At 44.0% G+C, this 144179-nt stretch overlaps 5 protein-coding genes and 1 long non-coding RNA gene across 15 annotated transcripts; 2 read left to right on the top strand and 4 right to left on the bottom strand.

Moving 5' to 3' along the window:
* The first annotated feature begins 21526 nt into the window (after positions 1-21526).
* LOC147863239 (uncharacterized) lies at positions 21527-27535 on the top strand. Of its 3 annotated transcripts, none has more exons than XR_015529979.1 (10): positions 21527-21694; positions 22848-23274; positions 23412-23586; positions 23683-23796; positions 24098-24650; positions 24730-25011; positions 26007-26085; positions 26169-26359; positions 26641-26737; positions 26832-26893. XR_015529979.1 is itself a non-coding variant. In XM_087321647.1 (10 exons), the coding sequence occupies exons 1-10, from the start codon at positions 21545-21547 to the stop codon at positions 26990-26992; spliced, it is 2208 nt and encodes a 735-aa protein (XP_087177773.1). In that variant the 5' UTR covers positions 21527-21544; the 3' UTR covers positions 26993-27535. The 3 variants fall into 3 exon arrangements, 2 of the variants coding, with proteins under 2 accessions (XP_087177773.1, XP_087177772.1); XM_087321647.1 differs by having other exon boundaries at positions 26662-26737; positions 26832-27535; XM_087321646.1 differs by having other exon boundaries at positions 26650-26737; positions 26832-27535.
* A 24583-nt stretch (positions 27536-52118) lies between these two features.
* LOC147863238 (uncharacterized) lies at positions 52119-60886 on the top strand. Of its 5 annotated transcripts, none has more exons than XM_087321228.1 (9): positions 52119-52437; positions 53361-53408; positions 53533-54020; positions 54115-54187; positions 54294-54374; positions 54479-54542; positions 55993-56080; positions 60429-60513; positions 60595-60886. In XM_087321228.1, the coding sequence occupies exons 2-9, from the start codon at positions 53406-53408 to the stop codon at positions 60628-60630; spliced, it is 918 nt and encodes a 305-aa protein (XP_087177354.1). In that variant the 5' UTR covers positions 52119-52437; positions 53361-53405; the 3' UTR covers positions 60631-60886. The 5 variants fall into 5 exon arrangements, with proteins under 5 accessions (XP_087177354.1, XP_087177353.1, XP_087177352.1 ...); XM_087321227.1 differs by having other exon boundaries at positions 53358-53408; XM_087321226.1 differs by having other exon boundaries at positions 53160-53408.
* Positions 60887-62578: 1692 nt separating this feature from the next.
* On the bottom strand, positions 62579-66023 carry LOC147863237 (pentatricopeptide repeat-containing protein At3g09040, mitochondrial-like). Its single transcript, XM_087321526.1, has one exon. The coding sequence runs from the start codon at positions 65189-65191 to the stop codon at positions 62972-62974; it is 2220 nt and encodes a 739-aa protein (XP_087177652.1). The 5' UTR covers positions 65192-66023; the 3' UTR covers positions 62579-62971.
* Positions 66024-69566: 3543 nt separating this feature from the next.
* On the bottom strand, positions 69567-75361 carry LOC147863236 (uncharacterized protein At4g15545-like). Of its 3 annotated transcripts, none has more exons than XM_087321517.1 (9): positions 74864-75361; positions 72943-73011; positions 72772-72831; positions 72607-72685; positions 72021-72290; positions 71832-71877; positions 71653-71731; positions 71403-71573; positions 69567-69985 (listed from the first exon to the last, which is right to left on the bottom strand). In XM_087321517.1, the coding sequence occupies exons 1-8, from the start codon at positions 75125-75127 to the stop codon at positions 71472-71474; spliced, it is 969 nt and encodes a 322-aa protein (XP_087177643.1). In that variant the 5' UTR covers positions 75128-75361; the 3' UTR covers positions 69567-69985; positions 71403-71471. The 3 variants fall into 3 exon arrangements, with proteins under 3 accessions (XP_087177643.1, XP_087177641.1, XP_087177642.1); XM_087321515.1 differs by having other exon boundaries at positions 72607-72688; positions 74864-75356; XM_087321516.1 differs by having other exon boundaries at positions 69567-70000; positions 71417-71573; positions 72607-72688; positions 74864-75356.
* Positions 75362-79759: 4398 nt separating this feature from the next.
* Positions 79760-83628, bottom strand: LOC147863235 (serine/arginine-rich splicing factor RSZ21-like). 2 transcript variants are annotated; one of them, XR_015529927.1, is made up of 6 exons: positions 83469-83628; positions 81992-82080; positions 81558-81789; positions 81047-81208; positions 80562-80682; positions 79760-80477 (listed from the first exon to the last, which is right to left on the bottom strand). XR_015529927.1 is itself a non-coding variant. In XM_087321030.1 (5 exons), the coding sequence occupies exons 1-5, from the start codon at positions 83555-83557 to the stop codon at positions 80634-80636; spliced, it is 621 nt and encodes a 206-aa protein (XP_087177156.1). In that variant the 5' UTR covers positions 83558-83628; the 3' UTR covers positions 79760-80633. The 2 variants fall into 2 exon arrangements, 1 of the variants encoding a protein (XP_087177156.1); XM_087321030.1 differs by having other exon boundaries at positions 79760-80682.
* Positions 83629-88431: 4803 nt separating this feature from the next.
* LOC147863234 (uncharacterized) lies at positions 88432-89292 on the bottom strand. The gene is made up of 2 exons (XR_015529962.1): positions 89021-89292; positions 88432-88724 (listed from the first exon to the last, which is right to left on the bottom strand). It is a non-coding gene; the product is annotated as an uncharacterized LOC147863234 (long non-coding RNA).
* Between the last annotated feature and the right edge of the window lie 54887 nt (positions 89293-144179).

Genomic DNA, 144179 nt, shown 5'->3' with positions numbered 1-144179 from the left:
CAGAGCCATGTTGAAAATGTGATCAGAGGTTCTCCCTTGCTTGTGTATTCTTCTTGAGCTTCGTAATCCATCAGTTGAAGTTTTAGGAAACTCAACTTTAGGAGTACAGTCATTGAACAGTTGTTGAGCCCACTTAGGTATTTTCAATACATGTGGCATTGGCATAGGCTAAACTAGCGAGCCATTACCATCAGATGGTCCAACTTCCTTTTCTGGACAGTGGGTCGGGATTGGGTGGAATACTTCTTCGGTTGATGAGATAACTTGAGAATCATTGTTATCAGCTAGTTGTGGTCCTTCCTCATCGAACACAACATCGCGGTGTCGTGAAGATTTCCAACTTTGGTGTGAAACCGGGATGGATTGGGCAAGTCGGCAATGTGCAACATGTGCACATGTATAGTAGGAAAATGGTGTATAGAATAAGGGGGAGAATTATCCCACATTGTAACGTCCCTCCCTCCTTGGGCTATAAAAGGAAGGGAGGGTTCCTTGTAAAGGGGTTGCCCGTATTGAGTTAGGAGGGTATCCCATTAGATCCAAGGTATGATAATCTTTCTTCTTCTTACTTTCTTGTTTTCTGTTAGGGTTCTTCGAGTTCTTCTTCTTCGTCGTCGTCGTCGTGTGGGTTGAGTCTTCGTGTCTATTTAGGGTTTAGTCCGGTTAGGAGCTCGTATGTCTAAAGGGGTTTAGGCATCTACCTTGTCTCCTATGAAAGACCCCGCTTGGCGCGACGAGCCCAAGAGCTCCCCGATCGGTGGCTTGGCAACAGACTACTATTGTAACCTAACCTACCTTGGTCCGGCTCAAAGCCGAGGTTGTATCTTACTCTTGTACATATATAGTGAAGTTTTGTGCGTCTGTGTCTGTGTTTGTGTCTACATCTTCAGAGTTTCTTCTTTCCTTTTCTGTACATAAGTAGCGTGCGTTGAGTCGGTGTTGCACGTATTGTCTCTCTCTCTCTCCCTCTCTCGTGTTTGGTGGCTTTGGTACGCGTCCGAAATCGTTTCGATTTGCACCACAATCGGTGCAGGTAGGACCGGAGAGGGTCGGACTCCCGGCATCCATCTCTTCCTCGTCCGAGACCCCCGTGATTCCGCCCCTTTTGACACATACTCGCAGATTACCGCAACATCTTTGGTGAACCCGAAGTGAAAGGGTGGCAAGGGAGGATGGAGTCGGAAGACGATGACTTCGCGGAGATGGTGGCAAAAGTGGTGTTGGAGTTTGGACGAGTGGTGATGCGGCGAGAAGCGACGCAACAAGCTATTGAGCGAGTGGTCAAAAGAGTCAGTCGTCTCAACAGGGACAAAGTCCCATCCTACTTGGAAGCCTACAATGCGGAAATGGAGGTGGGAGGCGTAGATGAGGCATTGAGGCTGAAGTTCTTCTGTCGGGTCATCACCGTCCGTGTGCACGCGGAAGTAAAGGAGCTCCGAGAAGCTCATGGGTCGTGGGAGGCCTTCGAAGAGGCGCTCTTGCAAGCATATGGAGGACGATGGAAGAGCCAGGCACGACGCGACTTCGACCAGTGGGTTGCATTGGCAAAGAGCCATCAGGGCACAACGAAGGCGTTTCGAGAGTTCGAGCGATGGCTTGCTCGGCTCCCAAAGCGGGAACAAAGACTGGTGGGGGTGGACAAAGTCCTGTTGTTCGTCAGGTCGATCAACCAAGTGGAACGGGAGGCCATCGGAATTGAGCTCGAAGATGACGACGGAGCGAATAGTCGTACCGAGGACTAGTCGGAAGCCGAACGAGTATGCCGACGGTTGGATGAGGAGCAGTCCGCGAAAGGCAAAGGGAAGATAACGCACGATGGTGTGTCATCACGGCAAGAAGTGGGCACGCAACAAGAAGAATCGGCGAAGCTCGATATCGAAGCCTTGGTCTGAGAAGCGTACGATGCTCTGAAGGCGATGGTCGACAAAGAGGAGAGATTCGACACGCGGGCAGATTCCGAAGACTCGGAGCTAGTCGGCCTTCCGAAAAAGGCAGACATGGCCCAGGCAGAGGCCGAAGAATGGTATGACGGTACCACGGGAGAGGGTGTGGAGTGAGACGCCCTTGACTTGCAGAGAAAGACTGGCCGAGGAGGAGGTCGGGAGCGGAGAAGAGCCCTCCATGCGGATTCCAGAGATTCCGGCAGTCGAGCCTGTGTGCCGCCATAAGACGGAGAGATGGAAGGCGCCAACAAGGAGTCCTAGCACGATGCCAACGAAGATGGATGGGAAACGTCCTACGAGGAGTTCGAGGACTGAGCCGCGACAGAAGACAGAATGAGAGGTGGCGCCAAGGGGAGCAGAATTGGAAGTCAACCCGACCAAGGATCGAACTGGTCAGCATTCCTATTCGGATGGAGCACGATCTGGATGTGGATCATTCGACCGAAAGCGGCCCAAGACATGGAAGACAAGGGAGAGGCAGTAGAGTCGATCGACAGGGGCCAGGTTCGGTATGAAGGTGGCGATATGGGAGAGGGTGTGGGACGAGCCGCCCTCTTTTACATGGGGAGAAAGACCGACTGGGTGAAGGTCAGGAGTCGGGAAGAAGGTGATCGAGAGTACAGAACGAGTCTGGTAGGATCGGCATCGGAGCCGAAACTCCGTTCATTGGAGAATCAAGCCCAGGAGGGGCTTGATCGATCATAGAGCGGATGCTTTCCACCGACACCACTAAAAGGGTTGGTGGCCCCGGACAAGAACCAGGCAAAGCAGACTTCCGGATAACCAATCTGGAAGCGAAGAATGAAGACCAGTCCTATGGGTCACCTCACACCGGGCTAGAGACTTCGGCGGTCGGCATCGGATCCGACGTAAGACCAAGATACTAACGGTGGCGGCAGGAGAATGGGACTCGGTGATGCAGAGAGAGGTCAAACGAGCCCGGATGAGAACCGGGAGAGCGGACTTCCGGATAACCGATCCGGAAGGGAGGAGGAAATAGGCCTACGAAGAGGCCGGAACACGGTGCATCGGTACCATGGGAGAGGGTGCAGAGCAAGCCACCCTCTTGACATGCGGAAAAGGACGACCCGGGATAGGGTCGGGAAAGACGAGAGGCCCAAGGAGAAGGATCCTCCACACCGGGCTAGAGACTTCAACAGTCGATAGTGGAGCCTACGTAAGACCAAGAGACTGACAGTGGCGGCGAGGGGATCAGGGCGAAGGCAGGGATGGGACGATCCTATGACGATCCTCACACCGATCCGGAGACTCCGGCAGACGGCCCAAGAGCCGGCGTGAGACCTAGAGAGAAGGACGATGGCGACCGGTGAACGGGATCCAACAAAGCAAGGGCCGAACGAGCGGAAAGAGGTATAAGGCCGGTGACGTGGCCACAGACCAGATACGGACCCGATCGGCAGGGGCCAGCAGGACGAAGACGGGATGCGCTTCGTACACGAGGTGGTGGCTGAGACATATCGGAGGCCGAAGAAGGATCCTCCACACCGGGCTAGAGACTTTAGCAATCGGTAGTAGAGCCGATGTAAGACCAAGAGATTGACGGTGGCGACGAGGAGATGAAGGTCGTAAGAGCTGAGGCACCGAGCAACCAAGGCGTCGCGAGAACAACAAAGGACAGGCGGGCTGAAATGGGCAAGGGTGATCCTTCAAGGGTAGCTGCACGGAAAGCTACCAAGGACACCCAAGCGGGGAGCGGTGTGTCGAGCCGAAAGGGCACACCCGGAAGCGGATCGGAATACATGCGTGTGGCCATTGAGGGCCGAAGTAAATCACCGGTACGAGACGGTGTTCGGCACAGGTAGTGTCGGGCAAGGAAGGTGGAAGACGGCACAATGTGTTGCCAGGTCGGAAACAGGGCACGGGATAGGTTGCATGGGTCGATAGCCGGAAACGGTATCGGTGATCGAAGGAGGGTCCTGCACACCCGCTTCGGAGATCTCGGCGGCTCAGACGGAGTGGCAATGACTCGTGTGGCAAGCCAACACGAAGACAAGGAGAATGAGGAAGAGGAGTCAGAGGCTGGAGCGGACGAGGTTACTGAAACGGGTATCCGGTGCGGAAAGATGAACGAGCGGGGCCAAGAGGGCCAAACGGAGCCAGAAAGGACTACGCAAACGAATGAAGAAGAGGCCGACGCGGAGGTTGGGACTATAGCGAGTGAAGAGCGTGGAAGTGGATCGGAAGACATGTGTGTGGCCATCGAGGGCCGAAGTAAAGCACGGGTACGAGACGGTGTTCGGCATAGGCGGTGTCGAGCAAGGAAGGTGGAAGACGGCACACGGTGATGTCGGGTCAAAAACAGGGCGCGGGATAGGTTGCACGGGTCGATAGCCGGAAACGGTATCGGTGACCGAAGAAGGGTCCTGCACGCCCGCTTCGGAGATCTCAGTGGCTCACATGGAGTGGCAATGACTCGCGTGGCAAGCCAACACGACGACAAGGAGAACAAGGAAGAGGAGTTAGAGGCTGGAGCGGACAAGGTTACTAAAACGGGTATCTGGTGCGGAAAGACAAACGAGCGGGTCAAAGAGGGCCAAACGGAGCCGGAAAGGACTACGACAAAGAAGGACGAAGAGGCTGACGCGGAGGTTGGGACTACGGCGAGTGAAGGGCATGAAACGGAGCATGCACTACGGCTGGCGGAGGGCCAAGGAACAAGTGACTGGTGATAGCGGTCTGGTCGAGCCTTTGAGAGGCAAGCATAGGACAGAAGGCGAAGCGGTGAGTTGTCAGGATCGGCGGATGAACGACAAAGAGTTGAGGATGGTGTGCGGAGAACAAAGGGCTATGCATCAGGAAGAGAAAACGCGACATCCCAGAGGACATGCGAGGCCAAGCGCGCCAAGAGGACGCAAGTCGGGATGAAGCGGTAACAAGAGTCGCGAAGGACCTTGACACGAAGGTCAGGATGATGGTACGCTCTACCACGAGAGAGCACGGTGAACAAGGGAGAAGCAAGGAGCGCGTAACGGGGTCACCTAAGGATCGAAGAACGAGCGCGTATTCGGAGGACGGCATCGACGCACGGGACAACCCTACGGAAGGCAAGCGCAGAACGGAGAGAGGGGGCACGTTGAGGTGTTCGGGAGGACCAATCGGGGAAGACGTTGCAAGCGTCGGATATGGCGGATCGGATGGAGCTGACGGTTCAGGGATGTGCGGCGGATATGGTGGATCGAGAGGCTACGACGGTTCGTGTGGAAGGGACGGGTGTGCTCGAAATGGAAGATGAAGTCGAGCAAGGTCAACGAGGATAGCTGCGGAGGCGAGCTCCCTGAAGGAGGATGGGAGCGGTCCGAAATTCGACGGATCGGGGCCGGTAGGAGTTGGCAAGGTAGTCGGGTGCGGGGAAGGCAGAGAACCCAGTTGATCACCGTCGTTGAAATCTCTCACCTTTTCCTTCCATGGCACATACCGGTGGATGTGCGGTTTGGTGGGGGTGGATATCATGAAGATTTCCGACTTTGGTGTGAAACCGGGATGGATTGGGCAAGTCGGCAATGTGCAACATGTGCACATGTATAGTAGGAAAATGGTGTATAGAATAAGGGGGAGAATTATCCCACATTGTAACGTCCCTCCCTCCTTGGGCTATAAAAGGAAGGGAGGGTCCCTTGTAAAGGGGTTGCCCGTTTTGAGTTAGGAGGGTATCCCATTAGGTCCAAGGTATGAGAATCTTTCTTCTTCTTAATTTCTTGTTTTCTATTAGGGTTCGTCAAGTTCTTCTTCTTCGTCGTAGTCGTGTGGGTTGAGTCTTCGTGTATATTTAGGGTTTAGTTCAATTAGGAGCTCGTATGTCTAAAGGGGTTTAGGCTTCTACCCTGTCTCCTGTGCAAGACCCCGCTTGACGCGACGAGCCCGAGAGCTCCCCGATCGACGGCTTGGCAGCAGACTGTTGTTGTAACCTAACCTACCTTGGTCCGGCTCGAAGCCGAGGTTGTATCGTGCTCTTGTACATATATAGTTGTAAAGAGTAGCGTGCGGAAGCAAGTATGAAGACCGAACAGAAGGAAGAAAACTTAGGTTTAATGGAGAGCTTGAGCTTACGCAGTATACGCGGGAGAGACAGAGAGAGTGAGAGAGAGCAAACACAAGACCTATATACAACAAAAAATACTCAATCTCTATTCACCACTCTATACATATGTGTGTTCAATGAACACTTTTATACAAGTCCTAGAAGGACTGACAGAAGTACTGACAGTACTTCAATGCTCATTAAGAGCTCCTACACTAACTCCCAAACATATTCCTCACGGAATATCTTTCCTAACGGCCTCCTGGTTTACGCACCGGTCTGCGTACTAGTTTACGCATTCGGCCTAACCGATCGGTCCCAACCGATCCGGTCCTCGGCTTCTTCAGCCGTTCCGGCCAATGTTGAGCTTGTCTCTCAACACTCCCCCTCAAGCTCAACTTGAGGCTCTTCGGGATCTTCGGGCTCACAGCTCCGGTTCCTCCTGGCTTCACTCCTCGCTCGCGCTCCTCGACCTGTTCGACTGCACACGCTTCGACCCTTCCGGTCGGCTTGTCTGCTCATGTGGCCCTTATCAGCTCTTCTGCTGTTGCGGTGTTGACGCTTCTCCTGCTGCCTTTTCTTCCGCTTGGGCCTCGGTTGATTCAGCGTATCTGAATCAAACATGCGAACCGACTTGGCTACCTCCGATCGGTTTTCGCTCTCGTCCGAGTTGGCTGTCTCCAACTTGTCTTCGGTCTTCTCGCCCTCGATGGTGTCAACTTCCCCATGCGTGGTTGGCTTTGTTAGAAATAGACGCTTTCAAAACCTTCACCTCTCGGCCACAACCGAGGAAACACGAGTCAATGCAGCAGTAAATCGAAAACACAGAGAGAGACTCGAATACACAGGGTTTAGCGTGGAAAACCCTAGACGGGAAAAACCACGGGAGTGCAAGACTCCAACTATCACTATACGCAGGGAATGTACAATGGCGAGCTGCAAGGCGACGACCTTGAGCTCGCTGTCCTCGCCACAGGCGGCGGTATTACACAGAGGCGTCGACCTCTTCCTTTCTCTCTCTCTCACTCTCTCTCTCGGCTGCTCTCACTTCGCTCCCTCTAAGTGGAAAACAGAAAAATGAGCAACAACAACAAAACTGTTTGCCCTAAGTCATATTTATACACATATGACTTTCGGGCTATTTACAAATATAGCCTAGAGGGCCCTTGGCAAACATATTCACAAATATGTCCCCGCATCCGGATCTCTCTCCGGGTACATTCGTCATCCGGCTCCGTAGCCGGGGTCTTCATCATCCGGATCCGAAACCGGGTCTTCATCATCCGGCTCTGATACCGGGTACTCCTCATTCGGGTCTTCATTCCCGATTCCCGGACATCTGACCATCCCATCCGGAGGGACCGTAATCCCAATAGGCTTCGGTTGCTCCCCTTCTGTCCGCTTCCGGACTTTTCTGCGGGTCCGCCCTCGGCTTCTTCAGCCGATCCGAAGTCGAACTCGACAACCGAGTCAACTGACTAGGTGTCGCGGTGTCCGCTCCTTTCCTACTACCTTGTTTGGTCGTTCGGGACTGTTCTCCCCCTCAAGTTTGGCACGTCGAGGTGACGCAATCCGAGCGCACCTGAGAATTGCCGCAACTTGTCCAAGCCAAGAGGCTTGGTGAAGATGTCGGCAGTCTGCCAATCCGTCGGAACGTACTGAAGTTCGACTTCACCGGAAAGGACACGTTCACGGACGAAATGGTAGTGCACCTTAATGTGCTTGGTCCATGCGTGGAAAACGGGGTTTTTCGCGAGCTGGATGCTGCTGAGGTTGTCGCAGTAGATCATCGTCGGATCTGACACCTCCTCTTACAGGTCCTTAAGTAGCCGCTTCAACCATATGGCTTTGCATGTCACGACAGCCGCTCCTCGGTACTCAGCTTCGGTGCTCGACAGTGCAACTGTCGGTTGCTTCTTACTGCTCCAGGCGATCGCGGCACTCCCGAGGGAGAACGCATATCCGGACGTGGATCGGCGATCGGCGGCGTTGCTAGCCCAATCAGCATCGGTGTAGCCGACTAACTGCGCAGCTACGGCGGCGTTGCTAGCCCAATCAGCATCGGTGTAGCCGACTAACTGCGCAGCTACACCGGTCCGATATAGCAGTCCCCGGTCCTTAGTGCCGTTGACATACTGAAGTATGCGTTGCGCACATTGAAGGTACTCCTCGGTAGGTTGCGCCATGAACTGACTGATCACTCCGACCGGATAACTGAGGTCTGGTCGGGTGATGGTCAAGTATATGAGGCTTCCGACAATTTGTCGGAACCTCGTCGGGTCGCATACCTTTCCCGTATCGGGATGAAGCTTGACGGTTCTGTCTAGAGGAGTCGAGACGGACTTACAGTCGGCCATCCCGAATTTGAAGAGCATACTCAGCACGTAATGACGTTGGCTGATCAATATGCCTTCGGGGGTACCGATCACTTCGATCCCGAGGAAGTAATGAAGGTCCCCCAAATCCTTCATGTCGAACGATGCCGCAAGCTGGAGGTTCACGCGATCGATTTCACCTAGGTCGGCACCGGTGATGACCAAGTCATCAACATATAGTAAAATACTAACCGGTCCGAGTCGACCTTTCCGGATGAACAAGGAAGAGTCCGATTTTGACGTGGCGAAGCCCATCCGACGCAGTTGTTGTGTGATCTTCGCATTCCAGGCACACGAGGCTTGCTTCAGTCCGTAAAGGGACTTCTTCAGTCGGCATACTGCCGAGGAGTTCGTTCCGGAGTGAAATCCGGGGGGTTGTACCATGTACACTTGTTCCTCAAGGTCACCTTGCAGGAACGCATTCTTTACATCCATCTGATGTAAGTGCCACCCCTTCACCGCAGCTACTGCAACAAAACACGGACGGTCGTCATTTTCGCGAACGGCGCAAACGTCTCATCGTAGTCGATGCCGTGTTTCTGCGCGTAGCCCTTTGCTACTAGTCGAGCCTTATACCGGTTGATCGAGCCATTGGTGTTGTACTTGACCTTGTACACCCACCTACACCCGATCGGTTTTACCCCTCTTGAAGCATCAACCAGGTCCCAGGTCTCGTTCTCCGCCAATGCGTGCATCTCTTCCTTCATCGCGGCACACCAATTCGCGTCTTTAGCCGCTTCTGCGTAGCTCTCCGGCTCACGCACTTCCGCTACACGGGTCATGTACGCATAATGATGCGCCATGTACTCGTTGTATCCGAACCACAAAACAGGATTCTTTTGGCGGGTAGATCAGCGTAATCTCACATTAGCCGATGTCAAGGCCTTCTCGGTCGATGCGGACTTCACCTTTAAAGACTCGTCATCGGTTCCCTCAGAGTCGGACTTGCGTCGGTCTGACTCGTTCCTATGCGTGCCGGAATCCGACACCTTCTTCTTCCCTTTCTCTTTGTGCGTAAGCCGTCTCCTCGGCTTCTGCATGGGGAATGCACGGCCGAGTCTCCACTACTCGCCGGCTCTTCATCGGACTGGTCGTACCGACTCAGTCGTCCAATCGGTCCACTTAAACGGAGTGAAATCGGACTCTCTTCGCAGGTCTCGATTTCGGGCTCATTCGGAGGCATCTCGGCCTCGTTGACCTCATCGTCAAAGCTCGGATTGGAGTCGGGGGTTGGTACCAGGACGCGGACTCGTCAAACACAACGTCGCGGCTAACACACGCTTGTTTGGTGCGAGGGTTATAGCACTTATAACCCTTCTGCTCGTCTGAGTAACCGACCAAGATACATTTCTCGGCCTTTGCGTCCAACTTCCTCCTTTTCTCCTTCGGTACATGCACATACGCAATGCTACCGAACACCCTCAAGTGTCGCAAGTTCGGCTTCGTTCCAAAATATAGCTAGTGCGCCAACACTTTGTCTCCGATCCGGTTCTGGATGTATACCGCGGTCCTTACCGCCTCGGCCCAGTAGAACTTGGGCAAGCTCTTCTCCTCCAGCATTGCCCATGCTGCTTCCACAACTAACCGATTCTTCCTCTCGGCCACGCCGTTCTGCTCCGACGTGTATCTACAACTGAATTCGCGCCGAATTCCCATTTGTTGTAGATAACCATTGAATTGACCGGAAAAGTACTCTTTCCCACCATCCGACCGCAGGCACTTGATCTTTCGTCCCGTTTCCGTTTCCACGAACCCTTTGAGGTCCCGGAAACAGTCGAAGACTTCGCTCTTCCTCTCAATGAGGTAGATCCACGTGTGCCGCGTGTGGTCGTCGATGAAGGAGACGAAATATCGGCTCCCGCCAAGACTAACGTTTTGTGTCGGCCCCCATACATCAGAGTGTATAAGGTCGAGCTTGTTCCGTCTCTGCGCCCTTGCGCAATCACACGGCCTTCTTCCTCAATGAAGCACCCGAGGTGTGTAAACCGAACCTCCATCCCTTGGTCGACGATCTGTCCGACCGAGACCAAGTTCTTCGTGATTGTCGGAACGTGCAGCACGTTCATGAGTTTCCCTTTCTGCCCGACATGGCTAAGGGGAACTTCTCCGACATTCGCGATCGGATGCGGAGTGTCGTCTCCTGCTGCGACTACTCCAGGTTGTATCGGTTTTTCAAGGTACGAGAACCACTCCTTATGGCTCGTCATGTGGTTTGACGTGCCAGAGTCTACGTACCACACCTCATCCGATCTCGGGGTGCTCTGTTTCATTGAGTTTGCTTCGTGTCTCGACACGAAGGCAGACCCTTCTCCGACTCTCCCAGAGTCTTGGGCGTAGTGTGATCGCTGCCGATTTCCCTTGTCGGTATGTCCGGAGCCGTTTCCGGAACCGGTTCTCTCCAAATCGGCGCGCTTCTTCCAGCACTCACTTTCCCTATGGCCTTTCTTGCCACAGTACCAGCACTCGGCGATGGCCTTCCTTTGCCGGTTCTCATCGCTTTGACTCCCCCTGTTTCCGGAGGGTCCGGAGTTGCTGTCGACATCACTTCGGTGCCATCTTCCTTGATCTCGTCGGCCGCTTCCATTGCGTACCGACTCGCCTCGTCCGCCACGACCACGAGGCCTTTCTCCCTCCGTGTACAACATCTTGCTGTCGGTGTGCGTGCTTGTCGACGCACCCGCGTGGTTCTCCTCTACCAAGAGCATCGACTGTAAGTCGAAAAAGGACGGCGTATTCTCCCGGGTACACACAGCCGTTCGGAACGCTCCGAACTTCGACGCCAAACCTCCGAGACAGATCTAGACCATCTCGCTCTCCTTGATGTTCACCTCTATGGAGGCGAGGGAGTCACAGATATCCTTGATCTTCGAGGTATAATCCGCCACCGACAAGTCACGTTGTCGTAGGTTGCTCAACTCCTATCGCAGCTGAAGCTTCCTGGCTGTGGTGCTCGAGGCGAAAATCTTCTTCAGATTTTCCCACGCACCCTTCGGCGTCTTTGCATCACGAACATAGCTCAATAGCTATTCGCCCACACGCGACGCGAAGCAGTATAATACCCTGCTCGCCGATTGCTCCCACGACGGGAAGTCTCTATGTGTCGATTCGGGTGTCGCGTCATTAGCTCCTTCGACATAACTCCAGTAGCTGTGCCCGAGCAAGTACTGGTGCATCTTGTAGGACCAAGATGCGTAGTTGGTTTTGTCGAGGTTCTCTGTTGGAAGCGAGCTCGCCATGCCTCTATCCATCGTTCTTCTTGTTCTTCTTCGTCAAGCTGTGTCGGCTGCAGAGAGGTTCTCAACCCTCGCGCTCTGATACCATGTAAAGAATAGCGTGCAGAAGCAAGTATGAAGACCGAATAGAAGGAAAAAAACTCAGGTTTAATGGAGAGCTTGAGCTTACGCAGTATACGCGGGAGAGACAGAGAGAGTGAGAGAGAGCAAACACAAGACCTATATACAACAAAAAATACTCAATCTCTATTCACCACTCTATACATATGTGTGTTCAATGAACACTTTTATACAAGTCCTAGATGGACTGACAGTACTTCAATGCTCATTAAGAGCTCCTACACTAACTCCCAAATATATTCCTCACGGAATATCTTTCTTAACAGCCTCCCGGTTTACGCACCGATCTGGCCCTACCTACGCACCGGTCTGCGTACCAGTTTACGCATTTGGCCTAACCGATCGGTCCCAACCGATCCAGTCCTCGGCTTCTTCAGCCGATCTGGCCAATGTTGAGCTTGTCTCTCAACAATAGTGAAGTTTTGTGCATTTGTGTTTGTGTCTGCGTCTTCGGAGTTTCTTCTTTCCTTTTCTGTACATAAGTAGCGTGCGTTGAGTCGGTGTTGCACGTATTCTCTCTCTCTCCCTCTCTCGTGTTCGGTGGCTTCCGGTACACATCCGGAGTCGTTCCGGTTTGCGCCACAACCGGTGCAACAGGGACCGGAGAGGGTCGGTCTCCTGGCATCCATCTCTTCCTCATCCGAGACCCTTTCGACACATACTCGCGGATTACCGCGACAACGTCTTGTCAATATATTTCTTGTCTCTGGATCATAGAGTCGATAGGCCTTTGACTCTTCACTATTCCTGAGAAAGATACACTTCTTGCTTTTAGCATCCAATTTCTTTTTTCTCACATCTGGAACATGTGCGTAGCATGTACACCCAAAGGTTCTGAAGTGCGGCACTGAAGGTTTCTTGCCTGAATAAGCTTCTTGGGGTGTTTTCCCTTGAAGTGCCTTCGTGTAGCTCCGATGGAGGATGTAAATTGTTGTATTCACTGCTTCAGCCCAGAATGGATCGAGCAGCACTTGTGCCTTCAACATACACCTAGTCATCTCGACAACTGTTCGATTTCGACGTTCGACTGTCAGGAATAGTAATAGGACAAAGATGGAATTGGTACTAGAGATGAAGATTAGTACTAAGAGGGGAAAAGATGTATTGTCAGGAATAGTATTAAGACAGAGAGGGAATTAGTACTAGAGATGAGGATTAGTACTAAGAGGGAAAAAGGTGTAGAACTCTCCGGAGAAGGAGAGAGTGAGAATGATGGTAACAAACGATATATTATATATATGAAAAGAATATACAAGAATAGCTAGGAGGCTCAAGATTGGCGTTGAACCGAATTGGTTCTCAATAATGCCATGTGCCTCTTTTTATAGTATGCTTAGGAGTACTCTTGATATTGCTAGAATTTTCTAGAGAAATCTAGAATATACATGGGTTTCCTAGGTGAAATAATAAATGGAAATAATTTTCTTTGTATTACAATGTATAGCTTAATGGTAAAGCTTCAACTCATGTGACACAAGGTCATGGGTTCTCATGGGTTCAAATCCTTTGGAAGCCAAACCATGCTATATCGTGACACTATCCCCCCCCTTATGATGACTCGTAACCATCTTAGATGGAGGACCTGGCTTGTCGGGATATTGGCAATGGAAGTCCTCAATAAGAGCTCGAGCATTTACCACATTCTCGACTAGTTCCCAAGTACGCTCACTTGGACTATAGCCTAGCCAATCGACCAAATAGTAGAGCTTGTTGCGAACAATCTTGGAATTGAGGATGGTAGCAACTTCGTACTCCGGTCCGGCTTCAAGCTCGATCGGGGGTGGAGGTGGTGTAATGCGATTCAAGATAGGGTTCATGAAGAGAACTATGAAAAACCGGATGTATCCATAGTTGCGGAGGTAGATCAAGAAGAAAAGTGACATCATTAATTTTTCCAATAATACAGAAAATACCTAATCGTCGATAATCCAATTTATCACATGGTTAGGTAGTGTTGATACGTCATTGTAATAGGCATACTCGATTTCCAATGTCAGAACAAGATGGAAGCCGATGACGATTCGCATAAGCCTTCTGTGTTTGTTGAGCTTGATTTAAATGGGTAGATAGATCTACTTGTATCTTGCATAGCCGCTCCAAATGATCCTCTTCATGAGGATTTGTGGGTAACTCCGGAGTTTCGAGCACACACCATCGAGGATGATAGCCTGTATAAGCATAAAATGGTGTAACCCTAGTCGATGAGTGGATAGAGTTATTGTAAGCAAATTCGGCAAAGTGGAGAACATCCACCCAATCATCTTGTTGATAGCTTAGAAAACACCAAAGATATTGTTCCAGTGTTTTATTTGTTCGTTTTGTTTGTTTGTCTGTTTGAGGGTGATAGCTAGAGGAGAGGTTACAAGTGACCTTAAGCATTTTGAAGAGATGCTTCCAGAATTTCAAGACGAATTGAGGTCCACGGTCGCTGATGATACTATCCGAGAGGCCATGATGCCAAAATACCTCATGCATGACAACTTCAGCGGTTTCTTCACTAGTGATTGCCTTAGTACAAGGCAAGAAATGTGTCATCTTAGTATATCGATCTACTATTGTTAAGATCGCATCGAATCCCTTTGAAACTGGAGGATATGTGATAAAATCTAGAGAAATGGACTATCATAGCTTGCTTGGAAGTGGTAATGGTTCTAATAAACCATATGGATGATGTCTTGGCGTCTTTGCTCTACAACATGTATCACATGTCCGAACATAGTCTTCGACAAATCGTTGCATATGAGGCCACCAAAATGATCGTTGTACTAAATTCAACGTTTTAGTTCTACCAAAATGTCCAGTTGTATATGTATCATGACAATTTTGGACTACTCAAAGGAGACAAGAACCGTTGGGAACATACAAGGGTTTCTTAAAGAATAGTAATTCATCATGACTTTTGAATTGTCGATAGTCCATACTTGGTTGTTGTGACTGTGAACAGGTTGCCCGCGAGGAATCAATTTGCGCTAAAATGGCTTGAGTGAAAGCATTTGCCTTTAAGTCTTCACGTATGGTCTCGATAATACGGGAATCCACGTTGGTTGTAGTCGTGTGGTCCCAGGATGACTTGCTTTTGATTATCGAATGTTGGATCACCGGGACGAGGTGCTAGATACAAGTGTCGTGATAATACATCTGTCTTCCCTTGTTGCTTCCCAAGACGATATGTAATTTTGAAGCCAAAGCGAGTGAAGAAATGGACCCACCGAGCTTATCGTCAATTTAATACACGAGCATTCTGGAAATAGGCAAGGTTTTTGTGATCACTGAATATGGTGATTTGATGAGAAGATCCCTCTAAAAAATGCCTCTATTGTGCAAGAGAGTCCACTATTGCTAATAGCTCCTTGTCATGTATCTCGTAGTTGATTTCGGCGGCTTCAAACTTGCGCGAGTGGAAAGCCACAGGATGTAGTTTTTCATCATCGCCTTGTTGTGACAGAATGCTACCAAGGGAGAAATACGACGCATCTGCCTCCATGATGAACGGTTTTTTCGAATAAACATGAGCTAGAATAGGAGCTAATATAAATGCTTTCTTAAGACTTACAAAAGTCGTGTCCGCTTCCTTAGACTAAACAAACAACTGCCCCTTCTTGGTAAGCTGTGTGAGAGGCAAAATAAGGTTTGAGTAGTCCTGAATAAACTTGCGGTAGAAATTTGCGAAGCCTAAACAACATTGCACATCTCGCAACGAATGGGGAGTCTGCCACTCTACCACCGTTTTGACCTTAGCTAGATCCATGGAGATGCCTTCCGAGGAGATGACATAGCCTAGAAATTCCACTTGATTGCAGTCAAAACTACATTTTCCCGTTTTGCATAAAGACCATGTTCTCGAAATCGTTTTAGTACTAATAGTACATGAGAATCATGCTCTTCATGAGTCTTCGAATAAACTACTAGATCATCCAAATAGATGATCAAACAAACATCCAAGAGATCTCGGAATATATCATTTGTCATGTGTTGGAAGACTGTTGGTGCATTGGTGACACCAAATGGCATAACCGTATACTCGAAGTGCCCGTATCGGATGCGAAAAGCGGTCTTCCATTCATGTCCCGATCGGATCCATATGAGGTTATATGCACCTCGTAAGTCGATCTTTGTGAAGAATTTTGCACCATTAACCCGTTCTAAAAGACTCGAGATAAAGGGAAGTGCATACCTATTCCTGATGGTGACCTTATTTAAGCCACGGTAATCTACGACAAGATGAAGTGATCCATCCTTTTTCTTGACAAAGAAAATGGGTGCGTCGGAGGGAGATTTCGAATGTCGAATGAACCCATTCGCCAAATTCTCCTCTATGTAGGCACGAAGGACTTCTAGCTCGATTGGTGACAAGTTGTAGATCGGTCGCCATGGTGGCTCTTTTCCTGGTTGTAAATCAATGGGACAATCATACAATCGATGGTGAGGAAGAAGGCTTGTACCTTATCAAACACGTCGGCATAATGACGATACTTCTCTGGATTCCTCTTTAGTGGTGTTGGAAGGTCTTATTGATATTGCGAATACAAACATTGATTCCTTGCCTCATTCTTCGCATAGTTGATGTAGCGAAATGGTTGAAACCTTACGAGCAACTTCTCGAGGTTGTCGATACCGAATTTCTCTTGTTCTCCAATCTATGTTTGGATTGTGTAACTCGAACCATGGTAGCCCCAAAACAATGGGATGTTCTGGACTACTAATTATATTGAATGATACTACACATGTCAAATTATCTAGGACAACACTAATTGGCTCTAACTCTTCTACGATTTTTCCGGAAGCAATGAGGCAACCATCAATGACTACTACAAAGGTTGGGAGAGGGAGTTTTCTTAGGGATATTTGATGAGCTTGGGAAAAATTCTTATCCATGAAGCAAGAATTAACTCCAGAATCTAGGAGTGCTAAGACATGTACTGGAGAGATACTTTTAGTACTAATTATTACTTGAGCTAGGAAAACATTGCTAACTTGCTTAGAGGAATGGAACCACTAATGGGTTGCATAGATCTAGAGTTGTCCAACCAAACGACTCCTATTTTGGTTGGACTTAATCGTTTAACTCTTCTTCTAGTTGACTAAGGATTTCAAATTTATTTGAAAGGCTTGGGCTATTAAGACTATCAAACACGCCTGGAGAAATAGACTCAGGTTTAGTACTATTAGTACTAGCGGTTATTTGATTTACCTATCTTCTCGGCCAATGGGGACAGTTCACTGCAATATGCCCTGGTCCACCGCAATAAAGACATAATCGATTTGCTCGGTGTCGTTGTTTTTCCTCTTCTGATAGTGTTATGCGACGACGTGTGGTGTTGATTTCCATTGGAGTGGGAGTATTTGCTGCATTAAATGACTCCCTTGGGAAAGGTTTTGTTACAATTGAAGCGTAAGTGGACTCCGATCTTGTCCTCGGCATTTGGAACTGACGTTCCGAACGTCGTTCGAAAATGCGGTTATCGCATCGTATCGCGCGACTAATTGCTTCTATCAATGACTTTGGTTTTTCGAGGAAGGTCAAGAGTAAATCCTTGACATCATTACGTAGGCCATAATGGAATTGGTCCATTAATGCTTGGTCATCCTAGGGAATATCGGTGGTGAGAAGATGGAAATCCGCAGCATAAGCTGAGGTCGACCGATCACCTTGACCCAATCTTCGGATTTTGTTGATCGTCGTCCTAACACGATCGGTATCTCCAAAATAGGCTTTAAACTCATTAATAAACTCTTCAAAATTATTTAACAAAGGAGACTTTTTTTCTAACAACGGGGCGAACCATGCCAAAGTCGTGCCACTAACTAGGGTGCCTACTAGCCCCACTCGTGATGCATCGGTGGGATATCGAGAAGGATTCATTTGAATCACTAAACATAGTTGATTAAGAAATCCTCTAAATTGTGATCGGGTCCCGTCAAATTTCATAGGAAGACCGAACTTGGGTTCTTTGGGAGTCCCTTGAGTGCTTGATCCTTGTTGTTGTAATGACACAATAGTCGCTTCAAGTTGTTGCACACGTAACGGCAACTCCCTGTGTTGTTGTTGTTTTCTAGAGCTACTTATTGAAGATCCCCCAATAGACGTTGATTTTCTTGTTCTAGCGCTACAAACTTTTCTTTAAGTACTGGAGCTTCGAGAAAACGGATTGGTATTCTTGAGCGCTAACCGTTGCCATTTAGTAAGAGGATAAGAGGATTTATTATGAAGGGAAAGGAGGAATAAGAGGATGACAAATTCGGTTCAAACTGTCAGGAATAGTACTAAGACGGAGAGGGAATTAGTACTAGAGATGAGGATTAGTACTAAGAGGGGAAAATATGTATTGTTAGGAATAGTACTAAGATAGAGAGGGAATTAGTACTAAGAGCGAAAAAGGTGTAGAACTCTCGGGAGAAGGAGTGAGAATGATGGTAACAAACGATATATTATATATATGAAAAGAATATACAAGAATAGTTAGGAGGCTTAAGACTGGCGTTGAATTGAATTGGTTCTCAATAATGCCATGTGCCTCTTTTTATAGTATGCTTAGGAGTCCTCTTGATATTTCTAGAATGTTCCAGAGAAATCTAGAATATGCATGGATTTTCTAAGTGAAATAATAAATGGAAATAATATTTTTTGTATTACAATGTATAGTTTAATGGTAAGGCTTCAACCCATGTGACACAAGGTTATGGGTTCAAATCTTTTTGAAGCCATACCATGCTATATCATGACATCGACAACGCCATTTCGTTGTGGGGTGTAGGCAGTTGTAAGTTGGCGCTTAATTCCATGCTCTTTGCAATACTCATAGAATTCTATTGATAAGAATTCTCCACCTTGATCAAAGCGTAACTCCTTCACTAACTTTCTGAACCCCCGCTCGAAAAACTTATGCCATCTTTTGAAGATTTCAAAAGCTTCAGCCTTCTCCCGAAGGAAGTAAACCTAGATCTTTCTATTGAAGTCATCGACTAGTAGCATATAGTAGAGAGATCCACCCATTGCATGAGTCCCCATTTTTCCAGAGAGGTCGATGTGTATTAGTTGTAGAGGAGTCTTTACCCGATTTTGACTCTCTTTTGGAATGGCTGATCTTTGATGCTTGCCCATCATACAAGCATCACAAACATGACTTAAGTCAGATAGGGTTGGCAACCGAACTACCATATTCGACTTCTTCATCTCCTTCAACACAGCAACGTTGAGGTGCCCAAATCTCTTATGCCATTGCTTTGTGTTAATACTTGTGTTGTGGTCAGTAGAAATTGTAAACATGCTCAACTCATAGAGATTGTTGTGCCTTACCCCTATTCCTACAACCTTGCTAGCAGAATCTGTTATTTCTGCACCCGACTTCTTGAATCGAACATCAAGACCCTTGTCGGTCAGTGCAAGAATACACAATAGATTCTTCTTGAGATCTAGCACGTACAACACTTGAGAGAGATGCTTTGTCCCATCAGTCGTTGCTTTGAGGGAGACAAATTTGGTTCCTTTGGCTGGACATCGAGCATTATTCCCGACCACAACATTGATGGGCTCTTGTAGAGGTGTCCAAGAGCTATGCCAGTCACGATTATTGGTCATATGTCAGGATGCTCCACTATCGAGAATCCAAGAGTCATCGACAACTTGAGTGTCAATTGAAGAACAAACTTCTTTAGTTGCGACCCATAACTCAAGCTCATCTATGACATTGTTGGCGGACGTGGGCTCTCTCCAAGAAGTCTTACTAGAACCATTCTTCTCATCCGCCATCTTCTTCTGACAATCCTTGATTGTGTGACCCTTCTTGTCACAGTAGAAACACGATCCATTGAACTTCTTCTTCTTTGGTATCCTATTCGCATTGTTTGAATTGGATGCCCCTTTACCCTTAGTCCTAGAGACAAATGCCGAATCTTCCCTTCCTTCTCGTCTTTAGTCGAAGCTCCTCTTCAAGCAACATTGCACTTAGTTCATCAAATTTGAAAGGAGTGGGTCGAACCTGAGTGTTCAATGTTGTCACAATGCCATCATACTTGGAAGGAAGTACTCGAATGCACCAACGAGCCATATCCTTTGGAGAGACGACTACTCCAACAACCGCTAGCTAATCTTGAAGATCCGTAATCCTTTTTACAAAGGATTCTACTTTCTCTCCATCAACGAGCTTCTTTGCAGCAAGCTGATTTTTGAGGTTTTGTATCCTTGTATAGTTTTTGGCTTCATACTAGCTGGCCAATATGCTCCAAGCTTCATGGGCCCTGGTTGTATGTTGCACTAATGTTAGTACAGAGACACATACACTAGTGACTGTGGTACACAACGCATCAACATTCCTTCTCTTCCAGGCTCGAAGTAGATCAACATTTGGAGGGATTGATGTGGTAGGGTGTGCAGGGTCAAAGGTCACTGTGGGCTCAGGGTCTCCTGTGGGTTCCATGATTGTCTCCAACAACTCGTAGGAGTCCAAAATGGCAAACATTTTGAACTTCCATGTGTAGTTGGTTCCATCTAGCTTTCCATCAGACAATAGAGGTGGGCAAATGCGTAGTGGAGCAGCTGCAACATTCGTGGACAAGGTCATTGATACTCTCTCTCTCTCTCTCTCTCTCTATTTCTTTGTGCTACTAGACAACAACTACCCGTATATACCTAATCTAGATCAACCTCTCTGCTATGGTACCATGTTAGAAATATTGAGAATTGATTAGATAGGTATATAGAGTTACAACCACAGAGATGGATATATGAAAACAAAACTTCTATGACATATGAGAGTAACTCACAATGGTAGTTCACCCATGCGCTCACACCTTAGAGTTTAGATGGGATCTGGACCAACTCACTACAAAATTAGTGGGGACTGATGATCAATCCAACCACGGTGTAAGAAAGTGGATTATATTCTATGTTTGGTGTGAGTATAACATTAAATGTGCAAGTCAGTTGATAGTAGTGGAGATATTCCTTTTCTGTCAACTGACTTGTCCTTTTCTGTCAATTCCCTAGATACAGACTAGTGCTAGATAGTACTTATCTTGAAGTCAATGGCATATACTTCAAGACTTAAGTACATCGTAACTTTCCCACAAAATATTCTAGTTGACTTGATTAGCCAATCCTATTACCTATTTCGCTCTTTCCTAAATCCATTGTGTCCTACGCATCTACGGTTTCCTAGATTAACACCTTATCGATCCATATGGTCGAGTTGCACACTGGTCGCTCCTCATTTGGGGCACTATAAAAAAATGTGCACTCTAAGAGCACATATGACGAGAGATTTACAACTTGGGGCTGATCATTAATTATATTTAACATATAGTAGCATTGAATTGATATATTAACGCATCGAGCATTATTAGCATATATATAGCATTGAATTGATAATATTAACGCATCGAGCATATATAGAGCATTGAATTGAAATATTATCGCATCAAGCATTATTGAATCGATATACTAATGCCTCAAGCATTATATAGGATTGAATGATATATTAATGCATCCAACATTGTTAGCATATATATAGCATTGAATTGATATATTAATGCATCGAGCATCTAAATAAGTCGGGGTGATAGACAAGGTGTGTGCGTGTACAACAAGGACATATTGGGGGAAAGAAAGAAGGAAAGAAAGAAAGCCCCCAGGGGTATGTTTTGGAAATATGGGAAAAGAAAGAAGGAAAGAAAGAAAGCCTCCAGGGGTATTTTTTGGAAATATGGGAAATGAAAGAAGGAAAGCTTTCAGGGGTATTATTGGAAATAACGGAAAATTCCCCTGCCCCCGCCAAAAACCTCTCTCTCTCTCTCTCTCTCTCTGTTTCTGAGATCGCCATCGCCATCGCCATCGCCATGAATCCTGCGTCGCCTGCTTCTATGGCGACCTTCCTCTGCCCTGACAAAGCCCTGGAGGCTCTCCTCAAGACCTTCCTTGATCCTGTGTTGAGGAACCTCCCCCCTTTCGCCTGCCCAAAGGTTTCTGAGCCCGATGTTTCCAAACAGGTGTTTCTCCTTTCTTCTGGGTTTCCTTCGTCTTCTCTTTTCATCGCCACTGTTTTTAGGACGCCGTTATAATGTAAAGCTTCCATTGGAGCTCTTTCGTTCCCTTCTTCTTCTGGCTCACTTGCTTTCCATTACCCGCTTAGTCTGCATGTACGATATAAATGGTTAACATGGTACCGAGAATGGCAACTTCTCCTTCTCCTTCTCCTTCTGCTATTCTTTATTTTCATCACCTTTGAAGTCGCGTCGATTACAGAGAAATTGCAAATGCACAACCGAGAAATGTAGTTTCCCAAGCAGGCATGGGGTGGTTAATGTCGTCTTCATCATCTTCATCTGCTTTTTTCTTTTTCCTATTACAAGTTTAGGGTTTGAAAATTTCTCACCCTTCATCTTTTTCTGTGTTACTGTCTTTCCATTACTATCTCAGATTGTCTGTATGCTAAGCATAGTAAAATTTGCAAGTATCTTCTACGTTCTTTTATCTTCCCCATCTATTTTTACTTTCTCTTCATTGAAAATCCAGGTCGCCTATGCGATATGGGTAGTAGACATAGCTGTCAAAAAACACGCATTTTATGTTTAGAATGAGTTTTAGAATACTCTGAAGTATTCACCATGTATTCTATGCTTTAGAACTGCCACTTTAAAACGTTGTAGATTCCCCAGCAGGTTTGAAGTCCTTTCATCATCGTCACCATCTTCTTGTTCTGTTTTGCTTTTTATCACGTGTTACTCATTTAGGTCTTCTAAGTGAGAGATACTGTACACAGTGTGCTGGAAAATGCAGTTTTACAAGAACATTTGGGGGGTTTATATGCCTTGTATGGTTTGCTTTCTTTCCATTACCAGTTTAAGTTGTGAGTGTGATAGATATGGTAAATGCAGCGTACAGGACAACTTCAGAGTACATTGCAACTGTTCTAAGAGTTTCACTGTAACTTTCCATGTGTCATCGGCCAAGCTGCCTCTGATGATATACAATCATGTTGTCATATAATTTATGATGAAAGAAATGAGTGGGTTAGACTCTTAAAAGGATGAAATTTAGGATTTCAAAAGTATGCTTTATGTCGTTCAGATGAATAATGTTTGCTGCTTTTTACCCTAATGATGCTACATCTTATTCATTTGATCCAATGTTTTGTTTCAGATGGAGGCTATTGGGTGGCTTTATAACAGGTATCTTTGTCGCGACTTCCCTAATCTCATTAACTTGGATTGGGAAGAGCTTTGTAGAAGAGCTTCTAAGGAGAGGTCAAAATTGTTGAGATATATTACTACATCAAAGGAAGGGATTCCATGCTCACTCACATTAACGGAGCAAAGAGTCAAAAATGCATGCGAAACAGCCAAGGTTGTGGTCGATATACACAACAATGTGCAGAATTTTCCGGTGACTAAAATCTGTGTATGCCTGCTTAATTCAAGGCTTGATAAATGTGTGATTGCTTTGGGTGCTAGTACAATGGGAGTGTGGACTTTTATTGAAAAGGAAAAATGTGTACAATATACGGAAGGGGATCAAATAACAGATTCAGAAGAAGATTTTGCCTTCAAAGCTGTGCAGGAGTACACAGGTATGCGTTTCTCTTTTTTTTGTTGAAATGGGTCAGGCTTAATGAGTGGTAGAGTTTTTAGATTGAAATGCAGGATGTTGCCTTTTTGTTTTGTGCAATGAAGCTTAGTCCTATGTTCTCAATGCGGGTATGAACAGGTATCAGGACTAATGCCTTGAAAATTGGCAATTCTTTCTTGGTTGGCGATGATATGAATCAATCAGGATGCAGCACTAAATTGTATATCATGCTATGTAATGGCACATTTGATCTTTCTCCAACAATCAAATTGGAAAGTATAGCTTGGCTTCCACTCTCTGTGACTTTGTCGAAGTATGTGCTGCTCCTGTTAATTTTGACTGAAAATCTGTTGCATTTCAAATTAACTGTTCTTGATTTAAATTCTCTGTTTTTGCGTCCTGGAGAAAGGGTCGATGGCCCTTTAGTTGAATTAACAGATGACTCAGCTGTTCGGAGCACTTCTACTGTTCATTATTTTCGCCTTCGACCTTTCTGTCCATTTATAAAGAACTGGCTAACCAGGTGTGTGCCTTTCCTGATAAATACCCAGGTTTTTCTTTATTTCCCAAGTTCCCATGGTTAATCCCGAAGGAGCACTTGGCATTTGGGAAAATAGAGAAAAGATCTGGTATTTCAGGGTTTTCCCCTTTTCCTGTTGCTTAGAAATTGATCTATCATTTAGCAAGATATAAGTTTGTATTGAACATTTTATCTTTCCATTGAAAAAGTCACGTTTCAAAAACTTCATGTGATTAAAAAATTGGTCAAAGAAGATTTCGTATAGAAGCCTTAACTTGTGTTTAGTGGTCTAATTCGAATCCAGTCATCAGGAAAGGGAACAAAAAATTGGATACAGCAGAATGAATGCTGATGAGAAACTTGGGAGTTGTAAGCTAGAAGGTTTCGAACAAGCTACAACTTTGCCATCTAAGCCTATCGCTGTGATGGTTTCAGAATTTGAGATGAAGCAAGACACTTGTAATGGTAAACAGACAGCAAAGAAAGAGGACACAAAGTCCTCGTCAACTTGCCTCCATTCAGAAAGTCAGAGACTTCCAATGGATTCTTCGCAGAATGAGATGAAGTCTTCAATGGACGAGGATAAATTAACATTGCATCAGCAAGCTAACCCCGCACAAAATGTAAACTTAAATGATACCATCGTGCCACCTGATGCATTTATTTGTCGCCATCCTCGACCAATATCCAACCATATGTTGCCTGATGACATGACATCACATAATGATGCATGCATACATGCAGAAATAGTCACTATGGCTGTGACTCCAGCAGGAAATATAGAGGAATATCAGATACATAAAGATACTGATGATTTACCAGGGGATTGTGCACCATTCAGAAATAAAGTCTCAAAGGTGGGGCTGCCTCTGTCATCCTTTCAGATACATTAAAGACATCTTTGTGTGCGCTGTTTTTACATGTTTATTTTTGCAGTGTGCACCTGAAACAGAGAAGGCCAAGAAGCGAAGCTCTCCGTTGAAATTCGGAGTAAATAAGGACAACATATGTGATTGCAATCAGGAGCATGATGGGAAACCAAAACAAATAAAATTAGAGAATACTGATGTTAGCTTACATGTACATAGCCCAAAGTCATCAATGAGAGCAATTAAGAGGTTTGAGGACCATTGCATGGATAAGGAGACATCTGCTTTCAGCTTGAACAAAGCTCTACATAATGTTTGGAAAAAACGGAAGGCAATGTGCAAGGAACTGGTGTGTGTGCTCTTCTTGAGACTGATTTTATCAAATGAAAATTTATACATCTCTAAGCATGTGGGATTGTAATAACTTCTTTTGATTATTTGTGTTTCTGGGGCTTCTCTTGATTTCGTCTAAACTTTGTTGTTAATCTCAGGACTATTAAAGAAAACATAATTTCCACCCTCTTTTGTAAAGGTGCAAAGATTGGTTCTCAAGTGTGTAAAAGTTTCATCTTCTCTTTTGATTCCTCCTTTTCTGTCCCTATGCCGAAAAATACCAAAAATTATAGATGTTCCAAGAGCAAGTAGGAAGCTATCATCCTGATTGCTACTTGCAAATTTGCGCATTAGTATGTTAGGCCAGTGATTCTATTCATGAATGTAGACACCTGAAAGTTTCTAATGCAATTTGTAATTGCTGATCTGACAGTTGAATTGATATCGTTTATTATAATTAGGGTACTGGATAGATAACACATCACCTGGACCAATTGTTTGTATAAAATTGAATTGATGAGAGATCACATGCGCTGATTTTTTAACTTATTTTCTATGGCTTCGTTAGAGACATCAATATAAACTCTATGCATCTTAACTCTTTTCTCGATCTGTTTCCATATTAACTTGGAGGTTCTAGTCGATATAGATAGTCAGCGCCCAAATTTCATATTTGTTTCCCACGTTCTTTCCATTGAATTATTGCTTGTCCTTCTCTCAGTTTTTATGAAGGGTATACTTGGTTTCAATCTTTTCAATCAGGAAAATTTGTTAGCAAAGCATTATTAAACTTGTTTTATTTTGCCTAAGAAGTGACATTATTCATTATATTATATCTGGATGATATCATTTATAACTACTGTTTTCTTTTGCACTTTTTACTACACGTAATCGCCCGTAGAAATGAAAGTAATGCTTATCATATTTTTTATTGATTTAAAGGAGGAAAAATTACTAAATTATTAGAATTAAAGTTTTGAAAGTTTGTAAAGCTCTGATTTTATTATCCAGAAAAATCTTCATTCACAAGAAGGTATCTTACATGAAAAAATTGCGAGATGTGATTCTAACCTAGCGACTCTCATTGGAGGTTAGTTCGTTTTTATTTGAAGGTAATGGTTTTTAATAATTATGACCATGCTTCTTTTTCTAATAAGCAGTGAGAATTTGCAGGGGGTAGAAGTGGACTCCAACTTGCTATTCAGATTTGCAAGGTAGAGTTTGATAAGCAAATGTCATCTTTGGATGATTGTCTAGATCAGGAAGGTCATGAAGAGGTCCCACTTTCTACTGAAGTAATTAGCAACGAAGAACAGAAAGACAGCAAAAATAGACCCTTTCATATGTTGAAGAACTCGATGCAGGTATACTTTTAGTGTTTGAATGCTAGGGAAGAACTCCAAAATATCTGTGTTTCTTTCAAACTTTCCCCAAAATGCCTTAGGTCAACCCCTGAAAGAGCAATTGAATGTGCCGTTTGAGCAATGTTATTATCAATTGACCCACTTTTTCTCAATAAGTTATCTCTCTTTCAAGGGTTGAGCAAGACAAAAACTCCTGGGTATTTGGGAAAATCAAGAAAAATGCAGGTTTATTTTGAAGATTTTCAGTGGAAATTAATAGTCTTTCTCATACTTGGATATAGTGTTCATAGAATGCCTCACAGGAGTTGCAAGAGGTTTGTATTCGGAATAATTGGCTGCCACCAAGCTATGGAGTGTTGAAGTCAACTGATCATCAAGGTAAAAGCTTTGTTGTGCTTTATACTCTATTAAAAATAGAACTATGGGAAGGTCTTAATTTTTATTGAGTCATGTGATATCTTCCTGAATTCAGGGGAGATAAAATACACTGGCAAGGTGAAAATAAAGAATGAAGTATTTGAGCTGACAGAAACTGGAGAACTAAGTGATACTGCAAAGGCAGCGAAATTATCAGCTGCGGGATGTATGTTGAGCACTCTTCATCTTGTTAGAGCAAGAAATGGTACATTTTGACTCTTATGGGTTGCTAATTTTTTCCTGAGCGTATATTAAGGACACAGCATCAAATATCCTTACTGCCTGGCCGGTCACCAGCCATTTTTTTGTTGACACAATCTTCTTATCATCCTGGAGGCATGGTTTCCTTTCTTTAGAGGTGGCCATACTTCTTAATGTGGAAATTGACAGGTGCAACATGTATGTTACTCATGATCAGCAAAAAACATATGAGATTTCAGGAGGTCAATATTGCTTAATCAAACTGAAAAGTAATTTTGAACCTAGATGAGGTTCAGTGGTCAAGAATTTTAAGTGAAAACATGTTTGGCTAGATGATTCACCTTTGAAGGAGTGTGTTGGTGATCCATATCTGGCAGGGAGTAATGGCCAGGCTACTCTACATGTAATGTAGATTCCTGATTTTCAGAGAACAGAACCTGATTGTGGCTGTTGTTCCATTACCCAACACTATCATTACATAATTGATGCCTCAGTGATAAAAACCCACTACAACCTTTGCAAGTTTATCAAGTATGAAATGAAGTCTCATTCGTACTATACGACCATTAATCCTCTGATTTTTTGTGTTCTTGGACTTATTTCTATAGGACTTCTCTTTAATTGTTTGATGGATTGAATGATGATGACGATGCCCTACAGACATTTCTAAAGAAATAAACCAATAAATAGAATATAGTGCCATGATTCTAATTGAACTTTGTTTCTTCATATTGTTAAAGTTGTCTCCTGTTATTTCAAAGATGGCTCTATTTGAATGGGATTCATCGTTTGCTCCCATACTAAATACCAATGCCCTCTGGATAAAAACGTTGTTATGTTTTGATAGCTTTCTTGATTAGTTCACTTTGTATAGGTTATTGTACTAGTCACCCAAAATCCCTTTATTGTAACACCAATCGTGCAGAAAACTCCCTTTTTGTATATCCCTTCTTGTATACAGGTAAAGCTTGTTTTAATGGTGATAATAAAAGAGTGGAGAGCATGAACCCAATAACATGATCATTCGAAACATCAAATGAGGTTATTATCACATTGTCTAATGCAAATTGAAAAGTAGTGGCCTTAAAAAGAGTACAGGATATGGGGTTGGGCATGTGAGTATTGTCATGGATATTAGTGTATGGAATTCAAAACAGACACTCAAATATGAAATCAAGTGTTATAAGCTTTGCACCATTGTTGTAAGGCAGAACTATAGTGAAGGTCCAATGAGTGCATTGTATAACCTTTGTCATATAATGGGAAAAGGTACCATACCAAAATTGTGCCTATTGTTAAATATGTATGATTGACTTTAGGTAGACACAATTTAACTAGTTGCCTGATGATTTTCCATAGTCTATGTGCTATCTTATTAAAATATCATAGAAGGGCCATTAAATGTCTTTATTAGTATTGCAATGATGTTGATTTCACCTAGTGATGTGTTAAAATGAGTTAAATGTCATGATTGAACGTTGGAGATGTTATCTATGATTTTGGTGGTCCTTGAACAAGATGTAATAATGTTGAACCTTCAAAATAATTGTTGTCTCATAAAAAAATGATCTCAAGCTCCTTTGGCTCAAATATAAGAAAGTGGTTCAAATTTTGGAATAAGAAGGTATCCACATTATATGCCTTTATTCTATTCCACGTTCAAGGTAGAGAATTGCAACATATTGTCGGCAGAATGTCTTGGTTTAATTTTCAAAATCAATGTTGGTTCAAACTTCCACGAGCATCATTTCATCATTCTATGCTTGATAAGATGCATTCCATGATATGAACTTCATGCCATTTTAAGTCTCTCACTACACTTCTTCTTTACCACATAAGATGACTCACCACGATCTTGTCTAGGAGCTATTATTTCATAATAGTTGTTGGGTTTTTGAAATGGTGTGGTCCTTACTCTAATGAAGAACATTACACCAAGCATCCCAATGCAATCTCATAATCTCTTAATGCAATTTCATAATAGGAAAAGGGTTTTCCATGCAATGAAAGACACATGTGTATTGTTATGCATTGCCTCTCACTAAAAAGATAGTGATGAAAACACTTTTATTGTGTCAAGGTCGACGCCAAAACAACACTAAGTTGGAAAATTAAAAAGTGGATCTTTATTTGTACACAAGAAATACAAAATATAAGAGTAGGTTAGAATGCATTAGCTGAAGATTGACATTGAGCTACAATGGCTTTACGATATTGGACCTTCCTATATCCGATACTCCTAGCTTCACACATGCTCTCCGCCAAGTGTTAATGCATATATGTCACTTAGTTGCATGTTTGCCATTTGGCTACCATGCATAATGCAACAACAATTATCATGTGTGCATATATGCTAAACTCTAGTGCATGCATCAAGGTGGTCATGGTTCAATTCCTTCATTCCTTCAGTTGACATATGCCATCTTTTATAAGCATAACACCATCCTCCTCTCTTAATGATGAGAGTTGGAGCATTAACAATATTCTACAAGCTCCCATGAGGGATGCACTTCACAATTTGGAATAGAATTGGAAGTATAATGCTTCGAAAGTTACACATAGAACACTAGATATGGTAAGGGAGATCTTGACTAAATTTAATGTCATTAATTTGGGAAGAGATCATGAATGGACCAAGTCCTTCACAACCTTACTTGTCATGTGGTCATATTGTCTTTACATTACATCACAACCATGGATAATTCCCAACTTGAAACTAAGTATCTTTGGGGAGGAATGAAAGGAATGATGATCCACAACCAATGTATGTGATTCATGCACATTGGGTAAATGATGAGAAATTTTGACTTGAATATCTTGGAGTTTAACTATAATATGATCCTCAACAATGGGATTCCTAGATATGTTTGGATGCTCAAGCAAACTCTATCAAGGATGTAGCGAAATATTGTATGCAAACTTTGCAAAATGCAAGAAGTCAACTTCATCATCTTGTAGGTCATAATGGAATTTTTGCTTCGATGTCATATTTTGTTTGTTTTTGTTTCATTATTGTCTATATCCTTGGTGCATGGAAGGAAATATGTCTAGTAATCAATCCATAAATATGGAACGGTATCAAAACATTTGGAAAATAGGAGATATGTAATTAAGTCTAAGAAATGGATTTGAAACTATAAAGAATCAAGTGAGTGATTCTATGCAGCAGAAGAGATGTGTGTTAGTGTGTGTGAAAAGAGGAGAGGTGAGGAGAGAAACACAATATAGATAAGAGAAATGAAGTACTCAAGCAGATGTATATTAACAAGGAGAATATCAAGTACAAAGGTAACATTACAAGGAGAATAACATACACATATAAAGTAGGAGGGTGCTTTATATATGGTCAACCTCTCTCTTCATTGACTCACTAAAACACCCACTCTCTCTCTAGAACCTTGGGGAATGTGGAGACTCATTAGTCATGGGGAATATGGAACTCATTAGTTATGTGTCATAGAATATGATTCTATGACACATAGTTAATGTGTAGAAAGTAGTAGTGACTTTTGACCTTTGAATGCTCATACATTCTCAAAAGGCGTGTTCACACACTAGACTAGGTTGAGCTTGATTCTCAATACGCCCCCTCAAGCTCAACTTGGGTCAGCTTCTTTCGGTTAATGTCCGCTTCGGCTAGTATCTGGTTTGGACGATATCTAGTTCTCTCATGTACTCCCCCTCAAGCTTGGCAAGTTAGGGATTGTCAATTGATCCAAGGTCTGACATGAATTGCCGAAGCTTGTTAGCTCCTAGGGCTTTGGTGAAGATGTCGGTTGTCTGAAGATTTGTGTTGATGTGTTTAAGGTCGACATTTCCAGCCTAAACACGCTCTCAAATGAAGAGATAGTGCACTTCTATATGCTTCGTGTGAGTGTGGAACACCGGGTTCCAAGCCAGATGAATATTGCTCATGTTGTCGTAGTAAAGGGGAATCAAATCCTTGATGGGAATGCCTAGATCCTTCAAGATTCTCTTCAGTCAAACGACTTCACATGCAACTACAACCGCGCCCCCATATTCAGTCTCTATGTTCGAAAGTGCGACACTTGGCTGCTTCTTGCTACTCCAAGAGATGGCTCCACTTCCTAGAGAGAAGATGAATCATGATGTAGATCGTCGGTCGGATCTGTAGCCTGCCGAATCGGCATATGTATATCCTTCGAGTCGAATTGGTGTGGCCGACTTGTAGAGAACATATCGATACGTATTGTAACACACTCTTAGCACAATCCAAATGAATATCTCGTGCAGTTTGCATGAATTGACTAAGGAGACCGATCGGATGGCTGAGGTCGAGATGAGTGATCGTGAGGTAGATAAGAGTACCAATGAGTTGTCAATAGTGGGTTGGCTCACACTCTGCAATGCCGGAGTTGGCATCCAGTTTGAGGTTTCGATCGAGAGGGGTTGCGGAGGGACTTGACCTTGTTGATGTCGACTAGATTTTCCCTCCAATCACCAGAGCATCCACATATAGGATGATGATAATCAAGCTTCTAGAATCGCTTCTAACATAGAGAGAGTTGTCGGATTTGGACATTCTGAAGCCGATTTGATGAAGATATTGTGTTATCTTCGAATGCCAAGCACGTGGTGCTTGCTTAAGGCCATAGAGTGGCTTCTTTAGTTGGCAATCTGCTTTCGGATGGATGATGGATAGTCGAGCTTTGTAGTGGTTGATGGAGCTGCAAGTAGTACAATTCATTTTGTAAGTCCATCTGCAACCAATCACCTTTTTTTGTAGTGAGTGCATAGTGCTCACAACTCCTCATTCATTACTTTGACCCATCGTGGATCCTTGGCTACCTCGGGAAATTTTTTTCGGTTCACAAATTGTCGCCACCTTTATAATAAATGCATAGTGATATGCCATATAGTCATTATAGCCAAATTGGCTAACTGGATTCTTCTCTCAGGTGGAGAGACGCAGCTTTTCGTTTGCCATGGCAATAGCTTTCTTCACTCCATGTGTCCTCATTATAGGTACATCAAATCCACCACATTCACTGTCGAGTGAATGAGCCAATTCATTGCCGTCATATTGATCATCTTCATACTCTGGCATTTTGGCCTTCCCTTTGTCCAGCTTTGGACTTGGCCGAGATGTGCTCTGGTCTCTTGGGGGCTCTTGTGGCCCACTAAGCCTGGTCAAGATTGGACTTTCTTCAAACATATGCCTTGGGAGCAAGCAACAAGTTGGGTGTTGTATTGCCTTGCATCATGCGTCCATGATCACATGCTCGGCTATATCCAAGAGGCCAAAACGCCAAAAGAGGTGTGGGGGAACCTCAAAAAGATAGTCATGGCAAACACAACCACACGAAAGCTTCAACTTCGATAGGACTTGAACAACATTCAACAGAGAGATATGTACATTGGTAGCTACACCTCGAAGATCAAGCAGTTGTGTGTTTCCCTTGAGTCGATCAAAGTCAACATTGACGACGACAAAATGGTGCGAATATGCCTTGATGGTTTAGCACTACAGTTCAACGCAATACGATCGGTTGTCCTCGCAAGGGAGAATCCTCCCTCCTTCTTTGATCTCCAGTCGATGCTCCTGGTAGAAAAAAACCATGTTCGAACAAGAGGGAGCGCATCTGACTGATGACGGGAACTGAAGGCTCCTTATGCACAACGCTCGGCCACAACCGAGCTTAGGATCATACACAGAAAAACGGGAAACAAATGCACGCGACACAAAGGAGAGAAAAGGTACACAGAATGTTTACGTGGAAAACCCAAAGAGGGAAAAAACCACGGCAGCCCATAGGCTGCAAACTATCACTATGTTGGAATGTACAAAAGCAGTGAGTTCACGGAGGCAACGACCTCGTAGTCACGATCTTCGCCACAGGCGGCGGTTACAATAGAGGCAACGACCTCTTTCTCTCTCTCTCTCTCTCTATACACTGTTACGTGCTCTCTCGTCCTTTTGCACCAACAAGAAAATGACAACAACAACTATATACACATATTTGCCCTAAGTTATATTTATACTAATATGACTTTTCAGCTATTTACAAATATAGCCTCGATGGGCTCTCAGAAACATATTTACGAATATGTCTCTTCCTCCGGTTCTCACCGGGTTTGCGTCATCCGGCTCTCCGTAGCCGAGTGCTCCTCATCCGGTTCTCACCGGGTCTGCACCATCCGGCTCTCCGTAGCCGAGTACTCCTCACACCGGGTCTGCACCATCCGGCTCTCCGTAGCCGGGTACTCCTCACACCGAGTCTGCACCATCTAGCTCTCCGTAGCCGGGTACTCCTCATCCGGTTCACACCGGGTCTGCACCATCCGGCTCTCCGTAGCCGGGTACTCCTCATCCGGTTCCGGCCTCGGCCGAGATTGTTCGTCGGCATTGTTCTTCTCCCTTCCCATCCGGAGAGACCTGTCTCCCAACAAACTCCCCCTTCACTCCGGCATGGGGTGTCTTATCAGTCCAATCTGCTTCCGGCATGCATCCAGCTTGTAGGGTATCAGAACTTTGGTCAGCATATCTGACCCGTTCTCGGCCGTATGGATCTTCGTCAACGCGAACTCCTGGTCATGTACTCTTTCCCGGATCCAGTGATATCTTCGCTAGATGTGCTTCGTCCGAGAATGGTAGGCCGCATTCTTAGCAAGGTGGATGACACTTTGACTGTCGCAATAGAGTCGGTATTCCTCTTGCCGGATACCGAGCTCTCCGATGAAGTCCTTCATCCATAATATTTCCTTACCGGCTTCCACAGCCGCCATGTACTCCGCCTCTGTGGTCGACAATGCAACCGTCTTTTGCAGCCTCGACTGCCACGAAACAGCTCCCCCTGCATATGTCATTACATACCCGGATGTAGACCGGCTGGTATCCACATCAGCCGACATGTCCGAATCGGTGAAACCGTCCAGTTGAGGTTTTCCGAAGCCGAATCGGAGACACATATTTGAAGTGCCCTTCAAATACCGGAGTATCCATTTGACCGCGTTCCAATGCTCCTTGCTGGGATTGCTCATAAACCGGCTCACCACTCCGACTGCGTATCCTATGTCCGGTCGGGTACAAACCATTGCGTACATCAAGCTCCCGACGGTAGAGGCATATGGAATCTTCATCATATCCGCCTTCTCTGCTTTTGTCTTCGGGCTTTGCTTACCGGATAGCTTGCAGTTTGCCGGAAGTGTCGATCCGACCGGTTTTGCTTATGACATGTTGAACCGGTGAAGCACCTTTGTCACGCACTTCTCCTGTGACAACCATAATTGCTTCTTTGACCGGTCCCGAATGATATGCATCCCCAACATCTGTCTTGCCGGACCCAAGTCTTTCATTGAGAAGGTCCGGTTGAGAGCCTTCTTCAGCATCTGTATTTTGACTTGGTCACGTCCGACGATCAACATGTCATCCACGTACAGGAGGAGTATCAAGAAGTCGCCTCCTTCGTACTTCTTCACAAACACGCAGTGATCGGCCTGCGTCTTGTGGTACCCTTGATCGGTCATGAAGGAATCAAACTTCCGGTACCATTGTCGGGGAGCCTGCTTCAGTCCGTACAGGCTCTTCTTTAGCCGGCATACCAGGTGCTCCTTCCCTTTCTCCACAAATCCTTCCGATTGCTGCATGTAGATCTCCTCTTCGAGGTCACTGTGCAGGAATGTCGTCTTCACGTCCAGCTACTCTACCTCAAGGTCCATGCTTGCCGCTATACTCAGCACCGTCCGGATGGAGGTCATCTTTACCACCGAGGCAAATATCTCGTCGAAGTCCACGCCCTTCTTCTGCTGGAACCCCTTCACCACGATCCTGGCTTTGTATCTCGGGGGGTTTCCGGCATCTCCCGGTTTCAACTTGTACACCCACTTGTTTCGGAGTGCCCGCTTTCCTTTCGGCAACTCCACCAATTCGTACGTATGGTTCTCATGCAGGGAATCCATCTCGTCCTGCATGGCACTTAACCATTTTCGGCTGTGGGTGTCATCCTTCGCTTCTTTGAAGCTTTCCGGCTCCCCCTCATCGGTCAGCAGAACATGCTCTGCATCCGGAAATCTCCGGGGAGCCCTTCTCTCTCTAAGAGGATATCTCTGTCTTTGGGCTTTGGTAGCCGGCTCCTCCATTTGCTCTTCATCCGAATCCGATTCGGGGTCTAGGCCGGTTCCGGTCTCAGCTTCCTCTACTTCTTCTTCTGCCGGTTCGGTATCCTCACCGTATCCGGCTGGTTCTTCGAGTGCTAACCGGTCTCTCGCCGGTTGGGTCTGCTCATCGTAGAGTCGATCCTTACCGGTCGACTTGGAGTTCATTATCTTCTTCTCCGACTCCCAGTCGGCGAGCGTCTTGTCCTCCATGAAGATAATATCTCGACTCCGGAATACCTTCTTGTCGACCAAGTCCCACACTCGGTAGCCGAACTCATCGTCACCGTAACCGAGGAATATGCATGGCCGGGTCTTTGGGTCTAACTTTCCTCTCCAGTCCTTTGCTACATGCACGTACACGAGACACCCGAACACCTTCAGATGTCGGTAGGACACTTCCTTACCGGTCCATACTCTCTGTGGCGTGTCTCCGTCCAAGGGTACTGAGGGTGATCTGTTTATCACGTATGTCGCCGTCGACAATGCCTCAGCCAAAAACTTCTTGGGTAGTTTTGCATGCGCTAGCATACTCCGGACCCTCTCCATTATGGTCCGGTTCATCCTCTCGGCCAGTCCGTTTAGTTCCAGCGTCTTCGGCACGACAAATTCGAGCCGGATTCCCTTCGAGCGGCAGTACTCCTCGAACTGCCCCCGGTATTCTCCTCTGTTGTCTGCTCGTACCGCCTTCAGCTTCCGGCCGGTTTCTCTTTCCACTCTCGCGTGGAGCTCTTTGAAGACGGATAACACCTGATCCTTCGTCTTCAACGGTGTGGCCCACAGCTTCCGGCTGTGGTCATCTATGAACGTCACGAAGTACTATGCTCCGGCATGTGACTTCGTGTCTACTTGACACACATCCGTATGCACCAACTCCAGTGGTGCATTACGTCTCAACGGTGGCCTTGGTCGGAAGGAGGTCCGGTTCTACTTATCGGCCAGACAATTAATACACTTTGCTAAGTGCACGTTCTTTACTGGAATGAGGTTGTCGTCTGCAAGCCTCTTCATCCCCTTCTCGCTCATATGACACAACCTCTTGTGCCACAGCTCACCGGCAGTGTCGGATGCCACGTTCACTTCTTCCGGGCATAACCGGGCATTCATCAGGTATAGTGTGTTGACCTTCCGGGCCCGAGCCACAATCAGGCTCCCTTTGTGGAACTTCATGACACCGTTCCGGATGCTACCCGTGTAGCCTTCATCATCTAGCCGACCGGCTGATATCAGGTTTAGACGAACCTCCGAAACGTGTCGGACATCCTTCAGCAGCAACTTGCATCCGGTTGGTGTTGACAGCTACATGTCTCCTATGCCAACAATTCGGCATGTACCTTCATTCCCCATCCGGACACAGCCGTGGTCACCGGCTGAGTAGGATGAGAAGCATTTCCGGTCTAGGGTAAGGAGGAACGATGCTCCGGAGTCTACCACCTAGGTCATCTCGTCGCCAACAAGGTTTATCTCACTCTCCTCGGTGATGAGCATCAACTCTTCTTCACTTGCCACGATTGCCGTCGTTCCCTTCCGGTCCGTCCCCTTCCGGTCTTTACCGTTCCGGTCCGGGGTCCGCTTCGAATGGGTACCGTCGGTTTCCTTGTCCTTACGGAAATGCCGACAGTTCTTTTGGAAGTGACCCGGCTTGCTGCAATAGAAGCAAGTGGGCCTCCCCCTTGACTTTGACCGTGTCCCCGACTTCTCCCGGTTCTGGGGACTACGGTTTCTATGTCTTCCGCGTTCCGATTCGGTAAGGAGCGCTTTGGAGTCAGAGCTCGTATCTTTATCTTTTCGACGCGCCTCCTCATCTAGCAAGCTCGACTTTACTCTTGCTAGGGATAACCATTTTCCTTCCGGTCCGGCGTTGCCCAAAGTGACAACCAACGTCTCCCAGCTATCCGGGAGGGAACCGAGCAAGAGTAGCGCTAGTACCTCATCGGAGAGAGGTACTTCCAATGACGTTGCCTGGTGTATCAGCCCCTGGAAGGCATTCATATGCTCCGCCATGCTGGAGCCATCTTGGTACCGGAGTCTTACTAGCTTCCGGAATACCGAAACCTGATTAACAACATTTTTGTTTTGAAACATTATGCCGATCTTCTCCCAGAGCTCATGAGCCTTGCTGTTTTCATTGAAGTTGTTGTACAGGCTCATGTCGATGAAGCACCGTATGTACGTCGTTGTCTTCATGTGCATCACCTCCCATATCGCAGCGTCGATTTTGTCCGGTCTCTTGTCCCCGAACTGAACCGGCAACCAGAGGTCTTTAACCACGAGCATGTCCCTCATCTTCGACTTCCATACCGAATAGTTGGAGCCGGTGAGCTTGAACATGCCGCCAAACGATTCGTCCATATTTCTGTGTCGTTTCGGCTCTGATACCACTTGACGGGAACTGAAGGCTCCTTATGCACAACGCTCGGCCACAACCGAGCTTAGGATCATACACAGAAAAACGGGAAACAAATGCACGCGACACAAAGGAGAGAAAAGGTACACATAATGTTTACGTGGAAAACCCAAAGAGGGAAAAAACCACGGCAACCCACAGGCTGCAAACTATCACTATGTTGGAATGTACAAAAGCAGTGAGTTCACGGAGGCAACGACCTCGTAGTCACGATCTTCGCCACAAGCGGCGGTTACAATAGAGGCAACGACCTCTTTCTCTCTCTCTCTCTCTCTATACACTGTTACATGCTCTCTCTTCTTTTTGCACCAACAAGAAAATGACAACAACAACTATATACACATATTTGCCCTAAGTTATATTTATACTAATATGACTTTTCGGCTATTTACAAATATAGCCTCGATGGGCTCTTAGAAACATATTTACGAATATGTCTCTTCCTCCGGTTCTCATCGGGTCTGCGTCATCCGGCTCTCCGTAGCCGGATGCTCCTCATCCGGTTCTCACCGGGTCTGCACCATCCGGCTCTCCGTAGCCGGGTACTCCTCACACCGGGTCTGCACCATCTGGCTCTCCGTAGCCGGGTACTCCTCATCCGGTTCTGTAGAAAGTAGCGTGCGGAAGCAAGTATGAAGACCGAACAGATGAGAGGAAACTCAGGTTTAATGGAGAGCTTGAGCTTACACGGTATACACAGGAGAGACAGAGAGAGAAACACAAAAATATTCAATAATAGTACTCAGTCTGTACATAAGACGTGCTCAGTGAACACTTTTATACAAGTCCTAGAAGGACTGACTGAAGTACTGACAGTACTTCAAGGCTCATTAAGAGCTCCTACACTAAATCCCAAATATATTCCTCACGGAATATCTTTCCTAACGACCTCTCGGTTTACGCACTCGGCCTAACCGATCGGTCCCAATCGATCCGAACCTCTGCTTCTTCAGCCGATCCAGCCGATGTTGAGCTTGTCTCTCAGCACTCCCCCTCAAGCTCAACTTGAGGCTCTTCGGGATCCTCGGGCTCACAGCTCTGGTTCCTCCTGGCTTCACGCCTCGCTCACGCTCCTCGACCTGTTCGACTCCGCGCGCTTTGACCCTTCCGGTCGGCTTGTCTGTTCATGCGGCCCTTATCAGCTCTTCTGCTGTTGCGGTGCTTCTGCTGTTGCGGTGTTGACGCTTCTCCTGCTGCCTTTTCTTCCGCTTGGGCCTCAGTTGATTCAGCATGTCTGAATCAAACATCCGAACCGACTCGGCTACCTCCGATCGGTTTTCGCTCTCGTCCGAGTTGGTTGTCTCCAACTCGTCTTCGGTCTTCTCGTCCTCGATTGCGTCATCTCCCCCATGCGTGGTTAGCTTCGGCTCTCTCCTTCGGTTTCTGCCCTTCTGTCTGCTTCCGAACTTTTCCACGGGTCCGCCCTCGGCTTCTTCAGCCGATCCGATGTCGAACTTGTCAACTAAGTCGGTGTCGTGGTGTTCGCTCCTTTCCTGTTGCCTTGCTTGGTCGTTCGGGACTGTTCTCCCCCTCAAGTTCGGCACGTCGAGGTGACGCAACTCGAGCGCACCTGAGAATTGCCGCAACTTGTCCAGACCAAGAGGCTTGGTGAAGATGTCGACAGTATGCCGATCCATCGGAACGTACTGAAGTTCGACTTCACCGGAAAGGACACGCTCACGGACGAAATGGTAATGCACCTCAATGTGCTTGGTCCGTGCGTGGAAAATGGGGTTCTTCACGAGTTGGATGCTGCTGAGGTTGTCGCAGTAGATCGTCGTCGGATCTGACACCTCCACTTGCAGGTCCTTAAGTAGCCGCTTCAACCATATGGCTTCGCATGTCGCGACAGCCGCTCCTCGGTACTCAGCTTTGGTGCTCGACAGTGCAATTGTCGGCTGCTTCTTACTGCTCCACGCAATCGCGGCACTCCCGAGGGAGAACGCGTATCCAGACGTGGATCATCGATCGACGACATTGCCAGCCCAATCAGCATCGGTGTAGCCAACTAACTGTGCAGTTGCACCGGTCCGATATAGCAGTCCGCGGTCCTTAGTGCCACTTACGTACCAAAGTACGCGTTGCGCACACTGAAGGTGCTCCTCGGTAGGTCGCACCATGAACTGACTGATCACACCGACCGGATAACTGAGGTCAGGTCGGGTGATGGTCAAGTATATGAGGCTACCGACAATTTGTTAGAACCTCGTCGGGTCGCATACCTTTCCCGTATCGGGACGAAGCTTGACGGTTATAGCACTTATAACCCTTCTGCTCGTCCGAGTAACCGACCAAGATGCACTTCTCGGCCTTTGTGTCCAACTTCCTCCTTTTCTCCTTCGGTACATGCACATACGCAATGCTACCGAACACCCTCAAGTGTCGCAAGTTCGGCTTCGTTCCGAAATATAGCTCGTGCGCCGACACTTTGTCTCCGATCCGGTTCTGGATGTATACCGCGGTCCTTACCGCCTCGGCCCAATAGAACTTGGGCAAGCTCTTCTCCTCCAGCATTGCCCGTGCCGCTTCCACAACTGACCAATTCTTCCTCTCGGCCACGCCGTTCTGCTCCGGCGTGTATCTACAACTGAATTCGCGGCGAATTCCCATTTGTTGTAGATAACCGTTGAATTGACCGGAAAAGTACTCTTTTCCGCCATCCGACCGCAGGCACTTGATCTTTCATCCCGTTTCGGCTTCCACGAACCCTTTGAGGTCCCGGAAACAGTCGAAGACTTCGCTCTTCCTCTCAATGAGGTAGATCCACGTGTGGTCGTCGATGAAGGAGACGAAATATCGGCTCCTGCCAAGACTAACGTTTTGTGTCGGCCCCCATACATCAGAGTGTATAAGGTCGAGCTTGTTCAGGCTCCGGTTTCGCTTGTTGGGGAAGGGAAGTCGGTGTTGCTTCCCGAGCTGGCAGGCTTCACAAATTTGTGCCTTTCGGCCACTAAAATTGGGCAATCTGAACACTACTTGTTTCGTTTGTAGATCTTGAAGCCGCTGGTAGTTGACGTGGCCTATCCGCTTGTGCCACAAGTCGATGTCCGACTTGGTCTTTTGTCCCTTCGCGAACATTGCGGTGCCGCCGTCAGTGGAGTCGAGGATGAACATCCTCCCGTCTCTGCGCCCTTGCACAATCACACGACCTTCTTCCTCAATGAAGCACCCGAGGTGTGTAAATCGAACCTCCATCCCTTGGTCGACGATCTGTCCGACCGAGACCAAGTTCTTCGTGATTGTCGGAATGTGCAGCACGTTCATGAGTTTCCCTTTCTGCCCGACATGGCTAAGGGGAACTTCTCCGACATTCGCGATCGGATGCGGAGTGTCGTCTCCTGTTGCGACTACTCCCGGTTGTATCGGTTTTTCAAGGTACGAGAACCACTCATTATGGCTCGTCATGTGGTTTGACGCGCCGGAGTCTACGTACCACACCTCGTCCGATCTCGGGGTGCTCTGTTTCATTGAGTTTGCTTCGTGTCTCGACACGAAGGCAGACCCTTCTCCGACTCTCCCAGAGTCTTGGGCGTAGTGTGATCGTTGCCGATTTCCCTTGTCGGTATGTCCGGAGCCGTTTCCGGAACCGGTTCTCTCCAAATCGGCGCGCTTCTTCCAGCAATCACTTTCCCTGTGGCCTTTCTTGCCACAGTACCAGCACTCGGCGATGGCCTTCCTTTGCCGGTTCTCATCGCTTCGACTCCCCCTATTTTCGGAGGGTCCGGAGTTGCTGTCGGCATCACTTCGGTGCCATCTTCCTTGATCTCGTCGGCCGCTTCCATTGCGTACCGACTCGCCTCGTCCGCCACGACCACGGGGCCTTTCTCCCTCCGTGTACAACATCTTGATGTCGGTGTGCATGCTTGTCGACGCACCCGCGTGGTTCTCCTCTACCAGGAGCATCGACTGTAAGTCGAAAAAGGACGGCGTATTCTCCCGGGTACACACAGCCGTTCGGAACGCTCCGAACTTCGACGCCAAACCTCCGAGACAGATCTGGACCATCTCGCTCTCCTTGATGTTCACCTCTATGGAGTCGCAGATATCCTTGATCTTCGAGGTATAGTCCGCCACCGACAAGTCGCGTTGTCGTAGGTTGCTCAACTCCTGTCGGAGTTGAAGCTTCCTGGCTGTGGTGCTCGTGGCAAAAATCTTCTTCAGATTTTCTCACGCACCCTTCAGCGTCTTTGCATCCCGAACATAGCTCAATAGTTGTTCGCCCACACACGATGCGAAGTAGTACAATACCCTGCTCGCCGATTGCTCCCACGACGGGAAGTCTCTGTGTGTCGATTCGGGTGTCGTGTCATTAGCTCCTTCGACATAACTCCAGTAGCCGTGCCCGAGCAGGTACTGGTGCATCTTGTAGGACCAAGACGCGTAGTTGGTTCTGTCGAGCTTCTCTGTTGGAAGCGAGCTTGCCATACCTCTATCCATCGTTCTTCTTGTTCTTCTTCGTCAAGCTGTGTCGGCTGCAGAGAGGTTCTCAACCCTTGCGCTCTGATACCATGTAGAAAGTAGCGTGCGGAAGCAAGTATGAAGACCGAACAGATGAGAGGAAACTCAGGTTTAATGGAGAGCTTGAGCTTACACGGCATACATAGGAGAGACAGAGAGAGAAACACAAAAATATTCAATAATAGTACTCAGTCTGTACATAAGACATGCTCAGTGAACACTTTTATACAAGTCCTAGAAGGACTGACTGAAGTACTGACAGTACTTCAAGGCTCATTAAGAGCTCCTACACTAACTCCCAAATATATTCCTCACGGAATATCTTTCCTAACGACCTCCCGGTTTACGCACTCGGCCTAACCGATCGGTCCCAACCGATCCGGACCTCGGCTTCTTCAGCCGATCCGGCCGATGTTGAGCTTGTCTCTCAACAGGTTCACATGAGTGCGGATACTATGGCAATTTTGGCCACTATGAGGCAAAGTGTCACAAAAAGAAGAGTGAGTCGGCCTCCACAAGTTGACAACTCACAAACTACGCCTTCAACTCCGACTACGACAATCGTGGCGGAATGTTGTGATGAGGCACAAAGCTAACTCGATGACAACCTCCAACCCAACCAACACCTCCAACTCAAAAGATGTATGGTTTGTCGACTCGGGCGTATCCAACCACATGCCGTCTCATGAGGATTGGTTCCGAGATTTACGAAAGCCCGAACGACCTGACTATGTGGAAATTGGGATGACAACATCCACCCCATTCAACATGTCGGCAATGTCCCATTTGGGGAAGAAGGAAACCAAACCTACATCAAGAACGTTTTGCATGTTCCTACAATCACGTCGGCAATGTTCCATTTGGGGAAGAAGGCAACCAAACCTACATCAAGAACATTTTGCATGTTCCTACAATCACAAAGAACTTGGTCTCAATTGGCCAGATAGTCGAACAAGGCATGCAAGTTCACTTCAATGATGGACTCGGATGCTTCATCGAAAAAGAAGGCCCACTTATCGCTCACGACTAGAGAGAAGGTCATATGTTCATCCTCGACTCTTATGAGATGAAATCGACAATGTATGCCAAGGACCAGAGAGCCAACGCCGACATAAGTACGGTCGGCCGGACCGAGCATGTGTTTGCCATTCGCAACCAAAATGGGCATAGTTCCCATTCCCAGATCCCTAGTTTATCACACGTTCTTTTTCTAATTACGTTCAGGCCGGATTTCCCATCGATAATCATGTCGAGTACTTCTTTGCCTTTGATAATTATCATCACTGCTAGACTGTTTGCGTTGTCGTGCCTTTCGGTGCTGGATCGTTGTGTGAGTTGGGTGGGAACCCCAACTTTCACGTAGTATAAAAATTACACTACGATAGTGTCAACCACCACCAACCCTTCACTTGGGTTTGTGAAATACGTTGATGCCGTTGCTGGTTTTAGTGGCGCTAGTGCTGATTTAAGACCCTCGGTGAACCGGGCCACTAATTGTTGTAATCGGCCAAGCGGCAACATGATTTGGCGTTTTGTGAGCACCTACCACGATGGGTCCTCTTCTGCGATGCCAGTTTCTTCATCCAACTGCTTGGCATGTTCTTGCTGCATATTGTTGATATTTCGTTGATTCGTCTATTGCACCCATTCCATGGCCATTTTTCGGACCGCTTCTTGTGCCTCCCATTCGGTAGTTTTCCCCTTCGCCTGGGTCGTGACTTGTTGCACGTCCTTGAATTTGGCTATCCCCAAATTTACCGCCGACTGTTTTTCCTTATTCCTGATTGGGCATTGGTTTTTGTAGTGCCCTTCTTGTCAACAATAATAGCAATATACTTTCAGGGCCCTGCATGATTCACCTTTATTTGCGAGTGTCGGTTGCATACCGAGAGTCATCCGATTGATTTCTTTTGGTCTTCGTTGCTCCTAATGTGTTATTGTTTTGCTTGTATTCGGCCCTTGACGGTACTCTTGTTCCATGTCTCGGCGTTCCTTTCTCCGATTATAATTACCACATCGATGGTTCTGATTGCGGCGTTGGTTATGGTACCCCTGCCTATCCCGAGTATCGTCGTTCTGCTCCTCTCCTCCGGTCATATTCCGGAGAGTAGTCCATGTCGTATAGGTCCCTTGGGTATTCACCACTTCTTCGGACGTCGTCATACCGGAACCGTCCTTCTGGTCCTTATCGGTCCTCACTCCGGAACCAATCATCTTCTTGCCTTCCATTCGCATCGGGGCTCTATCTGCCTTATCGGCGCTGCTTGCCAATTCAGTAGGTTATATTCACATCGATCCATGGTATGCGCCATTGAGTGGCACAACAAACATTGTGTCTGCATGGTGCATTCCAAGATGGAATGGCAAGGGTTAAGGCACGTTATACGTTGGACTGCCTGACAGAACCAAATGTCCTCGTCTCTAGGCAGTGCACGTTGTAGGGCTCCCATCGCCATGTGATTACCGTTCTAGGCCGGATCCATGTCGATTACCCGGTCGATGACCTAATCGATTGTACTTGTTTGGAAATCCAACACTACCAACATGGTTCAGAGTGGCTCTCGGAGAACCGCCAGAAATACTGCTTTGACTTCACCTTCCAGAGGCCCTCGCGTCAATTGGCTATCAAGATTCTGAAATCGGATAATAATTTGTGGTACTATTTCATGTGCTTCTTGGTAGGTAAAACCTTCCGACAAACTCTCTTTACGCCACTTGCCGATGGAACAACCGTAGAAACTTACCCCGCAGGTCTTGGAATGTGACGGAACTCCCTGGGGTATGCGGTGCATGCCATCTTGCAGTTGGTTCTTCCAATGATAGCTCAAACTCTGCAATATTTTATCTCTCTGGTTCTGCTTTCGTCAGCCGTTGGGGGACGTGGTTGGCCTCCCACGTCTATAGAAATGCGCGGACGGGTGCCTCCACGTCCGGCTCATCCTAGTACTTTGGATACACCTACGGCATGGTATCTTCTTCTTCGGCACATTCTGTTGCCGGTATGATTTCTTGTGTTGGTGGTGTCGGCACTCGATTGTCTTCCTCTATCGGTGGTGTTCGAACCAGAATTATTTGTTCTGTCGGAGGTGTTGGTGTCGTAGTTTCCGACTCTGGGGTGGTGTGTGCTCAGACCCATCTTCCTTTGGCTCTTCCAGAGTATCGTGTATGGATCTATAATTCGAGTGGACGCTCTGCTCGTCGTTGTTCGATCCCGACTCAATTGGTGAAAAGGCTTCCGAATCACTGGTTCCTGTTGCTAAAGTCTACAATACCGATTCGGCATTGATCAGACTAATAAGGTTGCTTCCTTCTTTTGAGTGTCGTTGATTTTGAATCCGGATTGTCTCGTCCGCGACCTGCCGAAGCACTCTTGGAAAAGGCCGATCCTACCGGATCTCTTCTACCGCATGTTGGTAAGCTTCCCGCCTCCGCAATCTCTCAACTAGTCTTCTCGCTCGTTCAACCACTGGGTCGTTCGTCTGCCTAGACATCCATCCCTCGTCGATCACTGCTATGTGTAGAAATTGTGGTCGCCAAAACTATGTTTATCCTGGGCTGAGCTAACCGCAACAAGGTATTTCTTTCCGGAATACGTATCCAAAGGGGTGGTTGGAGATATGGATTATGATTCTCACTCAGACACTTATCAATATCTGGATACTTTCCGGAACACTTACAATGTATCCAACACTCAATTACATGCATAAGGTAATGAATTATAGCACAGACAACAAGTACACAAGAGGGATAACAAGCAATGCAATAAGATAGACAATTACTAATTCAACTTGCATTACTTCCATATAAGATACATCAATCTGGATCCTTTATATCGGCATACGGTAAGTAGTAGAAAACGATGCCTCATCCGACTACCGATTACAAATAGGGATCAGCAATGGCTCGGCTCAAGCATAAACTGTTAAGCTAAACCAGTTTAAAATGGCTTGGTGGCTTAGAGGCTTGGCTTGGCGCGGTTTAGGCTTGAGCTTGACGAAATGGTTTGAGCTGGGTTCGGCTTGGTTTCAGCCTTGCCAAACCGGTTAAGCTGTTTGTGTGGTTTACTAGTTAGGTTAGAGAAAAACTTGAAAGTTAGAAATTAGTTAGAAACTTGAGAGAGAGGGGAGGGGGGAGAGAGGGAGGGAGACTACATAAACGAGGAGGGAGATAGATAGATAAATAGATAGATTATATTATCGTCTTCAGAGGTCAAATATGACCTATGAGACCAAAAATATTACATTTCACATGATACGTGTGAAAGTGAGTAGTGACTCTCGATGTTCAAGAACTTTACTAATGAATGTTGCAATCGAGAGTGCACATTGTGGTTGTGAGAGGAATTCATGCAAGGATTGGGCTCGGTCGAAGAGATGTGGAAAGCATGGTTGAATATGATCAAAGGCAGAGCTGCATTGTATCAAAGTGTGATACTCAGACTTGCGAACTTGTTTAGGGCAAAATGTGCATAGCCGACCACTCTCATCACTTGTGCCCCAATGCCCTGCCTCACATCACAATGCATGTGAGCTAAGTCGCATGGAAGCAATGGTTCGCATGGCAAATAACGGTATGGGCTCTACCATGTATCGATGTGTACGATTTCCCTGTTCCTCAAAGAATATGGTATTGTAGTTAGGTGCAACATGTGTAGTATAATGTGTGAAGCGTGAGCCTCCACATTTGTCCCCTATCATGATACATTGGCGTTGCAAAAAGGTCTCATTTATAGAGGAATCTAATGATGCATCATGAAGCAAGTGTCTCACGTCTCATCTAACAAACCATTTTTCTATATCTTGCATCCAATTGGAACACAAAATTTTGCTTTTATGCGTCTTTTGGATCTTTTTGCTTGCTTCCCATGCAAATCTAGGAAGTCGATGTGAGGGACTTTTTTGAACCTTAAGCATGTATTCAACAACCCTTTCCATGGCCGTGATCTCAATGGGAAGCGATCCTGTCTCAAGGAGGGCGTAGGGCGTTTGTTTCTTAACTTGTAGAAACTTTACAAGAAAATGTTTTTGGACATTTTCAAACTCTTTCCACATAGTTTTAGGGATGCTACCGCCCTATACTTCCACCCCATAGAGAAGAACCGGTGTCACCATAGTGTCGAAAAGATATTTCCTGAGGACCAAACACTTAATATCTCAAGATTGCATGTGTTCTCAAATGCATAGTATGCTCGCTTACCCGCCTCTTAGCGGCGTTATAACACATTCATTCCATCTATGATTGGAAGGAACTTCAAGGCCAAGATATTTGAAGCTTTCCACACATTCAAGTGGCTCATTGTTGTACATAATGCATGGTTTATCTCTTTTTTGGCTCTTCACAAGCATAATCTTTGTTTTAGAGCTATTGACACTTAATTTAGTATGCATGCAAAATTTTCCCAATGCCTTCATAAGCTTTTGTGCATCTCCTAAAGTATTTGCAAAAAGCACTACATCATCTGCATAATCACAACATTCCCAATGGCAACTTTTTCAACACATTCTTCCTTTGCAAACTTGGTAACCATTTCTTCCAATTCATCAATGCATAGACCAAATAGTCTTGGTGAGAGTGGGCATCCTTGCTTAACACCAATAGTGCTTTTGAAAAAAACTAAAAGTTTATCTCTCATGCGCACACAACATATAACCTTCTCATCAATCCGGGAAATGGCAAGCATATATTCACTTGGCACCTCAAGTTCTTCCATTCGCCTCCAAATATGCTCATGAGGTACCATATCAAAAGCTTTCTTGAAGTCTACAAAGCAACAATATAAACCTTTACCTCTAAGACGACTTTCCTCCATTAATACTCGAAGGGTGACAAGGTGATCAATGGTGCTATGGTGTTTTCGAAAGCCAGCTTGTCCATAAGCTCTCTTACCATTTTTTTCAGCTCATACACTTATCTTTGATTCCATTATCCATCCAAACAATTTTGTCATTAATGAGCCAACCACGATGTTTCGATAGTTCTTTACATTATTTACATCTCCACCTTTATGTAAAGGTTTGATCCAATTTGTAGTCCAATCGTACGGCATGCCATGTTGCAATGCATCATTAAACATATCGGTTATCCATACATCTGCTTCCTTTCCCGTCCATTTGAGCATTTCAGCCTTTATACTTTGAAGATCGCTTGCCTTCTGAGAGGCCAATTTCTTAAGTCCTATCCATATATCTTCAATTGTAAAGAATGGAGACATATGTGAAAGAATGGTGTTTCCATACTCTCTTCTTTAATCCCACGAATGACAATGTTCTTTGATCGTCGTTCATGTTCTTTCAATTCTCGGACATCTATGCTTTCTATATTCTTCTCTTGATGCATCACATGCATATTAGATGAGTTTGATACCACATCCCCACCACATACATTAGCCCATGACTTCGTTGTACATACATTTTTCATCTCACTTGCATCCTGCCTCATCGTGTCCAATTTTTCTTCATTTAATGCTTACTTTAACTCAATCTTGTTAAGGCGCTCATTTGTTTCGAAAGAAGCTCTTTTACATTCTTGAATCTCTTCTTGAAGTTTTGCAACCACTTGCTTAAGACTTTCATTCTCAACGACAATAATTTGGAGCTTAGCCTTCTCTTTCATTAACGTCCTAATCTCTTCACCTTTCTTGTTTATGGTTTCTTGAAGAGAAATCAAGTGACTCATAAGCATTTTGTCCATTGCATTGGAATCGAGATTTGTTGGTGATCTCGGCTCATTATCAATCATACCCACGAACTTTGTGGCGGCTTTACGAGTGTTTGCCATTGTAGGGACAAATCCTACAGGAATTGAGAGACAGAGAGGGAGGGAGAGAGAATGTACCTTTCACTTGATTTAGGGCTTCAAAATCTACCTTGCGTTTGAGGAACCGTGGGGTAAAGACGGTTGCGGATGAAAATGCTCATAACTTCTCACCACAATATTGGAATTCAGCAAAGGAACATTCTTTAGAAATCTCTCTGAAAGAGCTTTCCAACGAGCTATAGAAAATAGAAAACGATGACCGGAGTGAACTTACAAACAGAGGGAGGGGGAGAGAGAGAGAGAGAGAGAGAGTGGGAGGGAGCTTGTATACTACATAGTGGATCATCTGAGTGAGTGAGAGAGAGAGAGAGAGGGAGAGGGAGACTAGACACATGTGAGAGAGAGGGAGGTTTCCAAACTGGTTCACAAATCGGTTTTCGAGCCATTTTCCAAGCCGGTTCACAAACCGGTTTAGGTATCGATTTGGTTTGGTTCAGGTTTGAGAACCAAACCATTGTCGATCCCTAATTACAAACGGTGTGGATCCAGATCGCAACGACTATCTGGATCCGTCATTTCCTTAATCTAAATTATCTATAATATATTATTAATATCCGGCTTTATCCCTTTCCAGTTCACACCTCCGCCTCTGGGTCATACTCTGTTTAGGCCAACACGCTCTTTTGGAAATGGGTGCCAATGTTGTTTGCCAAATTGGCAACCTTCACATACACCTTCAATCTCTTTCTCTTTAAAGGTTGGGAGCCTGATGACGACTCCTTTCGATTGCATCCCCTTGAGCTTTTGGAGGTTGATATGGTTGATTCTTCGATGTCATAGCTCTATATCGGTGTCAGCTTTGGTGCCTTTTGCAAACATGGCCAATTTCATCTCGTGCAAATCTAGGATGAACATTCGGCCTTCTCTTTGTCTGCGAGTGATGGGTCATCCTTCCTTCTCGATGAAGCAACCACCTTGGTTGAATTGGACATGCATGCCTTGTTCCACAATTTGGTGAACTAAGACCAAATTCTTCATGATGTTTGGTACATTGGTACATGCAACACGTTTTTTATATAAGTTTGCTCGCCGTCTTTCCCGAATGGGACATTGTCGACATGCCAAATGGCGTGAGTAGTGTCATCTCTGGTCTCGTAGCCGAGTTGATCCAGATCTCGAAGGTCTCAGAACCCTTCTTGATGAGGTGTCATATGGTTCAAGGCACCAGAGTTGACAAACTATACGTTTTTCGGACTAGATGCACTAGTCGAAGTAGAAGCCGACATAGAATTTGCTCTATGTCTCATCACGAACATTCCTCCATGGTCGTCATAGTCAGAATTGGTGGCGTAATTGGTTAGTTTTCGGCTAGTGGAAGCCGAATTACGCTTATTCTTTCGGCACTCTTCTTTGTGGTGGCCGATTTTGCTGCAATATCCGCATTCGATTGAGTTTTGTCGGCTTGGACTAGCATGGAAGCTCCCCCTTCTTCCGAACATTCGTCAATTGTTTTCGCTTTCTTGTCGAAATTATGAGTAGTTTTCATAGGTTGGACCTCGTCCGCCTCGTCCTTGGCCGAATCGGCCTCTTCTTGCTCGATCGCGTTCTCTTCCTCTATCCGAGTGTGTGTAGAGCATGTGGCCTTCCGAGGCGTTGCTACTTGTTCAAACATGGTTTTCTTCAACCAACAATATTGATTGAAGATCTAAGAAAGAGGGAGTATTCTCCCTTGCTAGGATGATTGTTCCCTTCACGCCAAACCGTGGTACGAGGCCGCCTAGGCATATTTACACCATCTCATCATCCTCCACGTTGACGCTTATTGAGTCGAGTGAGTCACAAAGCTCCTTGATCTTCAAGGTGTAGCTTGTAATGGACATATCCCTTTGTTGGATGTTGTTCAACTCTTGGCGGAGTTGAAGCTTTCTTGCGGTTGTGTTGACCGCGAAAATCTTCCTTAGATTCTCCCACGCTTCCTTCAACGACTTGGCTTCTCGAATGGAACCAAGCATGTGGTCATGGATACATGTCGTCAAGCAATACATTACTCGACTCGCCGCTTGCTCCCATGTTGAGTAGTCGGAGTCCTTTGGGTCGGGTTTGTTTTCTTGTGCTCCTTGAATGTAGCCCCAATAGCCGTGGTAGTGGTGACTTTTGACCTTTTAATGCTCATACATTCTCAAAAGGTGGGTTCACACACTAGACTAGGTTGAGCTTGATTCTCAACAAAAACTTATTCTCTAGTAATGATACAAACAATGTTAGCCTCATATTTGTCATCAAGGTTCCAAGTTCCAACTAACCCAACTCAATATTTGTGAGTTTGGATATTAAGTGTGAAGCAATTGAATTGCAATACACATCTAACTCATCATGTATTGTGCCTTCTCGACATTCACTTCAAATTTCCAAGCATGCTTTGGTTTTCTTTATCTAATGTCACAAAGTTCTCTTCGACAATCAAGATCTAATACAACATGCATGTATTCTTGGTAGCTAACTAAGGACACAATTGTTATAAAAACAAAAGATTCCTCGAAATAAATTAGTGGGGTTCAAACGGACGATGAGGACGCTAACAACAATATCAAATTAGGAAATGAAAAATCGTCTTTATATATAAACAAGAAGCATGAGAATACAAGAGCAGGTTCGAAAACGGCTCAGTCAATCAAGAGATTGAGACGTTGAACCATAACGGTTCTACGATATTAGAACTTTTGTAAACATAAGCCACATAGCTTGAATACATACTTATTGATTTCCACCTAGCCTTAATACATAAGCATCCCTTGGCTACTGTGCATGTTCGCTAGTTGGCTATGATGCATAATGCCACATTCATTATCATGTGTATGGTGGACTAGAGTGAGTTAAGGGCATGCATCAAAGTGTCCATGGGGTTCGATTTCTTCCTATGTGATGCGTGATATCTAATATGATCATGAACGACATAATAGTAGAGAGAAATATGTTAATGCATGCCTTCTTATAAACGGTGACCATTAAAAGAGACCCTTGCTTTTCCCTATTCTTAACATGTTCCAAAACAATGGAGATGGCAATGCTACAAATAAGCCTTTGGGTCAAGTGTAGAAGGCCAGGGAAAAAGCAAAACGTAAAAAAACCAAGGGAAAAACGGTGACCATTAAAAGAGACCCTTGCGTTCCCTATTCTTAACATGTTCCAAAACAATAGAAATAGAGATGACAATTCTAAAATAAGCCTTTTGGGTCAAGTGTAGAAGGCCAGGGGAAAAGCAAAACGCAAAAAACCAGGGAAAAAAGACAAAACGCAAAAAGCGAAACGCGAAACGCGAAACGCGAAACGCAATAGCAGCGCAGAATCGAAGAAAGGCGAAACGGAAACGTGCGCTGTACCGGAACCATGGATTCTGGAAACAGCAGAACCAGCTGCGACCTCGTGATGCCTTCTCTCTCCTCCATACCTCGTCGACTTTCTGATTCGTGGCCTTCATGTCGTCTCGTCGCCTGCAAAGCTTTATACATCTGTGACATCAATGCAGGCTTCCATATTTATGTCCGTATAACAGCACATTTGTAGCCGTCTGCAGATCTCTGTGTATTGTTTGAGGATCTTACCGGATCCTTTGATGATCATGTGATTGAAAGGAATGATCGCCAGGCGTTAACTTTCCGATCCTTCTTCTTCTCCAGAGCTTCCTTTTAAACACCTTCATAGCCATACCGGATCTTCTTGCAATGTAAAGCATTTCTATCTCCCTTAATAGTTTTTTTCTTTCTTTCTTCCATTTGGCTCCTGATCATGGTCATGAACGAAAATGCACCTGAACTTGGAAAATTGGAAGGCACCTGAACATGGTCATGAAGGAAATATGCATTTTTTCCCTCTTTCCTTTCGCCTTTAGGTAGGTTATGAAAACTTGGAAACATTCGAATGCACATATGAAAATTAAACATCGTCCATTTCTTTTCTTTTGTGTATTTTCATATCTTTCTGATGACGTCAATTTGGATATGGAAACCGGGAAACATAATGAATAGACCAATAAAACATATCTTTATGTTCCAAATCTGTGTATTTTTTCGTCTTTCCTTTCCGCTTCACTTGGAATATGGTAACTTGAAGCATTGAAAATGGAAAAAAATCTCTTAGCGAAAACCTCTGTTTTTTTATCGTTTTTTTGTATTGCAGTCTGAATATGAAAACATGGAAGCATGTGTTTGTTTAAATAAAGTACGGTTAAAGAAAATTTTCCAAGTCAAGCCTCTTGCTTTTGGATCTGGAAACTTGGAAGCACGTGAATATACAAATGCAATTAGACAACTTTCTTGCGCGAAACATGTGGACTTTTTCATCTTTCTATTTTGGCTTTAGTTTGGATATGGAAACTCAGAAATCAAATATGAGTATAAAAGGAAAAGTGATTTGTAGCCAAAGAATGGGTTATGATAGGAAATGCAGGTTTTCTTCTTCCGAACATTTGTAATCTATCATCTTGCCTTCTGAGGTCAGCTTGGATATAGAATCTTGGAAGCATATAAATCTACAAATACAAGTGAAAAGCCAAAAATAATGTGGAAGAAGGAAACGCATTTGTTAATGTCATGAAGGAAAAGGCAAGATCTCCATTTCTTTTGTGCTATTTCTGTTTGTGTCCAGGAGGTTTCTCAAAGTCAAGATCATCAAATATCCGGTTTAAACCTGTCCATGGTAAGCTTTCCTTGTCTAAACTTGTGAATGTGCGTATCCATGTGCAGAAGATAATTAGCAATAATGTGGAAAAAGAAAGGCATTTAGTTCATGAGGAAAAATGTCATTTTCTGGTTGTTTTCAGGAGGTTCATCAGAGTCCAAATGAGCATCTGTCAGGTTCAAACGAAGAAACAAAATGTGAATCCAAGAATTTCGGCACATCATCTGTCACAGGTTTTCTTTTGTCAGTTCTTTCGAGCTCTACAAATCCATCAAAATGTAAGGCTGACCCACAATCTACAGACAAGCGACCGCCTCAAACACAGTTTCCATCTAATGTAATTGCTGATGCTTCTACATCAGCATCATGGGGACGCCAAAATGGAAACTTAAAACAACAGTATCAGGAATCTGTTGAATCTTTACAGGGATCAGATCAGAATTTTTCTAGTGATGGTGTGGGGACTGTTTTAAAAAATCTAATGCAAGAAACACAGTCATCATCAACTGTTGCTTTGACACTTCCTCCGATGTCTGACAAATCTTTGCTCCTCTCAGAAATGTTTCGTACACATATTTATTCAGCGCTGCCAAATATTGTTAAAGGTCGGCATTGGATCATGCTTTATAGGTATTTTTTCCAGTTTTCTATAAATATATACAAGTATGCAACTAAACTGTATTTCTTATCAATTCATGATTTCTGATGCCCTTGTTAAGGGCAGTACAGAAAAGCATGGCATCTCATTGCGCACTCTTTATCGAAAGTGCTCAACACTTTCAGAACCATTTTTAGTGGTATATTTGTCTTTCCTTGGCATTGAGTCCTCATGAATAAATTCATGATTTAAACGAACATCTCAATTCTTTATATACACCTGGTTTGGTTTTTTTAATGCATTAGGTGGTGGGGGATTTTCATGGGGTCACATTTGGTGGTTTTGTTACTGCACCTCTGCAACCTGCAGCTAAACCAAAGTACTCAGTAAGCTTCTCTCTTTCTCTTGGCCATCAAAAGTGCTTAGATTCCTGATGTTTAAGATTCAAAATTCGTATATTTTCTTCATGAACAAACACATTGTGGTGCAGGGAACTAATGACATGTTTGTCTTTACAAACGTTCATCAAAATCCAGCAATTTTTAAAGCGACAGGTATTTGTGCGTATTAGCATTTTATCCTACATAATTTAACCGATTTGTTTTATGGGTTGGATGATACGAATAGATAAGCAAGTAGACACGATTGCAAATTTCCTTCTATTGAGGTTTAAGTAGATGCTGTCGGGAATGGCAGCTATTGGGATGGAACCTGACACTTTTTCCTGAATGGGCGGTGTATTATATTATAGTTCTTTTTAAGCTAGAAAAGAAGACTACCTGATTTCTTCTGAACATCAATTTTATACATGTGTAGAGCAATATACCAAGAAACTATATCATGATGAACATCCATTGTTCATATTTCTATTGTTGAATTTGATTATTCACTACACTACCCATCAACGCGAATCCAGAAAATATTTCTACCACTAGGTTAAACCTCCAATTTGATGAGATATATTAACATTTTCACGTAATACATGTAAAAGTGAGTAGCGACTCTTGATGGTCAAGAACTTTACTAATGAATGTCACAATTGAGTGTGTAGAATGGTGATTGAGAGAAATTTGTGCAAGGATTGGGTTTGGTCGAAAATGTATGGAAAGCATAGTCGAATGTAGCAGACCATTGTGTGAAAGTGTGATACTCAGACTCATACACTTGTTTAGGGCAAAGCGTGCATAGTCAACTACCCTAACACCCCATCTCACATCGTACTGAGTGTGAGCTAAGTTGCATGGAAGCAATGGTTCAGATGGTAGACAATGAGATCAGCTCTAATATGTATTGATGAGGGCAATTTCCTCGTTTGGCAAAGAATATGGTATTGTAGTTAGGTGCAACATATGTAGTATAATGTGTGAATGGCGACCCTCCACCTTTTTCCTGTGTCATGATACATCGTATTGAGTGTGAGCTAAGTCGCATGAACCAACGGTTCAGAGGGTAGACAATGAGATGAGCTCTAATATTTATTGATGTGTGTAGTTTCCCTGTTTGGCAAAGAATATAGCTTTGTAGTTAGGTGCAACATATGTATGTAGTATAATGTGTGAAGCATGAGCTTCCACATTTTTCTCATGTCAGGATACATTGGCATTGCAAAAAGGTCTCATTCACATAGTGGAATCTAGTGATGCATCATGAAGAAAGTGTGTTGCATCCAATCTTCCCAACCATTTTTCCTGTATCCAACCGGAACATAAAATTTTGTTTCTATGTGCTTTGTATTTTTTGCTTGCTTTTCGTATGATTCTAGGAAGTTGATGTGAGGAACCTTTTTGAACCTTAAGCATGTATTTGACAACCCTTTCCATGACCATGATCTCAATGGGAAGTAGAGAGAAAGAAAGAAATATTAACATCTATTAAGAGGCCAAAATGGCCTATAAGACCAAACAAGAGATTACTTCTTAAGCGTTGTCTCGTCTTTGAGAGAGAGAGAGGAGAGAGTGAGTGAGAAGTTGCAAAATGGTTGGATTTAGTGATTAACATATACAGGTGCAAATAGATACTTCATTCTATGCTTGAAGGATTCTATTTCATTTGGGGGTGGTGGATGTTTTGCACTTCATCTTTCCGAGGACCTGTGAGTTTGTCTAATTTTTGTGATAGTGTTCAAATAAATTTGATTTACATATTAATGCATAATCTTGCGCTATTTCATTTGTTTGTAACTAACTTTCTCTTGTGATCGTGTAAAAATGTAAACATGAAAAATGCATTCATGAATGTCATATTTCCAAATGGAGGCATAAGGGACATAATTTAAGGGTTGTTCAGTGTTTCTCTTCATTTAATATCAATTTATAAATTGCTGTTAACGTGAGGGCAGTTAAGTAATTTATTCATAGCTTTGGCTAATGTTTGTATCTCATGATTGGGCAAAATCTTGACTTACAGTCTTGATATGTAATTAGCCACGTGATGCATTTCAAGCATGGGAGACAAAAACAAATTCTCTTATGTAAAATAGTGAAGTGCTGTTTCTGCAGCTCAATTTGTTTTAAAATTCAGAAACCTTGCGTCACAGTTATATTTTCGGCCCTTTGATATATATAGGTGCTTGTAAAACTGAAATCCATCAAGAGGGATCTTGATTCCCTCTCTCTGCGGGAGGCTATCTGGTGTTGGATACACTTGAAAGATAATGTTCTTATGTACATTTTCAAAAAGCTTGTACCAAGTTATGGTAGTTCAATACATTGGGCACACCCATGTTGTATGAAGCAGAGATTTGGGGACCAAGTCTCCACAGTATGGAAGATTGTTGAAAATAGAAAGGGCACTAGAAACAACCATTGCCCATGAGAAGCAAAGCATTATTATGAACTTGTTAGAGCTGAGTTCCTGGGGTACGTTTTCAAGCCATGATTGCATATATCAAATCTGGGAATTGCCTAGGCATCTCTATTCATGGTTAGTTCTTGCTTCATCTATACACTAGCAGAGTACAGTGAAACCAATTGTTGGTAATGCACAAATGGAATATTGTTCCAAGTATATGACTTGAATATGAACGTACTTCCACCATTTGAGTATAGCCTTGATGTTCCATTTTTGGAGATGACAAAGTCGGAGATAAATAAAATGATAAGGACAGATAACATTAAAGTGGGCATAGAACGAACTTCTATCATTCCAAAAATGTAACTAGGCACCACGATGGCCAAGTATTATTTCCTCTTATTATATATGTAGCCAAATGGGATTGTTAATGAAGCCAAGTATATGGTTTCTTTACTAAAGCACATGGATAGGGCAGGGACCATCATCTCATCAGCTAAAGGTAGAGATTACACATATAGCTTTAGAGGACTGTATTTTGCCACCTTGCAATCAAGAATTTGAGTTTGAGGAACACAAGGTGGTATCACCCAGTCTATTGTCAAATCACACAAGTATATCATAGCCTCTTTTGAGAAGGATTTGGAACTCTCCGTAGAGGATGAAGTACAATAATCAATGATCAAAGATTCTTAGTGCCCTTTTAGAAGCAAGGAGACAGAGAGAGATGGCCCTTGGAGCGAGATCAGCACTCACGAATCCAACGAGTCATAGAACTTTGACAGCTTTCTTCTGCACAGATACTACAGGGACACTGTTGATGTGCAGGAAAACGTCTGTCAAAGTGGCTCGCAACTCAGGGTAATTGCACCCTGTCCATATCTTTCATAAGATCAAATCCATCAGGACAAGGAACCCGGCACTCTCCTCATCCAATTGTTCTTTCAATATTGGATCACCCCACAATGGATATTTTCAGAGGGCAGTAATTTCAGTTCCAATAATATTTTCAGAGGGCAACAATTGTTGGTTTTTCATGATCATATATCAAGCTATTAAGTTTTAGGAAGCTAGAGGAGAAATACTGTTTTCTTTGCAACTCATGTTAATGAGTTAACATAAATCATCATAATCTTTGTTAGGCTCTACAATTAATAGTCTTTCATTTTTACCTCTCTTTCTTGAGAAATTTTAGTCTCTCATTCATGTGTAAATTTTTCTCTTCATTTCGTAAGTGACAAGCTCAAGATATGAGTGGAGTAACTGATTCTGGCAAACTCTTTCTAGCCTTGGGAAGTGCAGATGGATTTGTGATATATAATGGATTATCACAATGGCCTGGATCAGATGCTTTGACATGTTGGAACCCAAAATGAGGTGCAAGCAGAGTCGATTACATAATGTGGTCTCCATATCTGATACCTGAACTAAGCGAGTTCACTATATCTGGTAGACCTATTGGCCTGGCAGCAGGTCATGCATATCTATGATTTGAGGTGAAGGATGAATGTATATGCTAAGGAGAGCGGACTGGCTAAGTACCAATATACTTGAGAGACAATTGATGTGTTTTAGTTCTAGAGTATATAATGAATGGCATGCTAAATTTGGATCCTTTTGTACCGCTAGATGAAGTTACACAAGGATTGTCAAAAGTCATAACATAAAGCTGCCATAAATGCCTTTCCTCACCCCACGGCCAATGCCCCCAAACTTGGTAGAGTCATCCAAAATAGTTGGTATGATGAGGAATGTCATGACACAAGAAGATTCTTGGAGTGTGAAGTAACTCGGGGTATTTATACACACAAACAAGCAGGAGCAACCTACCAACTCCTTGTGAGGAAGAAGAAGAGATTGTGTTTAGCTAAATTTAAAGATCATTTCTATCGTTTGTTTCTAGGACAAGAAAGTAAAAGAGCATGGAAAATGTTTAATGCGAGGCAACCTATCACACAAGTGACCTCACCTCAGTTGTGGGATAAATATGCTAAGGTTCTATATGATATCCCCGGCAGCCTTCACTTCCCCACCCACATAGCTCACGCCCACATGAATCCACCTTTTTTACTCCACAAAATGTAAGAAATACCATTGATTGGTTACAATTAGGGAAGGCCCAAGATCATGATGGATTGGTTGGTGAGCACTTTATCTATGCCTGTGACATCTTGGTCCCATTGCTAGCACACATTTTTAATAGAGCCAAGTTTCCCTACTGGATGGACAGAACATACCTTTGTGCCAATCCTCAAGGGTGGAGAGGCCATGATGCCAAGGAAGCAGCTATAGGACAATCATGCTATTACTTGGCTAAACTATATGGCTTGATGCTAGAGTCAGAATTGAGTTTCAGGGCAGAGTGAAATTGCTGATGATATTGTGCTGATTTAATATAGCTTTTTTTCTAGGCCAGGTTGGCCTTTTAAGATATGTTAATTCATCTTTCTTTCTAAAGAAATTCAACAGCAAATCCTTGTAGCCAAAGTGGAGCTCATTGAAACCAATGAAGAAATAAAGCAACATCTCATTGAAAGACAGTATATAAATTATGAAGAAAGAAAAACATTAAGGAGAGGATTGCTACTGGACTAGCTGAAGGTGAAAAATAAGCTTAAATCCTCACAGATTCGGATATTTTGAAATTGTCAAAAAGACTTCATTCGTAAGGCACTTTGGCTCATTGATCTACGAGATCCATGTTCCAATAAATATTTCACTCTAATATATGAAAGCATGGGGAAAAGATTCAAACTTCTGGCAACAAGTGAAGCTGCTACAAGGTAACAAAATTTGGAGAATGGATGAATTCACTCCCCTGCACCAAATGCATAAAAGAATCTAACTAGACAAGTTTGAATCTGGCGATCTCTTCTTGTCTATGGTGAGGGGCAGCAACCAGATAAGATTTTCGTAGGCCTAAGCCTTATGAATGTTAGCTTCACCAAATAGGTTCATTAGTTTATTTTTAGCATCCTATCTTCATTAATATCTTCTATGAAAGTATAACTAAAGAATGTAATTAAAACATTCATTTTTTAAAAGCACATGAATCATGAGTATTGAAGAAAATCATGAGTATCAACAATCTCTCTGATCACCTAAGAGAATGAGGTTCATTACTTGTCACAAGGACCGTCCTGCTACTCGTAGAAAAAGAATATTTGCAATGTGTACATAATCTGGTTGGTGCTTGTGTATCTCTTGCATACAGTGTGCTAATCCAATGTCTTGCATTCAACTTGTGGATCATCTTTGGGGAGGGTAAGATCTTTCATATTAGAGTGGGAAAGCTCGTCCAAAGAAGGTGTACACGCGAGAGATCTGCGGGGAGAGATCACAACATATTAGTACGTCCAATTAGAGCTAATGAAGCATACAAAGAACATTGCCTCCCACTTTTTTAACATTTTCATTCCTCTTGAAAGGAATAATCTGGGAGCACTGCATATTCAACTGGCAATCTTGTAGATAGAACCAGTGGATAATGTGTTTTATGTCTGTTTCCATAGGTACATTACTAGAGGATTGGTGTCGATAAACTAGTTGAAAATCCAAACTTCATTTATGTAGTCAAATTAGAGTGCAGTAACTTTTGAATAAGAAGAAAATCAATAACAACTAAACCTCAATGATGTCATATGGAGCAGCTTGCATGGGTCTAGTGGGGTTTGTAACACGTTTGGGAATTACTGCCTCACAAAATCAACGGAAATTTCCATTGCTAATGTGGAGGTGAAGCTTCTTCTTTAGCTTCATTCATGTAGTTTTCTTGGGCTTATAGAACAATTCTGTTAAATCTCTCTTTGTTTCCAGGTCTGGGCATTTGCTCACACAAGAAGGTATAATTAGAATGGTGAATGGTTTTATACTAATTAAATATAACTTTTCCTACATAGATCTCATGTATCTCCGAGAGTTGAAATAATTAAAAGCTACTTTAAAGCCGTCAAATTCCTTATAAGCATTGAAAGCCGCCAAATTGTTCAGGCTTATTATGTATTTCAAGATGCTATAGAAATTGACACAAATCAATATTTGTATCTAAATCACAAGTTTTAATGTTTAGTCACTAATAATTTGATATGCCTAGAACAAGTTATCTTTGGATCATTTTAAACTTTCTTTTAGGAAATAGGTTAGTTTAAAAAACAAACAGATTTGAATTCATTTATTCATTTTGAGTGGTCAACATATGTTTTGTACTTTCAGAGAGGCTTAAAGAGTATGTTATTGTAATTGATCCATAAGAGTTGACACATTGATCCAATGCTTTTAGCTTCATGCAGGAATGATCACCTACAGAGAGACTGAAAACAGTATTTTGTTATAATGAAATGCATAAAGATCGAACTCATTCATTAAATAGTAGGAAGTATCACTTACAGAGAATATCAAATAGTAGCCCATCCATAAGAAACACGTTGATCCAATGCTTCTAACAGTAGACAAGAAGTATCCTTTCTGCAGGACTTTAGTGGTAATATAGTTCTGTTCATTATTGGCTTTTCAAGGAACAAATTGGTTAATACATACGAATGTACGTGCATACACACTAGGTTTAATGTTTTATAGATGATGCGGAATGGTTGTTGGTTTTATATATAGTAAAATGAGTTAGAGCGATCCTTGTATGCTTTTGGTTTTATGTATGGCAGATGTAGAGTGGCTTTCAAATGTTCATTGACCATAATGTCAATGTTGTAGAAATGTCATATTTAGTTATTTAAAATATCAATGTATAGAACTATGTACATCGATGGAGTGAGGCACATTATTAGACTATTATGTATTTTAATAATGTGAAATGCTTATACAGCACTCTTTTTCTTATACAGCACTCGTTTTCAATCATGTTTTGGTAATTTCAGATACAACTTTGTATGTACACCATTGACTCTTTGGATTGTGTGTATTTATGATTTTCTCTGAAAATGATCGAGAGTTAGTGTAGTCTCTTTACCAAAGCAAGCTTTTTGAAATAACAACCCTTGAAGGATTCAGATACATGAAAGAATTTCATTATAATTTATTCTACTTAGACTAACTTGCAGGGTTAGATTGTGGGATGGTCTTATAAATGGTGATTTGTAGTCCAAGTTCATAATTACATCCAAGGATTCTTTGCAGTATGAATTTCTTTGTTGGTTCTATTAGCAATGGGCCCGATTCAGTTTCTTGGCCTTTAAATTTGATCATCAAAAATGAAAAGGAGACCTTGCATATAATGTATATAAAATTTAATAAGTCAAAACTAGGGTTTAAAATTAAAAGTTGAAAGTTAGGGAAATTTTAGGAGTATTCTTTAACCTTTAAACTGTTAAACGTTTAAAACCAAACCACATAAACCGAATCCGATAAGCCAATAAACCCCTAAACTGTTTAACCATGAAAATTAAAACCAAACCAAACTGAATTGTAATATTTGAAACCAAACCAAACTGTTTATTTATCTTCGAACCAATAAACTGTTAAGCCACAGTTTAATGGTTCAGTTTGGTTTGAGCTGGAACCGGGCCCATTGCTAGGTTCTATTAGATCATTGCATTTGAAGATCACAATAATATCAATAAGTCAATGAATAAATCACTTTTAAATGATCGATGCCAAAGAAATAATCCAATTACATTGGCAATTCAAAGATTTTTAATCACATGGATGTAGTGTTGTCTCTCGCAACAAATACCTAGCATACACTTAGGTAGCAAAGGAAAAGTAAATAGGAATTTAACTTGTACCAAAAACAAGCATATCCATGGAAGCTTTTACTCACCCTAAGCTTCACACAATCATCAATCTGTGTTCTTGACTTTGTGCCTTTTTCTCGCAGTGGACCATCCACCATTCCATCATCTCATGGGTTATGACACCGGGCATTATTTTCATGTCCATGCTCTTATAATAGAAAAAGCTTCTTCAGTTTACTTCTCTTTCTTAACAGAAAGGATAGTTCATTCTCCTTTAACCTCTCAATGGAAAATATTTGTCAGTTTTTCTGTCTTAACACTGGCAGAATTCTAGAAGACACTGTAACAACCAGGCCAGGAGTAGGTAAGGGTGCATCTCAGGACCTTTTCTCCGGATCCATGGCTTTTAAGGCAACAGCTGAACCACCTTCCCCAAGCTTTCTCCGTTTTGGTTTTTTGTATATAGTGAAGCCAAGCATATCTCAAACCACACTGTTTTTGTTCTCTTAATCATTTGAAGGAGCATATTTCATCCTCATGGTTTCAACATTCTCTGCATCTTCTTGCATGCCAGCAGCTGCAAAAATATTAGCCATGAGAATATAAGCCGTAGCACAAGTATGATCTAGCTGCAATGACTGATCAAAAGCCAATATCCCAAGCTTCAGGTTCCCCCATTTTCTACAAGCACCTAACAATGAAAGCCAAACTGCAGGAGAACCACTATGTGGCATCACTTCAATAGCTGACATTGCCTTGTCAAAATGCCCTGCACATCCAAGAACAGCTACCATGCAAGTGTGGTGTTCTAATTCTGGAATCATATCATACTTTCTCGTCATGTTCCCAAACAACATTTGGGCCTCATCCAATAACCCAGAATGGCTACATGCACTCAGAACTGATAAAAATGTTATTGCATTCGGGGAAAGTCCTTCACTTTGCATCCGTTTAAAACAATATAATGCTTCTTGGCCTAGTCTTTCTTGGGAATAACCTCCAATTAAGGCATTCCAAGAAGCTACATTACGTTCTGGAAGCTCTTCAAGCACTTGTTGTGCTTTTGCAAGCAAATTGCATTTAGCATACATATCCACCAATGCAGTGCCAAGCATAATTTCCTTTTCTAGCAAGCCCGAGTTCACAATATTGTCATGAATTTGTTTGCCTTTGTCTATGGCTCCTGTGCTACCACATGCTTTTAAGGTGCAAATGAAGGTGATTGCATCTGGAGAGAACCCCTCACTCTGCATCCACTCAAAACACTTAAGTGCTTTGTCACCTTGCCCCCATTGTGCATACCCTGAAATTAGTGCATTTGAAGAGACAACATTTCGAAGAGGAAGGTTTTCATGTACTTCTTGTGCTTTCTCAAGTTCACCACATTTAGCATACATATCTACCAAAGCGGTGCCAAGTACAACATCTTTCTCTAGAAATCCCTTACAGACAACCTCGTGGTGAAAATATTTTCCCTTCTCTATAGCTCCTATATTCCCACATGCCTTCATGATGCAAGTGAAAGTGACCGCGTCTGGAGAGATTCCTTCACTTTGCATTAGTTTGAAACATTTCAGCGCGTCATGACCATGCCCCTGCTGTACATACATATCCACTAAAGCATTGCCAAGGGCAAGATCCTTCTCCAGGAAACCCCTACACACAATGTCACAATGAATTTGTTTTCCCTTGTCTATATTTTCTGTTTTACTACAGACCTTCAACATGCAAATGAAAGTGACAGCATTTGGAGATATGCCCTCACTTTGCATATGCTCAAAACAGCTCAATACCTCCTCATATTGCCCCTGTTCAGCATATCCTGCAATCAGTGCAGACCAAGAAATCACATTTCGCATAGGAAGTTCCTCCAAAACTTGTCGTGCTTTGGCAAGTTCGCCACATTTGGCATACATATCTACCAAAGCAGTACCAAGCATAATATTGTCTACTAGCATTCCCCTAATCACAATCTCATCATGAATTGTTTTTCCTTTGTCTAATTCTTGTGTGCCACCACATGCTTTTAAGACACAAATGAAGGTGACAGCATTTGGAGAGAAACCCTCGCTCTGCATCTGTTCAAAACACTCCAATGCTTCATGACTTTGACCTTGTTGGGCATACCCTGTAATTAATGCATTCCATGAGATCACATCATGAGCAAGAAGCTCTTTGTGCACTTGTCGTGCTTTTGCAAGTACACCGCATTTCGCATACATATCCACCAAAGCAGTTCCTAGCACAATCTCCTTCTTTAACAAGCCTCTAATCACAATCTCATCATGAATTCGTTGACCCTTTTCTATAGATTTCATGCTTCCACAAGCCTTCACAATGCAGATGTAAGTAAGCACATCTGGTAATTGCCCTTCATTTTGCATGCGCTCAAAACAGGTCATTGCTTCGTGACCATGGCCATGTTGGACATAACCTGAAATTAATATATTCCAAGTTACCACATTTCGAATTGGAAACTCATCCAACACATGTTCAGCTTCTATAAGTGCTCCACATTTGGAATACAGAGTGATCAAGGCACCGGTTAGATGAGGACACCTTTTAAGTAAACCTTTTTTAAGAATATCAGCATGTAGTTTAGTTCCCTCATAAATGTCCTTCTTCTTGGCACAATCTTTGAGTAAGCTCACAAAAGCAAAATCTTCCTTGTGATATCCATGTCTTTCTTTTGGCTCTATATGGGCCATTTTCAGTTCACTAGCCATATATCATTCAAGTGTGCAACAAAACACATAAGTATAGGCATCCACATTCGTATATCTCATACATCATTGAGGCAAACCATGATAGATATCTCTTTAATGGCATGTATCTACCGAATTGAGGAGTAGAAAACATATGTAGAGACATCTATGGTCAATAGTCCAAAGAAACATGTTTGTATAGAAATCTACAGTTCAATAACGCAAATAAACACAGAAGTAAAGACATCAATTGATCGATTGTGCAAGGAAATACACGTATCATCATTGATACATGTTTATCTCTTCTGAACATAGGCAAGAGTCAAGAAATTAAACTTAATTTCCCATGGATTGATCAACTGTGTGATGAAATACATATGTAAGTATCGAGACCTATAATAAGACAATGCACAGGGCTGCTTATCTGAAATGTGATACCGCAATGATCAAGGTCTGTGTTTATTCCTATGCTACACATGATGCATTGACAACCCTGTCCCTTTGGAAATTTATTCTTTACTAACCTGCCAGGTTTCCGCGGTTTCCGTTGGAAGCATGAAACCATCGGAAATTAAGTGAAAAACACCCCAAGTTTATATATTCCGTTGATGTTTAGTTCTGTTTCTGAAATATGCCATCCCGGAAAAGCTCAAAACTTTGAAGCATTTCCGACATTTTTGGGAACACTGACCTGCCATCAAAGCCAGGATTCCGATAGAATCCATCAACCACAACCAGTTACAAAGGAGACACCTACCTCTATGAATATCTACGACTGAAGAGCCATCTGTTTTCCTCTGAGTGGAAGGAGGTATTTCTCTGGTGATGTACAGAAGACACAGAGAAGAGAGCCCTGTTGAAGGTTTCGGTGTTGGTGGGTGTTTTGTTTTTGAGCAACTTTCAAAGTATGTAGTATTATTGGTTGGGTTTCTCATTTGATTCGGGTTCCTTATGTATGTATGTATGTATGTATGTATGTATGTATGTATGTGTATCATGATGTATGTATGTATGTATGTATGTATGTATGTATGTATGTATGTATGTATGTATGTGAATTATGTATGTATGTATGTGAATTATGTATGTATGTATGTATGTATGTATTTATGTATGTATGTATGTATGTATGTGTATCATGTATGTATGTATGTATGTGTATGTATATATATAGTGGGAGTCTGGAGAGACAGAGACCCCCTTAACACTTGTTCCATGTGAACAAGCCCATTCCATCATTCTGAACTCCATATTGATGTGCACACGAAATCGTTATCCCCAAGAAAAGTAGGGTCGAGTTTATCTTTTTTTCCTTTCATTTTCTATTTTGCGGGCTACTTTGGAAGAAGTGGTAGCTCCTCCTTTTGTGCGATTCTCGACCTATTGAATGTAGTTCCAGCATCACGAACGTATATTGACGTGAACGCTAACAAGCAATAAGTAGTCCCATGTGTGAAACCTAGGAAAACAGTAGAGCATGTGGTAATTGACTATCGTTTAGATGGTTGGGACATGAGTCAATGTAATGTTGTTGTGTGATTGAAATTACTATGTGATGTTATTTAGTATTGGGCACTTAATTTTATATAAATAAACTTTGAACTTTTTATTATTTTTGGAGAAGGCGATCAATGTATCATTGTGTATGAGAACATGCCAAACAGTATGTAGTTTATATGATCAAGGCATTGAATTGGGCATAGTGAGAGAATTGGCTTATCTTCTACACATGGAGAGGATGGGCTATAATTGTTGGGATTTCGGTCCCTCCGGATGGGATCCGGACGAACTAGATGAAGGAACTGGATCCGAAAGGGTTCCGAATGAGACCCAGAAACCGGATCGAATGAATCCGGTGCAAACCGGATCCAATGACATATTTGTAAATATGTTAGAGTAAGCCCGTTGAGGCTATATTTGTAAATAGCCCTAAGGACATATGAGTGTAAATATGACTTAGGGCAACCACAATGTATAGTTGTTGTTGTATATTGTTAGATAGAGACGGAAAGAGAGAGAGACACACAGAGCGATACTCTGTTGTAACCGCCGCTTGGCGAAGATACAAAGCTCGAGGTCGTTGCCTCCGAGTCTCTGATTGTACCTTTCTCATATAGTGATAGTTTGGAGTCTGTGGGCTCCCGTGGTTTTTTCCCTATTTAGGGTTTTCCACGTAAACATCGTGTGTTCTCTATCGTGGAGAACATGCTATAGTACATAGTCACACTACACTTTGGTTGATTCCTTTAGTTTATATAGCATGTTCTATAAGGAATATACTTTGGGCATTATAGAGTTAGCTCTTTTTAGTGAATTTGAATTTGTAGGTTTTCATTGATATCTGCTAGTCACAAGCATTCCTAGTTTGATACTAAGGAATTTCTTATTGAAGACCAACGCAATATATCTCTACCAACTAGCTAAATTTGACTATGTCTACTAGCATTGCCATTGATTCCTTAAGCTTATATAGCATGTTCTATAAGGAATATACTTTGGGCATTATAGAGTTACCTCTTTTTAGCGAGTTTGAATTTATAGGTTTTCATTGATATATACTTAATCACAAACCTCCCTAGTTTGATACTAATGAATTTCTTATTGAAGACCAACACAATATCTCTACCAACTTGCTAAATGTGTGAGTTGCGACATTATACTTTGGTATCTTAAATATTCATAACATCACATTTATCAACTTTTAATACTCACACTACATTAGATGACATGTGGATCCAAGTTTGGATCCCCAAAAAGAATGGCTCTTGTTTTTCTTTTGCTAGCCTCTTTTTTTGTTTTACATTCAAATGTTGTGTTTTATTTTCTATTTAGGTTCAATTACTCTATGACCTTAGAGAGAATGGATGCATAATACAAAAAAATTAAGTTCCATATGCAATGTATATATCTACACTTTAAAAATGAAACCAAAATAGGACCAAAAAGTTTGCCATTTAAGTTATTGCCTCTTTGATAAATTGATGTAGTACTTATAATAATCAATAGAGTGATTGCATCATTAAAGGTGTTATTTGTAAATTTGTTTCATGAAATGAAGTGATTAGGGAATTTCATAGCTTCTTGGTTAGGTGGTAACATATTACAAAGCTTTATTTGTTCCAATCACCTTGCAATTTACAGCATGGATGAAAAATTTGCTGAATTTGTGTTATAGTTTTCGTATAGTAGAGCAAGTATCACCATTCTCAAGTTGTGTCAACTATTCTAAAGCGTGTGTTTGTATTTTAACATCAGTTCACATACTCAATCCACCTTTTCTTCAAATATGTTAGTTTGACATTTTTTCTCTCTATTTATCGCTACATCTTTCCGTGAAAGAAGCCTATTTTATCCTCATACATTGAAATTTTCAAAACCTTCACATATTTCATCATTTGCAGGCTCATTGTGTAGCCTTGAGCACGTCAACTCTATCCAAATCGATCAATACCAACTGACCTTAAAATCATAAAATGTTACAATGTCATTTTAGGTTCTCACCATACGCCTCATATTGATTAGCAAGCTGTTAAGTCTTTTTGCACCAATTAGAAACAAGAAAATAAATCCAAGAGAATTTCTTCTAAGGCATGTAATTCGTTGAGAAACAAATATGTAGAGCATGGTGCCAATCTTCTTCCAATTCCAAACCCAATTAGCCCTAGGTCAACAAGTGTTTCAAGGCAAACCAAGTGATAAGGCATTCAGTGATTCAAGGCAAAAGCTTCTCAAAATTGTCCTTTCTTGTGTTTTCTTCCTCCTTTTCATGTACCTAAACCCAAGAAAATGCAAGAATAGAGATTGAACTACATTCTCTACATTCTCCTCTTCGGTCAAAACCAATTCCATTACAAGTTTAAAACAAATAAGAAGATATTTGATCATTCAAAACTAAAACAAGAACAAATTTGCATAATCTCTGATCCATGAGGGCAATCAATTAACAGCACCCGCAGAAATCAAACTTGAACAATACAAAACAGATTTTCCACCCAATAAAACTCTAACCAGATGTGCTTCCAGAACTTTTCAAAAGAATCTAAACATCTTTATATCACAAATGCGGTATTGAAAGCATCAAAAAATGCCTCAAAAAGTTCAAAGAACAAGGAATCAGCTTCAAACATCTACTTCTGTATCACCGATGTGGTAAGGAAAGCATGAAATTTTGAAGGCATGTTTTCAAAAGATGTCTCAGAAGTTTGAAGAGAAACAAAACAAGGAACGAGTTTCAACCCTATAAATGTGAAGCCAATCACTCAACGATGATACATTAGTTCTGAATCCAGGGTTAAGGAAATGCATACAACGCTCATATATATGGAGAGCATGAGATATTGGAATATGTTTTCTTCAGCAAACTGCTCAATATATATTGCAATCAGTATCGTCGATATCAAAACAAACCTTTACCACCTTAATAATTGCATTTAAAACATGTATAATTTGGAAAAATCAACCTTTTTCACACAACAGGAGTTATTAGGGCTATTCAGGGAAACAGAGCATGCCGAAAAGATTTTTTTGTTAAAAGGTATTGTTCAAAATTCCAAACATCCGAGGGAAGACAATTTCCTTAGAACAATGTGAATCCAATTTCTTCAGAACAATGATAAGGATTCACGTAACTTCAAAATGATAAAAGTATACATAGGAATCATCCTTGCTGAACCCTAGTCCTTTAGTTACCACTTCAGATGTTTCAATGCCATAAAACCTAAAACAATAATGGCATTATACTTGTAAGCCCCATTGTGTTCTTTCAGAATGCATTTGCATTGGGTATGCATGTATCTCAAAAATATCCATTATCTTCTTTCTGTAGTATATCTGCATTGAGGAACAAGCATTAGTTGTTCATATTGGTTGTACAATCATTACAAGGAGAATGAACATTTCTATTTTTAGGTTAAGCTGAAGATATATATATATATATAATATGTGTGTCTGTGTGAGTGCACGCTTATGTGTTGTTTGGCAATTCATATTGGTAATGATTTTTTATCATTTAAACTAACAATCTTTATACGTGAATTGAGTCATAAGAAATAGTTTTGCATCTTTCAGTATAAGGACTACAAAACTATCTAGACCTCCATCACATGATATACCAAGACGAGACACATAAATAGGCCTATATCATATTAAACACATACATATCGGTAACTAGATTAGCATGCTAATCTTGGGATATTCAACTGGTCAATTCCTGTAGAGTTCTCAACTACTTGTATAGTGCATTAGCAAGCTAATATTGGGACAGTCAACTGATCAATTCCTGTAGAGTTCTCAACTGTTTGTATAGTGCATTGTATTAAATATTTAAATGAGATCCGAACTCTAGCATTTGAGCATATTCCTTCATTCATGGACCAAAATTATATCATTCACTCATGCACCTCTAATGGAAAAGAATGGGCCAAGATAGAATCATTTGGTGGGCTCTTGGGCAAAAAGAAACAGCGAAGTAAATATGGGTGAGGTTAAGAGTTACCCAAATTCGTCCTCCTGAGTCCTCCACATCACGATAAAAGAGAAGGATGACGTGAAGACTTCTTCACAGTGACAGACACGAATTCATCAGGAGTCATGATATTTTGAATGGCTATTTAGAATTACTATTACATTGGATGATCAACATGACATAGGCAAGACCTGTTATCTATCTACTCTCTAGTGATGTACCTGAATGCCTCCAAAGTCTATGCCCAAGTCCTTATAGACTATTACCTATATCTATTCCTGGCTCATTGAAATCTGAGTCTAGTGATGTGGCCCAGAGTCTATGTTCAAATCCTACGTTAAAGTTTCACAATTTCTCGTACAATATTTCAATTATGTATATTGTGGATTAAGATAATAAAAATACTGAAATTGCATGCTTTGTCCTCTATATATATTGAGCTAACACCTCCTCCACTTTCCAACTAAACCACTTCACTTCCAAAACCTTCCCTTTAAACAATACAGTAAGCCATGACTCAATTTGAAGCCATGATCTCAATTAATGTTTGGAAGTTGGAACTTGATATTTTGTTTCAAGTATAATTGAACGCCCATTTTCAATAAACATGGAAATTTAAACATCCAAACAGAAAAGATGTATAAAACCTTGACATTTTGAAAAAAACCATTGGAATGACTTCAAGCTCAAATACTTTTGAAATAATAGAAGACCATGCCCCTCTAAATCTAAACATGGTTAAGACTTGATATTTTAGCAAAGGGTAACAAGAGACAACTCACTTCTGTCAAAGAGTGATAGATTATTGTTCCAGAAGTTGCCATGCTGGATAAACATCTATCCTTGGCCAGGAAGTTGACGATGAAGCAAACCATAGAAGGCAGAATACATATCCTCATTTTCTGGGCCAAAAATCTCTCGTGCTTTTCTCAAAGCTTCCTGTTTAACAATGAAACATCAGTTTTTTGAAGCAGAACAATCATTATACAAACTCAACAAGCATATATTGGATCCTAACCTCCCTGCTTTGTTTATGTGCATTTAGATCCTTGATGTTAGTGAGAAATGCACTGAACTGCTCATAAGAGAGACGATTCCTACACAAATCAGTTTGGTAATGATATAAAGATGCATTGTTTTCAGTAAAATCAAGAAGCACAGGTACGAACAAATCAGTTATATTATGTAAGCTCTCACCTAGCTTGGCGGAAGAACTCTTTGCCATCAACTCTTGATGTTCGAGCTAATAGATTTGATCAAGAACACAGAGTCAGTGATAAAACATTAGCAAAATTTCCAACAATCTTGTTCAGCATTTTTACTATCTGTATACATATGCATGCACATACATGCACACATATATGTAAATTATATAAATGAAGTGACCTGAATTTGGCCCCGATTTTGGTGGTGAATTGGGTGCTGTGGAATGTTTGCTTGTTGGCATTGACGATGGCAGAGACAGTCTTCCATCACTACTCGAGTGCCACTTTAGAGGCCCTTTCACTGCCTGTAGTGTTGGAGAAACTGCTGCTGATCTGCCCCGGGGCGGCAATGTCATTGGTGTTCTCTTAGGTGAACCAGAAGGCGTGAACTCAGGAGTACGATTAGCAGAGGCCGAAGCGAACTGTCGACCATTGCTGTTGATTTCACCATCTACACACATCATATCAAACAGAACTTTTAATAATTGCCCCTCCCCTGCCTCTCCAAAAACCCTTCTATGGATCAATTGACCAAGGTCATTAAACCAGTGTTCAAAATACTCATTTTAACAAAAGGTAATAAACCTTCATCTGAATCTGTTCATAATTGATATCTCATAACTTGGACAGAAATGTATCCTCTATTAAGAAACCTGTATATGATTTCTGAATAACATTGCACTAAACTTATAATTTCCTCCACGCATGTTATTATTAAAGTCATTGCTGTCAACAATTGAATTAGAATGGTGGTTATATTAACTAACCTGGAGAAGGAGTGAGTGATGAAAATGAAGAATCTGCTGAAGTAAGTCTGTCAGTTGACTGTTTGTCATCACTAATTTCCTGCTGATAAAATATGAATTGCCAAAATTCAAATTACAAGAATCAGATCAAACGCCAGTACTATTCAGAATCAGAAAACATCTTACCGCGTGATTCTCATCTTCTTCCTGTAGAGAATGCATCAATGTCTTCTTAAAGCTTTCCAGCTGAAATACAAGAAAATCATAATGAGACATGATGAAAAGTTTACCAACAAACACTATTCATTTTAAGTTTGACCTGAACTCTAATGCGTCATTCATTTCTTCCAGTATTACCTTCAGAACATCACGACTCAATTTCTTCACAGTGGATGCAAGCATGTTCTTTTCAGATGTGAGTTTTGCCTGTAAAATCGAATCTGTCTTAAGAAACCCATAAAAATGATTATCAACAAGAAAACAAGCATCGTCATGCTTTCACAAAGTGTAACATTGTACCTATTCGAGTCATTGCATGGTTTGTTCGAGACTATACTTAATCTCTTGGTGAAATTCATTCCTACAAAATCCATATAAGCTTTTCTCATAGATTCCTATAAATTTGTGGTAATTTGTTCCAGAATTTGCTATCATTTTAAGCATGAAGAGGAAGCTCTCCTGATTGGTATCTAGAGATTGTTTATAACTTTCACCTCCTATTTTTATCAATACTCTGTCACTCGGTGGAATCATACCATTTACAGTCTCTAATGAAGTTCTTGAAAAACAGGTTGCTAATACAGAAAACAACTTGCGTATAAGTTGATTGATGAAAATTCAATCTCTATGAACTTCTTAACAAAGAGGATGCCTATGTTGAAAACAAATTATATATAAGTTCCGAAACAAAATGCATACAGTCCAATACAGAATATTTATTCATTGAACATTATTCTAGAGTACTTGAACTGATAATTATGAAACTTGTGCCTTATCGTAACACATTGATGCTAATGCTCCACGAAGTTGTAACTGTACAAAATATCATGAGCTGTGAAAGAGGGGATATAAAACATAAAAGATTTAGTAAAAATAAACAATTTGCTCAAGATTTCAAACAGTCATTAATAAGCTTCTCAATAGGCCAATGTCAAATTTCACTGCCAGGTTAGGGTTTCATAGAGAATGCATAGTTCAGACTTGCAGCATCTAGACACTTGCATAGGATAGATATCTCCGTATCAATGTAATGCCAGAATCCTCTTTTAACAAATGACAATGCTCAATCCATATAGATACTCTTTGACCTGATCCTCAAGATCTGACTAATATAATAACATAGTGTTCATGGAGAACCTAAGTACCGTGGATCTAGGTACTCTGTTCACATGCTTCGAAATTGAGGAGCAAAAATACGGTACTATGCAGATTAACCTTGAGCCTAAACCTGATGTTACCAAAAGTTGTTGGGAAGAAATCATGATGAGATTAAACAAATAGAAAAGCAACCAACGCCATTTGGAAAAAAACAGTGATAATAACGGGGAAGCCATACTTTCTTCAGTTAAAGAAAACTCTATCTTTAGAAGAGAAAAATGATCATTTCAAGAATATATAATGCATGGTTTGCTTTGTTAACTCTTCAGACAGATCACAAGAAAAAAATAAAGACTATTTACAGGATTATGATTTAAAACCCTAAATAGATGATGATGATGATGAGAAAACTATGGGCAAAATATACAGTAATATGACTTAATGGCCCTATGCAGATCATGATGAGTTGAAAATCAACAAGCTTTGCAATGTTTTGGGTAGAAGAAAAGGGAAGGAAAATATCAACTCATATAACGCCTGAGAATAGCTATCAAAATTATTTTTTTGAATCAGAAAGACATAAAAAGAGAGGCAAAAGCAAAATGAAGGTTCATGCAGGGCATCAGAAATCTAATCGGAAAAAAATGAAATTGAAATCCTTCATATCCATTGAGAACCCTAAATAGAAGATCATGATGAGGAAAATATATAAATAATACACAACGAAAATTAACAAAACTATATTCATGGAGAGCATGCCAGACAGACAGACTATTGAAACCCTAAAACGAGAAACAGAAGAAAAATAGAAAAACCCAAACGAATAATGATAATGTATTCATGGAGAGGATGAGAGAGACAGAGAGAGAGAGAGATACTGGACTAAACTTGAAAGAAACCCTAAAAGTGTGAACAATCAAAACAGGAAGAGGAATGAGAAAAATGAACTCTTTGTAAATACCTGTTCCTGGAGAGCATGAGAGAGTTGGGCTGAGGAATCTTTCAGAGCTTGCTGGAGCTCTCCGACGCGTACTTGGAGGTCAGAAACGAGGAGCTCCTTGTCAGCGACAAGCCTCTGGAGGTATTTGGCCTCCGCCTCGAGCTTCCCGACGCGCGCGGTGACCGCCATGGAAGTGATCTTGCATGCCACTTCAAGTTGATCATAGGGATCAGAGGGCAAAGCTTCAAGCAAAGACTGGGGCAATTCATTAGAAGGACACTCCATTGATGGCAATTCTTCCTCTCTTCTTTCTTCTTTTTAGGGTTTCAATTCGATTTTTGGTCGTGGGGGATGGGGCGGTGGTGATAAAAGGGAAAGATGGATTTATTTAGATTGATTTGAGGCTGAAGAGCATTGATTTCATAAGATGGATGGATGGATGGATGGATGGATGGATGGAGGGGAGGTGGGTGGCTTTGTTTTGTTTCTTAAAATCCTCACTCAGACTGTATGTATCATAAGAGGCTTGTTACACAGACAGATCAATGAGGTGTGTGGGAGAAGATACAGATTGATTGCATGATTTTGGGCCAAGGAGGGAGGGAGGTCTATGAGAGAGAGAGAGAGAGAGAGAAGACTCTGTTTCTGGGTGGAGAAGGGGCAGGGGAGGGATTGGATTAAACCCCTCCTCTGCCTCTGCCTCTGCCTCTGCCTCTGCCTCTATCTGAGTTTAGTAAGTCAATACACAAACAAACACACATCAAATATGTATGTATGTATATGTAACATGTTTAGGTTTTTCAAATTATGTACATAAATGAAAGGAAATAATGTTCCTCCACCATTCCATGCCTCTCCTTCTAGAGGACTGCATACATACATATATAATGTATGTATCTACATACATACATATGTATCCTCTCTCTCTCTCTCTCTCTCTCTCTCTCTCTCTCTCTCTCTTTGGTGAAAAAAACACTACTTCCAATGGGTGTCACAATAGAGAATAGAGTATGGTCACCCACTAACTACATGGTAGCTCTCTCTCTCTCTCTCTCTCTCTCTCTCTCTCTCTCTCTCTCTCTCTCTCTCTATCAACACTCTTGATCAAAATGTTCTCTCTGCCTTTCATCACATTCAGACTATCCTTTCCACACATCTTCTCGACCAAACCCAATCCTTGCACACACGAATTTCTCTCACAATCACAAAAATGTGCACTCTCCACTCCCAACCATTTATTGGTAAAGTTCTTGAACATCATGTATTATGTGAAATGTAATATTTTTAGTCTCATAGTTCATATTTGACCTCTAAAGAGGTTAGGAAGAGAGAGAGAGAGAGAGAGAGAGAGAGATTAACGTCTTCTAAGACCAAATTCGACATAGAATCTCTCTCTTTGTCTCTTTATTGTAATTACTTAACCTAGTGATAAGTTGTTAACACTACAAGCATTGCATCTTGGGTTTGAAACCCAATTTTTCTCACCTCTCTATTATATACTTCATATATATCTCTTAATTCACTAGATCCACTGTGGAATGTAGGGGTTGAACCCATAATCACCTAGTCTCCATTGGGCAACCTTACCAACTGAGTTATATCCATCTTGGCTCTCTCTCTCTCTCTCTCTCTCTCTCTCTCTCTCTCTCTCTCTCTCTCTCTCTCTCTCTCTCACCTTACCAACGAAACACATTGCATGTGCCCTCTCTCATGGCAAAGAGCATAATTTCCTATATTCCTACGTTTGTCCTTGCCCACTATGATGTGTTGTGCCTCATGCTCACCAATTCGTAATTCCTCCTGCATTAGGGTTTAGAGTTGTCGAGTATAGGTTTTTCTTCTTGTTAACGTTATTGAATGAGCCAACTCTCGCTTTACATTTTCGCAATTTAGAATAAAAGACCTTTCTTTGGGGTTCTGAGCTATATGATATACTTTCAGCTTGTAGACGTGTTTTCTTCAACCTCAACTCACTATATCTTCTTATCACCTAAAAATGTAGAGTATTTGGGTTGGCAGCGAGGCTCTTGCTCTTGGGGTTGTACATTGCCTATGCCAAGAATTAACACATTTTCCTTCCTCTTTGAAAACGTGTTGTTCCTTTTCAATAAACCATTTGTTGATTTTTATTCCAAGTTCAAAGGCCCACCAAGTAGTATCATGCCACCTTGTACAATTGTACATCTCCAATCATATTGTTTCCTTAGAGAGAGATAGAGATGGTGTTCACTATTGTCCATTAAGGGGCAATCCAATCGTAGGACCAAAACATGACTTGCTTGCACACGGATCATGTGGGCCTTTGTGTGAGCTTAAACATGCATTATTCTTGCAAGGGGTTGCCACCCAAGCTTTCTCTTTATCCACCTTTATGATTTCTTGGTAGCATAACATTTCAAATTAATATAATCTTGTTTCTATATAACTCTCCTGCCATTTCCTTTGCACAAATAATTGTTGTAAACTATTTGAATGCAATTCGAGGATTTATTTGTATGTTTCATACTCATTAGCTCAAATATCATATACATCAACTTAATGAACACAAATAAACTATGTTCAATATGTGTACCCGAGTGGTGCTTTATAGTTTCCAAGAACATGGTTATTGTTTCGTACTCATTGGTTCAAGTATCCTCCTATACATCAACTTTATAAACACAAATGAACTATATTCAATGCCAACACAAAGTGATGCAATATAGTTTACAAGAATACTCGTGGATTTTATAATGTACTTTGTGCTTTCACCAAGAATGGTAATGAAAGTGTATTCCCTTTTCATTAATGGTGGGTGGTTTGTTCTCTTTTATTGACAAAAAAGAGAAATAAGAATGTCCAAGGAAAGTTTGCACTATTATGATTGGAAGGTCAAATTTTATTTTCAATAGGGCAGCATTATAGAATAGTTAAATGTTTTTTACAATACAATCATGTTAAATATTTTCTTACGATTATTTTTGCAATACAGTCATGACTTCATACACATCCTTTTTAATGATTGTTAATTCGAGACATATTTTGCATAGTTCCAAAGGATTATATTTGAGAATGACATAATTATGAGTGTATTGTTTGAGCTAATAAATATATGGGAAAATAAATTTCGGCATTTTGTAGAATAAATTTTCTAATGAAGGAAGTGTGAGTCTAAATGCATTCATTGTCTATCTGTATCAAAGAGGAATTGGACTTCACTTTCATAGTCAATGAAACTCCAAAATTCCAAACATCTTCATTAGGATGGTAGCAAGATAAAGCATTGAGGTGCAAAAAGAAACATTAAGTGGTGCTAAGAGAATGGCATCAGATTTCATACCTCCATCAATATTGCTACAATGGCAACAATATTTGGTCAAGTGTTTTGGCAACTTATTGTTCAAAACATTATTGCAACACAAACAATTTCTTCACCTTGCAAAAAAAAGTTATTTCCCCAAATTGATTCACACCTTGGTGAAGTTACTCACTTGGAACCATACGCCTTGCCAACAACAAGAAATTTAGCAATACTCTTCTTCATTTCAGATGGCGATGAATATCTTTAGAGAAGTACATCGACCTTGCCATAATTCCATAATTCATTTCAGTTACAATAATACAATTATCTCAGCTAGGAGATGGTGAAGGGTAAGCTAGAATTGTATGTAGTTAAAACTATGCTGATGATTAATAAATTATTGCTTGCAACAACCCTAAACCCTTACACCAATGACAATAAATCCCATCAAGTTGACAATTTACATCTCATCTTGCGCCAATGCTTGAACAAATTCTATAGAAATGATGAATAAATTCCATTCGAGACTAAGCTATGCCAATAATAAATGAACATTCACAATATACGCTTTGCTGATGATCAAATTCTGTCAAGGTAACTACAGTATGGAAATGACCGCCATATTCCCTCTTGAAACTAAGCTAAACGAATGATGACAAATTTTATTTTCAAACTACATTATGCTGATGATGAAAATCTATCTTCAAAATTAGGCTACACCACAACAATGAACAAAATCCACCATGAAACTAGGCTACAATGATGGATAAATTCCATTTTAAAGCCCGACTTATGTCAATGCTGAAAATACGCTTGTAAGGTTTTAAACAGAGTAAGGTCATGTCCTTTAAACACTATACAATTAACATATTACCAAGAGATAGATATGTCCCCATCTTTTAAAACATATCAACCTCAAAATAAATATAACACTTTGGAGGGTGTGCCTAAGAGACATTTGGAAAGGTAAACAGAAATGAAGATAGCAATCATCAGCATTCGAGGCTGATCATCTTCCATGACGTAGCAACAATGATGCAGATAAGGTTAGGACCAAGATGCAGTTAACCTTAAAAACCAATTAAGGAGACATATCTGCAATTGTATTATCAATAAACACACACATGCACATAGGCAGTTTGTTGTTCACAGAATACATATATCTGCAAAGGAGACATGCTCCCCTTTTAAGAGGGTTTCAGGGCCTTCTCAACTAGTTAATGATGAAGACTGCAGAATTTGAAACAAACCAACTGTCTTCTACAAGTAGCAGAATGATGGCGTAGATCAAGCAATGCATATCAGCCGCATGCAAATAAATATAAGCAAATTAGGTCTTGGGAGTTTAGGCTCAAAAAGATGACCTCTTTACGAATCTGGAGACTTTGAATAGTCGAAGAGTGAAAAATGAACAGCAGCAGGTTAACTCTTCTCTATGGGCAATGATGAGTAAGATAAGGCTGGAGATAATGTTTTAAAAGCAATTTCAGATATATTTCAGAAAATATTCGTGAAAAGAAGACATCTCCAAAAGATCTACGAGATGCTGACTTATCTGCAAAGAGGAGACCAGGAGACGTTTGTGGAAATGAACAGTATTTTCCTTTTCAAGAAATCTACGAGAAACAAAGCAACCGTATGAAAATATGTGCATATATCATCTTCACAGGACATATGCAAGGTCTCAAGAATCTTTCAAGAGGAATGAGCCTCTGAAGTATTCCCTTTGAAAAGTAGATTTCCACGAACAGTTAGTGAAGCGAATGAAGGTAGAAGAATTTGGAGTAGATTTACCATCTTCTACCAGTACCAATGATGACAATTCAATGGTTTAAAACCAATTTAAGGATATATCTGTGAAGGAAAAGTTTGTTTGCGCATAAGAATCCCTTCTTCTAAAGAATGTTAGCAAGCAAAGAAGCCGAAGGGATTGTTCACCCTTTTGAAGAGTGTGCATCTGAAGATTTTTGTGCAGTTAATGAAGAATGAAGATGACACTGAGCAGATAGCAGAGTTTGCAGATTAATTCTCTTCTACGAGCATCAACGATGAGGAAGGTGATGCAGAATCATAAAACCAATTTAGAAGCAGAATTTCGCAAGGCACCGATCCATGGTAGAAGAACACCTCATAACAAAACAAAAATCCTAAATAAGTTTGTGCTTGTTAATAATCTTTCTACAACGCTACAGTCTAAACAAAGAATAAACTATAAGAGTGAATCAGACATAGCTTATGTTCAGTAAGTCTCAAAAACCAAATGAACAGAGCAGAAAAACTTATCCATCCCCTCTCTTTAAGCTTTTAGTATTCTGCCTTCCGCTGAAGGATAACGAAACTGTAGCCCAGAGAGATCTGAAGATAAATTTAACAGTTTGATGCCCCTGACATCTAAATTTGAGTTCCAACAAGTCATGTCCACAAAAGCTTTGTACTAACATTTCATATGTGGGTGATATATAATCAGAGTGTTCTTTATGCTCATAATAACTGCTGATAAGTGCTCTCAAATCAAGGACTGATACTTCTCTCATAGCGGCGCCCCTTTACTGGAGGACTCCTGATGACAAAACAAGCATATACAATTATAACCATGATAGATTTGGAGAGAACTTCTGCAATACCCTAGTTTTTCTTTACTTCATCAAATACCAATGTTTTCATTCTTTCCCCAAATGCCCTTGGTAAACACCCCCAAAAGAGAAAAGCGGGGTATTTGAACAATTATATGGTCAATTCATTCTTTTTATGTGATATTCGAACAATCATATGGAGAATCCATAATTCCTTTCTCTGTTTAAGTGGTGACCAAGGGAAATTGGAGAAATAATAGAAATAATGGCCAAAACTCGGAGATATTTGTAAATTCGATACTAATAAACCATTTTAATGAAATTTGAAATCATGATATATGTATACCATACCCATTGGCAAGAGGAGAAGTTTTATAACTTGGTCGGAATGGAGGGGGTGATCGACTGAAGCTTCGTTCTCTCAAAGGAGAGTAACCTCCTCTTCCTCGTACAGGTGAACGACTCCTTCTAGATCCATAACCACGAGGGCTCCTCCTCCTAGGACTTGCACCACTGTGCCACAAGCAGATACATTATTCATTTAGTTATTACTTCGCACTGTGATTGCTGACAGAAAAAAAATCTGAAATGCTCGAGGTTTTCTCCCAAATGACTTGGCTAACTCCTCAAGCAATTATATACACTATTTAATCAATTATATACTCATTTCATGTCCTTGGTTCTCCATTAAATGCACCATTTGAGCAATTATATGGCCTAAACCCTAAACCCTCTTTTGGGGCTTTGATGAGAATCTTGGGAAAAAGCAAAGATTTAGGCTATTCAGGCGTATTATTACAAAGTTTTTCTCTTAGTGATGTTCCATAGATTGATACTACCTAAAAACACATGTTTTCAGTACCTCCGTCCGTAACTTGGGCTTCGACGATAACGGGGACTGCGACTTCGTGCTCGAATTCCACTACCAAGACCTGAGGGCCCTATCCTTAGTCTGCATTCCCTTGCAAAGTGGCCAGATTCTCCACATTCATAACATTTCATATCATCTCCTCCACGACTACCACCTCGAGGGGCACCCCCTCCTCCACCTCCACCAGAACTGCGAGAAATCTCCACTCTCCACCCATTTTTCCCTGAAAAAATTAACAAGACTTGAAACACAATCAGTGCACTTCATCCTTAAAGAAGCCACGAAAAACAGGTTAATACATATCTGGATTCCACAAAACTTAATAAGACTCCATTATTGTAGTGCAATATGAATGCTTCGTCCTTGAGAAGTCAGAACATAACGAGTTAAAACAAATCTCCAATAGCCAAATAGAATCTCAGTACCATTCAAAGCTCGAACAGCATCGGTGGCATCTCTGCGATCCTCAAACTCCACAAACGCAAATCCTGGGGGCTTCCTAGCAACCCATACACTGCAAATTGGAAGTGGACTAATTTTAGAATTACAAGTAACCAAATCAAGAAACAGTGAGTGAATCACTGTACCACTATTTCTTCCACTTCCTAATTATTCTCCACGGAATTCATTACTCAACTGCTGTGAAAAAGGAAAATTGGTCATATTATCTTAACACCTTCACTGTTTTAGTTGCTTACACAGGTGTTTTTGATAGGTTGTATGAAGGTTATTATTGCAAAGATGGACACTCTGAGACCACAGGCTACTGCAATTCCTTCCATTCTTAATTATGCAAAACAGAATCCTTCCCTGATGATATCATATCCAAAAGGTTGTATAAACTATGTTTGATCAGAGACCATGCTTGAATATTAATGATTCTGCTGGTTTGAGTGCTTATAAATGAAATAACCACCACAATTTTTGCTGATAATATACAATTCATCTAAGTTTCTGCATCGCACTTTACATTTCTAATTGAACCGTGATTTTTAACTATTCACCTAGTTATCATTCACTTTACACAAAATATTGTATTTCTCAGATGTCTAACGCACCAATGGGAACTTGATAATAGCCCGAAGATATACATGAAATATTGTAATAAATAAGAAGGGGCAAAGAACTAAAAGAACATTGCAAGAAGAACAAGAAACAGAAGCAAAAGAGCTTGCATCACAAAAGGGAACATTCACTACAACTATATGTAGATTTTCCTGCACCATCATCAGTTATCGTCCATTACTGTATGGAATGAATTAAAAAAATACTATGCTTATCTTGCATCACTGGAAATATGGGAGACATGCACGGAAAATTGAAGTGAACAAAAGAGCTCTAAATATCATTCACTGGAACACATGTAGATCTTGATCAAACACTTGACTTTACAGACAGCTTGCTTAAGTTTCAAAGATATCTGCAGAAGCATATCAAGGAACAGGTAGATGAGCTAAAACGAAAAAGGAGGACAAAAAGATGCACAGCACAGTTCAGTGCACCACATATAGATCGTCCAATACAATGATTATATACTTTGCTTCTAAAACTAGTTTCGAGGCGAGAAAAGAGAACAAAAAGAGGAGCTAACTATCCCATAGAGATAGCTTAAAATCAGACAGAATCTTGCTGAAGAGGAAGGATAAACCAAGCAGAGCAGATTCCTTCAGAACTCACTACATGACATATACATCACAAAATAGGGATTCAGATAATCAATTAGACCACATATATGTACATATGGAAACAAGGACAAAACAGGTGCCAGACAGGTTTCATGACAACACAAATGGACCTCGGACGAAGAGAAAAAAAAAACACAGAAGCAGAGCAGGTTTTAAGACAATTCGTGACACCGTAAATAGGTATTTCAACAAGAACGAGAAGGAGGCGGATACCTACCTGCGTAGGACTCCATACTGTCTGAATTCATCTTCGAGATCTCGTTCAGAGGACCGAGGATCAAGGTTTCCAACATAGATGCGAGACATGGATCCTTAAAAAAAACGACCAAAAAATGCAAGAAATCTGGGGTTAGCTTCTGTGTAGAAGGGAGGGAGGGCTCTTTCCCGGTTCTCTGCGAGTGTCTGCGTCTTCGATTAGGGTTTGAGGGAAAAGCAGAGGCGGCAAAAAAAAAGAAAAAGACGGAGGAAGAAGAAGAAGAAGAAGAAGAAGAAGAAGAGAATGCGATGAAAGGGGCCTCTCCACATTACACATGGATTTTTGAAACGCGCATCTTCTGCTTTTTCCTGCTTTTTTTGCTTTTCCTTGCTTTTTTGCTTTTTCTGCTTTTTCTTGCTTTTTCTGCCTTTTCTGCTTTTCCTTGCTTTTTCTGCTTTTTCTTGCTTTTTCTTGCTTTTTCTTGCCTTTTCTGATTTTTCTTGCTTTTTCTTGCTTTCATGGCACACGCGCCCCGGCTCCTAGGGTTTCGTAGGTCTCGCATCGACGACAAAGTTCACACGCGTGGGGGCGACGAAAGCATTCCTCCCTCCTTACTCTTCAAATGTGGCATCTAAAAAAACCCTACTCTTTTGCCACGTTCCCGCTAGGGTTTTATACCGACTTCATTTGACCCGTTCAGATGACTCCATGTGATGTTGTCTATTATTCCATATAGCCATGGCCCAACGACATTGAATCGAAAGACAACGTGCTAAGCTTCGCCTCTATGACCTTTCCTACGAGCAAAACGTTTAAAAGCTAACTCTACTCGCTTCCATCCTAAATGTTTGCTTGCATATATTTCAAGCATAGTGACATGAAGGTTGGATTCTTTATAATGCCAACTAATACATGCACGCATAACGTTGTGGTGAATCCATGTTTATTGGCACAATGAGCTTATTATACTACGCACACAATATTTATTTCCTTATGAACAAAATTGGACACACATTGAAGTTGTGTAGTAAACCACGTTGCATATACAATAGTGTTCCCCGCATGATGTATTAGAAAACATCACATTGCTACATTGATCAAGTTACAAAACTATTGATCATGAGGAGAAACATGAATAAACCAAACCTCTTAATGGAATTGTTACAAGCGTAACTATAATCATAGTTCTCTAACCTCGGACCTAGGTGTGGGCTAATTGATAAGGAATGAAGGGTGAGGATTGAGTTATCTCAATCCTATTGTGTGAGATAACTTTAGAGTGTTTCATCATTTGGCCAATTATAAAAAAGAAAGCAAGCAAGTGAGAAATATACCAAAGGCTTAGTGTTTGAACTTGTGCAAGAAGGCTAGTTACCTTCATCAGGGTGGTCATCTTTATTATTTACTAAAGACTCTTACAGTGTGGACTCTTACAGTGTGGCAAAGCTCTAACTTCAAACACGTGTACCTCCTTCTTCAAACCCAAGGTACGGTCAATGTTCATACTCAGTGGTATGGGACACCGATAGGTGATTTAGATCTGTCTCACCTTCGTTAGGGGGTGGTTAGGTAGTCTAGCACCCTCTCTTCCTTATGTTTCTCCTTAATTCAATTTAACGTTAATTTGAGATTCTCATGGTTGGTATAAGATTGTGGTTAACATTTTCTTGTGTTGCCATGTTTTTTTATGTGTTCCTTAATCCTAGTGCAATTATCGGAGCGTGTTTTCTTGATCCAGGAAAAACAACTCGAGAACTTCGGTGTTCTCCGTTTCTTTTCTTCTTCTTCTTCTTTCAATTATGTTAAGACTTCTTTTTCTCTTCGGTTAACGTTTCTTTTCATGAATGAGGGAGTCGGTGTGCTCGGCATTCTAGGGCATCCATGTCATCACTGCAACAAGCGGTGACAAATCCGTCATCGTCGTGTCCACACTAGCGGAAACATTTCTAAAAATGAATCAATAAAACCAAACAAAAAAATTTCATGGCTCTATGTTTAGCCATGGGGGTGTTTTGCATTTTATTTTGTCTCCCGAATGTGCTTATTTTTATCTATATCTATTTATCTTTTATGATATATATATAGATTATGGATATGCATCTATATTTTCAACAAAAATAAATAAAAAAACAAAATATGGACGCAAACTTTGTATTATTGTAACACACGTGACACAACCCCATCGTTGAGGGAATTTATTTTTTACGATTGGGTCACGTATAAATAATTATATCGACATATATATTCACAACCATAATAATAAGATTTTACGAACAACACGTTCACATTAGGATTACAACAATGAACACTTTAACTCATTTGGATATTCAATCGATATATATATAAGTTTCTTGTGTAGTCAAATTGCTCAAGATGAGAAAATTGTCGAGGGCATTTATTTTTATGATTGGGTCGTGTATAAATAATTATGTCGACATATATGTTCTCGACCATAATAATAAAAATTGACAAACAACACGTTCACATTATGATTACACTAATGAACACTATAACTCATTTAGATATTTAGTCATTAGATACATGAGTGTCTTGTGTAGTCAATCTGCTCAAGATGAGAAAATCTTCAAGAGCATTTATTTTTACGATTGGGTTGTGTATAAATAATTATGTTGACATATATGTTCTCAACCATAGTAATAAAATTTGACGAACAATACATTCACATTTTGATTACACCAATGACCATTATAACTCATTTGGATATTCGATCACTAGATATTTGAGTTTCTCGTTGTTGTGATGTGGGATGTTCAATTGGAGAATTTTAGTTAACCTAGGATTATTTAAAAGGTTGATTGATAAATTGATGGTGTGAAGACATTTTGTGACTTTATTGTTAATTTAGGAAAGAAAAAGCATGACGTGCAATAAAATTAAAAAAGCACATACTTTTATTTGAGAAGAAAGCCTCCTTAATCTTATAAAAGGGTGAAGAGAATTCAAATAAAGGGGGGAGAGAGAGAAAGAGATGTAAAAACTTTGTTGGATTAGGAAGCGAAGGTAGCAAATCAAGAGGGCGTGTAAAACCGTTATCAACAAGAGGCAACGCGGCCATTGATTGTTGGGAGTTTACATCGAAACTCGAGGATTTTCTCCCAGAAGCTTCACTCTTATTCTTTTTGTCTTTATCTTCTTCTTATTCTCCACATGATACTTATTGTTTTAGGGTTTAATTTTTCATCTTCTTCATTAAGATTTAGGGTTCTTAGTTCATGTTTAATTCCTGAAAAATTATCATTATTGTAATAAAAAACTCCAACATCTTGTAAACCCTATTTTATAAAGGGAATTTTTTTCATAATGAAATGTTTTAGCTTATATAAAGGAAAATCTAGACTTAGTATTGTAAAATATATTCATAATCTCATGTTTCTTTAGATTAATTAACATAACTCACTGTTCGAATTGCTACTACCTTCGACTCTATAGAGCCTTCGAGTTCGGCAATCTTTCCACTTTGACAATCATTCAACACTGACGAGCCTTCGAATCATCCATCCTCTCTAGTTCAAGTCCCTGGTGGTCCCGCTCAAGTAGCACACGAATGCATGTAACTTGGCGACGTTATTTGGTGAACTCAAAGTGAAAGAGCGATATTGTCACGGACATGACAGTGGTTATGTCAAGATTCTAACTCTTGACATCTTGCATTATAATCGAGTGTTATGTGTTAACCAACATATCCAGTATACGATCATGTGCATGTTTGCTCCCTTGTATTATATACACTTGGCACATGCATGTGTACATACATGCTCTATTGTATCACATGCATGCAATAGGCATGCACGCCGCTTAGTATAAAGATTTGAGTTCACCTTGAATGAATTCAAGGTGAACAACACTAGTTAATGATATTCACTCTTTTGCGTTTGACAATCGCGTCCTTGCGCCAACTAGTAAGCTCTTGTAATTCCGTTTTTACTTTTGTCTTTAATAGTTTGTTCACCTTCCTTTTGCTCTCTCCCCCTCTGTCACGAACGCACCAAGAAGCTGGGAAAGACACAAGAGTATGAAGATAGAAATGAAGATCAATGAGACAAAATGAGGCGAAATGAGAACACTATATTCATGCGTCAATGACTGGTGTTGAATCCCTTGAAAGGGACCGAGGAGGTTACAAGTATTTATATTTTGAGTTGAAGTACATGCATTAGAATATTCTAGAGAATATTTTGGAGAATATTCTAGAACCCTCTAGAACTTGAACATTCTAAAAACTCCACAACATATGATGACTTTTGCAGCGATGGCATCAACTACACCGACACCAACAAAACCTAGAAGCGCCAACAAACGTTCTAATAAACGACAACGCGCCCCTACATTATCCCCAACTTTCCTCAACTCTAATCCTAGTAATGAAAAGGTAAATTCCTCCGACTCATATATGTCCTCACACCACTTTGACGACTATAAGCGTAAAGTGGCATCTGAATTTAAACATCTTTATAGGCGCACACAAGAAGCTAAGAATACGTATACGCATATCTCTTATCTAAACTCACATGACATCACCCCTCATAATCTTAGGGTTCACCCACCGAAATTAACAATAGGTCATGAGGAGATCAATTCGAGCTTGCGAACAGAATTTCTAGCCCTCACAACACAATATCGCAAGGATCTTACAACATGCTATATTAGGCATTTAGACTTATTAGTCCACGCATTAACCAAAGCCATAGATGATTTTCCTAATCAAGTTCGTACCGACATAGTAAAAATAATGGAAACAATGCAAGAACCCCCATTCATACAAGAAGTAACATCACTAGTAGGTCCTGATTCATTCCAAGATAGAATGGCACATTGGCAGCAAGAGTTTGCCACAGAAATACTTAGATCTTGTGATGAAGTAGAAGTTACATATTCTATTACCGCGGCTATTAGAAAGAAGGCCACTATCGGTAGAGACAAAGCAGAGAGTAGCATGCACAACAATGTTAGAGAAATCGACATAGAGATGAGTGATAATGAAGATTATAATGTTTATAACAGTCCCTTTACAATTCCAAATTACATTGGGAGTGAAAAACCAAAGAAATCCTCTACAAATGATCCCATTCAAAAACCTAACCCTAAAGCTAATGCTAACTCTAACTCTAACCCCAACCCCAAACTAAAATCCTCTACAAAGAACCTAAAACCTAATCCCTTTCAAAAATCTAACCCTATTGCTAACCCTAACCCTAATTTTCCAGCAAAAAGAAATCCTCGATCGTTGAACCACCGGAACCTCCTCCCGTAATACATCTGCAACATAACAAATAATCAAGTAAGTAGAAATCCTCATCAAAACCATTATGGCCCACGAGTCTTACTTTATAACCCTAATCGCCCTTTCTTTAATCCTATCTACAACCCAACTAACCATATAGGGCACACGGTTCCCTCATGCGCGGCGGAAGCGACATACCCACCGAGGGCATCTGTCCAACATCGAATGAAATTCAAACCAATATATTTCAGCCTCACACGAGCCTATACATCACCACCATACCTCGCCGGAATTTGAATTGGAAGGATACAACAGAGAGCGAAGATCTTACTTCGATAGTGGCTACACGTGCGGCGATGGTGGACGATTGTCACACCATAACGGCGGCCACATGAGCCGTGGCGGTAATTATCCTACGGGCCGATATGGGAGGTCCATCCAATGCGAAGGCCGTACATCTTATGGAAGCGGCACACGTGCCAACATAAGACAAGAAGTGTATCCCCATGGCGGTTGTGCAGGAGATCATGCAAGCCATGGCACGAACGACCTTCCATCTTTCCCTCTCGGCCCTCCTCCTCCTGCTCTCCTCCCCAGCCCACCCTTGCAGACAATTTCAAACATACCCTCTCACTTCCCATATGTGTTTAACCCTAATCATGCCCCTCCCCCCCCCTCCTTACTTCCTACAAATTTGATGCATGCCCCCCCTTTATTTTCTATAAACCCCCCTCATACCCCTCCCCCATTTTTTAACCATGCCCCTATGCATTTCCCCCCTAATAACCCCCACAACGTTTCCCTATTTCCAAACTATACCCCTCCCCCTTTTCATGCATTTCCTACACATACCCCCCCCTTCTTTACACATAACTCCCCTTCTACTTCTAGTAGATTTCAATATTCTACCGCACCCTCTAAATTTCCCCCACACTTATATGAAATCCCTCATAGAAAACAACCTATCCGTACTCACAATAATCGCCCCCTTCCCGCAAAACGACAAACTTTCCCATGTAATAATGTTAGGACAAAAAACGTGTAGCTAGGCGTGCCAAACGGGATAGTAAATAGTTTCGGCAAGCCATACATCCCGCGAAACGTCTCTTTTACCTTCTCGATAGACCTACTTCTACTTTAGATACTTTCATGTGGTTAGGACGTCATACATCTAATTTTCCCTTCTCCCCATATGTGAAAAAGACCCATAGTAGGAAACCTCGTAATAAATTTTGGACACCTTTCCTTAATAAACCTAGAATTAGTAGGATCCACAACCACTCTAATTATTCCCTCTCTAAACATGAGACACAACTCCTTAGCCTAGGTTTGAAACACATCCTCCCATCTTCTCCACCATCATCCCCTACCCTACTTAAAGAATTTGATAGCCTAAGTAGGACCCTTCGACTTAAACATTTTTTTAAAGATGTGGATAATTTGCCCCAAAATCCCTTTAAGCTACCTAACCCTAGTTGGCAACCTACTACTAAGTACACTCCCCTAGAAAACATTATATCTAAACACCAAACTATCTTTAGGGACACACTTCATACACTCAAATTAAAACCCACTAGGATTGCACCTCACTTATCACTAGCCTTACAATCTCTTAAGAAAAACAACAAAATCATAATCCTACCTGCTGACAAGAATGTTGGAGTGTGTGTTCTTGATAAGGACACGTACTATAACAAAGCTATAGAACACCTTTCTGATACTAATACATATAAAAAAGTCTCCCACTATCCACTTGAGGAATTATCCTATAGATTGAAAAGCATTGTTAATAACCATCTTGGTACCCTATCCAACATAGAAGCCAATTACATACTACATAAACCCTCAAAAGGGTACAAAGTATGCAATATCTATTTCCTCCCAAAACTCCATAAAAACCCAATAGGTTTTAGACCTATTTGCTCATACAATAACTCCCTTTTTGAACAAACATCAAAATGGCTTCACCACCAACTCATGCCTATCCTTCTCCTTCAAAAACAATATTTGAAAGACTCACATTCCCTTGTCCAGACTTTAGAACATCTCAACCCACCCCCTAATAGCTTTATCTTCACCTTTGATGTTGAATCTTTATATCCCAACATACCCCCTAGGTTAGGACTCCAAGCTTTACGAAAAATGATTACCCCACATTTTTCATCTTCTAAAACTAACCTTATCTATACACTTAGCGCACTCACGTTAGAATATCACTTTCTATCCTTTGATGACATGATCTATCAAAAAGTCAAGGGTACAACCATGGGTAGTAATTTTTCTGTAGTTTATGCATGCCTATTCTTAGCTCACTTAGAGAACTCCCAACCATCACACCCTAATCTTTTTTATTTCACTAGATATATAGATGATGCATTCGGGATATGGATAGGTACTAAACCCGAATTAGAAAATTACCTCCAGTTTTATAACACCTCCACTAATAATTGCATCAAAATTACCATCATCACTTCTCCCTTTAGATTACCGTTCTTAGATTTATGGATTAACCTAAAGAATTCACATTTCTCCTTTAATTGCTACCAAAAGCCCCAAAATGCCTACCAATATCTCTCATTCTCGTCAGTTCACCCCCTTCACTTAAAACGTCATTTTATTATTAATGAACTAAAACGATACCTAATTAGAGAAAGTACCCCCTTAGGTTTCCTTCGAATGAAAAAACTATTTTTTAGTAGATTAGTTAAGAGAGGATATCCCCTTTCTTTTATATTAGAGAATTATAAAAAGGTGCCATTTAGCGTTAGGAAATCACTAGTATTTAGCAGAAAACCTAAAAGTACCCTTATACCTGTCATCTTCAAACTTAGGTATACGAAAGATACCCCTAGATTAGGAATTCACGACATGCTAGAAAACCTCCACACATATTTAGCCACACATCCCCAACTATCCGAACTACTGCGACCCTTCATATGTTGGACTAAGTCTAAGTCCATTCATTCCCTTCTCGTCAAAACTAAATATAAATCCATAAATACTCCCACTTAATACTATATGCCTTTTATATCCCACCCCCACACCCACCCCCACCTATCACTTATCATATACATACATATAACCCCCCTCTAACCCACTTTCACTAACCAATCCATTACCTATCACAATTCCCCGTTTCCCTCTCTCCCATCATTAAACTCCTATTCTCTCTCTCTCTCTCTCTCTCTCTCTTCCCCCTATATAAACCTACCCTCTTGTTGTAAATGACCTTGGCACTAATGAGCTCTACCTAGAGCGAAACTAGTTTGCACAAGGTCTTTCTAATGAAAATTTCTTAAGTTTTTCTTTTTTCTCACTCACTCTTCTCTTTGTCTTTCATCTCATTCTCTCATTCTCTTTTACTCTTGTTCACCTCTAATCCTACTCACCTTAGTTTCACTTGCATCATTGCTTTATTTCTTTTCTTACTCTTCCCATATCATCTCAATAGTTGTGCTAGTTCGCTTGCACTCCTTGTCACGATCCTACAGTCATAGCAAGAACATGAATAGATAATCTACGAAGATATACATAACACGATCATGTACTTGGATGTGTTGGTTACAATATAACACTTGATTATTTAATACAAGAGGTCAAGAGTTCAAATCTCGACATAGTTGTGGACATGCCTGTGACATTATCCTCCCCTTTATAACCGCCTTTTCGAAAGCACAGTGTAGGGGTGAACAAAAAGTGGTGGGCATGAGAAACCATGTGTTGTCCTCACTAGAAACACGAACACCAACGGACATGAGCGACTATGTGCAGTCCTCATCGGGAACATGAATGGGCGTGAGTGACCATGCGGTTCTCACTGGGAACTGGAACATGAACGGGAGTGAGTCCTCACCGAAAACTGGAACACGAACGAGAGTGAGTGACCATGCGGTCCTCACAAGGAGTTGGAACACGAATGAGAGTGAGCGACCATGCGGTCCTCACCGAGAACTTGAACACGAGCAAGCGTGAGCAACCATGTGTGGCCGTCATTGGGAATCAGAACATGAGCGACCATGTGCGGTCCTCATCGGAAACACGAACGGGCGTGAGCGACCATGTGGTCCTCACCGAGAACTAGAACACAAAAGGGAGTGAGCGTCCATGTGGTCCTAACCAAAAACTGGAACACGAACGGGAGTGAGCGACCATGCGGTCCTTACCGGGAACTAGAACACGAATGAGTGAAGGAGTGCAAGTGAATCGGTCGACTCGCCTTCTTCTATTATGAGAGGGTAAATAGTCGAGGTTGACCCCAAAAACGGCACAAACGGCAGCGCTAGCGAGAAACCAACGCGATCCCCACCAAGAGAGTGAGCGGTTGTGACCCCCACTGAAACTAGAAAGTGTGCGATCGAAATCGGTCCTCGCGAATGAGAAGTAGTGCAAAACTTGAACTAAAATGAAAATGGAGTGCAAGCGAGCAATGATTCGATCCCCACCAGGAGAGTGAGCAGTTGTAACCCCCACATGAACTGGGAAGGTGAGCGATTGAACGCAATCCTCACCAAAATTGTGATGCAAAAGGATACCTATAAATGATAACAATGACAATGAAGAGAGCGGAGCAATGATGATAATGAAAGACCATGTAAAGTAATGTTGATGACAATGAAGGTTGGGCGAAGAGGTGCTAAAAATGATGATGTCAAAGACAAGGATGTTGATGACGGTAACTCTTGAAGCAAGGACGATGATGATGGTAACTCTAGAAGCAAGGTTGATGATGAAGACGGTTGATGCTTCCAGTTGGAAGGGATTCAAATTGTCACGAACACACCAAGAAGCTAGGAAAGACACAAGTGTATGAAGATAGAAATGAAGATCAATGAAACAAGATGAGGTGAAACGAGAACACTATATTCATGCGTCAATGACTGGTGTTGAATCCCTTGAAAGGGACCAAGGAGGTTACAAGTATTTATATTGTGAGTTGAAGTACATGCATTTGAATATTCTAGAGAATATTTTGGAGAATATTCTAGAACCCTCTAGAACCTTCAAGTTCTAGAACTTTCTAAAAACTCCTAGAACGTGAATAGATAATCTACGAAGATATACATAACACGATCATATACCGGGATGTGTTGGTTACAATATAACACTTGATTATCTAATACAAGAGGTCAAGAGTTCGAATCTTGACATAATTGTTGTCATGTATGTGACACCCTCTCCGTTAACCTCACATCGGAAGCCATGTCACATCCTACCGATAGCCTACCTCAAATACTCACAACTTTAAAACAACTCCTAGCTGAGAATGCTACCCTTTGTAAATCTTTACTTGATCTTCAGTTTGCCACATCCTCAGTTACCCCAACCATCAAACTCAACCCACTACCACCCTACTATGAACCCAAGGTCAACCTTCTCGATAAGTTTGATGGAACGCGGTCACGACTACGCAGTTTCCTTAATCAAATTTGCCTCATCATCCGCCTCGTTACACCACAGGTTCCTACCAGGTCGGTCTCTTGGGTTCACTGTTGATGGGACCAATGGAGGCGTGGTTCACTCCCTTGATGGAAACAACATCATTGCTTTTGGAAGCGCCACAGGTTCCTACCAGGTCGGTCTCTTGGGTTCACTATTGACGGGACCAATGGAGTTGTGATTCACTCCCTTGATGGAAACAACATCACTGCTTTTGGATGAATTCCCAGCCTTTCACACTGAGTTTGAAGCTACTTTCAAAGAGACAAACCAACGATGAACTATGCCTGCTAAGATCTATTACCCATTGGCATAAAAGGCCAACTCCATCCACATTGTAACCTTAAGTGTGAATATGTTCTCGAGTTAGGGCTTGAGTATATAAGCCCAAACCTAACATTGTATAGTGAGTTATATATATATATATATATAGAGAGAGAGAGTAAAAGTTGTGTGTGGAAGTGTTGACACAACCGGCTTAGCCGGATAGCAATAGAAAGACAAAGATGAAGGTTTAATGGAAGCTTGAAAATATAGAGTACACGGGAGAGACAAAGAGAGCCGAACATAAACTCTATTTCAAAAATAAACTCAATACTTTGTACATCGAATGTGCTCAAAGAGCACTTTTTGTGAGATATGGTGTTCGAATATGTGCAGAAGTATGTATGAGGACTTGTCTAGAAGTACTAAGCAAACAACATAGAAAGATTGAAGACAAGAAGATGAACACGCTCTTAAGCTTTAATGGAAGCTTTGTTATGTCTGTTCTCTCTCTCTCTTAGAGACTCACAATATAAGAATGATCAATAAGTCATCTGTTACAACGTTAAGTTATTCCTTATATACAAAGCCCTAACTATTTGGACGTGTTTACACTAGGATACAAATTGGAAGGTGTTGGCCTTTTATGCCAACAAACTCCCCCGTAAAAGGACTAATTTTTCTAATTACAATTGTATGAGGTTATCTCCTCCGTAACCCTAGATTACAACTTTAATCTAAAGTTATGGTTACAAGTTGTTCGACATATAGCCAAGTCGACAGAGATAAGGTCGGTATCTAGCTTGATTTGGCTTGTCCGAGTTGGTTGGATCTTCAACTTACCTTCTACTCCGTGTTCGGCTTTCTTCTGCTCGATCGCTTGTCATAGTCCCATCTTTGTCCTCAGTGCTCCGAAACGTTGATTTGGGAGTGGCTTCCTCAGGAAATCGGTGATGTTCACCTCAATGTCAATCTTCCAAACATCAAGCTTCTTCTCTGTTACAAGCTCTTGAATATGATGATACCGCACCTCAATATGCTTTGTCTTCGCATGATAGACATGATTATTGATGAGGTGTATTGTGCTATGTGAGTCGCAACAGATGGTTGACGCTTGATGGTCAATTCAACTTGTCACAAAGAAGTCAGTTGACAACCGGTGCAACCAGATTGCTTCTTTCACTGCATCTGATGTTGCTCTGCTATATACTCAACCTCTGTGGCAGACAGAGTCATGCACTCTTGCAGCTTCGACCTCCATGATATGGCGCCGCCGCCATAGGTGAAAACATAACTTGATGTGGACTTCCGATTGTCCGAATTCCCGACGTAATAGGAATTGGTGTAGCCTTCGACTTCGGTCGGGTTTGTCAATCCGACAGTCAGTTGTACATCTTCGGTCCCTCTCAGGTACTTGAAGATGTGCTTGATGACCTCCCAATGCTTCCGTTCTGGGTTTGACATATATCAACTGATGACCCCTACAACATAAGCAAGATCAGGTCGGGTCGCCACCATCGCGTACACGATACTTCCTACGGCCGATGCGTAGGGTATCTTTCCATTAAGCTCTTTCCCCTCTTTCGTCGAAGGAGAGTCTCTATCTGATAGTCGGATCGACTTCGGAAGCGGTGTTGGTGCAAGCTTCACGTTCTCCATGTTGAAGCGTTTCAACACCTTTCGAATATAATCGGACTGGGAGAGTTGGAGAGTCTTTGTCATCCGATTTCACTCTATTCTCATGCCCAATATGTGTTGGGCTTGTCGTGGTTCCTTCATCGCGAACTTCTCGTGAAGGTTCCACTTTAGCTTTTTGATTTCTGCTTCATTTCTCCCTGCAATCAGCATGTCATCGATGTATAGGATTAGATAGATCCAGGACTCGTTGGACAATTGCTAAGTATATAGACATGGGTTGGAGTCAGATCGACGGTATCCAAGTTGCGTAGTGTAGGAGTCAAACTTCTAGCCATAAAGGTTTTTCTTCAATCGGCATATGAGGTGACTTTCCTCCCCTATCGCCGTGAAGTCTTCCGGTTGAGACGATGTCTTCTTCCAGATCTCCGTGTAGGAATGCCGTCTTGACGTCTAGTTGCTCCAACTCTAGGTCTTCTGTTATCATGACCCCTAGTAGGAGTCGAAAGGTGGTCATCTTGACTACTGGAGAAAATATCTAGTCGTGGTCAACTCCATGTTCTTGCTTGAAGCCCTTTGCGATGAGCTGAGCTTTGTACTTGGGCTTCTCTGAGTCAGATACATATTTGTGTTTGAAAACCCATTTGTAGGGCAATGACTTTCTGCTAGCTGGTAGTTCGACCAACTCCCATGTATTGTTATGATGGATTGAGTCCATCTCACATCTCATGGCTTGTAGCCATGTATCAACGTCCGATGCTGCTTTAGCTTCTTCGTATGTGCTTGGTTCGCCTGCACCGGTGTAGTTGACATAGTCGAGGTCGATTGTTAGAACTTTGTTGGCCTTCGAACTCGTCCAGATCTCTTGGGTGCTGTATTGATTGGTTTGGATCCTTCGATCGACTATGTTGGTCGATAGGTACTTCCTGAACCGTTTATATAAGTAGTCATGTTGGGTGACTCGCCCCTATGATAGTATTTCAGTGAGGTCACATCATCCTCCCCTTCTTCAGGAGGGGGGAACTTAGCTGACTCAGATATGTTTTTCCCTTTGACCTTGGGTGTCTTAGTTGGGTTGACTTTGTCGTCTTCGGCTCGCACCTTGTTGACTTTGCCTTTTGCGACTCTTGTCGATTTGGCTTTGTCTTCGAGTTAGACTAGTGGACCTCCTACCGATTTGGAGTCGACAGGTGTGTTGTCGGCTTGGTTGAGTTCAACTGTTTGTTGAATCTCTGATTCAACCCGTTGGGTCGGTCTTTCTACGACGTCTCTATCAACTTCGAAAGAGACCTTTTTACCAACTATTTTCTGCTGGTTCCTCGCAGAGAGAATAGAGTCTTCATTGAAGACCACATCACTACTCCGAATCAATTTCCGGTTCTCTGGGTCCCATAGCCTGTAGCCGAATTCCCCATCGGTTCCATAACCGAGAAATATGCATTTCGTTGCATGGGGTGCCAACTTGGTTCTTTTCTCCCTAGGGATGAATGCGTAGGCTTCGCATCCGAATATGTGGAGCCTATTGTAGGTCGGCTATTTGCATGACCATAGTGTTGAGAAGCAAGCTCAACATGGTATGCGATGCTTATGAGAAATAAGCTATAGTAGCTATTTAGCTACTAGTGAACAAAAAGGTAAAACAGCTATTTAGCTAGTGACAGCTAATTAGCTAGTGAACAGCTATTTAGCGACTGACAGCTAATTAGCTACTGGCAGCTAATTAGCTGCATGTGTAATAACTTATGACTTAGGTAAAAGTAAGAGTGAGTGAATAGGAAAGAAGTAGTAAGAAAAAACAGAGAATAGAGAGTAGAGAACTCTGAGAGAGAGTGAGAGACCAGAAGACTGACGAGAGCAAGTTGAGCTCTACATGTAATAGAAGAAAACCATTTTGCTACTACAGAGGTAAGTCCCCTTTCCTTTCTCTGTCTGTTTAGAGCACGCTAACGATCCAACACACTACGATCCGCCGCGCATACATAAGAAGAGCCCGAGTGCCTTCTTCACGTTTTCTTAACATGGTATCAGAGCAGAGTAGCTCGTAAGGAAGAGTATAGCAGTGCCTTAATCTGAGAAAGTTATTTCTCTGGTTGCTGATCAGAAATCAGAAAGTTACTTGTTGAAGTAACTAAAGCAAAACCCTGGTTTTTTGGGAGGAAAAAAATGGCTGCAGAGAATGTAGGCCAAATGGTCACAGAGAAATTAGATAAAAACAATTTCCCGGCGTGGAAATTCAGAATGACAAACTTTCTGATGGGGAAAGGATACTGGGATTACATTGAAGGAGACCTAGAAGAGGCTCCAGAGATCCCAGAAGAGAATGCAACAGCTGCACATATTAAGGCATTTAAAGATTGGAATCAAGGGGCAAGGAAAGTAATGCATTGGCTATCACTCAGCATCTCAGATTCAATGCTTGGGCATATACAAGATGCTATGCTCCCAAAAGAAGCTTGGGACAACTTGGTAAAACTGTTTGCTGTGAACACAAAGGCTAGAAAGCTCCAGTTAAAGACTGAGCTAAATACCTTGGAGAAAGGTAAGATGTCAATAAATGAATATGCCCTAAAAATCAAGAGTATATGTGAATCACTTGCTTCTATCAATGTGAAGATAGAAGATGATGACAAAGTGGAAATATGCTTAAGAGGCTTAGGACCTCAATACAAGAGTTTTAAAACTTCTATGCTCACAAGGGATAATATCCCAAGTTTTTCAGATCTGGTCTCAATGCATGTGGTAGAGGAAAGGAATCAGATGGATGATGCAAATAAAGGAAACTCAGAGAACGAGGGGCAAGCCCTCTATAATAATGCCGGAAGAGGCCGAGGAAGAGGCCATGGAAGATTTGGCTCAGGAAGAACCAATAATAATGGCTTTCAAGGAAGAGGACAACAAGCTCATAGAGGAGGAAACAACAACAGAGGCAGGGGGAGCAACCGAGGTAGAGGTAAGCAAACTTATGTAAATGATGATGGCTGCTGGTATTGTGGTAAACCAGGCCATACACAGGCTGAATGTTATAAGAAACAAAATGATGAGAAAAGAGGAAAAGGACAACAGAGTAACTATGCCTCTACTAGTGAAGATTGTGAAAAGGAAGGTGTTTTTGTAGTGCAACATGAGATAGCAGCAGTGGCTGAAAGCTCACAGAAATGTAATGAAGAGTTTACGAGGTATGTAGACTCGGGGGCATCTAACCATATGACTGGACATGCAAATTGGTTTGAGAGTTTAAGAGAACCAGAGGTTCCTGGTTATGTACAAACAGGTGATGACATAACTCACCAAATAAAACATGTTGGAGATATCCCATTGTGGGAAGAAAGAGGAAAAACCAAGTATATGTTGAATGTGATGCATGTTCCAAACCTTGCTAAGAATCTGATTTCTGTTGGACAGATTGTAGAGCAAGGTATGCAAGTGAAGTTTAAGCAAAGTGGATGCTATATAGAAAAGAATGGGAAGCTCATTGCAAAAGGGAAGAGACAAGGAAGAATGTTTATCTTGGATGTAGAAATGCCCAAACAGATTTCAGCCATGTTTGCAAATGGAACGAGTGTAATCTCAGATGTGGAAATGTGGCATAAAAGGATTGGCCATATAAGTATGCAAACATTAAAGAATATGTTGAGAAAAGATGCAGTGGCTGGACTGCCAAACTTGAAAAAGTGTGAAATGGGAAAAGTATGTGAAGCATGTCAATATGGTAAGCAAAACAGGTTGCCATTCCCTCATGAGAGACATGTAAGCAAAAATCTGTTGGATTTGGTACATACAGATGTATGGGGACCAACAAAGAATGCATCTATTGGTGGATGCAGATTTTATGTTACATTTATTGATGATTGTTCACGGAAGACATGGGTGTACTTCATGAAGGAGAAAAGTGAAGTATTTGACTGTTTTCGTAAGTTTAAATGCATGGTAGAAAAGCAGGCTGGTACAAGGATAAAATGTTTGAGATCTGATGGAGGAGGAGAGTATTTCTCCAATGAATTTTCTGATTTTTTGTGTAATCAGGGAATAAGAAGACAGTTCACATGCTAATATACTCCACAGCAAAATGGAGTTGCTGAGAGGAAAAACAGAACTTTGGTGAACATAGCAAGGGCAATGATGACTGAGAAGAACATGCCATTATACTATTGGGCAGAAGCTGTAAATACAACAAATTACATTTTAAATAGATGTATTACATCAGGAGTACATGAGGCAACTCCTGAAGAGTGTTTTTATGGCAGGAAGCCTAGCTTACAACACTTGAAAGTGTTTGGATGCCTTGCATATGTACATGTGCCTGCAGAAGTAAGAAGTAAGCTGGATCCAAAGGCAGAAAAATGTATTTTTGTTGGCTATTCAGAAGAACAAAAAGGGTATAGATGCTATAACCCTGTAACAAAGAAGATTGTGACAAGTAGGGATGTAATCTTTGATGAGTTAGCCAGCTGGTATAGTCCAAAACAGAATCCAGAGACTGATGAAGACAATGAGATTGAAGACAAAGACAGATCAGAAAATGTAGAAGACTGTCACAGAGATGGAGACAAGGTTGGACAGCAAAGTCCAACATCAACAGAATGTTCTGGACCATCAAAAAGCTCAGATGGTAAATCTGATTCAAATTCATGGAGTGGAAAAACTGGACAGAAAAAATCTGATGACAAAAAAGGAAAACAGAAAATGCCAGAGTATGAAATCCCGGATGACCTATCAAAAAACATGGAAGATGAAGATTCAGATATGTCTTTGGATGAGTTCCTTGGAATACAGGAAATGAAAATCCCTGGTATGGAAAAGGCAATAAAGAATGCAAATCAGAAACTGAGAAGATCAGATAGAGAGAAAAAGACTGTGGAAAGATTTGGGTATGATACATATATGGCTATGCACTATGCATATATGTCTAAGGTGGTACAGATCCCTGACCCAAACAGCTTTGAAGAAGCAAAATCTGAGAAGAAATGGATGGATGCAATGCAAGAAGAGATTGATGCATTGGCTGAGAACAAAACGTGGGATTTAGTGAAGTTACCAAAAGAGAAAAATGTGGTAGGCTGCAAATGGGTCTACAAGACAAAGCATGACTCCAATGGGAATGTAAGTAGACATAAAGCAAGATTGGTTGCAAAAGGATATGCTCAGATGCAAGGGATTGATTATGATGAGACTTTTGCACCGGTTGCAAAGATGGCAACCTTGAGAACACTACTTGCTGTAGGAGCAGCCAGAAAATGGATTTTGCATCACATGGATGTAAAAAATGCTTTTTTACATGGTAACTTGGAAGAAGAAGTGTATATGAGTCAACCACCAGGTTTTGAAGATAAGAAACATCCTGATTATGTATGTAAGCTGAAAAAAGCTCTCTATGGACTGAAACAGGCACCAAGAGCATGGCACAGAGAACTTTCAGATTCTCTGAAAAATCTTGGTTTCAAAATGTCAAAAGCTGATCCTTCTTTGTATGTAAAAAGTGAAAATGATTGCATTGTTATTATTCTGATCTATGTAGATGATTTGATTATTGGAGGAGATTCCGTGGATGAAATAAGAAAGTTGAAAAAAAATCTGGAAATGCAGTTTCATGTGAAAGATTTGGGAGATCTGAGATATTTTCTTGGTATTGAAATCATCAGATCTGAAAGTGGTATATGTATGTTGCAAAAACAGTATGCAACAACTATGTTGAAAAAGTATGGTATGCTTGGATGCAAACCTATTGCTGTACCACTTGATAAAAACTGCAAATTGAGGGCTGATTTGGGAGCCAAAATAGAAGATGTAAACATGTATAGGTCTATGGTGGGCAGCCTTATTTATTTGACCATAACAAGACCTGATTTGAGTTATGCAGTTGGATTAGTCAGCTAGTTTATGCAACAGCCAACAAAGCCACATTTGGACTGCATCAGAAGGATTCTGAGGTATGTAAAAGCAACTCAGAACTTTGGACTATTTTACAGGGCTGATCTAGACATAAATCTGGAAGGATATACAGATGCTGATTGGGCTGGAAGCCAAACAGACAGGAGATCCACAAGTGGATACATGTTTACCTTGGGAAGTGCAGGTATTTCATGGAGTAGCAAGAAACAGGCTACTGTTGCATTGTCTAGTACTGAAGCTGAGTACAGAGGAGCTGCCATAGCCACTTGTGAAGAGGTATGGATTAGAAGATTGCTTGCTGATTTGGGAGAGTATATAGACGGTACTGTCACAATCTGGTGTGACAATATGAGCAGCATTCAGCTTGCAAAGAACCCAGTGTTCCATGCAAGAACAAAGCACATTGAGGTGCATTATCACTTTGTTAGAGAAAAAGTGATTGAAGGAGAAGTTGATCTGGTGTATGTGAATACAAATCAGCAGGTTGCTGATATTCTCACAAAGGGATTGAGTGTGGAAAAACATACACAGTTTCGGAACATGATGGGAGTTGTAAACATTGATGAGATGGCTAAAAAGCAAAATGGAAAAGAAGATTGAAGAGAACCCCAAGAAAGGATAAGTTGAGCTTGAGGGGGAGTGTTGAGAAGCAAGCTCAACATGGTATGCGATGCTTATGAGAAATAAGCTATAGTAGCTATTTAGCTACTAGTGAACAAAAAGGTAAAACAGCTATTTAGCTAGTGACAACTAATTAGCTAGTGAACAGCTATTTAGCGACTGACAGCTAATTAGCTACTGGCAGCTAATTAGCTGCATGTGTAATAACTTATGACTTAGGTAAAAGTAAGAGTGAGTGAATAGGAAAGAAGTAGTAAGAAAAAACAGAGAATAGAGAGTAGAGAACTCTGAGAGAGAGTGAGAGACCAGAAGACTGACGAGAGCAAGTTGAGCTCTACATGTAATAGAAGAAAACCATTTTGCTACTACAGAGGTAAGTCCCCTTTCCTTTCTCTGTCTGTTTAGAGCACGCTAACGATCCAGCACACTACGATCCGCCGCGCATACATAAGAAGAGCCCGAGTGCCTTCTTCACGTTTTCTTAACACATAGTGCCTGTGGCACTTCAAGTATGATTTCTTTTGACGTCGATAGATTGATTAGATATATTGTTGTCGACAATGCTTCGACCCAAAACTCCAGCTTCAGTCCAGCTTTTTGGAGCATTGTCGTCACCCTCTCCTAGACCGTTCAGTTGATCCATTCTGCTATTCCATTATGCATGGGTGTGTATGGTATGGTCTTTTGGTGCAGGATCCCTTTGTCGGACAGGTACTGTTTGATGGCTCGGGAGGTGTATTCTCTTCCATTGTCAGATTGGAGTGTCTTCACTCTGTATCTTGACCGGTTCTCCACTTCAATTATCCACTGAGTGAAGACCTCGACTGCTTCTTCTTTTGACCTAATTGAATAGGCCCAGACTTTTCGTGTACAATCATCTACAAATGTGATGAAGTACCGGGAGCCTCCTAGTGATCTCTCAAGCATAGGCCAACATATGTCTGTGTGCACGAGCTCGAGGGGATGTCGTACCGTCTCGTAATGAAGAGAGTGTGGACTTCGGGCCAGTTTCCCATATCAACAATGCTCATAGAAGTCTATCTTTGCTTGGAGTTTTGGAATGTAGCCAACTGCCGTCAACCGATCGAGTCCGGCTTGAGCCATATGGTCAAGTCAGCCATGCCATAGGTTTGGGTCAATCTTTTCGTCTACGTTCACGGACCCTTATGGATTGATCGTCATCATTGGGTACAAGTTGTTGTACTTGTGCCCACTTCCAATCTTCAGATTTCCACGACTGATCATCCATGTCGACTCATTCAGTACCCATCTTCGGCTAGCATGCCGATGGAGACCAAACTCCTTTTGAATGCGGGTACGTGCCGGACTTGGTGCAGGACAATTGTGTTGCCATTTGACAATTGAATTGGTGCTTCCCCTACTTCGGCGATTTTGCAATCTTGCCCATTGCCTAGTCGGACTGTGCTGCTAGCGCCGACCGAATAGTTCGAGAACCATTCGATGTTGGGGGTTACATGAAATGTGGCACCGGAGTCCAGTAACCACATGTGTGCATCTTGTATATTGTAGAGGACTTCTTCGATCATCAAATCCTCTAAGGATAGGATTTCTCCTGATCGGGTGTCGGCAACATTGAGTTGGTTGCCGACTGGAGAGTGGTTCGAGTTGGATTGTCCTCGATTCCGCTCTGATCGCTGAACACTCTCTTTCCTCTTCATTGACTAGCAGTCGGAAATATTGTGACTGGCTTTTCTGCAATGGGTGCAGAATTCGCCCGAGTGACCGTTCTCGACTTCGACCGTTGTCGATCTTCCCTCATTTTCGACCAATTGGTATTCCAACCGGTTCTGTCGGCTTGTTCTCTCGATCGACTCAATCAATTGATCAACTCGGTCGAGTGGTGGGCTTTTGTCGATTCATCGATGGTGAGTCCCATCGATTTTCGCCGAATGTCCTCGGTGAGGACTTGGCCGATCGTCTCATCTAGATTTAGGATCGAACGGCTATTGGCAAATGTCGTGTAGAATACTTCCCAACTCATCGGCAAGCTCGATAGGAGGGCAAGGGCTTTCACCTCTTCTTCGAAGTTGATCTCTTGTGAGGAGAGTTCAGACAACACCTGACTGAAGGTGTTGATATGGGAGATGGCTGGGTCCGACTCTCTCATCTTCATATTGAATAGTTGCCTAATTAATATTAATTTCGAAGATGAGGACTTCTTTTGGTATACAACCTATAACTTCTCCCATAGTGAGAACGTTGTCGTCTCTTTTGCCATGTTGAAGTAGACGTTTTCGGCTAGGTGCATCTGAATGGTGGAGCGAGTGATTTCATTTATTGATCTCCACTCTTCGGCTGACATTGAAACAGGCTTTTCGCTATGCCGGATAGCTTCAACCTGTCTTCGAATGATCAACACGTCTTGCATCATCTCCTTCCATAGGGCAAAGCTTTTGCCATCGAACTTTCGGATCTCAACTCCTATACCGGATGTTGAGGCCATGTTCTTTATGGAGGTAAGATTCACTAACCTGGTCTTTTCTCTTTCAACTTTTTCTATTGTTTGTTGCTACTGAACAACAAGTCGCTTTGATACCACTTGTGAGATATGGTGTTCGAATATGTGTAGAAGTATGTATGAAGACCTGTCTAGCGGTACTCAACAAACAACATAGAAATATTGAAGATAAGAAGATGAGCACACTCTTAAGCTTTCATGGAAGCTTTGTTATTTCTATTCTCTTTCTTTCTTTCTTTCTTTCTCTCTCTCAGAGACTCACAATATAACAATGATCAAGAAGTCAACAATTACAACGTTAGGTTATTTATTATATACTAAGCCCTAACTATTTGGACGTGTTCACACTAGGATACAAATTGGAAGGAGTCGGCCTTTTATGCCAGCACTTTTATACAAGCCTTTAAAAGGACTGACACAAGTACCTTCAATACTTGAATGCTCATAAGTGAGCCCCTACACCAACTCCCAAATATATTCCTTTGCGGAATATCTTTCCAACTAGCCTTCCGGCTCCTACAGATTCGGCATCGCTGATCGGTCTCCGTCCGATCAGGCTCTTGTCTTCTTCAGTCGATCCAGGCCTAACCGATTGGTCCAATCCATTCCGGTTCTCGGCTTCTTCAGCCGATCCGCGCAAGGTGAGCTTGCTCGCTCAACACTCCCCCTCAAGCTCAACTTGAGGTTCTCCTTGAGTCAACATCCGACTCTTCCTAGCGTCTCCATGCCTTGCTCGTGCTCCTCGTCTAGTTCGGTTCTGCACTCCTCGACCCCTTTGGTCTTGTTACGGGCATGACCTTATAATATCCCATGGTGAGAATTTACCGTAGTATTCTATACACGTGGATAAGTGTGAGGGTTAAACGAGAGTGTAAAGAAGGGGAGGATTACTTTTAATCCTTGGGATTGAGACAACCCATTAGGCCAAGTGTGAACTTGCCTGGGGGCCTTGGGTCTCGCTATAAATATGAGGCCTAGCTACCCTCATTTCATCATCTTTTGACTATGTCGAGACTCTGATGTTGTGATGGGTCAACTCTTGTAGTGAGCGCGCCAGCACCAGGTACGACTCGACGCCACGACGGTGGTATGGGACGTCGATCGAGGCTCGAGTCCGTCTCGATCCCTCCGCTCTGGGGTGGTCGGGTGGATCGACACCCTTCTTTCTCTCTCCCCTTTCTATCTATCTATCTTTTATCCTTATCACATGCTTAGATTAGATCATCGCTCTAATAGTTGGTATCCGAGCTTATGTTTCTAATGTTTCCTTTGTTTGTTTTTGTGTTCTTAATGGATGGTGATCGTTCGACGTGTGGTCGACCTTGATCCAGATAGCGATCAACAAAGGAACTTCGGTAACTCTTTCTTGTTTTTTTTCCTATTTTTTCTTCTCCTATCTAATCATGTATATGGTCAATATGTTTTTTTTTTCATTGATTCAATGATGTTGTTGGTAATTAATTGGTTGTATAAAACCTTTACATATGTGTATGAGGTCAATACCTCATTTGACATTTGCGTAGGAGGTTAATACTTCAAAGTATTATGTTCACATACATATGTTACATATGCATATAAGGTCAGTACCTTGATTTTTATGTAAATGATATGTGTTTGATGTCGTATGCGTAAGAGGTCAATACCTCAATTGCGTATTACAATTAACCCTTATTTTTGGATGTTTCGTGTGCGTAGAGGCGATATGCCTCGATTACGTGTCTCGATTTCATCATATGTTGGCTATTTGATGTTACAAATTTTCTTAATATACAGATATGTGGTCACGTGTATACGTATTTGATCGTATATATATATATATATATGTGCATGTTAGTTATAACGTGATTTCTATATCGAATGTTGTCCTTTTCGGGGAAAGGATCTTGGTGGCCGTCCTCACATTTTTGTGAGAATGGCGTAGTCACCATCCTTTTTTCAACAATTTTGTTTGTTGACATCCCTGTTGGTCACTTCGATTTCATTACGTAATGAAATGCTCATAGCCACAATGATGTTGAGAACATAAGGCTTGACCCACTTCATGTGAGGTCGCTCCTATGACACACATATCCAACATCCCTCTTTCATTACATGGACACGATGCCACTATGAGATCATTCTTACGAAAGGCATTCATAATGATGTAACCATGTGATAGGCTACGTGGGCCTACTACAAAAAGAGGGCTCATTTGGCTTGACCATTAGGTTGCACTTTGGCGTATGCCATTGTAATTATGAGACTTGAGGTTAGGTAACGTACAAACATAGTTTGTGGTAAATGAGAGGGAAATAAGGACTCTTGACATATATGTTTCTTTTAAAAAAACATATATGGGAAAATGCATCGCATATCTCTTATATGCATAAAACATTAAACATTCAACATGAGCAACCTATTTGGTTCGCTCAAGTGTTTAATGTATTTGTTCTCAAGGTCTCGAGTTCAAATATGACCAAGACCATACAACATTGTTGATACATATGACTATAATACGTGTTTAAACTTTAGGTCTAATTGCACTTCAGGGTCCTCGTAATAGGACTTAAAGAACCGAAACCACATACATTGTTAACATTTCTTTCGTGTATAAACTATTCATGACGCAAACATACATGGTTGAGCCTCGAGGAGCCGCCATGAAAAAATCGATATAGAGATCAGGGAAAGACATTCATTTGTCACCCCCATGGTTTTTAAAACACCTTCGTGTTACCATAGTAACATGATCTTGAACCTCATCTTATACGTCTTGAGGGGTATTGACGTGAGATCATGATATCGATTAATGTTTGCCCATTATATGTTTACATCACGACATGATGTTATGACTATTTGTCTGACCTTATCCTATTTCTTTGCCAGAAATAATCATTCAATGGCTCAGAATAACGACTTGATGTCATCTGCTCAAGCGGAAGGAACTCCCTCTTGGAGCAATCTCCATTGAGTCGTATTTCTTACAAATACAAGATTTCCTTAGTTCAATTGCTCATTAGATGTCCAAACTTTGGCAATCTCAAAGTGCTCTCGAGGCACATGTCATTAGTTTACAATGTGACACTAATAGACCCGATGAGTGTTAGGGTGAACCATCATTTGTCGTAAAGCCATTTACGAGAGAAGAAAAGGAAAGAACCGAAGAAACAATATGCATGTGGCTGGGTTGATGGGAGTCTCATTTTGAGCTCTATCCCACGCCAGATGGTATGAAGATTGCATATGTCAGCCGAGAATTAGGGGGTAAGGCCGCTGCATGGTGGTGTGGGCTCCGAACTTTGGGGAAATTGCCCGATACCTGGACAGATTTTGTAACAGTTTTCAAGGGCCAATTTCTACAACCTCCCTCTCGAACCGAGGCAGCTCAAGCTTTAATGAACCTCTCTTGTAGGAAGTTTTCCTCGCTAGAAGACTATATTCACCATGCTAGAACCCAAATAAACAAATCGGGCCTAGTAGGGGACAACTGTGTAAACGTAAGTGTTTGCGGAAGCGTAAAACAGAGAACAACAGAGAGAGAGAGAGAGAGAGAGAGCGAGAGAGACAGAGAGAGAGAGCAGAACACAATTTCAAAATTATATCAAGACCCTTTTTTATACACTGTGCTAAGTAGCACTATTTATACAAGTCCTCTTGGGACTGACAGAAGTACCATGTACTTCAATGCTCACACGAGCATCAGACACTTACTACGAGACTATAGCTACCTAGTAGTCTATCCTGTACTAGGCTTCCGATTGGACTGCCGGTTACGGATTGCACCCGGCCTCCACTGCTTGCCGGTTCGGTTGCTCACCGTCATATTGATCCGTTTCGCCCGATCCGTCTCGCTCACCGGCTCCGGCTTATTCAGCCGATCCGGCTCCGGTTGAGCTTGCCGCTCAACACTCCCCCTCAAGCTCAACCTGAGGTGGGGTCGTAGTGTCGACCTCTGTGGCAGTCGGTTCTTCCAACCGACTTCTCCTGGCGTCACTCCGCCTTGCTCGCGCTCCTCGTCCGGTCCGGTCCCGTTTGCCGCGACCCCTTTGGTTCTGCGCGCCTCGACCCTCTCGGTCAGCATGTCTGCTCAATAGGCCCATCTCAGCACTCACGTTGGTGTGACTCCGACGCTTGCCGATCCGTCGGTTCTCCCACGATGGCACCGACTTCCGCTGTGTTCGTGTCCCCTTGGCCTTCAGTCGATCCGTCTCATCCGGATCCATCTGTTGATCCGAGTCAGCTGTCTCCGACTCGTTCCAGCTCTTGTCCGAATCGGTACACTCCGATTCGACTTCCGGCGTCAGGCCTCTCACCACATCGGACCACTTCCGAGTCCTGGCCTTCTCCATGCTTCCCTCGACTTCTTCAGCCGGTGAACCGAAATCGAATTCTTCATTTGACTCTGTATCATGGTCAGTACCGTCGTGATGACCTCCGCACAACATGCGCTTCTCTTCCTGAGTGCACAACTCTTCTTCACAGCCGCTTGCTCCGACCTGTTCGGATGTGTCGACTTCCTTCGTCGACTCGGCTTCCTTCAGCTTCTTGTCTCCTCTTCTTCCGGCTCTCCTCTTACCGACGGGTTCAACAGGTTTTTGGCCTTTGCCCGTTTCGGTAGAGACTTTGCCCTTGCTTCTCCCCCTCAAGTGTGGCACGTCGAGATGCTGAATACCAAGCATGTCGGTAAAGTGCTGCAACTTGTCCGATCCGAGCGGCTTGGTGAAGATGTCGGCAACTTGCCGATCCGTATGAACATACCGTAGGTCAACTTCACCGTTCAGGACCCGCTCACGCACGAAGTGGTAGTGCACCTCGATGTGCTTTGTGCGAGCATGGAACACAGGGTTCCTGGCGAGTTGCAGGCTGACCATGTTATCGCAGTAAATCGGGATCGGGGTCGGTACCTCGATCCGCATGTCTCGCAGCAGTCGCCGAAGCCAGATGGCTTCACAGGTGGCAACAGTAGCGGCCCGGTACTCAGCCTCAGTGCTTGACAAAGCCACTGTGGGCTGCTTCTTGCTGCTCCACGCAACGGCCACGCTACCTATGGAGAACATGTATCCGGAAGTGGAGCGGCGATCAGACGCATCGCCGACCCAGTCAACATCTGTGTAACCGACAAGCTCTTCGGGTATACCTCGCCGGTATAGCAGTCCCCGGTCCTTAGTGCCGCTGACATACCGTAATATTCGTTGCGCGCACTGAAGGTGCTCCATGGTCGGCTTCTGCATGAACTGGCTTACCATGCCGACCGGATAGCTGATGTTGGGTCGGGTGATGGTTAAGTAGATCAGGCTTCCGACAACCTGTCGGAACCGTTTCTCATTGGCCGGTCCGGAGTTGGGACGGAGCTTTTGGTTCCGGTCCAGGGGTGTGGAGACAGGTCGGCAATCTGTCATGCCGAACTTATACAGCATATTCAACACGTAATGTCGTTGTGAGAGCAATATGCCATTGGGGGTCCGGATCACTTCGATCCCAAGAAAATAATGAAGGTCCCCCAGGTCCTTCATTTCGAATGCGTCCGACAACTGGGACTTGACGCGGTTGATTTCGGGAAGACCCGGTCCGGTGATGACTAAATCATCCACATACAAGAGTATACATACCGGACCGTCAGAGCCTTGCCGGATGAACAACGAAGAGTCCGACTTAGAGACAACAAACCCCAGCTTACGCAACCGGTGCGTGATCTTCACGTTCCAAGCTCGGGGGGCTTGCTTCAAGCCGTAAAGCGACTTCTTCAGTCAGCATACCGCCGATTTGTTCATCTCCGATTGAAATCCGGGGGGCTGAGTCATAAAGACTTCTTCTTCAAGCTCTCCTTGAAGGAAGGCGTTCTTCACATCCATCTGGTGAAGATGCCACCCCCTTGCCGCAGCAACCGCTAGTACCACACGAACCGTCGTCATCTTCGCCACAGGAGCGAAGGTCTCGTCGTAGTCGATTCCATGGGTCTGCGCGTATCCCTTCGCCACTAACCGGGCTTTGTACCGGTTAACAGAACCGTCGGCGTTGTACTTGACCTTGTACACCCACTTGCATCCGATCGGTTTACAGTGACGGGGGGGATCAACTAGGTCCCAAGTTTCGTTGGCATCGAGTGCCCGCATTTCTTCGTCCATAGCGGCACGCCAATTTGCGTCCCTTGCCGCTTCTGCGTAGCTCTCCGGCTCACGCCCTTCTGTCACCTTAGTCATGTACGCATAATGATGCGCCATGTATTCATTGTACCCGTACCGCACGACGGGATCCTTCTGACGGGTTGATCGGCGCAACGCACCGTCACCTGATTTGAGGCTCTTCTTGGCCAGTTCGGTCTTCGTTACCAAAGATCTGCCTTTCTCCTTTCCAGAGTCGGATACGCACCGATCCGACTCATCGTTGCCGGTTTCGAATTCCGGCATCTTCCTCTTCCCCTTCTCTTTGCGCGTGAACCGTTTCCTCGGTTCCTTGCGCGGGGAGAGCACGACAGAGTCTCCACCACTTGCCGTCTCTTCATCCGACTGGTCCAACCGACTCAGTCGCTCGTTCGGTCCACTTAACCGAAACGATTCTGGACTCTCATCTTGAGTCCCGGCTTCATCATCCTCTGCCAGGGTTGATTCAGGCTCACTGGCCTGATCTTCCGGCATTGGGTCGGGATCGGAAGTCGGAGTCGGTACGGAGTACCAGGATGCCGATTCGTCGAACTCGACATCCCGGCTAACTCGGACTTCCTTCGTCCGCGGGTTATAGCACTTATACCCCTTTTGCTCTTGAGCATAGCCGACTAGGATGCATTTTTCCGATTTTGCATCCAGCTTTCTCCGCTTCTGATCCGGTACATGCACATACGCTATGTTGCCGAATATCCGAAGGTGTCTTAAGTTCGGCTTGCGCCCGAAATACAGCTCATGAGCTGACACCTTGTCACCAATGCGGTTTTGTATGTAGACGGCCGTCTGGACCGCCTCCGCCCAGTAGAACTGGGGCATGCTCTTCTCCTCCAGCATTGCCCTTGCCGCTTCGACGAGTGTCCGGTTCTTCCTTTCGGCCACACCGTTTTGCTCTGGTGTGTATCTGCAGCTGAACTCTCGCCGAATTCCCTTCTGCTGCAGATAACTAGTGAATTGGCCGGAAAAATATTCCTTTCCGCCATCCGACCGAAGGCATTTGATCTTCCTCTCCGATTCCCGTTCCACCATCTTCTGGAGGCTCCAAAAACAGACGAAGACTTCGCCCTTCCGCTCAATGAGGAAGATCCAAGTATGTCGAGTATAATCGTCGATGAAGGAGACGAAGTATCGGCTCCTGCCAAGGCTTACACTTTGTGCCGGTCCCCACACATCCGAATGGATGAGATCGAGCTTGTTACGGCTCCGGTTCCGTTCGGTGGGGAATGGAAGCCGGTGTTGCTTCCCAAGTTGGCAGGCTTCACAAATTTCGGCTCTCCGGCCGTTGAACTTCGGCAAATCGAAAACGACTTGTTTCGTTTGCAGGTCTTGAAGCCTCCGGTAGTTGACGTGGCCTATCTGCTTGTGCCACAGGTCGATGTCCGACTCGACCTTCTGTCGTTTCGCAAACAGAGCGATGCCAAAGTCATTGGTGTTGAGGATAAACATCCTCCCGTCTCTGCGCCCTTGTGCAATGACTTCGCCCTCATCCTCAATGAAGCACCCGAGGTGCGTAAACCGCACCTGCATCCCCTGGTCGACAATCTGACCGACGGACACCAGGTTCTTCGTGATTGTCGGAACGTGTAATACGTTCATCAGCTTCCCTTTCTGTCCGACGTGGCTTAGAGGGACTTCTCCGACGTGCACGATTGGGTGAGGAGTGTCATCTCCGGTTTCGACTACTCCTGGTTGATCCGGTTTCTCCAGAAAGGAGAACCACTCTTTGTGGCTCATCATGTGGTTCGACGCGCCGGAATCAACATACCACACTTCCTCCGTTTTGGAAGTGGTCTGCTTCATTGAGTTTGCCTTGTGATTCATCACCAAGGCTGGCCCCTTACTGGCCTTTCCGGTTCCGGATCCTCCTGATCCGTTTGCGTAGTGCGAGTTTTGCCCGAATCCGGATCCGGATCCGGATTTGTCCGAATTGGCACGCTTTCTCCAGCACTCGCTTTCCCTGTGGCCTTTTTTGCCACAGTACCAGCATTCTGTAGCGGATTTGTCTTGCCAGCCTCCGGCACCGCCTTGACTCCCCCTGCTTGTGGAAGTCCCGGAACTGCTGTCGGCACGCTCATAGTGCCTCCGTTCCTGCTCTTGCCGGCCGCCTCTATTGCGTGCCGATCCACCTCTTCCACCACGCCCATGGAGCCGATCCGTTCCCGTGTACAACATTCGGCTGTCCGGGGATGCACTGGTAGATGCACCGGCGTGGTTCTCCTCTACAAGGAGCATCGACTGTAAGTCGAAGAATGAGGGGGTATTCTCCCTTGTACACACCGCAGTTCGGAACGCTCCGAACTTGGACGCCAGGCCTCTGAGACATACCTGCACCATCTCGTCTTCCTCTACGGTAACATTGATAGAGGCGAGCGAGTCGCAGATCTCCTTTATCCGGCCCGTGTAGTCTGCCACGGACATGTTCTTCTGTCGAACATTGCTCAACTCCTGTCTGAGTTGCAGCTTCTGGGCAGTGGTGCTTGCAGCGAAAACCTTTTTCAGGTTCCCCCAAGCATCCTTCGGTGTCTTGGCGTCACGGATGTGGCTGAGCAGCTGATCGCCGACACTGGACGCGAAGCAGTACATCACCCTGCTTGCCGCCTGTTCCCATACCGGGAAGTCCTTGTGTGCCGAGTCTGGCGCCGCATCATTCGCTCCTTCGACATAACTCCAGTACCCGTGTCCAAGCAAGTACTGGTGCATCTTGTAAGACCAGGATGCGTAGTTGCTCCTGTCGAGCTTCTCCACCGGGAGCGACGTAGCCATGCCTCTATCCATGTCTTCTAGTGTGTCTGTTTTCGACCTGTTAGGGTTTTCTTCTCAAGAGTAAATGTCTGCAGCAGAGGTTATCAACCCTCGTGCTCTGATACCATGTAAACGTAAGTGTTTGCGGAAGCGTAAAACAGAGAACAACACAGAGAGAGAGAGAGAGAGCGAGCGAGAGAGAGAGAGCAGAACACAATTTCAAAATTATATCAAGACCCTTTTTTATACACTGTGCTAAGTAGCACTATTTATACAAGTCCTCTTGGGACTGACAGAAGTACCATGTACTTCAATGCTCACACGAGCATCAGACACTTACTACGAGACTATAGCTACCTAGTAGTCTATCCTGTACTAGGCTTCCGATTGGACTGCCGGTTACGGATTGCACCCGGCCTCCACTGCTTTCTGGTTCGGTTGCTCACTGTCATACCGATCCGTTTCGCCCGATCCGTCTCGCTCACCGGCTCCGGCTTATTCAGCCGATCCGGCTCCGGTTGAGCTTGCCGCTCAACAAACTGGTTAATAGCTTGTTTTGTCAATAGCATCCCCAATTCGGACTATCACTGGATAATGCACGATAAGGATCCAAAATCCTTCGAAGAGGCCATTGAAATAGTTCTTCGCTATCAATGCACTTCGAAGAAGGACCATAACAAACCCAACGAAGCACCCGGGACTATGCAATCGCAATTTGTTGGGAAACGCAAGACACCCAACGATCGCGATTGTAAGCGACGACATCCTTTTTGCGTATTCTGCAAAAATAAAGGTCATACAAAAAAACAATGTTGAAAGCTCCAACGGAAAGAGCACGACAACAAAGCAAAAGTTGTAGACCATAAGGTCAGATTCCTAATGTCCTTTAGGTCTATACACATCATTTAAGTAATTGTCAATGTTCTTTTTCCTCACTATGTATTGGGACCCAATGATTTACTATGTGCAAACGGGTATATCAATGGATCTCCCATACAATTTTTATTTGATTCGGGAAGCTCACACAATTTTGTGAATGATCGTTTGGTTCAGATATGAGGAATCCAACCCATCGTAAGTGATCACACCTATAGGGTGCACTTGGCCGATGGAAGAGTAAAATACATCAACGGGGCAATTCATTCATTAGGAATTTCTATTGATACTTATATAGAGGAAGTAGACTTTCATGTAAGGAATCTTTGTACCACTGATGTAATACTGGGTTATCCCTGGTTTTTTAATAAAAACTCTTCTTTATCTATTAATTGGGTTCATCATTCAATTACTTTTGTACTGAACGAACTGTACTCATTTTATTCAATGTGTTAAAAAACAATCTCTTTCGATTGTTTCCTGCCATCAACATCTGAGTTGTCTTGTTGTACTTTATTTTATTGTGTACTTGATCCAGACATTCATGTTTACAATATCGATAATGTCTCAGGTCAATGATCATATTTTGAACAACAACAACTCGATGAAATCTAATGATTTTTGTGATGTTTTTCCAAGTGAACTACCACATGGGTTACCTCCTAAATGTAATATAGGCCATCGTATAGATATTGTACCTGGCGTTGCACCAATAAGTATACCTCCTTATCGCTTAAGTCGATCCGAAGAGGATGAGGTATCTAAGCAACTCAAGGACTATTTACAAATGGGTTATATACGTTATAGTAAATCTCCATGGGGTGCACCTATTCTCTTGGTAAAAAAGAAAGAGGGCACATGGCGTATGTGTATTAATTACCGACTCCTGAATAAAGTGACTATCAAAAATTCATATCCATTTCCCTGAGCTGACGATCTAATTGACCGTTTCCAGGGAGCTCGGTATTTTACGAAACTTGATCTTCGTACGGGCTACCATCAAATTCGTATAGGTGAGGACGATGTTCCTAAAATGACATTTCGTATGCGCTATGACCATTATGAGTTTTTGGTTATGCCTTTTGGTTTGACCAATGCTCCGGCCACATTTCAAAAAGAAATGAATGACATTTTTCGAGAACAACTCGGAAAATTTGTTGTTATTTTCTTGGATTATATTTTAGTTTATAGTCGTACATTAGAAGAACATGCTAAACATGTCCGCTTTGTTTTACAAACATTGCGTGACAAGCAATTCTACGCGAAGATCTCACAATGCGAGTTCTTCAAGAAATCAATTACTTATCTTGGACATCTCATACCGAACGAGGAGTTGAAACTGATCCTTCTCGCATCAAGAAAATCAAACTTTGGCCCACTCTTCGGAATATTCAAGAAGTTTGATCATTCCTTGGTTTTGTCGAGTTTTTGCGAAAATCGCTTCGTAATTACTCCCAATTGACGACGCCATTTACTGATTTTCTAAAAGGTCAAACATGTAAGTCTACAAAAACCTATTGTGTGGAATGCTACACTAGACATAGCCTTTAAGGAACTCAAGGACCTAGTGTGCAAGGCTCCTTCGCTTCTTTTACCTAATCCTTCAAAACCTTTTGAGGTTGAAACCGATGCAAGCGATTATGCTATAGGTGTTGTCTTATATCAAGATGGTAAACCAATAACATTCGAGAGTAAGAAACTTGATTATGCTCAATGTCGGTATACCATTCAAGAAAAGGAATTATTTGCAGTTATACATGCGCTCAAACCATGGCGCCATTATCTTTATGGAAATCGTTTTGTGGTAACTACGGACCACGAGTCCTTGAAATATTTCTGTGACCAACAAGACCTGAAAGGTCGTAAGGCATGATGGGCTGATCTCATCCAAGACTTTGATTTTTCCATATGATATCGTAAAGGTTCCATGAACATTGTCGCTAATGCACTAACTTAGTTGCATCTGTGAAGTTAACATGCTTAACTTCACTGAAATAACATAAGATCTTTATGATCACCTTCGAGGAAAGTATCCCGATGACAATTATTTTGCGAAATAGTGGGCACGAGTTGAGTCTGGAACAGACACCACCACATCCTCAAAGGAATACTTCCACATTGCTAATGGTCTACTCTACCGTAATGGGAAGGTTTGTGTTCCAGATTTGCCTGAGGTCAAAAAGAGAATTCTTTTTGAATGCCATGATTCACCCTTAGCAGGGCACCCTGGAATACATCGTACACTCGTTCTCATCTCCACTCAATTTTATTGGCCTAAGATGCGTCCTGACATACATAGCTATGTGATTAAATGTCACTAATGTCAGGTTAACAAAGTCGAGCGATTTAAAGCCGCAAAACTTTTACATCCCTTGGACATTCCCAATAATAAATGGGAAAGTATATCCATGGATTTTATTGTTAGCCTTCACCGCACCCAAAAAGGCCATGATGCCATATGGGTTGTGGGTTGTGGTTGATAGACTAACTAAAATGGCTAGATTTATTGCTACTAAAACCACAGTAACAACTCCTGAATTGGCTTACCAATTTGTTGACGAGTTATTTTGTTTTTATGGGTTACCGATAGATATCGTGAGTGATTGAGATCCAAAGTTTACTAGTGACTTCTGGATGCAAGTCTTTAAGAAATTAGAAACTACGTTGAGCATGAGCTCCACGGATCATCTTCAATCCGATGGACAGATAGAAGGAGTAAATCAAATTATTGAGGACATGCTTCGAGCATACGTTGGTGCAAAACCAACAAAATGGGAACATTATCTCCCAATTTTGGAGTTTGCTTATAATAGCTCCAAGCATACGTCAACGGGATACAATCCTTTTATGTTCATGTATGATTTTCAACCACGAACCCCGATTGATGTTAATATAAATCATGATGAGTTGCGAAGTACGCAAACCTTTCTTCGGGACATGCAAGATATGTTGCATATTGCACGAGATAATATAAAAACAGCTCAAGATAGAGCGTGTTTTTATGCTGATCATAATAGGCAACCTCGTGTATTCAACCATGGACAAAAGGTCTTTTTATGTGTACCTCACAATTCTAAGACATTGTCTACGAGTAAGTGCGCTAAGTTAGCCTCACGGTTTTGTGGACCTTTTCAAGTCCTCAAACACATTGGTTCATCAGCCTATCGTCTCGCTCTTCCCGATGGCGTTGAAATTCAGCCAGTTTTTCATGTAAGTCATCTAAAAGAATTTCTAGGTTCTGGCGACAATACAATTACAACTGAAACACTGGTTACTTCTGAAGAATTGTCTTCTAAACCCCATGTACCAGAAAGAATTCTCGATGTTAAAACAAAAAATTTGCATACTAAAATAATCCGAGAATTTAAAATTAAATGGATGGATAAATCTATCAAAGATGCCACATGGGAACACGAAAATACTCTTAGGACTAACTTCCGTAACTTTCCATTGCAAGAGTGCAATGTTTTAAAGAGGGGGAGTATGTTATGGGCATGACCATATAATATCCCGTGGTGAGAATTTACCGTAGTATTCTATACACGTGGATAAGTGTGAGGGTTAAACGAGAGTGTAAAGAAGGGGAGGATTACTTTTAATCCTTGGGATTGAGACAACCCATTAGGCCAAGTGTGAACTTGCCTGGGCGCCTTGGGTTTCGCTATAAATATGAGGCCTAGCTACCCTCATTTCATCATCTTTTGACTACGTCGAGACTCTGATGTTGTGATGGGTCAACTCTTGTAGTGAGCGCGCCAGCACCAGGTACGACTCGACTCCACGACGGTGGTATGGGATGCCAATTGAGGTTCAAGTCCGTCTCGATCCCTTCTCTTACGGGTGGTCGGGATGATCGACACCCTTCTTTCTCTCTCTCCTTTCTATCTATCTATATTTTATCCTTATCATATGCTTACCTTAGATCATCGCTCTAACAAGTCCTTCGCTTTTCGACCCCTCCGGTTCCGCGCATCTCGACCCTTTCGGTCAGTTTGTCTACTCGTAAGGCCCTTGTCAGCTCCATTGTTGTCGTGGTACTAGTGCCCCTCGACTTGTCGGCTCCTCCGTTGTCGAGGTATTCCTCGCGGATGCGTGGAATGAGGCGGGACCTCGGGGGTCTTGTACCGAAGAGCAAAAGAGAAAGGAGAAGGGAGGGGACCCACTACGTGCGAGCGCAGATTCACAGGGGACACGGCCCTTCGACACAAAGACGCGAGTGGGACACCGACACAGAGAGACACGAATGTATGTAAATATATATATTAACAAACCAAACAACAAGAAGCACGAAGTCGGTTACAACTGAACAGGCCGGCGAACAGATGCCGATGCCTGTTCGTAAGCGCACAGAAAGAAAGGAGTAGGTTGGAGGTGCTGCCGGAAGCACTCGGGCATTCCTTAGAGTAGCGCGAGCCTCCTGAAACCTACACAGAAGGAAGCCACGGAGCTGGGGAGAGAGAGAGAAGCCTTTTCCACAAACCGACAGCACTTCGTCCTCGTCTCTCCGATCCCTTCCCCTTTCTCGTCTCCCTCCCTTTATAGGCAAGGAAGGAGCCGTTTCCTATTAACTTCCTACCCACTGAATCTACCTACCTAGGATCTCCTATGTACCTAATTCTCTCTTATGTATAACATAAGGCGTACGTGCTTGAAGAGCCGGTTCCTATGCTTCGGCGCACCGATTCCGCTTGTGGACGGTTTTCTTCAGGACATCCGCCCCCACCTAACCGTGCATCCACCGGCATGCGCCAAATTGAGTTGGGATGGAGAAAACCGGTCCAGCCTTCATTCTCCGCCCGTCGGGTCTTCCTCGGTTTCGGATCGTTCGTCGTCGCGGTCCAGGTCAACCGGATCCGGCTCGTCGTTGTGACGCTTCTTGAACGCTTTGATCCGCTTCCCAGCTACCGGTATCGCCATTCTCGTGCCGTCGAGTTCTGCCAGATGGTACGTCCCGTTGTTGTTGGCGCTTTGTACCATGTAAGGTCCGAACCACCTTCTCGCGAACTTTCGTGTCGATTGGTGCTGGTTGTCAAGGCTGCTGTCGTAGACTAGCACCCAGTCGCCTTCCTCGATCTTCTTCGGTCGGAGCCGGTGCGTTCGGTCGAACCAGGCTTTGTTCCTCGTCCTTGCACCCGAAGCTTTCCCGCGGCCTGCTCCACGTCCTCCGGTCTTCGCTCGAGCTGTCGTATGCGCGCCGCCAACAGTTCCTCCCGGCTCATCTCGTCTTTCCAGTCCACGGTCGCCCATGAGGAGATCGTACATTCCATTGGCATGATTGGCTTCTGCCCAAACATGAGCTCTGCCGGCATGAATCCGGTTACCGAACTGTGCGTAGTTCGGTCCGCCCACAACGCGTAAGGCAGCAGCCGCGGCCAGTTCCCGACTTGACCTCCGCATGCCCGAACTAACGCCTTGACGATCGGTCCGTGTCCGCGCTCCACCTTCCCATTCGCCTCCGGATTGTACACAGTGGTAAAGGAGAGCTTGACTCCTAGCCGGTCGAACAGCTCCTCGGCCTCTTCGGCGTCCAACTCCCCGCGATCAGCCACGATCTTCTCGACGCACCCGTACCGGCATATCACGTCCTCAATCAGGAACCGACATACGGTCGCGGTTGTTTTGTTCTGAAGGGCCCAGCCTTCCACCTGGTTCGTCAGATCTTCCCGAGCCAAGACCAGATACCGCATCTGTCCTACTCCCATCGGCATCGTCACCAGATCTACCATCCATTTGAAGTGGATGGTCGGAGGGTACGTAGGGTGAAGCTCGTCCCGATGTCGGACTACAGAGTGCATCTGGCAGCTCTCGCAAGTTGTCACGAACCGATGCACGTCCCGGTACAGTCCTGGCCACCAGTACTTCCCCTTTATCTTCTCAAACGTGGCCCACGTTCCACGGTGTCCAGCCCAAGGGCTGTCATGGTAGGCCGTCGGCAACTCCTCCTGTTCTTCCTTCATCGCCACCACCCGGAGCGGGACGCCGTTCCTCTTCTTCGGATGCTTCCATAAGTATCCGTCCCGGAGAAAGAATCGGTATGCTTTCTTCCGAATCCGGTTGGTCTCGTCCCTCATCCATGACGCATCCGGCGTCATGGTCCTTAAGTACCCTCCGATCTGTAGCCACTCGCCGTCGTACTTGGTCTCGTCGAAGCCGTTAAGCGCCGGAGTGCTCGTCCCATCAGTCGTCACGTACGCTGCCTCGAAGAAGTCCACGCCGACTTCTTCGTCCTCCGAAACCATGCCGCCCTCGTCATCAAACCTCACCCTCGAAAGCATGTCTGCCATGGCGTTGTCCTTTCCGGAAATGTGTCGTGTTTCCGGGTCCAGGGACTTGATGTACGCTATCCACCTGAGCATCGCCAGGTCCGGTGTCACGCATCCGGAAACCATGCCGAGAATTGGCAGGCAATCCGTCTCGATAACCACTCCTGTCCCGATCAGGTAGTCTTTGTCGGCCTTTACTGCCGAAACGATACCCCAGAGTTCGCGTTTAACCTGGGCGTACCCTCGCTGTCGCTCACTGAGGACCTTCGCGCCGAATCGGATCGGGAACCGAATGCCGTCCTCGTCTTCTTGGTTGACGACCCATCCGATCCCGGTCGGACTCGTATCCACCGTTATGTATACCGGGGTACCCCTCTCGTAGATAGCCTTCCGGAGCGCCTGTGCTACCGCAAGAGCTTCCTTCAGCTTCCGGACCGACTCCGTGTGCTCGTCTCGCCACTCGAATTTTCGCCCCTTCTTCAACAACCCGTATAGCGGCTCAGCAACGTGGGCGTAATGCGGGATCCATATGTGGTAGAATGCGCATGCCCCCAGGAACCTCCGAACTTCCGTAACCGAGCTACAGTCGGTCTTCATCGTGGAGATGGCTTCTACCTTTGCCGGAGATGGCTTCCGGCCATATGGTCCACATAGGTGTCCGACCACCAGGATTTCTGATTGCCCGAAGGCCGATTTCTCCCCGGAGAAGTGAGCCTCGCATCCTCTAGCCTTTGTAGCACCTTCTCGTAGTCGTCGATGTGTGCTGCCACGAATCGCCGGCATCCGTCCGGCCCGAGTGTCTCGTCCTTCTCTTCCACCGGGCACCCCTTGATCGGGATGTCGTCTAGAAACGGCATGGTGATGTCCGGGATGCAATCCCTCAGTACCTTGTTCATTGCATTCACCATGTGGGCCACCGAGTTGGTCCCTCCTTGTGGCAGGGTACACATTCGCACTAGGCCGAGGGGAGTTCGCATCGTCGTAATGTCTCTGCTCTCCACGGCTAGCTGGAACTGGTCGTACCCCGAGTATAGATCCCCGACCGAGTAAATCGACCTTCCGGCGAAGACCTCCGCGAACTCGTCTATGGTCGGTTCGATTCCTGCGTTCCGAATGGTCACTCTGTTGACCGGCTGCAGGTCTTGAATGAAGCGTATCGTTCCGTTTTTCTTTGGTACGGTAAACCATCGGTTCGAGTATGGGGCACTCGACGGTTCGAGAATGCCCATATCGACTTTTTGCCTCAATAGCTCCATCAACTTCAGGATGTGAGCTCTCGGTACTGGAATCGGCTTGAGATTCCACGGCACATGCGGTACCGTGAATATCACCATCGGCTCCACAATTGTCGGGTCTACGCACCCGATCTCTTCCGGTGAGAATGCGAAGGATTTCCCGTGCCTTCCGAGCATTCTCCGAAACCGGTCTTCTTCTGCCGGCAGTAGGAACCCGCCCCCACCGATTTTGAGCTCCCGGAGCGTCCCGTCGGTGAAGGTGTGTCCTATGCAGACTGGATCTCGTAAACTGGGGTCCGACGCAACCCCTCTGATTCGGGATTCGGTGCCCTCCGGTAAGAGTGCCGCGACTGGCCTTACCTTCCGGTCCACAGTCTTGTACTTCGTGCTAACCCGGGCCGTCCGATCCGACCCGAGCCCTAGACTAAAGTTCGCGATGACTTCGTACATCTCTTCGGAACATACCGGTATCGTCCGGTCTTCGTTAAGGTCTTCTCCGCTACCTTCCTCAGCATCCCCAAGGTGTCGTCGAAGGAGACCGCCTCCACGGCTCCGCTGATTTCCTCTTCCGGGCCGAGAACTCCGCACGCTCGAAGTCTCTCCTCCGCCCTTGCCTTTTCTCGGCCAACGATGTCGACTATCATACACCCTCCGTTGTTGGAGAAGCAAAATTTTCTACCTATCGTACAGGGTTTCTTCGGTTTCGGTTCTATTGTACAGCTGTGGGGTCTTTCCCGAGTGTCCGGACTGTCTCGGCCCCACGCCTTGATAGCCCTCTCTAAAAATCCTCTCGGTTCTCGCCACCGAGGGATTCGCGGTTTCGCTCATGGTTCGGCCGCACCGTCAGAAATTGGACCGAATGGCGCCCGTCCTGGCTTTTGACCCTCGCGTAGGCCGAACCGTTGTCTAGCACCTTGGTCTCCATCCGCACCGCCGTGATGTATGGTTCACCTAATATGACCGGGTGCGAGGACGTCTCATGTACGAAGAAGTGCTGGTCAATCTCGACGTCGCCGATCTTGACTCGCACGTTCGGGCAGGCCCCGTGCAGTTCCTCAGTGGCGCGCGTCGCCGCCCGTATCTTCCACCCGTGCTTGGTGTTGATCGGCCACTTTCCCTTCTTATAGAAATCCATGGACATCAGGTTTATTTCCGAACCGTGGTCCACCAATGCTACCACCGGTTCCTGAACATCTCCGATCTTAACCGGGGTCTCCGTGGTCGCTCGGGCCCAGTGTGGCCTTGAATAGTGGCTCTCCGCCCACTCGTCTTCCAGCGCCAAGTCGTCGATGTGCATCGTCCGCACCTCCACCGGTATTTCCGGTTCCGTCTCCGTCGACAGCCTCTTCCGTTTCACCAAGTCTACAATGGAGTCGTGGAACTCCTTCTTGGCGATCCCCATCACCTCCCGCAATGACAACTCCACTTTGCTGTCGAGGATCCGTTCTTCTAGGACCTTTCGTAGGTCCGTGGTCCTTTCTATATCCGTCCCCAGTCGGTATCCGCCCTTCCTGGGGTTATCTTGCGAGCTGGACTCACCGGCATCGTTCCGTCGTTGCCCGAATCGGGTCTCGTACCGTTGTGAGGGCCCGGCCGATCCGGCTTTCCCCACTCGTTTGTCTTCTACCAGAGCCTCGTAGTTTCGGCAAGCGGCTTCTACAAAGCCCGTCTTCTCCTCGACCGGGTCGCTCCACCCGGTTACTTCCCGGACCCGTCTCTCAGCGCGGTCCGCTTCATCTTTCCTCAACCGTGCGCCGGCGAGGCCTTCCAGCATTGCCGACCAGAATCCGTCTTCGCTCTCCTTTCGGGCTTCGCTGCCCCCAACCCGAATGCCGGCCGACGCCGAGTAGTGGATTGGCCTCCACGTGTCGGGCCGTTGCCTCTTCCATCAGTCTTTTGATACCTCCTCGCCCGTCGTTTCGGTTTAGGGCCCTTTTGGTATCACCGGCATGCACTCGGCCTTCCCACAGGTACACCACCCGGTTCCTCAACGCCTCTGCGAAATCGCCGCAGTCCTTTCGAATGTGGCCGACCTCGTCGCACCACATGCACCTGTTCCCCGCTGCCGGCCGTCGGTCACGAGCCGGTTCGCCGCCTTCCCTTCGAGTCTGGGCGATCTGGAGATCCTTTATCGCCCGCGTCAACTCCTCCAGCGCCGCTCCTCCGGACGAGCCATTGACCATGCCGGTCGAAGCCGGACGTCATTCCCGGGTTTCTTCCCTTCGCCCTTGCAGTGCCGGTTCAAGCCTCCTTGCTGTGACAGAGCCCGCACCGGCCGCCCCGTTGTCAGCCCATTCTCGCCGTTTGTCGAAACGGCCACAGACTCTCTTAACCGCAGCCCAGTCGATTGTCAGCCTGTCTTCGGTTTCCAGCAAGGAGCCGACTTGATCCTGGTCCCGCTCGTCCACCGACTTGACGAACAGTAGTACCCGGCTCGTATCCAGAACGGTTCGGTCAAGCGCCGAAAGGCGCGCAAAGCGTTCTTCGAACTCCCGGAGGAGTGCCGACGCGTTTCTTCCTTTGCCGGGGGACTCCACCCATTCCATGAAGTCCCGTTTCGAAAGCCGGAGCGCGTCGTCCAGCCCGTATTTCTCTAGGAGTTGGCCTTCGAACTCCTCCCAGGTACAGCTCTCCGCCCGTACCTCGAGCACCTCCGCATGGATGCTCGGCATCGCCACTCGAGGGAACCCGGCAAGACGCCTCTCTTTCGGAATGTCCCGCATTAGCATTTCTGCCCCGTAGGACGCCAAATACTTCGTAGCATCCTTTCCGCTGAACCGGCCGATCGTACCGACAACCGCCTCAATGGCTCTGTCGAGAGCGCTGGTGCCCTCGCGTGTGCTCAATATCCGATCCACGGCCGAAGCCATGGCCTCTGCAAGATCCGACCCCCTCATCTTCTGCTCTTCTGCCGCCTCTTTTACGTCGGGTTCACCAAGATGTCGAGGTATTCCTCGCGGATGCGTGGAATGAGGCGGAACCTCGGGGTATTGTACCGAAGAGCAAAAGAGAAAGGAGAAGGGAGGGGACCCACTACGTGCGAGCGCAAATTCACAGGGGACACGGCCCTTCGACACAAAGACGCGAGTGGGACACCGACACAGAGAGACACGAATGTATGTAAATATATATATTAACAAACCAAACAACAAGAAGCACGAAGTCGGTTACAACCGAACAGGCTGGCGAACAGATGCCGATGCCTGTTCGTAAGCGCACAGAAAGAAAGGAGTAGGTTGGAGGTGCTGCCGGAAGCACTCGGGCATTCCTTAGAGTAGCGCGAGCCTCCCGAAACCTGCACAGAAGGAAGCCACGGAGCTGGGGAGAGAGAGAGAAGCCTTTTCCACAAACCGACAGCACTTCGTCCTCGTCTCTCCGATCCCTTCCCCTTTCTCGTCTCCCTCCCTTTATAGGCAAGGAAGGAGCCATTTCCTATTAACTTCCTACCCACTGAATCTACCTACCTAGGATCTCCTATGTACCTAATTCTCTCTTATGTACAACATAAGGCGTACGTGCTTGAAGAGCCGGTTCCTATGCTTCGGCGCACCGATTCCGCTTGTGGACGGTTTTCTTCACGACACCGTCTCGGCGTCAACTTCAACTGCCTTCACATCAGCCTGACCTTCATGTGATTCGGGTTGTCCGAATTGAACTCCTCGACCGAATTGGGTATCTTCGATTCGTTCCGGCTCTTGTCCGAATCGGTTGTCTCTGATTCATTATCCTTCAAACCCTTGACCACATCTACCCATATCTTGGTCCTGGCCTTCCCTTGGTCGGCTCTGTCCTTCTCGACTTTGCTACTCTCACTGCTCTTCCTCCCCTTGGTTCGATTGGCTCTAGCTTCAGCTCTCCCTTGCGGCCACTCCCCCTGCATGTATCTAGCCATTTCTTAGCCGATCTTCTTCCACCTGTCCATGCGTCCTCGGCTTCTCCAGCCGATCCGGACGTTCCAACTTCTTCAGTCGTGTTGAAATCGAATTATTGATCTGATTTGACTTTTCAGACATCATCTCTCCTCTTCGACTTCACACCTCCCCCTCAAGTTCGGCATGTCGAGATGCTGTAAACCAAGCAAAGTTGAAAAATTCCACAAGTTGTCCAGGCCAAGAGGTTTGGTAAAGATATGGGCAACTACCGATCAGTCGGAACATAAACAAGTTTGACTTCACCGGAAAGGATTCGCTCTCGGACAAAATGATAGTGCACTTCAATGTACATGGTCAAAGCATGGAAGACGGGGTTCTTCACAAGTTGGATGCTACTGAGGTTGTTGCAGTAGATCATTGTCGAATCAGACACCTCCACCTGTAGATTCTTCAATAACCTTTTGAGCCATATGGCTTTGCATGTCGCGACAACCACTCGATAATCGGCCTCTGTGCTTGACAACACAACTGTCGGTTGCTTCTTGCCGCTCCAGGCGATCGCGGTGCTTCCAAGTGAAAATGCGAAGCCCGATTTAGACGTTCGATCACCGACGTTTCCGGCCCATTCAACATCTGTGTAGCCGATCAACTGTTCAACAATACCGGTCCGATACAACAATCCCTTGTCCTTAGTGCCGCTGACATACATGAGTATTCATTACGCGCATTGAAGGTGCTCCACGGTCGAATGCGCCATGAATTGACTAATCAAGCCGACTGGATAGCTAAGGTTTGGCCGGGTGATGTTTAAGTATATAAGGCTTTTGACTATCTATCGGAATCTTTTCCGGTTGCATGTCGTTCATGAGTCAGGGAGAAACTTCACATTCCTATCCAGAGGAGTTGAGACAAACTTGCACTCCATCATACTGAACCTGAATATCGTTGGCTGATCAATATGCCTTCGGGGGTGTGGATCACTTTGATCCTGAGGAAGTATCCGCTAGTTGGTACTTGACGTGGCCGATTTCTTCTTGGTCGGCACTGGCGATGACTAAATCATCAACGTAAAGTAAAATACTAACCAACCCACTTCGACCTTGCTGGATGAAAAGTGAAGAGTTTGACTTGGATTTGGCAAACCCCATCTGACGCAGTCATTGCGTGATCTTCACGTTCCAGGCATGCAAGGATTGCTTTAGTCCGTAGAGGTACTTCTTTAGTCGACAAACAACCGATGTGTTCATTCCGTAGAGAACGGGTTGGATATGTTGACGAAGGTGTTGACAACCGACAAGCTGGATGCATGCCGAAAGTGGATCGGGCTTGCGAGACATCCCATGCCAGAGTGAAGGGGGAAATTGTTGGGAAATTGGTCCCTCCGGATGGGATCAAGTTATGAATGAAGAGGACCCGGTGAACCAGAAGAGATCCGAAAACCGGATCGGATGGACCCGAAAGAGAAGACATACTTGTAAATATATTTTGAGTAAGCCTATTGAGGCTATATTTGTAAATAGTCCTAAGTTCATATGAGTATAAATATGACTTAGGGTAATCACTTTAGTGTGTTGGTAGTTGTTGTCATATTTTGTATGTGTATAATTGTTGTATAGAGAGAGATAGAGATACACAGTGATACTCTGTTGTAACCGCCGCTCGGCGAAGAAACAAAGCTCGAGGTCGTTGCCTTCGAGTCTCTGATTGTACCTTTCTCATATAGTGATAAGTTTGGACCCTATGGGCTCTTGTGGTTTTTTACCCTATTAGGGGTTTCCACGTAAATACTCTGTGTACTCTCTACTTCCCACTTCTGTGTTCCATTCCCATTTCTGTGATTCAAGACTCGGTTGTGGCCGAGCAATTTTCCGCGTTTTTCTTCACAATCTGGTATCAGAGAAAAAAACATAGGAAATGGAAGAATCGTTCGACGGCATGTTCAAGCTCACCGGCTCCAATTACTCCGTGTGGAAGTTGCCGGTTTAGTTCGGGGACAAGAGACCGGATAAGATCGACGCCACAGTGTGGGAGGTGATGCACATGAAGACAACGACATACATCCGGTGCTTCATCGACATGAGCTTGTACAACAACTTCAATGAAGAGAGCAAGGTTGATGAACTCTGGGAGAAGATCATCATCATGTTCGAGAACAAGAATGCCGTTAATCGGGTTTCAGTATTCCGGAAGCTAGTGAGGATCCAGTACTAGGATGACTCCAGTATGTCAGAGCACATGAATGCCTTCCAGGGACTGATCCACCAGGCAACCTCGTTGGAAGTACCTCTTGCCGATGAGGTACTCGCATTACTCCTGCTCGGTTCCCTCTTGGATAGTTGGGAGACGCTAGTTGTCATGTTGGGCAATGCCGGGCCGGAAGGAAAAGAATTGTCCCTAGCAAGAGTCAAGTCAAGCTTGCTAGATGAAGAAGCTCGCCGGAAGGATCGGGAGTCTGGAACCGATCCGAAGACCTTGGTCATGGAAGATGACCACAACCGGGGAAGAGGCCGGTATCGGAGTCCCCAAATCCGGGACAAATCGGGGACAAGGTTGAACTCAAGGGGGAGGCCTACTTGCTTCTACTGTGCGAAGCCGGGGCACTTCTAGAAGAACTGTTGGAATTTCCGGAAAGAGCAAGAAACCAACACTACCGATTCGAAGAAGAGTTCGGACTGAAATGGCTCGGACCGGATCGGAAGGGAATGTCCGCAATCGTGACAAGTGAAGAAGAACTGATCTCATTACAGAAGAGAATGAGTTAAACCTTCTTGGCGACAAGACACTGTGGGTTGTCGATTCTAGAGCGTCGTTCCACCTGACACCGGACCGGAGGTGCTTCTCATCCTACACAACCGGAGATCATGGTTGTGTCCGTATGGGGAATGAAGGTACATGCCGAATTGTCGGCATAGGAGATGCGTTGTTGACGACATCAACCGGATGCAAGTTGTTGCTGAAGGATGTTCGACACATTTCATAGGTTTGACTGAACCTGATATCAGCCGGTCGGCTAGATGATAAAGGCTACACGGGTAGCATTTGGAACAAAGTTATGAAGTTCATCAAAGGGAGCCTAATAGTGGCTCGAGCCCGAAAGATCAACACACTGTACTTGATGCATGCCCGGATATGCTGGGAGGAAGTGAACGTTGCATCCGACACTGCCAGTGAGGTGTGGTACGAGAGACTGTGTCACATGAGTCAGAAGGGGATGAAGAGACTTGCCGATAACAACGTCATTCCGGTGAAGGACATGCAACTTGAGAAGTGCACCGATTTCCTGGCCGGCAAGCAAAACCGAACCTCCTTCCGGTCTAGACCACCGATGAGATAGAATGCACCACTGGAGCTGGTGCATACTGATGTGTGTCAAGTGGACACGAAGTCACATGCCGGATCGTAGTACTTCATGACGTTCATAGATGACCACAGTCGGAAGCTGTGGGTCTCACCATTGAAGACGAAGGAACAGGTGCTATCCGTTTTCAAGGAACTCCACGCGAGAGTGGAAAGAGAAACTGGCTGGAAGCTGAAGGCGGTTCGAGCAGACAACGGAGGAGAATACCGGGGACAGTTTGAGGAGTACTACTGGTTGAACGGAATCTGGCTCGAATTCACCGTGCCGAAGACGCTGGAATTGAATAGGTTGGCCGAACGGATGAACCGGACCGTGATGGAGAGAGTCCGGAGCATGCTGGCACTTGCAAAGTTACCCAAGACATTTTGGGCTGAGGCGATGACGACGAAGACCTATGTGATAAACAGATCACCCTCAATACCCTTGGACGAAGACACGCCGCAAAGAATATGGACCGGTAAGGACATGTCTTACCGGCATCTGAAGGTGTTCGGGTGTCTCGTATATGTGCATGTTGCAAAGGACAAGAGAGCAAAGCTGGATCCGAAGTCCAGGCCATGCATATTCCTTGGATACGGTGATGATGAGTTCGGTTACCGGGTGTGGGATCTGGTCAATAAGAAGGTGTTCCAGAGTCGGGACATAGTCTTCATGGAAGACAGGACCATTGCAGACTTGGGAGTCAGAGAAGATGGTGATGAACTCCGGATCATCCAATGAAAAGCAGTTTGAGGACACGAGGATATACCCGGTGGAAAACTGGATGTTAGCCGGTAACCGGACAACACTCGACGAACTGGCCGGATACGGACAAGAAACCGAACTGACCGAAGAAGAAGAAGAAGAAGAAGAAGAAGAAGACACCGGAACTGGACAAGATCCCGAATCGGATTCAGATTCAGAACAAATGGAGGAACCGGCAGTCAAAAACCAAGGACGAAGATATCCTTTCAGAGAGAGAAGAGCTCCCTGGAGATTTTCGGATGCAGAGCACGTTGTCGAGTTGTTTCGCTTACGTGTGTGAAATAAGGCGGGACCACGGGGGCCCTGAACCGAGGAGCAAGAGAGACAAGAGGAAGTGAGGAGCGTGCAAGTGCAAGGCCTGCTAGACCTATCAACAACCGACAAGACTTGCCCGCTGAATGAACCACCAACGTGTATACCGACTTAACCAAGAAGCACACTCGAGAGAAACAAAAGAGGAGACACCCAAAAACATAGATAGACGAGAACAAGAGATTCAATTCCAATAACAGTGATGATTACAATGATTGCAACCCTACAGAGAATGATGATAGAGGAGGAGAGAGATCGGTTCCCAGTTCGACAACACCTCCAAACCCAAAACACGATAACTTCTTCTTCTTCTCCCCTCCCTTTTATAGGTCGCCGAGGAGGCCGTTACATCAAACATGTCAACTTTATTCTCTTTCCCTTTGGATAGAGATATGCATCGATTTCCTAACAAATATGTCACACCTAGTATATTTATATAAGTCGTCCTATTCCTAGTTATGTACAATTGATATCAATTCGCGCACACTCGTGCAAGGGTGGGTTCATGCCTTTAATTCCTCGATTCCTCTTAGGGCCAGTTTTCTTCACGACATCCACCCCCACCAAACCGCGCATCCACTGGTATGCGCCAAACACTAACAACCGCCGGAGAAGACCGGCCCGTAATCATCCGTCACTTCCCAGATCCTCATATGCTCTGAACCGGTCGTTGTCGTCGGTCACGCTTCCCGGGTCCGACTCGTCCTCCTGCCGCTTCTTGAACGCCTTGATCCGCTTCCCGGCTACCGGCACTGTTAATCGCGTCCCGTCGAGCTCCGCAAGATGATACGTCCCGTTATCGTTCGCGCTCGTTACGGCGTAGGGCCCGAACCACCTCCTCGTGAATTTGCGCATTGCCTTGTGTTGGTTGTCGAGGCTACTGTCGTACACCAACACCCAATCGCCTTCCTTGATCTTCTTTGGCCGCAACCGGTGTGTCTGGTCGAACCGGCTTTTGTTCCTCTCCCTCGCCGCATGTAGCTTCGCCTTTGCACGCTCCACGTCCTCTGGTCTTCGCTCGAGCTGTCGAATCTGCGTTGCGAACAGCTCCTCCTGGCTCATCTCGTCTCTCCAATCTATCACCGCCTAGGAGGAAATCGTCCGGTCCACCAACATGATAGGCTTCTGCCCATACATCAGCTCCGTTGGCATGAACCCTGTTACCCAACTGTGCGTAGTCCGGTCCGCCCACAACGCGTAAGGAAGGAGCCGTGGCCAATTCCCGACCCATCCGTCGCACGTGCGTACTAGCGCCTTTACGATTGGCCCGTGTCCGCGCTTCACCTTCCCATTTGCCTCCGGATTGTACGCCGTAGTGAGCGAGAGTTTAACCCCTAAACATTCAAACAACTCTTTGGCCTCCTGTGCATCCAGTTCCCCACGGTCCGCTATGATCTTCCCCACGCACCCATACCGGCATACTACCTCTTCGATCAGAAACCGGCATACCGCCGGAGTCTTCGTGTTCTGTAGTGCACAGCCCGCCACCTGGTTCGTTAAATCCTCCCACGCAAGCACCAGGTACCGCATCTGCCCTACCCCCACTGACATCGTTACTAAGTCTACCATCCACTTGAAATGGACGATTGGCAGGTAGGTCGGGTGTAGCTCATCTCGATGTCAGACTATGGAGTGTAGCTGATAGCTTTCGCACGTCGTCACGAACTTGCGCACATCCAGGTACAACCCCGACCACCAATATTTCTCTTTCAGTTTCTCGAATGTGGCCCATGTCCCGCAGTGTCCGGCCCAAGGACTCTCGTGGGACGTCATTAACAACTCGTCCTGCTGGCCCTTTCTCGCCACTACGCGGAGTGGAACGTCGCCTCGCTTCTTTGGGTGCTTCCATATACTTCTGTCCCGTAGGAAGAATCAATATGCTTTCTTCAGGATCTGGTTAGCCTCCTCTCTGGTCCATGTCGCGTTCGACATCATTGTCCTCAGGAACCTTCCAATCTGGAGCCACTCCCCGTCGTACTCGCTCTCCGTGAACTCGTTAAGCGCCGGAGTGCTCCCCGCCCTTGTCGCTACGCGAGCTGACTCGAAGAAGTTTACGCCGACTTCTTCGTCCTCCAAAACCATGCCGTTCTCGTCGTCGAACCGCGCTCTAGAAAGCATATCGGCCATGGTGTTGTCCTTTCTGGATATGTCTCGTATCTCCGGATCCAGGGACTTAATGTACGCGATCCACCTGAGCATTGCTAGGTCTGGAGTCGCGCATTCGAAAACCATACCGAGGATCGGCAGGAAGTCCGTCTCGATGATTACTTCTGTCCCGATCAATTAATCTTTATTGGCCTTGACTGCCGAAATGATACCCCACAGTTCGCGCTTAACTTGGGTGTATCCTCGCTGTCGCTCACTGAGAACCTTCGCCCCGAATTGGATCAGGAACCGCGTGCCGCTCTCGTCCTCCTGATTGATCACCCATCCTATCCTAGTCGGGCTCATATCTACGGTTATGTAGATTGGGACCTCCTTGCCGTAAACCACTTTCCGGAGAGCCGGTGCCGCAGTAAGCGCCTCCGTCAGTCTCTGGATCGACTCCGTATGCTCCTTGCCCCATTCGAATTTATGCCCCTTCTTCAGTAGCCCGTAAAGTGGTTCCGCGACATGTGCGTAGTGCGGAATCCAGATGTGATAGAACGCACATGCCCCCAAGAACCTTCGGACCTTCGGACCTCCATAACCAACCCGCAATCGTCCCTCATTGCAAAGATGGTCTCCATCTTTGTGGGAGATGGTTTCCGAGCGTAAGGCTGCACAAGTGCCCGAGTTTGTTCATTGCATTCACCATGTGCGCCACCGAGTTGGTCCCTCCCTCCGGTAGGGTACACATCCGCACTAGGCCGAGAGGAGTCTGCATTGTCGTGATATCCCGGCTCTCTACGGCTAGTTGGAACTGGTCATACCCTGAATATAGATCACCGACCGAATAGATTGACCTTCCGGCGAAGGCCTCCGCGAGCTCATCGATTGTTGGTCTGATACTTGTGTTTTGAATAGTCACCTTGTTGACCGACTGCAGGTCCTATATGAAGCACAACGTGTCGTTCTTCTTTGGCACGGTGAACCATCGATTCGAATACAGGGCACTCGACAGCTCGAGGATTCACATCTCCACTTTCTATTTTAGTAGCTCCATAAACTTTGGGATGTGAGCTCTGGTTACCGGGATCGGTTTGAGATTCCACGGTACATGCGGCACCGTGAATATCACCATTGGTTCTACGATCGTCGGGTCTACGCACCCGATCTCCTCCGGTGAGAATGCGAAGGCCTTCCCGTGCCTTCCGAGCATCCTCCGAAACCGGTCCTCCTCCGCCGGCAGTAGAAAGCCAGCCCCACCAACCTTGAGCTCCCGTAGAGTTATGTCCATGAACCGGTGTCCTATGCTGGCCAGATTCCACAAACTTGGGTTGGACGCGACCCCTTTCATCCGCTCCTTGTTGTCCTCGGCAAGGGAGCCACAACTGGCCTCACCTTCCGGTCCACAGTCTTGTACCTTGTATCCACACGAGCCGTTCGGTTCGACTCAACCCTTTCTCCGAAGTCAGTAATGATTTCGTACATCTCCACTGAGCTAACCGGAATCGTTCGGTCTTCACTAAGGCCTTCTTCGACCACATCACGTAGTTCCCCCAAGGTGTCATCGAAGGAGACCGCCTCCATGGCACCGCCAATCTCTTCGTCAGGGCCGAGGACACCGCATGCCCTGAATCTTTCCTCCGTCCGCGTCTTTTCTCGGCCGCTGATGCCGGCTATAGTACAACCTCCGTTATCGGAGAACCAAAATTTCCTATCTATGGTACATGTGTGGGATTTTCTTGGGGTGTCCGGACTACTGTGGCCCCACGCCTTCATAGCCCTCTCTAAAAATCCCCTCGGCTATCGCCGCCGAGGGTCTCACGGTTACGCTCATGATTCGGCCTCACCGTCAGAAATTGAACGGAGCGCTGCCCGTCCTGGCTCTTTACGCGCGCGTATGCCGAACCGTTGTCTAGCACCTTTGTTTCCATGCGTGCCGTTGTAATGTACGGTTCGCTGAGTATTATCGGGTGCGAGGATGTTTCTGGCAGAAAGAAGTGTTGATCTATCTCGACGTCTCTATCTTTACGCGTACATTCGGGCACGCACCATGCAGCTCCTCCGTAGTGCCCGTTGCCGCACGTATCTTCCATCCGTGCTTGGTGTTGATCAACCATTTCCCCTTTTTATAGAAATCCATGGACATCAAGTTGATTTCGGATCCATGGTCTATCAATGCCACCACCCGCTCCGGAACATCCCCGATCTGAATAGGGGTCTCCGTAGTAGCTCTGGCCCAATGCAACTTTGAATAGTGGTTATCCGCCAACTCGTCTTCTAGGGCCATGTCTTCTAGGCGTGTCGTTCGCAGCTCCACAGGCTTATCCGGCTCCGGCTCCATCGAGAGCCGCTTACACTTTATCAAGTCTACAATGGAGTCCTGGAACTCCTTCTTGGCAATCCCGAGTACCTCCCATAATGACAACTCCACCTTGTTGTCGAGGATCCGTCTTACCCAAAATGCGATAACTTCTTCTTCTTCTCCCCTCCCTTTTATAGGTCGCCGAGGAGGCTGCTACATCAAACACGTCAACTTTATTCTCTTTCCCTTTGGACAGAGATACGCATCGATTTCCTAATAAATATATCACACCTAGTATATTTATATAAGCCGTCCTATTCCTAGTTATGTACAATTGATATCAATTCACGCACACTCGTGCATGGGTGGGTTCATGCCTTTAATTCCTCGATTCCTCTTAGGGTCGGTTTTCTTTACAACAACATGTTGCTAACTGATTAGGGGGAGCCAAAAATCTTGGAAGAAGCAAAGAGAGACACCCATAACCACAAGTGGTTGAGTGCCATGCAAGATGAGATGGATTCCCTGCATGAGAACCACACGTATGAACTGATGGAGTTGTCGAAAGGAAAGAGGGCAGTTCGGAACAAGTCGGTGTACAAGTTGAAACTGAGAGATGCCGGAAACCCACCGAGATACAAAGCCCAGATCATGGTGAAGGGGTTCCAGTAGAAGAAAGGAGTGGATTTCGATGATATTTGCCCCGGTAGTAAAGATTCCATCCGGATGGTATTGGGCATAACAGCAAGCATGGAGCTCGAGGTAGAGTAATTTGACGTCAAGACGACATCCTTACATGGTGACCTTGAAGAAGAGATCTACATGCATCAACAGGAAGGATTTGAGAAGAAAGGTAAGGAGCACTTGGTGTGCCGGCTGAAGAAGAGCCTATACGGACTGAAGCAAGCTCCCTCGGCAATGGTACCGGAAGTTCGACTCCTTCATGACCGACCAAGGGTACCACAAGATGTAGGCCGATCACTACGTGTTTGTGAAGAAATTTGATGGAGGAGATTTCCTGATACTCCTCCTATATGAAGAGATATTGGTCTGCTTATATAATCTGGGATCCTTATTTGTCCTGTCTATGTGGGATATCTCACAGTTTTATTTTTCTCTTTTTCTTCGCAATCTTCATACCCAAATAACTTGACACTTAGTTGTCCGTTTCTTATGTAGTAAAGTGCATTCGAAAGCTCTTGAAAACCTCCATCTTTTCGTACCAAGATATTAAACTTATTTAGAATAGTATCTTGACTATTATTGTTTCATATCTTGTGAGAAGAATCACACTCAATTTTGTATGTTCCTCACAATTTACACACTATCACCGAAAATCTTCACGACATCCACCCCCACCAAACCGCACGTCCTCCGGTACGTGCCAAGAGGAGAGAGTGAGAGATTTCGACTATGGTGATCAATCAGATTCCTCCATGTCCTCGTTCACGTAACTCAAGTCGGTAGGTTTAGTCCTACTATCTTCATCGTCGAGGTGGTCGAGGTCAGGATCCTCTTCTTGTCTTTTCTTGAAAATCTTTACTCTTTTTCCCGCAATGGGCACGACCAACCTTGATCCGTCTAGCTCCACAAGGTGGTATGTGGCATTGTCGTTGGCACTTGTCACCACATACGGTCCGAACCATCTTCTTGTGAACTTCCTTGTTGTCCTGTGTTGATTGTCAAGGCTACTATCGTAGACCAATACCCAATCTCCTTCTTTGATCTTCTTGGGACGCAGTTGATGCATCTTGTCGAACCGAATTTTGTTCTTCCCTCGGGTTGCCTCCATCATCTTTCACGCTTTTTCTAGATCTTTAGGTCTCCTTTCAAGTTGCCTTATCCATGCCGCTAATAATTCTTCTTGGCTCATCTCGTTCTCCCATGGTATCACTACCCATGAGGCGATCGTCCTTTCGATGGGCATTACCGGCTTCTGTCCATACATAAGCTCTGTTGGCATATAACTTGTCACTGAACTGTGTAGTTCTGTCGGCCCACAAGGCATAGGCCAATAGTCGTGGCCAGTTCCCGACTCGACCGTTGCATGCTCATACGATGGCTTTGAGGATTGGTCCATGCCCTCGCTCGATCTTCCCATTTGCTTCTGGATTGTAGGTAGTTGTGAGGGAGAGATTCACGCCTAGTTGATCGAAGAGCTCCGTTGCTTCACGTGCATCCAACTCCCCTTGATCAGCCACTATCTTTCCCACACATCCGTATCGGCAAACAACCTCTTCGAATAGAAATTTGCAAATAGTTGACGTCATCTTATTTGCCAAGGCCTATCCTTCCACTTGATTTGTCAGGTCTTCTCTTGCCAGTACTAAGTACTTCATTTGTCCCACTCCCATTGGCATCAAGATTAGATCCACCATCCATTTGAAGTGTATGGTGAGTGGGTATGTCGGCCGTAACTCATCACGATGACATATGTTCAAATGTACTTGGCAAGTTTCGCATGTGGACACGAAATGGAGTACAACTTTGTACACGCTTAGCCACCAGTACTTTTCCTTCAACTTTTCGAACGTCACCCATGTTCCTCTATGACCTGCCCAAGGACTCTCGTGGAATTCGGTCATCAACGTCACTTGCTCTTCTTTCTTCACCACTACTCGACGTGGAATTCCTATCCTTCTTTTTGGGTGTCGCCAGAGGAATCCTCCCTTCAGGAAGTATTGGAAAGCTTTCTTCTAGATTTGTAGAGCCTCCTCTTTCGTCAACGAAACATCCTCCGTCATTGTTCTTAAGAATCTGGTGATCAATAACCACTCTCCTTCGTACTCGTCCTTATTGAAGGCGTGGAGGGTTTGCGTGTCCTTGTCTTCCGCCGATAATCGGGCCATCTTGAAGAAGTCGAGGGTGACGCCTTCATCTTCCGAAACCATGTCACTTTCATTCTCAAATCTTGCCCTCGATAGCATGTCAGCCATGGTGTTCTTCTTTCCTACAATTTAGCGGATCTCTAGGTTTAAAGACTTGATATAGGCGATCCACCTTAGCATAGCTAGATCTGGTGTCACACATCCTGAGATCATCCTGAGGATTGGGAGACAATTTGTCTCAATTATCACTTCCGACCCGATCAGGTAGTCTTTGTCCATCTTTACTGCAGGCACAATACCCCAAAGTTCCCGCTTGACTTGGGCATATCTTTGTTGTCGCTCGTTGAGAACCTTTGCTCCAAACCAGATGGCATACTACGCATTATCTTCCCCTTCTTGGTTGATGACCCACCCGATTCCAGTTGGGCTCGTATCTACAGTCACATAAATCGGCTTCCCTTCGGTATAGTCGGCCTTCCTTAGTGTTGGGGCTTCAAGAAGCAATTTCTTCAATCTTCGCATCGCGTTTGTATGCTCGTCTCGCCATTCAAACTTCATTCTTTTCTTTAGCAATCCATATAATGACTCAGTGACATGAGTGTATCGCGGAATCCAGATATGATAAAACGCGCATGCTCCAAGGAACCTTCGAACCTCCGTTTGGGTTACGCATTCTTCTTTCATGACCTAGATCTCGTTCACCTTGGATGGCAAAGGCTTTCGGTTGTATACTCCACACAAGTGACCTACCACCAAGATCTCCGGTTGCCCGAATGCGGATTTTTCTCCCGAAAATGTCAAATTCACATCTTCGTGTCTTTGGAGCACCTTCTCGCAATCTTTCATATGATCCACGACAAACTTTCTACACCCTTCCTTATCTTTCGATTCATCCTTCTCCTCATCTGAACATCCTTTTATCGGAATATCATCCAAGAATGGCATCGTGATGCCCGAGATGCAATCCTTCAACACCTTGTTCATGGCATTCACCATATGAGCCACCGAGTTCGTTGCACCTTGAGGTAAGGTACACATCCGCACAAGCCCGATCAGAGTCCTCATAGTGTAATGTCACGATTGTCGACCGCAAACTGGAATTGATCGTATCTAGAGTAGAGATCGCTAATGGAGTAGATAGATCAGCCCGCAAACACTTCGACAAATTTATCCACACTCGGACCGATTCCAGCATTCCGAATTGTCACCTTGTTGGCGGGTTGAAGATCTTGGATGAATCACAATGATCCATTCTTCTTCAGCACCATGAACCACCTATTAGAATAGGGAGCATTCGACGGTTCCAAAATTCCCATATCCACCTTCTCCTTTAAGAGCTCGATCAGCTTCGGTAGGTGTGATCTCGGAACCGATATTGGTTTCAAATTCCAAGGCACATGCGGCATTGTGAAGATCACCATCGGTTCTATCGTCCTTGGATCAACACATCCGATTTCTTGTGGGGAAAATATGAAAGCCTTCCCATGTCTTTCAAACATTCCGCGGAACATTCGCTCCTCTTTAGGGAGGAGGAAATCCTCCTTCCCAACTTGTAGCTTTCTTTTCGTCTCTTCGGTGAAGAAATGACATGACCTATTGCCTTTGGATCCCTTAGGCTTGGATCATTAGCGACTTCATCTTTTGCTAGCTATCTTTTGGTAGCGGAACCGCAATTGGCTTGATCTTTCTATCCACTGTCCATCAAGATGCCTCGATGATATTCATCGATGATAGCGTACATGTTGACGGAGTTAACCGAAATCACGTGTTGATTGTGAAGATAGCTCAAGTCCATGACTTCCTCAATTTCGCCGATGGTGTCGTTAAATGAGGCCTCTTCCATAATATGAGTCACGAATTCTTCTTCTTCGATTATGTTTTCTTCTTTTAGCATCTTCTCGAAGCCTTGTATCTGACGCTTGTCCTTCTTGTTGGGTAGTACTAGTTTACATGTGCCACTAGGTGTGGCACATTTTGCTTCTCCTTGCAATCCACGCGCTCTATTTTCTTGTGGGGACTTGTGATTGCTCGGACTATTTGTGCCCCATGCTTCAATAGTCCGCTCTAAAAATCCAAGGAGTCGCCTGCAAGGTTATCTTGATTTCTTTCATGATTAGCCCGCATCGTTTGGAATTGAATAGATGTTTGGATGTCAAGACTCTTGATCCGCGCGAAGGCTGCTCCATTATCGAACACCTTGGTCTCCATCCGGGATGATGTCATATACGGTTGTCCTAGGATGACAGGATGCGTAGCCGATTCTTGCACGAAGAAGTGTTGATCCACCTCCACATCCCCAATCGTGACTTTAACATTTGGACAAGCTCCGTACAAGTCCTTTGTGGTCTTTGTTGCCGCTCGAATCTTCTATCCGTGGTTTGTGTTAATTGGCCATCTTCCTTTTTTGTAGAACTCAGTCGACATGAGGTTGATCTCCGAGCCATGGTCAATCAAGGCTACCACGTTCTCTTTCTTCTCTCCGATCTTCATCGGCGTCTCCGTTGTCGCTCGTGCCCAATGAGGTCGAGTATAGTGGCTGTCCACCAAATCTTCATCGACTTCGTCCCTTGCCATCATTATGGCATTTGTTTTTGCTTTTAATGGCTTCTCTTCTTCCTCGTCCAACTGTTGCCTTTTTCTCTTCACAAGGTCCATGATCGTATTATGGAACTCCTTCTTCGTAATGCCGAGCAATTCCCTTAAGGACAAGGTCACGTGGCTATCGACAACACGTTCCTCGAGAGTCTTCTTCAGATCTGTCGTTTGCTCAATGTCCGACCTTAGCTTATAGGTAGGCATAATTCTTGTCTTACGAGTGGGGTCTTCGACACTAACCTTCACGGGCCGAACCGTTTCTTCATCTCATTTGCTCGACTCCCCTTCTTGGCTTGAGTCTCCCTCCGTTTGTAAAGCTCGACTCATTTCTGCATCTTCTTCTTTTTTCACGCTCCTTGTTTCATGTCTTTTTGATGGGTTGTCTTGCCCTTCCATTCTTCTTCTCTTTTCATCCACGAACACCTTGTGGTTGTCACACATCACTTCCGCGAGTATGGTGTTGTCATCCACAAGATCCGACCATCTAGTTATGCTTTGCACACTTCGTTCCGCAAGCTCGACCTCCTTCGAAGTGACCGTTCTCTTGTTCTCATACTCGAGAACGGTAGACCAAAACTTTGCTCCCACTCTAGCAGCTTCAATTTTGTCTTTCCCAACTCTTATTCCGGCCAATGTAGCATAGTGCATTGCATTCACATGAATCGCCTCGGCATCTTCCATGGCTTTCTTCATTCCCCCTCTCCCAAAATTCACCAGTAGGGGTCTTCTAGTCTCACTTGAGCAAATCATGTTGCCATCCATGTATACGATATTTGGACCATGTTGTCTTGCCTTCTTGAAGCTCAATGACGCGTTTTTGGATGTTGTTGGCGACCACTCTCTTGAAACTTGTAATTTGACGCACTTTGGACACGTCCCTTTGATTCATCTCCCTATTGTATGCATCAACGAACTTCGTAATGTTCCTTCCATCAAATTGACCCTCGAGCTCTATGACACGGTCGACGGCCTTCTCCACACTTGCATCGTTGTCCCGAGATCTCATCATTTGTTTGACGATTAGCATCATCCTTTCGAACTCTCCCCCTTGATTGCTTGAGGATTTTTGAGCGGCAAGCTCAACCGGATCCGGATCGGCATCCAGAAGGGTGAGCCGGTGAGCTGGGGAGCCGATTAGCTGGATCAAGCAGTAACCGGAAGCCAAGTAGCAGCTAGTCTACTAGGGAGTTAATATTTCGTAGTTAGTGTCAAACGCTCGTGTGAGCATTGAAGTACACCGTACTTCTATCAGTCCGGATGGACTTGTATAAAAGTGTTCACTGAACACATATGATGTACAGACTGGGTAGTATTTTTTGAATTGAGTTTCTGTGTGCTCTCTCTCTGTCTTTGTCTCTCCCGCGTACTGTTAAGCTCTCCATTAAACCTCTTTTCTGCTTTCTGTTTTCTATTGCTTCCGCAGGCTATTTGTTTCTACATGGTATCAGAGCACGAGGGTTGAGAACCTCTGCAACTGACATTCGCTTTCGCAAGAAGAAAACCTAACCTTTGTAAAGAACAAAAAAAAACAAATGGATAGAGGAATGGCTAGCTCGCTCCCGATGGAGAAGCTCAACAGATCCAACTACGCATCTTGGTCATACAAGATGCACCAGTACTTGCTCGGGCATGGTTACTAGAGCTATGTCGACGGAGCTAACGACACAGCACCTGATGTGGCACACAAGGACTTCCCGGTGTGGGAACAATCGGCAAGCAGAGTGATGTACTGCTTTGCATCCAATGTTGGAGACCAACTTCTGAGCCACGTCCGAGATGTCAAGACACCGAAAGAGGCTTGGGGAAACCTAAAGAAGGTGTTCGCCGCAAGCACTACAGCCCGACACTACCGATCGTTGCCTTATGATAGTAAAACTTTCTTTCCTTCTATGTGTTGCTCTTATCTAATTTTTTGTCTTAAGTTCTTAAGTACTTATTTAATCAAATTTTATTAAGTACTTGTTTAATCACTTTTTTATCAATTTTTTTTGTCTTAAGTTTTTAAGTATTTATTTAATCATTTTCTATTAAGTACTTGTTTAATAATCATTTTTATTACGTACTTGTTTAACCCCTTTTTTTAAAGTACTTGTTCAATCATTTTTTTTGGTTTAACTTTTTGTTTAAACATTTGTTTAAGTATTCTCCTCTCTTAATCATAATCATTCTCTTCTTAGCCATGACCCCTTTTCTTTAACCATAATCCCTCCCTTCTCTTTTAATCATAACCCTGCTTTAAGTGTTTGCCCAAGTGTTTTCTTATCTAAATATTTGTTTAAACATTCGTTTAAGTACTTTGTTTTAGCAACCCCTTCCCCCTTAATCATAATCCCTTCTAAACCATAATCATTTTTTAATCTCAATCTCTCTTTTCTATTTTTATTTTTATTTTTTTATAATAATCTTTCTTTTAAGTGTTTGTTTAAGCGTGTGTTTAAACAACTCCCTTTCATCTAAGCGTGTGGTCCCGTTTTAATAATACTCTATATTGGTGTTTTAATAATACTTTATTGGTGTCTAATAACTTAAGTTATCCCAATGATCTTTAATATGTTCTAAAAGCTTTGATTAGGTTTAAATACTTTTGATATCTTCAACAAGCTACACTCCCCTAACCCCCACCCATGCCCTCACTTTTCTATTCTTCTAAAACTATATCACTACTTATGTTTAGACATACAAATAAGATCTAAACTTGAGTCCACCCCAAACAACCCCCGATGAAGTGCCGCACACTTTAAGCAATCTTAAAAAAGCGCAAATTCGATGAAGAAGACCACTTCCAAATCGGAGGAAGTGTGGTACGTTGATTCCGGTGCATCAAATCACATGACGAACCACAAAGAGTGGTTCTCCTTCCTGGAGAAACCGAAACAACCGGGAGTTGTCGAAACCGGAGATGACACTCCTCGCCCAATCCTGCATATCGGCGAAGTCCATTTGAGCCACGTCGGACAGAGGGGGAAGCTGATGAACGTATTACACGTTCCGACTATCACGAAGAACCTGGTGTCGGTCGGACAGATCGTCGACCAGGGAATGCAGGTGCGGTTTACGCACCTCGGGTGCTTCATCGAGGAGGAGGGCCAGATTATTGCACAAGGGCGCAGGACGAGAGGATGTTCATTCTCGACACCAATGACGTCGACACCGCTTTGTTCGCCAAAGGACAGAAGATTGAATCGGACATCGATCTCTGGCACAAGTGGATCGGTCACGTCAATTACCGGAGGCTTCAAGACCTGCAAAAGAAACAAGTTGTTTTCGGTTTGTCGAAGTTCAGTGGCCTGAAGGCCCAAGTATGTGAAGCCAGCCAGCTCGGGAAGCAACACTAGCTTCCATTCCCCACCGAACAAAGCCGTAGCCGTAACAAGCTCGACCTTATTCATTCGGATGTATGGGGACCGGCACAAAACGTGAGTCTTGGCGAGAGTCGATACTTCGTCTCCTTCATCAACGACTATAGCTGGCACACATGGGTCTACCTCATTGAGCGGAACAGTGAAGTCTTCGACTGTTTCCGGAACCTCCAAAGCATGGTGGAACGGGAATCAGAGAGGAAGATCAAGTGCCTGCGGTAAGATGGCGGAAAAGAATATTTTTCCGGCCAATTCAATAGTTATCTGCAGCAAATAGGAATTCAGAGAGAGTTCAGCTACAGATACACACCGGGGCAAAACGGTGTGGCCAAAAGGAAGAACCGGTCGCTTGTCGACGCGGCAAGGACAATGCTGGAAGAGAAGAGCATGGCCCATTTCTACTAGGCGGAGGCGGTCCGGACGATAGTCTACATCCAAAACTGGATCAGTGACAA

This window comes from Azolla caroliniana, unplaced genomic scaffold (assembly GCF_043228905.1).
Source record: "Azolla caroliniana isolate FFs.n. ecotype wild unplaced genomic scaffold, voAzoCaro1.0.p SCAF_6, whole genome shotgun sequence".
NCBI classification, from domain to species: Eukaryota; Viridiplantae; Streptophyta; class Polypodiopsida; order Salviniales; family Salviniaceae; genus Azolla; species Azolla caroliniana.
Note: the sequence above shows the minus strand (reverse complement) of the source record. Positions and strands in the feature narration are given on the sequence as shown.

What these genes read in the sequence shown, in the direction of transcription:
- LOC147863239 (XM_087321646.1), top strand. Translation starts at nt 21,545, where the DNA reads ATGAATCCTGCGTCGCCTGCTTCTATGGCGACCTTCCTCTGCCCTGAC. An exon ending in ATAAAGAACTGGCTAACCAG is followed by an intron (nt 23,797 to 24,097) that starts GTGTGTGCCTTT and finishes ATTCGAATCCAG; the next exon opens with TCATCAGGAAAGGGAACAAA. An exon ending in AGGCAATGTGCAAGGAACTG is followed by an intron (nt 25,012 to 26,006) that starts GTGTGTGTGCTC and finishes TTTATTATCCAG; the next exon opens with AAAAATCTTCATTCACAAGA.
- LOC147863238 (XM_087321225.1), top strand. An exon ending in CATTGGATCATGCTTTATAG is followed by an intron (nt 54,021 to 54,114) that starts GTATTTTTTCCA and finishes TGTTAAGGGCAG; the next exon opens with TACAGAAAAGCATGGCATCT. An exon ending in TTTCCATTGCTAATGTGGAG is followed by an intron (nt 60,514 to 60,594) that starts GTGAAGCTTCTT and finishes CTTTGTTTCCAG; the next exon opens with GTCTGGGCATTTGCTCACAC.
- LOC147863237 (XM_087321526.1), bottom strand. Translation starts at nt 65,191, where the DNA reads ATGGCTAGTGAACTGAAAATGGCCCATATAGAGCCAAAAGAAAGACAT.
- LOC147863236 (XM_087321515.1), bottom strand. Translation starts at nt 75,127, where the DNA reads ATGGAGTGTCCTTCTAATGAATTGCCCCAGTCTTTGCTTGAAGCTTTG. An exon ending in CTCATGCTCTCCAGGAACAG is followed by an intron (nt 73,012 to 74,863) that starts GTATTTACAAAG and finishes TCGATTTTACAG; the next exon opens with GCAAAACTCACATCTGAAAA. An exon ending in CACATAAACAAAGCAGGGAG is followed by an intron (nt 71,574 to 71,652) that starts GTTAGGATCCAA and finishes ATTGTTAAACAG; the next exon opens with GAAGCTTTGAGAAAAGCACG.
- LOC147863235 (XM_087321030.1), bottom strand. Translation starts at nt 83,557, where the DNA reads ATGTCTCGCATCTATGTTGGAAACCTTGATCCTCGGTCCTCTGAACGA. An exon ending in CAGTATGGAGTCCTACGCAG is followed by an intron (nt 82,081 to 83,468) that starts GTAGGTATCCGC and finishes TCCAATTTGCAG; the next exon opens with TGTATGGGTTGCTAGGAAGC. An exon ending in ACTTCTCCTCTTGCCAATGG is followed by an intron (nt 80,683 to 81,046) that starts GTATGGTATACA and finishes TTTTGTCATCAG; the next exon opens with GAGTCCTCCAGTAAAGGGGC.